The 144,179-nt window shown below is 39.4% G+C and overlaps 2 protein-coding genes and 1 long non-coding RNA gene across 3 annotated transcripts in view; 2 read left to right on the forward strand and 1 right to left on the reverse strand.

Moving 5' to 3' along the window:
• The first annotated feature begins 49,072 nt into the window (after positions 1 to 49,072).
• On the forward strand, positions 49,073 to 118,915 carry LOC133632924 (cAMP-specific 3',5'-cyclic phosphodiesterase 4D). Its single transcript, XM_062025756.1, has 5 exons — positions 49,073 to 49,319; positions 65,393 to 65,489; positions 74,136 to 74,230; positions 115,588 to 115,826; positions 118,809 to 118,915. The coding sequence occupies exons 3-5, from the start codon at positions 74,186 to 74,188 to the stop codon at positions 118,897 to 118,899; spliced, it is 375 nt and encodes a 124-aa protein (XP_061881740.1). The 5' UTR covers positions 49,073 to 49,319; positions 65,393 to 65,489; positions 74,136 to 74,185; the 3' UTR covers positions 118,900 to 118,915.
• Positions 118,916 to 135,310: 16,395 nt separating this feature from the next.
• Positions 135,311 to 144,179, reverse strand: part of LOC133632926 (uncharacterized) — a 108,054-nt gene continuing 99,185 nt past the window's right edge. Inside the window, exon 3 of the long non-coding RNA XR_009821735.1 lies at positions 135,311 to 135,328. This is a non-coding gene — a long non-coding RNA (uncharacterized LOC133632926). The remainder of the gene's footprint in view (positions 135,329 to 144,179) is intronic.
• The window catches only part of pde4d (phosphodiesterase 4D, cAMP-specific), a 422,736-nt gene continuing 418,068 nt past the window's right edge, over positions 139,512 to 144,179 (forward strand). Inside the window, exon 1 of the mRNA XM_062025749.1 lies at positions 139,512 to 139,968. Coding sequence (XP_061881733.1) covers positions 139,643 to 139,968 — 326 coding nt within the window. The 5' untranslated portion in view covers positions 139,512 to 139,642. The remainder of the gene's footprint in view (positions 139,969 to 144,179) is intronic.

A 144,179-nucleotide genomic window follows, 5' to 3' on the forward strand; every position in this document is an offset into this window, starting at 1 on the left:
GGAATCCAATGAGCCAGCTTGTACCTAAGTTACGGTCAGAGCGAAAAAAGATACGTCCATCACTGCCTCTCAAGTCGTTCACTGTAACGTTCCTCATCTACGAATCTTTCATCCTCGCTCAAATTAATGGGGTAATCATCACTTTCTCGGTCCGAATCTCTCTCGCTCCATTGTAAACAACGGGGAATTGTGAGGAATACTAGCTCCTGTGACGTCACGCTACTTCCGGTACAGGCAAGGCTTTTTTTTATCAGCGAGCAAAAGTTGCGAAGTTTATCGTCGATTTTCTCTACTAATTCCTTTCAGCAAAAATATGGCAATATCGCGAAATGATCAAGTATGACACATAGACTGGATCTGCTATTCCCGTTTAAATTAAAAAAAAATCATTTCAGTAGGCCTTTAACACCTCACTCCTCACCACCACAAAAACTGGGACCTGGACATTGCATTGCTGCAGCAATGACATAACACTCTTCAAAACTTAGTAGTATGCGCCAACGACATTTTGTTGACATATAAAACTGATGTTATTATGACAAGGACAGTAAACGGATTGTTTGATTACACATGTGATGATGGAGTCTACAGGAGAGGTAGTATTCTGTCCCCCTCTGTCCTATTTTTAACCCAGGAATTGGAGAACACTCTGACCTGTCTAGTGGACATGACTCCTACCTCCTTCAGTGTACATAATGAAGGGTGCTCTCCTCCCCAAAAACTCGAGAGTTAAGTCATGCTGTCACATTGTGCAGTGACGGCACAGATGTTTCAGGGGCATATTTTAATATAATGGTGTTTATTCAAATGCAGTGCAATGCATAAATTATGAAGATGTGCTGATGAGTGGGTCTCCCTTGCAACTCCATTGTTGGCTTCTGTGAGGTTTGGAGAGAGAGGGGGGGTGTCATTGTCAGATTCATTGTGAGTGTGAGATCACTGGCGACTGAGAGGATGGTGTTTTTTTTTTAAAATTCATGTGCAGACAAAGTCCAAATGTGATGCAAATGAAAGTGATCATTCCAAGGTGTGAAATTTGGCTATGATAAAGCGTTGCCCCTTTTACACCGCCTGTGACGACAGGCTTCCACACATCAGCACTTACACGAGCTTTTAGACAGCGTGTTAATTCTCTGCTACCAAGTCGGGCCCTCAAAGCACTCATCAGTACTTTGAAGATATAAAAAAAAATTAATCAAAGTGCTTTGATAAATGTTCACAGGACATTATACCTAATCCTCCCTAAATCCTAAAAGATGCATCCCAAACCTCAACTGACTCAGAATCAGAAGTACTTTACTGAAAAATGTCTTTGGCCTTCAGTTAATAAATATTCTATGTGTTTATGTCACAATCCAACGGTTGCGGCAGGTACTGTAACCTAGAAAAGTGTAAATTGCAAATGACGGTGCGAGCACGCTTCAAGGTGTCCCTTTGGAAGAAATGACTACATACGTCTCTTGTTTAAGATCGCATCGACAGTATGTACGAGGAGTTTAACTGCAACTTTATTTTTGTCCAAGATGTTGCCTACTAAATGATCATAGATACATAGGTCTTTATTGTCATTGCACGAGTACAACGAAACTTTGTTTTCAGCACAAACCCGTTCAAGATTAGACAACCAAACAGTGGGTTACAAAACAGGAACGCTGATGGGTCGCCACAAGGCGCCCCCATAAAAGAAGGGGAAGGATGAGTAAAAAAATACAATCTAGACTAGGGTCCTAAGGGGGCCCAGTCTGGAGTGGGAAAAAACCTCCATAGCAAAGCACATATACATATTACAACGTACATCTCGAGATATCTAGCAACAGAGGGAAGGGAGTGCGGGGTCATGGTGGTAGGCCGCAGCTCTCAGGCGCTGACCATCCCTTCATCACCCCTATGGGATTTGCGTCGAGGGCGTTGGGTTAGGGGGGTGGGGTATGTATGTGTGTGGCGTATATTTTTGTGGATGCATGTTTGTGTGTAAGCCTGCAGTGTGTCTCTGTTCCGCGGCTTTGATCTTGTGCAGTCGCTAGTCCAAAGTCAACAACAACAGGTGTGTGTCCATGAGAGACAAGAAGGGAGTTTGTTGTGTCTTCGCTGCACTGTCCTTCGGGAGAGTCTCGAAGCCAGGGAAACAATCCAAGTTAGAATGTTTTGTATGCGAGTGAAAATAAAATTTGCTTTTCACTCTAGTCTAAATTGTCTACGACTGGTCCTCAAAATCCTGCGAGGCAGACAGTCCGATGTTATCCAAATCACAAGAGTGTCCACGGTTCTTCCCGCATATATTTTATATATTTTATAGTACGGTATTTTCCGGACCATAGGACACACTGGATTATAAGGCACTCTGCCGACGAATGGCCTATATTCGATCTTTTTTCATGACGTGTTTTAAATGTAGAAAACAATCCCAATATGACCCCTTTATGACCCCTGCTGATTACGCTAATCGGTCTTAAAAGTAGTGATCTTAGAAAGGTGTTAGACGTGCACCACTAACGGCATACTAACACTACCCTGACCTTAACCATAAACCTTTAACTCATATCTAACACGGGAAATCTTAATCTTCTAACCCTAACACTGCTGTTACAGTGTTAGTCTTACACCTAACTTCTTAGTCCTAACCACAAACCCTAAACCTAAACTACCTTTATCCTAGCTGCTCGAAACCCTTCCGAACACAAACCTAAATCCTAACCCTAATACCACCCAAACCTCAAGCCCTGACACCCTTTTACAAAAAACCTTACTCCTGACTGTCCGATGTCATCATTTCTGTTGCAAAGTACTACATATATTTGTGTGTGTGTGTGTGTGTGTGTGTGTGTGTGTGTGTGTGTGTGTGTGTGTGTGTGTGTGTGTGTGTGTGTGTGTGTGTGTGTGTGTGTGTGTGTGCTTGTATTTCTACCCTTCTTGAGACAACAAGGAGAAGTACCTTCCATATGAGGACCGGTGAGGACCGAAATCATGTTCCCAATACGGAAAACCGTTGCATCTAATAGAGAATGTCTCATTTGCACCCCTGGTGGTGAAATCTATCAAAATTAGGGTGGTCCCAAAAAGGAGGGATTTTTCAAATGGACTGTGTGCCGGTTTTAAAAGTGCTTCCTCCGCTGGTCAACATATGAAATAACAAGTGTGTGTAAAATTTTTAAAGTACTCCCCCTCTGGCCAACATATGTAATAATAAGTGTGTGTAAGAAATTGAAATGTGCCCCCTTTGGCCAAAATAATAATAATAAATAAATAAATAATAATAAAAATATATACTGTATATATATGTATATAGAGACATACTGTAATAACTTGAAGTAAATAATGAAGATTAAAAACCAATAACAAACAAAAACAAATAAAAATAAAAGCTTACCTTTTTTTATATTCACATAGTTTGTATATATTATTAATGATTTACAGCCCTTTGAGACACTTGTGATTTAGGGCTATATAAATAAACATTGATTGATTGATTGATTGATTTAAATACAAATCTTTATATATCTACAAAGGGTGGTCCTAAAGAGGTAGGCATTTTTTCAGAGGTCTCAAGAAGGTAATAAATACAAGAATGTGTGTGTGTGTGTGTGTGTGTGTGTGTGTGTGTTCTTGTATTTCTACCCTTCTTGAGACATCAACAAGGAGAAGTACCTTCCATATGAGAACTGGTGAACAAGTTAGGACCGAAATCATGGTCCCAATACGGAAAACCGTTGCATCTAATAGAGAATGTCTCATTTGCACCCCTGGTGGTGAAATCTATCAAAATTAGGGTGGTCCCAAAAAGGAGGGATTTTTCAAATGGACTGTGTGTCGGTTTTAAAAGTGCTTCCTCCGCTGGTCAACATATGAAATAACAAGTGTGTGTAAAATTTTTAAAGTGCTCCCCCTCTGGCCAACATATGTAATAATAAGTGTGTGTAAGAAATTGAAATGTGCCCCCTTTGGCCAAAATAATAATAATAAATAAATAAATAATAGTACAAATATATACTGTATATATATGTATATAGAGACATACTGTAATAACTTGAAGTAAATAATGAAGATTAAAAACCAATAACAAACAAAAACAAATAAAAATAAAAGCTTACCTTTTTTATATTCACATAGTTTGTATATATTATTAATGATTTACAGCCCTTTGAGACACTTGTGATTTAGGGCTATATAAATAAACATTGATTGATTGATTGATTGATTGATTTAAATACAAATCTTTATATATCTACAAAGGGTGGTCCTAAAGAGGTAGGCATTTTTTTTCAGAGGTCTCAAGAAGGTAATAAATACAAGAATGTGTGTGTGTGTGTGTGTGTGTGTGTGTGTGTGTGTTCTTGTATTTCTACCCTTCTTGAGACATCAACAAGGAGAAGTACCTTCCATATGAGAACTGGTGAACAAGTTAGGACCGAAATCATGGTCCCAATACGGAAAACCGTTGCATCTAATAGAGAATGTCTCATTTGCACCCCTGGTGGTGAAATCTATCAAAATTAGGGTGGTCCCAAAAAGGAGGGATTTTTCAAATGGACTGTGTGTCGGTTTTAAAAGTGCTTCCTCCGCTGGTCAACATATGAAATAACAAGTGTGTGTAAATTTTTTAAAGTGCTCCCCCTCTGGCCAACATATGTAATAATAAGTGTGTGTAAGAAATTGAAATGTGCCCCCTTTGGCCAAAATAATAATAATAAATAATAATACAAATATATACTGTATATAGAGACATACTGTAATAACTTGAAGTAAATAATGAAGATTAAAAACCAATAACAAACAAAAACAAAAACAAATAAAAAAAAAAGCTTACCTTTTTTTATATTCACATAGTTTGTATATATTATTAATGATTTACAGCCCTTTGAGACACTTGTGATTTAGGGCTATATAAATAAACATTGATTGATTGATTGATTGATTTAAATACAAATCTTTATACATCTACAAAGGGTGGTCCTAAAGAGGTAGGCATTTTTTCAGAGGTCTCAAGAAGGTAATAAATACAAGAATGTGTGTGTGTGTGTGTGTGTGTTCTTGTATTTCTACCCTTCTTGAGACATCAACAAGGAGAAGTACCTTCCATATGAGAACTGGTGAACAAGTTAAGACTGAAATCATGGTCCCAATACGGAAAACCATTGCATCTAATAGAGAATGTCTCATTTGCACCCCTGGAGGTGAAATCTATCAAAATTAGGGTGGTCGCAAAAAGGACTGTATGTCGCTTTTAAAAGTGCTTCCCCCGCTGGTCAACATAGGAAATCACAAGTGTATGTAAACATTTAAAGTGCTCTCCCTCTGGCCAACATATGACACAAGTGTGTGTAAGAAATTGAAATGTGCCCCCTTTGGCCAAAATAAATAATAATTAAAAAAAAAAAAAATTAGAAAATATATAAATATGTATATAGAGACATACGGTAATAACTTGAAGTAAATAATGAAGATTAAAAACCAATTACAAAAAAAAATAAAATAAAAATAAAAGCTTACCTTTTTTTATATCATAGTATCAATTATATTACATCAATTATGTACATCAATTATATCATAGTTTGTATATATTATTAGTGGTGTAAATACACATTTTTCAGAGGTCTCAAGAAGGTAATACATACAAGAGTGTGTGTGTGTGTGTGTGATGTGCATAGTATGCACGGGGTGGGGGGGGGTTGTTTGTCGCTTTGCTTTAAGTCTGCAGTGCAGCAAGTCTTCACACCTCTCCACAATGTAGAACATCTCTGCTCCTCTTTGTCATGGCGCCCGTCAGCGGCTTGGCTGCTGGCTCGCCGTCGTGCTTCGTTTTTGTCCTTGTTCTCATCTAGCCTGCAGAAAAGTGGACTCCCTGAACACTGTCCTGTGGTTCATTACGTAGAACAAGTCCAGCTGGGAGTGAACTTACCTGCATTCCTACTATACTGTGTTTGTTCACAACATGCATCACTCCTCATGCTCTAATAAGTATCGCTGCCCATTTAGTGTTATTAATGCATAAAGGAGCACACGGCTTTTGCATATTATTAACATAACCTTTCCACTCCCATGAACGTATGAGCCTTGCAGCCAGCGTGCTTGCTTTGCTGATTCCACGTCTGCATTCCTGCTTGCCTCACTTCCCAGACGACACCGACTCCTCTCAGAAAAGTAGTCCAGGACTCGTGTTATGCAGCACTACTAAGTGCAGTTACAAAATAAATAAAAAGAGGCCCTGTTTACACTCTTACTGCTAAGCTAACAGCATCAAGCATCCAGCCTGGTATTCAAGTGACACACGTGGGTGGCGTGACATTTTGCATCGTACTTCCAATGGATTTGACATGAACTGAGTCCGAATAAACGAATTGCTTTGTCCGTTATGAAACTCCACCGATGGAACAAATGTTCTTCCGGCGAGCAGACGTAGCAACTCGACAACACCTTTTCCTCTGTGTCTTTGCTTTGATGCACCTTGTTGCCAGGCAGAATTTGCCCACCGGTCATCAAGATGCTAGGCCTTTTTTTTTGTTTGTTTATACACGTACAAAACAAGTACCACTTTTTTCCCCACCAGCCTTGTCCTCCGGTGATAACGTTACTTGATAGGGATACTTAAGATACTAAGAAATAGAGGTGGGAAATTCAGGGGCAATTATATATACCGTATTTTTCGGACTACAAGTCTCAGTTTTTTTTTCATAGTTTGGCCGGGGGTGCGACTTATACTCAGGAGCGACTTATGTGCGAAATTATTAACACATTACCGTAAAATATCAAATAATATTATTTAGCTCATTCACGTAAGAGACTAGACGTATAAGATTTCATGGGATTTAGCGATTAGGAGTGACAGATTGTTTGGTAAACGTATAGCATGTTCTATATGTTATAGTTATTTGAATGACTCTTACCATAATATGTTACGTTAACATACCAGGCACGTTCTCAGTTGGTTATTTAAGCGTCATATAACGAATACTTATTCAGCCTGTTGTTCACTATTCTTTATTTATTTTAAATTGCCTTTCAAATGTCTATTCTTGGTGTTGGCTTTTATCAAATACATTTCCCCCAAAAATGCGACTTATATATGTTTTTTTCCTTCTTTATTATGCATTTTCGGCAGGTGCGACTTATACTCCGGAGCGACTTATACTCCGAAAAATACAGTATATATATTTACATATATATATATAATTGCCCATGTTGCAATCGGGATGCATCGGACAATCGATGATTTTTCCCACCTCTACAAAGAAATGCAGTTTATTTGCTGTAATGGAGGTGATTAGAGGAGTGGTTCCCCGCTGGGTATGGAGAAACATATTTAGCTGCTAGCTGCTCGTCAGCCGGGGGAATACAAATAAATACAGCGTGAGCCAAAGGGGATCGGCGTTAGTGATCAACATTAAAAGTAATATTTTAGCAATGGCGATCACATACCTTTTCACAAAAGTCAACAATAGAACATTGCAACATTACCTAGAGCAGGGGTGTCGAATTAATTTTGATCGGGGGCCACATGGAGAAAAATCTACTCCCAAGTGGGCGGAACTGGTAAAATCACGGCACGATAACTTGAAAATAAAGACAACTTCAGATTGTTTTGTTTAAAAATAGAACAAGCACATTCTGAAAATGTACAAATCATAATGTTGTTGTTGTTGTTGTTGTTGTTTACACTTACATGTTGCGGTTAATAGTATTCTATCTTTATTTGTCGTTATTTATAATTTCTGAATAAAAAAATTAAATAAAAAATAAATAAATGTAAAAAAAAATGGCGTTTACTTTTTGATATTAATATAAAACTCAAAGCAGTTTGGCTAATGAAGATGAAGTCTAATAAACAAGCTTTGTTCTTCCCCCCTAAAAAAAAAAAAAAAAAAAGAATAAATTATGTGATAATGTTCATCAGTCAACTCATTGGTGTTCATTTTCAATCTATTAAGATAAAAAAATGTTGATGTTTTTTATGTTGTTTGATCATTTTCCTCAACTGGTCCACTTTTTTACATATGTAGCATCATCTACAAAGATACAAAGAATTGCTATTGTGACATCTAGTGGACACATTTAGAACAGCAGTTTCTTTCATTAAAAAATTTCGGCTCATTTTTATACTTAGCAAACTCATTCCATGGGCCTGTTCGCGGGCCTCATCCGGCCCGCGGGTCGTACGTTTGACACCCCTGACCTAGAGGCAGTCCGCTACAAATTCGCTTGATTGCCAACCAAGTTCTTGTGATGTCTGCAACTGGACGTGACACTAATTGGTACTGTTTGATTTCATGTGAAGTGGTATCCGGTAAGGTTGTACGGTATACCGGTACTAGTATAGTATCGTGGTACTAATGAATCAAAAACGGTACTATACTGTTTGAAAATAACCCGTTCCCAATTTTTATTTTTGTAACGGGCATGACGCCGCGCTGTCACATCATGTCATTGCTGGTTTACGAGAGCGTTCGGCAGCGCACAATCGCGTAGTACTTACAAGCAGACACGGTGTGTAGACAGAAAAGGGAGAATGGATGCATTTCGGCTTAAAAACTGACGATAAAGGTGAAGCTATAACACTGTAACACCCTCAGGAAGAGGCGCTTTAAGACATGGCTAGCTAGCTAGCAGCGAACATCCCCTTTATTTAGAAAAGTATCGAAATACATTTTGGTAGCGGTACCGGTACCAACATATTGGTATCAAGACAACTCTGTACCCGGTAATACAGACAGAATATGGTCGGTACCTATGAAAAACTGGTACCCATCAATATCCCAGTGTGTGTTTGTGAGACTGGAAGAAAAGCTCCGACTCCGTTGGGAGGAGTCATTTGTTACCATCCATAGGTTTTTATCGATGCATCTGTAAACCCTCAAAGAATGAGTCTTTTCAAAGGAAAACATATCAATATTAGAGATGTCCGATAATATCGGACTGCCGATATTATCCGCCGATAAATGCTTTAAAATGTAATATCGGAAATTGTCGATATCGGTTTCAAAATGATCGGTATCGGTTTCAAAAAGTAAAATGTATGACTTTTTAAGTAGGGAGCAGTGCAGAGCGCGAATAAACCGGCCCAGTCACATAATATCTACGGCTTTTCACACACACAAGTGAATGCAAGGCATACTTGGTCAACAGCCATACAGGTCACACTGAGGGTGGCCGTATAAACAACTTTAACACTGCTACAAATATGCGCCACACTGTGAACCCACACCAAACAAGAATGACAAACACATTTCGGGAGAACATCCGCACCGTAACATAACATAAACACAACAGAACAAATACCCAGAACCCCTTGCAGCACTAACTCTTCCGGGACGCTACAATACACACCACCCCCCGCTACCCAAACCAAACAAAACCCCGCCCACCTCAACCTCCTCACGCTCTCTCAGGGAGAGCATGTTCCAAATTCCAAGCTGCTGTTTTGAGGCATGTTTAAAAAAAAAAAAAAAGCACTTTGTGACTTCAATAATAAATATGGCAGTGCCATGTTGGCACTTTTTTTCCATAACTTGAGTTGATTTATTTTGGAAAACCTTGTTACATTGTTTAATGCATCCAGCGGGGCATCACAACAAAATTAGGCATAATAATGTGTTAATTCTACGACTGTATATATCGGGATCGGTTGATATCGGAATCGGTAATTAAGAGTTGGACAATATCGGAATATCGGATATGGGCCAAAAAGCCATTATCGGACATCTCTAATCAATATGGTAATTATTTCCAAATGTTGATTAGAAGTATTACTGTGGCAATGCCAGACTTGCCCATAATGCACTAATAACCCCCTCATATACTGTATACTAAACCGTCCTGATAAACAATATTCTTCTGGTAATATTTTCCAGCATGTTTTTTTTTTATTGCAAAGAGTCATCTGATGGTCACACAGTGAGCGCCTTAGGCTCAACATGTTCCAGCCATGTAAGAAAAAGCCTGATTTGATATGATGACTAGTGATGTGCGCGACACGCTTACATAGGTGTTGGGAGTCGCTCACACTCTGTCTTCCTGGGGACTTGGACGGTGAAATACATAACAAACCAATCAATCTCATAGTTTATTTGACTTGCAATGATTTCAGTGCTGGGAACAAGAGTTCAGCTTCATATTTGAAGCATTTTTTTTCTATAAAGTCTAGAAGGCACTTGTATGTTTTTGTAACTTTATTAAGCCCTAAGGGGAAATTGCTTTTTACACTCTTAAGAAATATTTTCACACGCTGCACTCTCAGGACCGGATATCATCATGTGCCCATATTTAAGCACATATTGATTTGACCCTAATTATTAGAGATGTCCGATAAATGCTTTAAAATGTTATATCGGAAATTATCGGTATCGTTTTTTTTATTATCGGTATCGTTTTTTTTATTTTTATTTTTTTTTATTTTTTATTAAATCAACATAAAAACACAAGATACACTTACAATTAGTGCACCAACCCAAAAAACCTCCCTCCCCCATTCACACTCATTCACACAAAAGGGTTGTTTCTTTCTGTTATTAATATTCTGGTTCCTACATTATATATCAATATATATCAATACAGTCTGCAAGGGATACAGTCCGTAAGCACACATGATTGTGCGTGCTGCTGGTCCACTAATAGTACTAACCTTTAACAGTTAATTTTTACTCATTTTCATTCATTATTTTACTTTCTTTTTTTATTCAAGAAAATGTTTTTAATTTATTTATCTTATTTTATTTTATTATTATTTTTTAAAAAGGACCTTATCTTCACCATACCTGGTTGTCCAAATTAGGCATAATAATGTGTTAATTCCACGACTGTATATATCGGTATCGGTTGATATCGGTATCGGTAATTAAAGAGTTGGACAATATCGGAATATCGGATGTCGGAAAAAAGCCATTATCGGACATCCCTATTTTTTTTGGTTTTTTTACACTTACATGTTGCGGTTAATAGTATTCTATCTTTATTTGTCCTTATTTATACTTTCTGAATAAATTATGTGATAATGTTCATCAGTCAACTCACTGGTGTTCATTTTCAATAGAGATGTCCGATAATGTCTTATTTGCCGACATCCGATATTCCGATATTGTCCAACTCTTAATTACCGATTCTGATATCAACCGATACCGATATATATGTAATAGTGTGATGTTGTTGCGCTATATTATGAATTAGACAGGGTGTTAATTTTAAGTGTCTTTGCTGGTTTTTTTGGTTGTTTACTTCCTCTTCCTTCGGACTTTTGAGTGGAAGGTAATAGTTCTTCACTGCTCCGTGTTTCTTCATATTGTAATTATTCTTCCTAAACGTTCCTAGATACTGTAAAAGTTAACCCAATAACGTTGTGGGTAGAGATAAATGCTTTAAAATATAATATCGTAAATTATCGGTATCGTATTTTTTATTTTTTTATTAAATCAACATAAAAAACACAAGATACACTTAAAATTAGTGCACCAACCCAAAAAACCTCCCTCCCCCATTTACATTAATTCACACATAAGGGTTGTTTCTTTCTGTTATTAATATTCTGGTTCCTACATTATATATCAATATATATCAATACAGTCTGCAAGGGATACAGTCCGTAAGCACACATGATTGTGCGTGCTGCTGGACTCATTTTCATTAATTACTAGTTTCTATCTAACTGTTTTTATATTGCTTTACTTTATTTTTTTATTCAAGAAAATGTTTTTAATTTATTTATCTTATTTTATTTTATTATTATTTTAAAAAAAGGACCTTATCTTCACCATACCTGGTTGTCCAAATTAGGCATAATAATAATTCCACGACTGTATATATCGGTATCGGTTGATATCGGTATCGGTAATTAAAGAGTTGGACAATATCGGAATATCGGATATCGGAAAAAAGCCATTATCGGACATCCCTATTTTTTTTTGTTTTTTTACACTTACATATTGCAGTTAATAGTATTCTATCTTTATTTGTCCTTATTTATACTTTCTGAATAAATTATGTGATAATGTTCATCAGTCAACTCACTGGTGTTCATTTTCAATAGAGATGTCCGATAATGTCTTTTTTGCCGACATCCGATATTCCGATATTGTCCAACTCTTAATTACCGATTCTGATATCAACCGATACCGATATATATATAATGGTATGATGTTGTTGCGCTATATTATGAATTAGACAGGGTGTTAATTTTAAGTGTCTTTGCTGTTTTTTTTGGTTGTTTACTTCCTCTTCCTTCGGACTTTTGAGTGGAAGGTAATAGTTCTTCACTGCTCCGTGTTTCTTCATATTGTAAATATTCTTCCTAAACGTTCCTAGATACTGTAAAAGTTAACCCAATAACGTTGTGGGTAGAGATAAATGCTTTAAAATATAATATCGTAAATTATCGGTATCGTTTTTTTAATTATCGGTATCGTATTTTTTATTTTTTTTATTAAATCAACATAAAAAACACAAGATACACTTAAAATTAGTGCACCAACCCAAAAAACCTCCCTCCCCCATTTACATTAATTCACACATAAGGGTTGTTTCTTTCTGTTATTAATATTCTGGTTCCTACATTATATATCAATATATATCAATACAGTCTGCAAGGGATACAGTCCGTAAGCACACATGATTGTGCGTGCTGCTGGACTAATTTTCATTAATTACTAGTTTCTATGTAACTGTTTTTATATTGTTTTACTTTATTTTTTTATTCAAGAAAATGTTTTTAATTTATTTATCTTATTTTATTTTATTATTATTTTTAAAAAAGGACCTTATCTTCACCATACCTGGTTGTCCAAATTAGGCATAATAATGTGTTAATTCCACGACTGTATATATTGGTATCGGTTGATATTGGTATCGGTAATTAAAGAGTTGGACAATATCGGAATATCGGATATCGGCAAAAAGCCATTATCGGACATCCCTATTAATTATACTTCTTTGTTAGTGAATGAGCTCAAATATCAGGATAATGTCGATGGAGAGTCTCTCCCGTTCTTCTGGTCATGTGACGGTATTGCATCGTTTTCAAAAAGTAGTGGTTAGCTTTTTCTTTTCTGCAACAAGTTCTCAAAAAAAATATGGTTGTCACGTGGATGAAAGCGGCCAAACTAGGGATGTCGCCGATTCCTGTACCGATCATCTATGAGTGATATCAGTCAATACCAATCGCTTGTGTTAACTGTAAATGTTTCCATGTACAAAACCCAAAACCAGTGAAGTTGGCACGTTGTGTAAATGGTAAATAAAAACAGAATACAATGATTTGCGAATCCTTTTCAACCTGTATTCAATCGAATAGACTGCAAAGACGAGATTCTTAACGTTCAAACTGAGAAACTTTGTTATTTTTTGCAAATATTAGCTCATTTGGAATTTGATGCCTGCCAATATGTTTAAAAAAAGCTGGCACAAGTGGAAAAAAAGACTGATAAAGTTGAGGAATGCTCATCAAACACTTATTTGGAACATCCCACAGGTGAACAGGCTAATTGGGAACAGGTGGGTGCCATGATTGGGTATCCATGAAATGCTCAGTCATTCACAAACAAGGATGGGGGGCGAGGGTCACCACTTTGTCAACAAATGCGTGAGCAATTTGTCCAACAGTTTAAAGGCCTACTGAAACCCACTACTACCGACCACGCAGTCTGATAGTTTATATATCAATGATGAAATCTTAACATTGCAACACATGCCAATACGGCCGGGTTAACTTATAAAGTGCAATTTTAAATTTCCCGCTAAACTTCCGGTTGAAAACTCCTTTGGAGGATGACGTATGCGCGTGACGTAGCCAGTTTAACAGAGGTATGGCTTCCCCATTGAAGCCAATACGAAATAGCTCTGTTTTCATCTCATTATTCCACAGTATTCTGGACATCTGTGTTGGTGAATCTGTTGCAATTTGTTCATTGCATTATGGAGAAAGAAGCTGAGCAAGCAAAGAAGAAAGTTGTCGGTGCGAAGCGGAGTATTTTGCGAGGGAAGTCAGCAACACAACACAGCCGGTGTTTCATTGTTTACATTCCCGAAAGATGCAGTCAAGATCGAAGAACTCGGACAACAGAGACTCTTACCAGGAGGACTTTGACTTCGATACACAGACGCCTGTAGAGAACTGGGACAACACAGACTCTTACCAGGATTACTTTGATTTGGATACACAGACGCAGACGCAGTACCGTGAGTACGCAGCTGCGCTTCCAAACATTTGATCGCTTGCCCGTACGTGCGTTTAACTTTGGTTAAATATATAAGCTTTATGAACCTTGGGTTAGGTGAACGGTCCTTTGGGCTGAGTGAGTGTGTGTGTTGTGCAGGTGTTTGAATTGTATTGGCGGGTTATATGGACGGGATCTAGTAGCTAGGAGCTAGGAGCTAGCATAACAAACACCTAGGTGTTTGTTATGCGGGATTAATTTGTGGCATATTAAATATAAGCCTGGTTGTGTTGTGGCTAATAGAGTATATATATTTCTTGTGTTTATTTACTGTTGTAGTCATTCCCAGCTGAATATCAGGTCACCCCCGGCTCTCACAGCATCTTCCCTATCTGAATTCCACTCCCCACTAGTCCTTCACTTGCACTTTCCTCATCCACAAATCTTTCATCCTCGCTCAAATTAATGGGGAAATCGTCGCTTTCTCGGTCCGAATTGCTCTAACTTCTGGCCGCCATCACTGTAAACAATAGGGAACTTAGCGGAAATGTTCAACTGACTACGTCACGCTACTTCCGGTAGGGGCAAGGCTTTTTTTTGTCAGATACCAAAAGTTGCGATCTTTATCGTCGTTGTTCTCTACTAAATCCTTTCAGCAAAAATTTGGCTATATCGCGAAATGATCAAGTATGACATATAGAATAGATCTGCTATCCCCTTTTAAATAAAAAAAATTCATTTCAGTAGGCCTTTATGAACGACATTTCTCAACCAGCTATTGCAAGGAATTTAGGGATTTCACCATCTACAGTCCGTAATATCAACAAAACGTTCGGAGAATCTGGAGAAACCACTGCACGTAAGCGGCATGCCCGTGACCTTCGATCCCTCAGGTGGTACTGCATCAACAAGCGACATCAGTGTGTAAAGGATATCACCACATGGCCTCAGAAACACTTCAGAAAACCACTGTCAGTAACTACAGTTTGTCGCTGCATCTGTAAGTGCAAGTTAAAACTCTTTTATGCAAAGCGAAAGTCATTTATCAACAACACCCAGAAACGCCGCCGGCTACGCTGGGCCTGAGCTCATGGTAAATGGGTTATACTTGTATAGCGCCTTTCTACCTTCAAGGAATTCAAAGCGCTTTGACACTATTTCCACATTCACTCATTCACACACACACTCACACACTGATGGCGGGAGCTGCCATGCAAGGCACTAACCCCGACCCATCAGGAGCAAGGGTGAAGTGTCTTGCTCAAGGACACAACGGACGTGACGAAGTTGGTAGAAGGTGGGGATTGAACCAGGAACCCTCAGTTTTCCGGTGTAGTGGAATTTCTGACTTTTGAACTATATTTTGTGTCTGTCAAGAATGTCTGCTCGTTTCATTCTTTTCTATTCTAAACCATTGAAGGACCAGATGTAGGTAAAAGATGAATATGGAGTAGCTCTGACCATTCTACAAAATGTTTTGATTGTCTATTATGACTAAGGGACTCAAGGATGTTGCGGAACAAACAGGTCGAAAACAACAAGACCTTGAGGCATGGGGAAACAGATAAAATGGCCAAGTGACAAGGGCTATGTGGGATTGCTTGATTCTTGTGTCCTCCGGAGGACGTTTGTCTGTCTGCACGGGCAACTCAATCCAACTTTGTACTTTTTGACTATGGGTAAATAAACCTTTTGTACTAAACTCACTTTTGTTGCTGTTTAAGCTTCGGACAATCCACTACACTGGCACGGCCACTCTCCCAACCGCGCCACGCCGTTCCCAAAAAAGCCATTTATCAACAACACCCAGAAACGCCGCCGGCTTCGTTGGGCCTGAGCTCATCTAAGATGGACTGATGCAAAGTGGAAAAGTGTTCTGTGGTTTGACGAGTCCACATTTCAAATTGTTTTTGGAAACTGTGGACGTCAAGTCCACAGGACCAAAGAGGAAAAGAACCATCCGGATTGTTATAGGCGCAAAGTTGAAAAGTCAGCATCTGTGATGGTATGGGGGTGTATTAGTGCCCAAAGGCATGGGTAACTTACACATCTGTGAAGGCGCCATTAATGCTGAAAGGTACATACAGGTTTTGGAGCAACATATGTTGCCATCCAAGAAACGTTACCATGGACGCCCCTGCTTATTTCAGCAAGACAATGCCAAGCCACGTGTCACAACAGCGTGGCTTCGTCGTAAAAGAGTGCGGGTACTAGACCTGTCTCCTGTTGAAAATGTGTGGCGCATTATGAAGCCTAAAATACCACAACGGAGACCCCGGGCTGTTGAACAACTTAAGCTGTACATCAAGCAAGAATGGGAAAGAATCCCACGTGGAAAGCTTCAAAAATTTACCAAGTGTTGTTAAAAGGAAAGGCCAACGCAATACTTCATTGTTCCGGACAAAAAAAAAACGGCCTAAATAACGGCCTTTTCGGATAATGGTGTATTGTGACAAAAGTGTAAACAACGTTGTTCAGTATGTTTGAAATACACTAGACCAGGGGTGTCCAAAGTGCGGCCCGGGGGCCATTTGCGGCCCGCAGCTAATTGTTTACCGGCCCGCCACACATTCTGCAAAAATTGCGAAATTGATAATATTGCAAAAAATTTTAAAAAACATTTAATCAATCAATCAATCAATCAATGTTTATTTATATAGCCCTAAATCACAAGTGTCTCAAAGGGCTGTACAAGCCACAACGACATCCTCGGTACAGAGCCCACATACGGGCAAGGAAAACTCACCCCAGTGGGACGTCAATGTGAATGACTATGAGAAACCTTGGAGAGGACCGCATATGTGGGTAACCCTGAGGTGAAATCTAACAAGAAAAAGTTGCAATGTTGACACAAAGCTGCCATGCAGGCTGTTTTTTTTCTTTTGTCTTTGTTTCTTTTTCTTTTTTTTGCCATTGCTATAAAAAATAAAAAAAAGACTAAAAATCTATGTTATAAAGAATTATTACTTAAAAAATATCACTTTAAAATGTTTTATGTGGAAAATATATTGCATATATTGTGTGGTTGCCATAAAAAACATCAAAGAGCATAATACAAACAAAAGAATAGTTCAAACGTAAAATCGACAGATATATCTGAAGTTGATCTCGTAATTTAAGTGTTAAAAGTTAAAAAAAACTAACAAAAATGTATCACTTTATGAGTGGGGCACCTTTTGGATCCCAAATATATTTAGTAGGATTTTATTTAACATTTCACTGTGATTACTCAAAAATATTAAAGAATTAAAATCAATGGTGTCCTGCATTATTGATCTTTTAGGGCTCTAATTACTAAATACTGCATATTTCAGTTTTACTATAAAAAACAAAGTTGTCTTTGACAGAAAAGGCATAAAACCTTTTTTTTTTTTTTACTTTATATCAACTTGAAGTTGATATAGAGATTTACTGTAAGCGTTAAATAAAAAATAATAATAATTTGACTTATTTTTTTACATTTTAATGACTGAGACCCTTTGTGGTCCCCGGGAGCCCTAAACGTTAAAAAAAAAAAAAATATCCATATATTTTGTTAAGGTTTGAAAATGAAAAATATCAAAATGGCCCCCGCATGCTTACATTTTCCGTGTACATTTTACCATTATACTGTACTTTTATGACTACCTTGTCCTCATTTACGTGTGTGTGTGTGTGCGCGTGTGTGTGTGTGTGTGTGTGTGTGCATGCGTGTGCGAGACGCCTGAATAAATACGTCAGAGCCCCTTTCCATAAGGGAGTAATCTGCAAAGGTTTAACTGCCTCATTTGGTCCGCTCCGCATCAACCATATTGCTTTTGTCGTTTCCCTCCCACTGAAGGCGGACCGTGTCCAACTTCCTTTCTGGATATTTTCGGAAGCATCTGTGCCACTCTGAAAAATGTACAATTTTCCACTAAATTTCTCCACATGCGACATGACTTGGGAGGATGTCGTTAAATGGGATTATTTCACAGGCTGGCATATAGGCCAACGCCTCCAGGGCAGCCGTGTTTTTTCCACTGTGGGATGCATATGGAAAGATCCTACAGGGCCACCTTTTATGTTTATTAAAGGGGCCCTATGCTACGTTTTCAACTTTTTAGAATGATGTATGTGTTTAAAATGTTGTTCAGTGGCCTTGTGGTTACAGTGTATGGAGGCCCTGAGATCGGTAGGTCGTGAGTTCAAACCCCAGCCGAGTCATACCAAAGACTGTAACAATGGGACCCGTTACCCCCCTGCTTGGCACTCTGCATCAAAGGGTTGGAATTGGGGGGTTATATCACCAAAATGATTCCCGAGCGTGGCCACCGCTGCTGCTCACTGCTCCCCTCACCTCCCAGGGGGGGTGGAACAAGGGGATGGGTCAAATGCAGAGGTTAATTTCACCACACCTAGTGCGTGTCATAACGGGGGGGGGGGTATTTTCGCAGCTTACTGCGAGGTTTGTTCTCCCAGGATGCAAATGGACTATTCCGGACAGGACTTGAAGGTAGGAACATGATTTAATCTTGACTCTCAAATAGGTACAAACAAAAAGGCGCGCAACTTAGCGCAGGAAACAAAAGCGAACACTTAGCATAAACTATGGACAGGGCAAAAACTCACTAACTTTGGCATGAACAAACAAAACTTACTTGACAAGGCGTGAAGCAAACAGTCGCGTAACACAAGCAATGACGCCAGGTTGACTGACAGGCAAAGACAGGCATGAATAGTGGTCTGTTGATTAGAGACAGGTGTGTCCCGAACGCAAGAGGCAGGTGAAAATAATAAGTTGTCTTGGAAACTAAAACAAACAAGGGTGCACAAAAACAGGAACTAATAGAGTCTTAAAACTAACAGAAAATAACAAAAACATGATACAGACCACAGATCATGAGAGTGCGTGTGTGACTATCAGTGGTACCTTAACTTGAACCAACTTTAAGTGCCATAATCCTTTGACCCCTTGTGTTCGTAACACAGTCCCATCCGGGCATGTCGGCCAAAAGGAGAAGAATGCAAATTTACTATGTACACAACTTGACATTTATGGAGTATTTTTCTTAAAGAAACTCACCACAGTGCCCTGTTTGAAATCTAATATTTACTACATACCATATTTTTCGGACTATAAGTCGCAGTTTTTTTCATAGTTTGGCCGGGGGTGCGACTTATACTCAGGAGCGACATATGTGTGAAATTATTAACACATTACCGAAAAATATCAAATAACATTATTTAGCTCATTCACGTAAGAGACTAGACGTATAAGATTTCATGGGATTTAGCGATTAGGAGTGACAGATTGTTTGGTAAACGTATAGCATGTTCTATATGTTATAGTTATTTGAATGACTCTTACCATAATATGTTACGTTAACATACCAGGCACGTTCTCAGTTGGTTATTTATGCGTCATATAACGTACACTTATTCAGCCTGTTGTTCACTATTCTTTATTTATTTTAAATTGCCTTTCAAATGTCTATTCTTGGTGTTGGGTTTTATCAAATAAATTTCCCCCAAAAATGCAACTTATACTCCAATGCGACTTATATATGTTTTTTTCTTTCTTTATTATGCATTTTCGGCCGGTGCGACTTATACTCCGGAGCGACTTATACTCCGAAAAATACGGTACGTATAGAATATTACACGGTCTAGCTCCATCCTATCTTGCTGATTGTTTTGTACCATATGTCCTGGCAAGAAATCTGCGTTCAAAGAACTCCGGCTTATTAGTGATTCCCAGAGCCCAAAAAAAGTCTGCGGGCTATAGAGCGTTTACTATTCGGGCTCCAGTACTCTGGAATGCCCTCCCGGTAACAGTTAGAGATGCTACCTCAGTAGAAGCATTTAAAGGCCTACTGAAATGAAATGTTCTTATTTAAACGGGGATAGCAGATCCATTCTATGTGTCTTACTTGATCATTTTGCAATATTGCCATATTTTTGCTGAAAGGATTTAGTAGAGAACATCGACGATAAAGTTTGCAACTTTTGGTCGCTGATAAAAAAGCCTATCAGCGTGACGTCACAGGTTGAAGGGCTCCTCACATTTGCACATTGTTTACACCAGCAGCGAGAGCGATTCGGACCGAGAAAGCGGCGATTACCCCATTAATTTGAACGAGGATGAAAGATTCGTGGATGAGGAACGTGAGAGTGAAGGATTAGAGTGCAGTGCAGGATGTATCTTTTTTCGCTCTGACCGTAACTTAGGTACAAGGGCTCATTGGACTCCACACTTTCTCCTTTTTCTATTGTGGATCACAGATTTGTATTTTAAACCACCTCGGATACTATATCCTCTTGAAAATGAGAGTCGAGAACGCGAAATGGACATTCACAGTGACTTTTATCTCCACGACAATACATCGGCGAAGCACTTTAGCTACGGAGCTAACGTGATAGCATCGTGCTTAACTGCAGATAGAAACAGAAGAAATAAGCCCCTGACTGGAAGGATAGACAGAAGATCAACAATACTATTAAACCATGGACCTGTAACCACACAGTTAATACTGTCCAGCCTGGCGAAGCCTAGCAATGCTGTTGCTAACGACGCCATTGAAGCTAACGTAGCTACGGGACCTCGACAGAGCTATGCTAAAAACATTAGCTCTCCACCTACGCCAGCCCTCATCTGCTCATCACCACCCATGCTCACCTGCGTTCCAGCGATCGACGGCGCGACGAAGGACTTCAGATCATCGGTGCGGTCGGCGGCTAGCGTCGGATAGCGCGTCTGCTATCCAACTCAAAGTCCTCCTGGTTGTGTTGCTGCAGCCAGCCGCTAATACACCGATCCCACCTACAGCTTTCTTCTTTGCAGTCTCCATTGTTAATTAAACAAATTGCAAAAGATTCACCAACACAGATGTCCAGAATACTGTGGAATTATGTGGTGAAAACAGACGACTTAAGCTGGCCACCGTGCTATTCCAAAATGTCTGCTTCAACCCCTGACGTCACGCGCAAACGTCATCATACCGAGACGTTTTCAGCCGGGTATTTCCCGGGAAATTTAAAATTGCACTTTATAAGTTAACCCGGCCGTATTGGCATGTGTTGCAATGTTAAGATTTCATCATTGATATATAAACTATCAGACTGCGTGGTCGGCAGTAGTGGGTTTCAGTAGGCCTTTAAAACAAGTAAAACACTCTAACATAAAATCTGCTTAGTGAGAAGAAGTATCTTATCAGACAGAAAATAAGCAAATATCACCCTTATTTGAGATATTTAATCTTACTTAGATTTCAGTTTTTGTAGTTCAAAGAACTCCGGCTTATTAGTGATTCCCAGAGCCCAAAAAAAAGGCTGCGGGCTATAGAGCGTTTTCTATTCGGGCTCCAGTACTCTGGAATGCCCTCCTGGTAACAGTTAAAGATGCTACCTCAGTAGAAGCATTTAAGTCCCATCTTAAAACTCATTTGTATACTCTAGCCTTTAAATAGACCCCCTTTTTAGACCAGTTGATCTGCCGTTTCTTTTCTTTTCTCCTCTGCCCCCTTCTCCATTGTGGAGGTGGGGGGAGCACAGGTCCAGTGGCCATGGATGAAGTGCTGGCTGTCCAGAGTCGGGACCCGGGGTGGACCGCTCGCCTGTGCATCGGTTGGGGACATCTCTGCGCTGCTGACCCGTCTCCGCTCGGGATGGTCTCCTGCGGGCCCCACTATGGACTGGACTCTCACTATTATTGTTAGAATAATTTGTTTCTAAATTTTTACAAACAACTTTGTGTTACATTGAGTTCTGTCAAGTAAGAAGACAAAAGCTGTCTTTGAAACCTACCAAGAAGAGTGCTCGTAAAACTCCACCGCGTAAGGGGGAGAGCCACATGAAGGGGTTTCTGTGTTCTTTCATAATGGTAATCAACAGAAGGATGTTGTTCTGGCCCAAGGACTTCAGAGCTGAGAGATGACAGGATCTTGCCAAATTTCCAGACGACCTCTTTTTGAAGTATTTTACGAACTCTTTTTGAACTATTTTATGGATTTTTTTTGGAACTATTTTACGGACTCTTTTTGAACTGACCTTTCCTGTGAATTGTTTACGACCTTTTCTGGGAACTTTTTGCGACCTTTGTCCTTTGGAAACAAAGGTGGCCATGTGGTCGGGGAGGGTCCAAAATAAAAGAAGGAGGCATGCAATCTTTTGGCAGACTGTACAAGAGTACAGTGTGTCTAGGCGTGTCTCCTCAATTGAGTCCAAATTGAATTCTGTCTCTGTTTAATTCTTTGCCTCTTCTCTTGTTTAATAGATGTCATCAGTGTTTGAGCCTGGCAATTATGTTAGATCCACTATGGACTGGACTTTCACAATATTATGCTAGACCCACTCGACGTCCATTGCATCCGGATTGGATGCAGTCTTCTCCAAGGTTTCTCATAGTCATTCACATTGACATCCCACTGGGTTGTGAGTTTTCCCTTGCCCTTATGTGGGCTCTGAACCGAAGATGTCGTTGTGGCTTGTGCAGCCCTTTGAGACACTTGTGATTTAGGGCTATATAAAGAAACATTGATTGATTGATAATATTTTAACCCACGTCGCAAATGGGACCCATTAATTTTTGTATCCACCAATGTTTTCTTAGCTGGAATTTGTCCGTAGGTAAGGTAATCGGGTGGCCTTTTTGTTCTTAAGTGTGACAAGTTCCCTTACTTCTATTGTCTAATGTTAAATTAATATCATATATATACGCTTTAAGCTACCCAAAGCTGTCCCCCCTTTCTTAAACTTACGTTTTGACATTATGTATTTCCCCCCGCAGGATAATACAAATTACTCCTTTGTAATCTGTTTGTTTTCTCCGTGTGTCTGATGTTTGGCTTTTCCGCCGGATTTGTGCCCTTATATGGGGAATTAAGGGCGTTTACCTATGCAAATTACGGAAATAGGGGCGTTTACCTATGCAAATTACGGAATTAAGGGTGTTTACATATGCATATTGGGGAAATAAGAGCGTGTTCATTTGCAAATTATGATAGACACGCACGCGCTAACCATTTGGCATTCAGCAACTTAAGAACAGCAGGTGGGAACCATTTGGTCGTTTAAGAACACGTCATGAATTTGAATAGACTCCTCTTAGGAAATCACTTAGGAAGAAAGATAAGAGGAAAAGTTAGGAACTTATTGCTGAATGGGGCCCAATGAACTTAGACTTCATCTCAGTGTATCTACAAAGCCAGGATTAAACTTTAAACCACAGTCTTTCTGGGATTGAACCAAAAACATAACATGTAAACTCTTCGAGGTATCAAATGCCTCCTTTGTCATGTCCAAAGTCGAGACCCGGGGTGGACCGCTCGCCTGTGCATCGGTTGGGGATGTCTCTGCGCTGCTGACCTGTCTCCGCTCGGGACGGTCTCCTGCTGGCCCCACTACGGACTGGACTCTCACAATATTATGCTAGATCCACTCGACGTCCATTGCACCGGTCGCCCTGCGGTCCTCTCCAAGGTTTCTCATTGTCCCATTGGGTTGAGTTTTTCCTTGCCCTGATGTGGGATCTGAACCGAGGATGTCGTTGTGGCTTGTGCAGCCCTTTGAGACACTCGTGATTTAGGGTTATATAAATAAACATTGATTGATTGATTGATTGAACTCAACAAACCGTTAGAAACGGAGGTAAAAACTATTCAAAAGGGTTAAGTTCACTTTTGTCGTGTTTGACAGAGACATTTTGGGCACCGAGGGTGCCAAATGACGACTCGTTCGAAGCAGAAGACATAAAACGGGAGGTTTTGAGTTTCACGAGGGCCGAAGAGGAGGAGCCACAGTCACCCTTTACTGTGTACCTCTTGTGTGTTTGTATTGGTTTATTTGAAGGACAATGTGCAGTTACATGAAGAAGATGGCTACACCAGATTTAGCACAATGCTAATTTCCAGCTGTAGTCCTTTTATGGTGCATCTAACATCCAAAATAAAATTACAGGGGATTGAAAATCCCCTGTACACAACAATACACAAACAACAATACACAACAATATTAAAATTACACAATGATAAACAATTTAAAATACACTACCGTTCAAAAGTTTGGGGTCACATTGAAATGTCCTTATTTTTGAAGAAAAAGCACTGTACTTTTCAATGAAGATAACTTTAAACTAGTCTTAACTTTAAAGAAATACACTCTATACATTGCTAATGTGGTAAATGACTATTCTAGCTGCAAATGTCTGGTTTTTGGTGCAATATCTACATAGGTGTATAGAGGCCCATTTCCAGCAACTATCACTCCAGTGTTCTAATGGTACAATGCGTTTGCTCATTGGCTCAGAAGGCTAATTGATGATTAGAAAACCCTTGTGCAATCATGTTCACACATCTGAAAACAGTTTAGCTCGTTACAGAAGCTACAAAACTGACCTTCCTTTGAGCAGATTGAGTTTCTGGAGCATCACATTTGTGGGGTCAATTAAACGCTCAAAATGGCCAGAAAAAGAGAACTTTCATCTGAAACTCGACAGTCTATTCTTGTTCTTAGAAATGAAGGCTATTCCACAAAATTGTTTGGGTGACCCCAAACTTTTGAACGGTAGTGTACATGTACAATACATAGAGGGTATGATGCCGCAGATCGTGCCCTGGGGAGGGAGCGTATATTTCACGACCATGTACGAAGTGACAAATATTTATTTGAACGCTTTAAGCTACTCAGAGCTGTCCCCCCTTTCTTAAACTTACGTTTTGACATTATGTATTTCCCCCGCGGGATAGTACGAATTTCTCTTCTGTTTGTGTTATCTCTGTGTGTCTGATGTTGAGTTACAAATCAGTGGGCGGACGAGTTACAGTATTTTAGCAGCTTCATTTAAAGTGCAGACGTATATAAAGTGCAGCAGTCCACATACAGTGCAGTAGCCATCAGATGGCACCCCATAAGAGTATCATTCAATAACCATATACCCCATTGGTACTGCATACATACAAAAGTTTGCGATGTTACAAGATTGGAATGGTACTCAGATGGCCATCAGACTACTCCCGCCAGGGTATCATCTGATGGCCAACTACCTGTCTGGTATTGTATGTATAGAGAGAGCTGTCCCCCCTTTCTTAAACTTATGTATGTCATGTCTGTGTTGATCATGTTTTTGTTTGGCCATGTGCTGTTTGTTTTTTGGACACTTTAGTTCCTGGTTGTTCACTCTCTTGTTTTGTCACCATAGCAACCCATTAGTTTTCACCTGTCATGTCACGCACCTGTTTCACGTTTAGAGTCAAGCCCCTGTTTTCACTAATCATGTCACTGTTATTTAAAGGCCTACTGAAATGAATTTTTTTTATTTAAACGGGAATAGCAGATCCATTCTATGTGTTATACTATATCATTTCGCGATATTGCCATATTTTTGCTGAAAGGATTTAGTAGAGAAAATCGACGATAAAGTTCGCAACTTTTGCTCGCTGATAAAAAAAAGCCTTGCCTGTACCGGAAGTAGCGTGACGTCAGAGGAGGTAATATTTCCTTTGTTTACAATGGAGCGAGAGAGATTCGGAGCGACAAAGCGACGATTACCCCATTAATTTGAGCGAGGATGAAAGATTCGTAGATGAGGAACGTTACAGTGAAGGACTAGAGAGGCAGTGATGGACGTATCTTTTTTCGCTCTGACCGTAACTTAGGTACAAGCTGGCTCATTGGATTCCACACTCTCTCCTTTTTCTATTGTGGATCACGGATTTGTATTTTAAACCACCTCGGATACTATATCCTCTTGAAAATGAGAGTCGAGCACGCGAAATGGACATTTAAAGTGACTTTTATCCCCACGACAATACATCAGTGACACACTTAGCTACTGAGCTAACGTGATAGCATCGTTCTCAAATGAAGATAGAAACAAAAGAAATAAACCCCTGACTGGAAGGATAGACAGAAGATCAACAATACTATTAAACCATGTACATGTAACTACACGGTTAAAAATTCTCAGCCTGGTAAGGCTTAACAATGCTGTTGCTAACGACGCTAAGGCTAATTTAGCAACTTAGCAACCGGACCTCACAGAACTATGATAAAAACATTAGCGCTCCACCTACGCCAGCCAGCCCTCATCTTCCCATCAACAGCCGTGCTCACCTGCGTTCCAGCGATCAACGGCGCAACGAAGGACTTCATCCGTGGGTTTGGCGGCAAGCATCGGCTAGGCGTCTGCTAAGTAAGTAGTCCTTGTTGTGTTGCTGTAAGTATTGTACTTAGCCGCTAATACACCGATCGATCCCACCTACAACGTTCTTCTTTGCAGCCTCCATTGTTCATTAAACAAATTGCAAAAGATTCACCAACACAGATGTCCAGAATACTGTGGAATTTTGTCGAAGAAAACAAGAGGTTTTTGTATCGGGTCCGATGGGGTCCAACCACTTCCGTGGATTTTGTGACGTCACGCGCATAAATCATATCCAAAGGAGTTTTTCAACCGGAAGTGTGGCAGGAATTTTAAAATTGCACTTTATAAGTTAACTCGGCCATATTGGCATGTGTTTCAATGTTAAGATTTCCTCATTGATATATAAACTATCAGACTGCGTGGTCGGTAGTAGTGGGTTTCAGTAGGCCTTTAAAGCCTGTCTTTTTCTGTTGGTCGGCCTGGCGACATTCACTCTATTTACCTCTTCGCACTTCATGCCATGTCAAGTAAGTTTTTTCTATTCATGCCACAGTTAGCGACTTTTGTTCATGTCCTTACTTTATGCCCACGTGCAAGTCTATGTTTCATTAGTCAAGTTTGTACTTCCGCCTTGAGGGCGCTTTTTGTTCCTTTGTTAGTGTAAAATAAAAAAATGTAGTCACATTCACGTCTTGCCCGAGCCAACTTTCCGTTGCATTCTGGGAAAACAAACCCCAAGGAGCAAGTCCTGACAGTGTATAAATCGTTATGTATAAACCGTTTGCTTGCCTAACAGAATTGCTATCCAGTGGACACATTTAGAACAGCAGATTATTTTGTTAAAAAATAAATAAAAATGCAGCTCATTTGAATTCTTAGCGAACTAATCACGCGGACCGGGTGAGACCTGTTCGCGGGCATGATTCGGCCCGTGGGCCGTAGGTTCGACACCCGCGATGTAAAGAATTGCCTGTAGAGTTGACAAGGGTTTGATATTGGTCACGGCTTGACCCTGGAACAGATGCACTTTTCTACAACATTCCCTCTCTTTGCCAGTCCTAATCAAATCAGCCATTGCCTAAGTCTTGCTCACAGCCTTTCTTCCATTCCAAGCACTCCCCTCTTCTCCTCCACAGACCGCAATGTGACTTTTTCGCAGCACGAGGACTCGGTCGGACGGACGGATGGAGGGAAGGGGGGCGGGGGCCCGTCCGCGAGAGGGCCGGTCATTGGCTAAAAGGCAGGAAACACAGTCGACGTCAATGGCTGTCAGCTCTCAGCAAAGAGTTCTCTCTCTCTCTCTCTCTCTCTCTCTCTCTCTCTCTCTCTCTCTGTCTCTCTCTCTCTCTCTCTATTCCTCTCTCTCCTTCCTTGCATCAGTAGCAGCAGAGTGGTGATGCATGCTGCTTTGTTTTGGTCCTTACTGCCTGGGAGACTTTTGGACCAGGATTGAACGTACAAGTAAGTTTTCTTTCATTGTGGATAGTGACGGTAGTGAAGGCATAGCAGCAGGGGGGAGGCGGAGGACTGTGCAGCTGCAATGCTTCACTTGCACCCAAAAAGCTCAAGGACTCGCTCTACCTCCTCCGCCCGAAATGTGTGTGACTTTCAGGGGTCACGCTCCGAATTGTGTCACGAGTCCGAGGGGGGCCAACGCACTTCAAGTGTCTTCGCCTTGACGGCAGCTAAAAAAAGTTGCGTGGTGTCGTGCGGATACCGACTGCAGCTGGATGGAAGTTCATGCTTACCAAACTGGTTTGAAAGTGTACACTCATGTATTGTGCGCTCGGCCTCACGTCACCTCATGCAAATAGACGCTCCTCTCAGCTGCCACCTGTGTATAATCACCTGCTGATGAAGTTGTGTTTTTCACGGCCTCTTCTAATGCCGCAATCAAGCTTCCATTGTGCAGGGGACAACAGGTCAAGACCGGGCTTTCGTAATTTGTCGTGAGAAGAAGAAAGCACCACCTTTGATGGTCGCAAGTTAATGTCAACCACTCAGAAATAATGCCTGGGTGGATTTATTTGAAGTTGTCCATACAGAACTCATCACTGTCATTTACACACCCAGCTCAACTGGCTGGACCCCTGGTTGTTATTATATTTTCAAGTGTATTTATTTTAATCTACCAGCATATTTTGAAATGTTTGCATCATCCTACCCTCTAAGACAGGGGTGTCCAAAGTGCGGCCCGGGGGCCATTTGCGGCACGCAGGTAATTTTTTAACGGCCCCCGCGGCACATTCAAAACCTAAAAAGCGGTATATAAGAGCAAACAGGTGAAATGTAACAAGAAAATGTTGCATTATTTACTCTAATAACACAAAGCTGCCAGGCAGGCTGTTTCTTTCTTTAAAAAAATAATAATGAATCAAAATCAATGTCATTATGAATTACTGACCTATTCAAGGCTCCATTTACTTCACATTAAATATTCCACTTTGAGATATTTTGGGGGGGAAAATGTTGCATATTTTTTGGTTGCCATTTAAAAAACGTAAAGTTTTTTAAAGAAGGGCCTAAAACGAACAAACAAAAAAACATAAACAACAATAAAACTTATAATTGACGGATGGATCTGAAGTTGATCTTGAGACTATTGTGGTAAAAGTAAAAAAGAATGTTGGATTTATTTTTTTAAACTTTACTGAGCAGTACCCTTTTGAATCCCCAATAATTTTAGTGGGACTTTTTTTTTTTTTAAGTGTCATTGCTCAAAAAAATAATAAATTAAAATCAATGTTGTTATGAGTTATTGACCTTTTTAAGACTCCAATTATTATATAATCTCAAATATTCCACTTTAAAATTTTATTGGGGGAAAATATTGCATATTTTGTGTTTTTTTTCCATTAAAAAAACACGGTTTTCCTTGACAAAAATGGCATACAACTTAAATCTTTGAAAGCGTTTTATTGACAGATAAACCTAATGTTGATCTAGAGATTTAAACCTTGAATAATAATAATAATAATAATAATAATACTAAATAATGACACATTTGTAATATTTTTTTTGACCAAAACCTTTTGGGGTCCCCGGGATCAAGTCTGAGTGGAGGCCTAAATGTATATCTTTTATGCATATATTGTATTGGTTTTTAAAATAAAAAATATCAAAATGGCCCCCGTTTGCTTTGATTTTTCAGTGTGCGGCCCTCAGTGGAAAAAGTTTGGACACCCCTGCTCTAAGACACTCTCAATATTCCACATTTACTGTCCCTACTGTGCGTAAAGAGCTGGCCCAGAGGTCATTTTCTTTTAGACCGGAATCATTTGCCAGGTCTTTATCAACCATCGGTCCCTTCAAAGTGTCTCTTTTTGTTTATTTTAAAACGGAATGCCACTGTATGTAGTCTGTCCTTGGTTGGAATTGAAATGAATAATATTGGTGACACTTTAGTATGTGGAACACATGTTCACCATTAATTAGTTGCTTATTAACATGCAAATTAGTAACATATTGGCTCTTGATTAGTCATTATTAAGTACTTATTAATGCCTTATTCTGCATGGCCTTATTATACAACCGGTAAGCCATTAACAAAGAGTCTTCCCTCAATAACCTCAGAATTATTGCTTATTAGTAGAGATGTCCGATAATATTGGCCGATAAATGCGTTAAAATGTAATATAGTATATATTATTATATATATATAATTATCGGTATCGTTTTTTTATTTATTTATTTATTTATTTTTAACATAAAAAATACAAGATACACTTACAATTAGTGCACCAACCCAAAAAACCTCCCTCCCCCATTTACACTCATTCACACAAAAGGGTTGTTTCTTTCTGTTATTAATATTCTGGTTCCTACATTATATATCAATATATATCAATACAGTCTGCAAGGGATACAGTCCGTAAGCACACATGATTGTGCGTGCTGCTGGTCCACTAATAGTACTAACCTTTAACAGTTAATTTTACTCATTTTCATTAATTACTAGTTTCTATGTAATTGTTTTTATATTGTTTTATTTTATTTTATATTCAAGAAAATGTTTTTAATTTATTTATCTTATTTTATTTTATAAATTCTTTTTAAAAGTACCTTATCTTCACCATACCTGGTTGTCCAAATTAGGCATAGTAATGTGTTAATTCCACGACTGTATTTATCGGTTAATATCGGTATCGGTTGATATCGGTATTGGTAATTAAAGAGTTGGACAATATCGGAATATCGGATATCGGCAAAAAGCCATTATCGGACATCCCTACTTATTAGTAACCCTCACCCTAACCCTAACCCTAACCCTTATATGTTCCCCTAGTGTCCAAATAACTCTAAATTAAGTCTTTGTTACTTTAATAAGCAAATCATTAATGGTGAATATCATTTTAAATGTCTTTGGTCCTTGAAAGTGAGATGCTGCATCTCAAGGGGTTTTCCATTCATAAAATTCAAATGCTTGGAGTTTGGAGCAACAAACCTTTTTTCCGCAGATTTCTAAAAACAGATGAATGCTCCGGTCATATTGGAGATTGTTTTTGTAGTAGGTCCTTGTCATATCGAGGATCTTGGACTGGCGTTATTGTTGTAGATCCTTGTCACATTGAGGATCTTGGACTAGCATTATTGTTGTAGGTCCTTGGCATATCGAGGATCTTGGACTAGCGTTATTGTTGTAGGTCCTTGTCATATCGAGGATCTTGGACTAAGGTTTTTGTTGGAGGTCCTTGTTATATCGAGGTGGATCTTGGACTAGCGTTTTTTTTTAGTTGGTTCTTGTCATATCAAGGACCTTGGACTAAGGTTTTTGTTGTAGGTCCTTGTCAAATTGAAAATCTTGGACAAGCGTTTTTGGAGTAGGTTCTTGTCATATCAAGGACCTTGAACTAGCGTTTTTGTAGTATGTCCTTGTCATATTTTTGATGAGCGTTCTTTTGGTCCTTGTCATATTGTAGGGCATTGTCATATCTCAAATTTTTTGACAAGGTCCTTGTCATGTCAAAGGTCTTTGACTGACATTTTTGTTGTAGGTCCTTGTCGTATCGAAAATTTTTGAATTGTGTTTTCGTTGTAGGTCCTTGTCATATCAAAGATTTTTGATGAGCGTTCTTTTTCTAGGTCCTTGCCATGTCAAGGATCTTTGACTAATGTTTTTTTTGTAGGTCCTTGTCATATCGAACGTTTTTTAATTGCGTTTTCGTTGTAGGGCCTTGTCATATCCAAAATGTTTGATTAGCGTTCTTTTCCAAGGTCCTTGTCATGTTAAGGATCTTTGACTAACGTTTTTGTTGTAGGTCCTTGTCATATCGAACATTTTGTTATTGCGTTTTCATTGTAGGTCCTTGTCATATCGGAAATTTTTGAATTGTGTTTTCGTTGTAGGTCCTTGTCATATCAAAGATTTTTTATTAGCGTTCTTTTCCTAGGTCCGTGTCATGTCAAAGATCTTTGACTAACGATTTTGTTGTAGGTCCTTGTCATATCGAACATTTTTTAATTGCGTTTTCGTTGCAGGTCCTTGTCATATTCAACATTTTTGATTAGCGTTCTTTTCCAAGGTCCGTGTCATGTTAAGGATCTTTAACTAACATTTTTGTTGTAGGTCCTTGTCATATCGAACATTTTGTAATTGCGTTTTTGTTGTAGGGCCTTGTCATACCCAAAATGTTTGATTAGCGTTCTTTTCCAAGGTCCTTGTCATGTCAAGGATCTTTGACTAACATTTTTGTTGTAGGTCCTTGTCATATCAAAAACAATTTAAAATTGCGTTTTCATTGTAGGGCCTTGTCATATCAAAGATTTCTGATTAGCGTTCTTTTCCTATAGGTCTTTGTCATGTCAAGGATCTTTGTCTAGCGTTTTTGTAGTATGTCCTCGTCATATTTTTGATTAGCGTTCTTTTCCAAGGTCCTTGTCATGTCAAGGATCTTTGACTAACGTTTTTGTTATAGGTCCTTATCATATCGAAAACATTTTAATTGCGTTTTCGTTGTAGGTCCTTGTCATATCAATGATTTCTGATTAGCGTTCTTTTCCTACAGGTCTTTGTCATGTCAAGGATCTTTGACTAACGTATTTGTTGTAGGTCCTTGTCATATAGAACATTTTGTAATTGCGTTTTCGTAGTAGGGCCTTGTCATATCCAAGATTTCTGATTAGCGTTCTTGTCCTATAGCTCCTTGTCATGTCAAGGATCTTTGTCTAGCGTTTTTGTAGTATGTCCTTGTCATATTTTTGATTAGCGTTCTTTTCCAAGTTCCTTGTCATGTCAAGGATCTTTGACTAACGTTTTTGTTGTAGGTCCTTGTCATATCGAACATTTTGTAATTGCGTTTTCGTCGTAGGTCCTTGTCATATCGAAGATTTTTGATGACCGTTCTTTTCCTAGGTCCTTGTCATGTCAGGGATCTTTGACTAACGTTTTTGTTGTAGGTCCTTATCATATCAAAAACAATTTAAAATTGCGTTTTCGTACTGGGCCTTGTCATATCAAAGATTTCTGATTAGCGTTCTTTTCCTACAGGTCTTTGTCATGTCCGGGATCTTTGTCTAGCGTTTTTGTAGTATGTCCTTGTCATATTTTTGATGAGCGTTCTTTTGGTCCTTGTCATATTGTAGGGCATTGTCATATCTCAAATTTTTGACAAGGTCCTTGTCATGTCAAGGGTCTTCGACTAACATTTTTGTTGTAGGTCCTTGTCGTATCGAACATTTTTGAATTGTGTTTTCGTTGTAGGTCCTTGTCATATCAAAGATTTTTGATGAGCGTTCTTTTTCTAGGTCCTTGTCATGTCAAGGATCTTTGACTAATGTTTTTTTTGTAGGTCCTTGTCATATCGAACGTTTTTTAATTGCGTTTTCGTTGTAGGGCCTTGTCATATCCAAAATGTTTGATTAGCGTTCTTTTCCAAGGTCCTTGTCATGTTAAGGATCTTTGACTAACGTTTTTGTTGTAGGTCCTTGTCATATCGAACATTTTGTAATTGCGTTTTTGTTGTAGGGCCTTATCATACCCAAAATGTTTGATTAGCGTTCTTTTCCAAGGTTCTTGTCATGTCAAGGATCTTTGACTAACATTTTTGTTGTAGGTCCTTGTCATATCAAAAACAATTTAAAATTGCGTTTTCATTGTAAGGCCTTGTCATATCAAAGATTTCTGATTAGCGTTCTTTTCCTATAGGTCTTTGTCATGTCAAGGATCTTTGTCTAGCGTTTTTGTAGTATGTCCTTGTCATATTTTTGATTAGCGTTCTTTTCCAAGGTCCTTGTCATGTCAAGGATCTTTGACTAACGTTTTTGTTATAGGTCCTTATCATATCGAAAACATTTTAATTGCGTTTTCGTTGTAGGTCCTTGTCATATCAATGATTTCTGATTAGCGTTCTTTTCCTACAGGTCTTTGTCATGTCAAGGATCTTTGTCTAGCGTTTTTGTAGTATGTCCTTGTCATATTTTCGATTAATGTTCTTTTCCAAGGTCCTTGTCATGTGAAGGATCTTTGACTAACGTTTTTGTTGTAGGTCCTTATCATATCGAAAACATTTTAATTGCGTTTTCATTGTAAGGCCTTGTCATATCAAAGATTTCTGATTAGCGTTCTTTACCTATAGGTCTTTGTCATGTCAAGGATCTTTGACTAACGTATTTGTTGTAGGTCCCTGTTATAGCGAACATTTTGTAATTGCGTTTTCGTAGTAGGGCCTTGTCATATCAAAGATTTCTGATTAGCGTTCTTGTCCTATAGCTCCTTGTCATGTCAAGGATCTTTGACTAGCGTTTTTGTAGTATGTCCTTGACATATTTTTGATTAGCGTTCTTTTCCAAGGTCCTTGTAATGTCAAGGATCTTTGACTAATGTTTTATTTGTAGGTCCTTATCATATCGAAAACATTTTAATTGCGTTTTCATTGCAGGGCCTTGTCATATCAAAGATTTCTGATTAGCGTTCTTTTCCTACAGGTCTTTGTCCTGTCAAGGATCTTTGTCTAGCGTTTTTGTAGTATGTCCTTGTCATATTTTTGATTAGCGTTCTATTCCAAGGTCCTTGTCATGTCAAGGATCTTTAACCAACATTTGTAGGTCCTTGTCATATTGAACATTTTGTAATTGCGTTTTTGTTGTAGGTCCTTGTCATATCAAAGATTTTTTATTAGCGTTCTTTTCCTAGGTCCGTGTCATGTCAAGGATCTTTGACTAACATTTTTGTTGTAGGTCCTTGTCATATTGTCATGATCCGTGGTCCATGTTTTGTGTTTTCTGTTAATTTTGGACTCCTTGAGTTCCTGTTTGTGCACCTCTGAGTTTGCTACCATAGCTACTTATTATTTTCACCTGCCTCTTGTGTTCGGGATGCTCACCTGTTGCTCATCAGAGGCATTATTTAAAATAATTTTTTTTAAAACAATTTTTAGACACTACTAAGTACACTTGGTAAACAGCTAAAGCAGGGGTGTCAAACTCAAATACAGAGTGGGCCAAAATTTAAAACTTAAAGCCGCGGGCCAAGGTTGAACAAATTAACCTTTTAATAGGGATTGAATATTGAACAAGCAAGGCTTATATAACGTGACATGCAAAATTGAGTTTCAAATATTAATAATAATAATTAAAAAATATCAATGGCATATCAAATACAATTTAAATAAAAATTGAATTCCTCTTTTCTATTTGCAGCCTTCTGACGTAAATATCAAAATAAACTTTTTCCACAGGCTAATAATACATTTGAAAATGAAATAACAATAATGAATGAATCAAACATTCAAGCCTTGAAGTAGCAAGAGAAAGTGCATGAATAAAACGTTAATTATTGCTCAGTTTGCTACACTGATTTGCTTTAACACTGAATATGGAACAAGCAACGCTTATATAACTTAATAGTGCAAAATCAACTTTCAAAAAACAAACGAAAAAACATCAATGGTATATTAAATATAATTTAAATAAAAAATTGAATGACTCTTTTCTATTTGCAGCCTTCTGAGGTAAATATCAACATTAACTTGGTGGGCGGGGGCGGGGTTTGGTGGTAGCGGGGGGTGTATATTGTAGCGTCCCGGAAGAGTTAGTGCTGCAAGGGGTTCTGGGTATTTGTTCTGTTGTGTTTATGTTGTGTTACGGTGCGGATGTTCTCCCGAAATGTGTTTGTGTTTCTTGTTTGGTGTGGGTTCACAATGTGGCGTGTACTTGTAACAGTGTTAAAGTTGTTTATACGGCCACCCTCAGTGTGACCTGTATGGCTGTTGACCAAGTATGGCTCGCATTCACTTGTGTGTGTGTAAAAGCCGCATATATTATGTGACTGGGCCGGCACGCTGTTTGTATGGAGGGAAAGCGGACGTAACGACAGGTTGTAGAGGACGTTGAAGGCAGTGCCGTTAAAGCACGCCCCCAATAATGTTGACCGGGTGGAAATTCGGGAAAATTATTGCCCCGGGAGATTTTCAGGAGGGGCACTGAAATTTGGGAGTCTCCCGGGAAAATCGGGAGGGATGGCAAGTGTGAGTATTAACGGTGAATGCGGTGTAACAGCAGCACCGCCGCTGTATAATACCGGCGGGCCAGCTCTAATGTTAATTTGATATTGCCTCAAGGGCCAAATGAAATTACACGGCGGGCCAAATTTGGCCCGCGGGCCAGAGTTTGACACCCATGAGCTAAAGCAACTAGCTTTGTCCACTATTGTGCAACTTGCTGGGCACTCTAAGGCAAAAAGACCACAAGCTTTTCACAACGATGACAACCTTAGGCTGAATAGTAGCTGGAATACGTCTGTCGGACCCACTGGAGGGGGGTGGGGGGGTATTTGCATAACAGGCCACGCCCACCGTGTCTGAACCGCTAAGCTCCGTGGAGATGAAAGCAGCTGTTTGCGTCATGTGTGTATCTTCAGCTTTGATCTAGAAGACCTGACTGTGCGTAAATATTTACGAAGGTACCCAGCTGGTTCTCCTTTGCCGGCGTTGTGGACAGAGCGGGAGATGCACTGTAGCACTTTGCAGAGGTTAAAGGTCGGGGGCTACATTACAGGAGGGGGGGGCGGCGGGGAAGTTGTCTTTGGTGCCAACAAAGTTAAATGTCACATATTTCCCTGAGCCACTCTTGCCATTTAATCAGGGAAGACTCAATGGGAAATGATGTAAGTCACTTATTAAATCATGGCCGTGATAAAAAAGAGCATGTTTGTTTTTCTTTCTCTTTATTCACTGGGAAGATCTATCATGAGATGCCGCCTACTATGAAGTCCAAGGACCGCCGTGACTTTTGAACTTATGACGGAGTGCTCTTACTTGGTGCTGCCTTAAAAGGCATCCACATACCTGCACGGATAATAGCAGGAGTCTCCGGTTCAAGCAGAGGCAGACTTGATGGTCTTTTCTCGACTCTTTATCACAGTCGAACACCATCCGACCTCACCTCGGCTACTGGAAGACAACATTTCATTTATTTCAGGGTGAACCTGTCCAAGTCATACCAAAGTCTATTAAAAATGTGACCCATTACTTCCCTGCTTGGCACTCAGCATCAAGGGTTGGATTTGGGGGTTAAATCACCAAAAATTATTCCCAGGCGTGGCCACCCACCGCTGCTGCTCACTGCTCCCCTCCCTTCCCTGGGGGTGAGGGTGATGGGTCAAATGCAGAGGATAATCTCACCACACCTAGTGTGTGTGTGACAATCATTGGTACTTTAACTTAACTTTTAACTTGGGGCGGTATAGCTCGGTTGGTAGAGCGGCCGTGCCAGCAACTTGAGGGTTCCAGGTTCGATCCCTGCTTACGCCAGCCTAGTCACTGCCGTTGTGTCCTTGGGCAAGACACTTTACCCACTTGCTCCCAGTGCCACCCACACTGGTTTAAATGTAACTTAGATATTGGGTTTCACTGTGTAAAAGCGCTTTGAGTCACTAGAGAAAAGCGCTATATATATATAATTCACTTCACTCACTTCACAACTTTACAGGCAGTGTTCGAGTAGAATGGTCGTCGCAATCTGCATGACAGTTTTTGGGGGTTTTGTGTAGTTTTCCCATGTTTAGTGTTGCTCTTGTTTGCGGATGACTCTGCCCTGCTGCTATCCGACAAGGACAAGTCACAGGTGGAGATAATGCTCAGTGCTGAGCTGTGTAGAACTTGCACCTGGCTCGCTGACAACAAGCTATCCATACACTTGGGTAAAACGGAATCCATCCTGTTTGGGTCCCACATCAACCTTAAGAAAGTCAACGACTTCACTATAAAAGTGGGTGACATTGTTATCACCAGGAAAGATGAGGTCACCTACCTAGGTTCCATTCTAGAGGCTAACCTTTCCTGTGATAAAATGGCAACCAAGGTAATCAGAAAGGTGAACCAACGAACGAGATTTCTCTACAGAATCTCCTCTCTGGTCAACAAAAGCACTATGAGGATTCTGGCGGGAACTCTCGTTCAACCCTTTTTCGATTACGCATGCACCTCCTGGTACCCTAGCACCTCCAAAACCCTCAAATCTAAACTCCAAACATCTCAGAACAAGCTAGTCAGGTTGCTTCTAGACCTCCACCCCAGATCCCACCTCACTCCTACCCACTTCTCTAAAGTGGGCTGGCTCAAGGTGGAGGACAGAGTTATACAACTTGCACTGAGCCTAGTCTATAAAATCCACTACACCTCCCTGATACCGAAGTACATGTCAAACTACTTCCTTAACGTAAATGACCGCCATAACTACAACACCAGGGGGAGCTCCACTAACCACGTTAAACCCAGATTCCGAACTAACAAAGGTCTTAACTCATTCTCTTTCTATGCCACAACAATGTGGAATGCGCTCCCAACAGGTATAAAAGAAAGGGCATCTCTATCCTCCTTCAAAACCGCAATAAAAGTTCACCTCCAGGCAGCTACAACCCTAAACTAACACCCTCCCCGGATTGCTAATAATCAATTGCTAATAATCAAATATAAACAATCAAATGCAGATACTTTTTCTTATGCCTTCTGATCTCTCTCTCTCTCTCTCTCTCTCTCTCTCTCTCTCTCTCTCTCTCTCTCTCTCTCTCTCTCTCTCTCTCTCTCTATGTCCACTACTTGCTGTCCATATCCTACCCCCCCTCCACACCCCTGATTGTAAATAATGTAAATAATTCAATGTGATTATCTTGTGTGATGACTGTATTATGATGATAGTATATATCTGATAGTATATATCTGTATCATGAATCAATTTAAGTGGACCCCGACTTAAACAAGTTGAAAAACTTATTCGGGTGTTGCCATTTAGTGGTCAATTGTACGGAATATGTACTTCACTGTGCAACATACTAATAAAAGTCTCAATCAATCAAAAAAAACAACTCCCTGGCGAGCATTCTTTATTTTTGTTCCACTTCATGTTTTGGTTATGTCTTGCGGTGACTTTTCGCCACCGTTTCTGAGTGCTGTTCTCCACATCTGAGCTTGATTAGCGATCAGGTGTGTCACTTCGTCTCTTATCACTTGTCTATTGTATAGTATAGTATAGTATAGTATTTATTTCTTCGGTCAATGGTCAACATCCTAGTCACGTCCGTTGTGTCCTTGGGCAAGACACTTCACCCTTGCTCCTGATGGGTGCTGGTTAGCGCTTTGCATGGCAGCTCCCGCCATCAGTGTGTGAATGTGTGTGTGAATGGGTGAATGTGGAAATACTGTCAAAGCGCTTTGAGTACCTTGAAGGTAGAAAAGCGCTATACAAGTATAACCCATTTATCATTTATTTATTTAAAATAAACAGTTTTACATAAACAAACAGTTGTACATTTATCTTATCCACACTTCGCCTACTGTCTCTGCATCCTGGGGTCATACCAACGGCAACAATCCGCTGTCGTGACAATGATTACCTTGTAGACTGCTGTACAAGTATACATGTGGCAAAAAAAAATATTAGTATGGGGAACATCCATCCATCCATTTTCTACCGCTTGTCCCTTTTAGGGTGGCGGGGGGTGCTGGAGCATATCTCAGCTGCATTCGGGCGGAAGGCGGTGTACACCCTGGACAAGTCGCCACCTCATCACAGATAGACAGACAACATTCACACTCACATTCACACATATTCACCATTAATTAGTTGCTTATTAAAGTAACACATACTTAATTTAGAGTTATTTGGACACTAGGGGAACATATTAGGGTTAGGGTTACTAATAAGCAATAATTCTGAGGTTATTGAGGGAAGACTCTTAGTTAATGGCTTACTGGTTGTATAATAAGGCCATGCAGAATAAGGCATTAATAAGTACTTAATAATGACTAATTAAGAGCCAATATGTTACTGATTTGAATGTCAATAAGCAACTAATTAATGGTGAATATGTGTTCCCCATACTAAAGTGTTACCAAAATATTTTATTCAATATTTTTTTTTATCCTTCAACATAATTAGAATCAAAACCAGGTTTATTTGCGAAGTATGTTTAACAATAAAGGAGTTTGACTTGATAGACACAACAACTACAAGAGAGCGCGGTACCGTGGCGGACATCTGCAGCGCCATCTTTTGATATGAAAACAAGAGGGAAACATTAAAGTACACAAAGGACGTGAAAATACTTTAAAGGAGCACATACATAAAGCTACAAATGTCAAACGCAATGAAAGACGTTAAATAATGCATGTTGCGCACATACCATTGCACCATGCATAAACAAACAACAAAACTAAAACACCATTTCAACAACTCCACGCCGTCTCTCTGCTAGCGTGACTAGAAACAGGAACAGATACAACCAATTTTTTATTTTTACTTTTTAAAATTCGGTCTCAATTCTGCACACTGCTGTTGGAATTTTAATTTTCCTGAGGGAACTCTCCTGAAGGAATCAATAAAGTACTATCTATCTATCTAACACAGCAACCAAGAGAGCCGACTACATCCTAGGTTGCCCACTAGCTCGCTGCCAATGTTCAGTCAGTATCCAGTCCGCGCGGATGATCCAGAACCCATCCAGGGAGATCGAATAGTTGTTCAACCAGGACTCCGTGAAGCGCGTCCATCCCGCAGAATCTTCTCCGTTCTCTCCACGCTGACTTCGGTGTGGCAGAGAGCCAGCAGCTGGTCTCCGGTGACATGGCTCCCCCAGGGCCGGTTACAAAAGTTCACCCCAAAAAACATAAAAAAGAAGCGCAGAGGCCACGAAAGTCCCACCGCTTGTTGCGCAGTCCCTTCGGGACCAGAACAAAAAGGCAAAAAACTCACGAAAACAAGAGGGAAACATCTACAACACAAGGGAGAGCGCGCCTGCAAGAAGCAGCCACTACAGCGGTGCCAAGTGGTCAACGAAAGTACTGCAGGGGAGTTGTGATATTTTGGGCTGATTAAACTTTAAAAATATATGTATTTTTTATTCATTTATTTATCCATCCATCCATCCATCCATCCATTTTCTACCGCTTGTCCCTTTTGGGGTCGTATATATTTATATTTTTCACCAAATAACATCAATCCATTGCACTGTAGTAAACAGACAAATTAAAGTTAATTAAAGTTAAAGTACCAATGATAGTCACTCACACACTAGGTGTGGTGAAATGTGTCCTCTACATTTGACCCATCCCCTTGTTCACCCCCTGGGAGGTGAGGGGAGCAGTGAGCAGCAGAGGTGCCACACCCGGGAATAATTTTTGGTGATTTAACCCCCAATTCCAACCCTTGATGCTGAGTGCCAAGCAGGGAGGTAATGAGTCCCAGTTTTATAGTCTTTGGTATGACTCGGCCGGGGTTTGAACTCACAACCTGCCGATCTCAGGACGGACACTCTAACCACAAATGGGTCGTTTCAGAACTAGTCGCAGAAGGACACAGATTTTCTGTGGACCCGTAAAGCACATTGTACAAACCCCGTTTCCATATGAGTTGGGAAATTGTGTTAGATGTAAATATAAACGGAATACGATGATTTGCAAATCCTTTTCAACCCATATTCAATTGAATGCACTACAAAGACAACATATTTGATGTTCAAACTCATTTATTTCTTTTTTGCAAATAATAATTAACTTAGAATTTCATGGCTGCAACACGTGCCAAAGTAGTTGGGAAAGGGCATGTTCACCACTGTGTTACATGGCCTTTCCTTTTAACAACACTCAGTAAACATTTGGGAACTGAGGAGACACATTTTTGAAGCTTCTCAGGTGGAATTCTTTCCCATTCTTGCTTGATGTACAGCTTAAGTTGTTCAACAGTCCGGGGGTCTCCGTTGTGGTATTTTAGGCTTCATAATGCGCCACACATTTCCAATGGGAGACAGGTCTGGACTACAGGCAGGCCAGTATAGTACCCACACTCTTTTACTATGAAGCCACGTTGATGTAACACATGGCTTGGCATTGTCTTACTGAAATAAGCAGGGGCGTCCATGGTAACGTTGCTTGGATGGCAACTTATGTTGCTCCAAAAGCTGTATGTACCTTTCAGCATTAATGGCGCCTTCACAGATGTGTAAGTTACCCATGTCTTGGGCACTAATACACCCCCATACCATCACAGATGCTGGCTTTTTCAACTTTGCACCTATAACAATCCGGATGGTTCTTTTCCTTTTTGGTCCGGGGGACACGACGTCCACAGTTTCCAAAAACAATTTGAAATGTGGACTCGTCAGACCACAGAACACTTTTCCACTTTGTATCAGTTCATCTAAGATGAGCTCAGGCCCAGCGAAGCCGACGGCGTTTGTGGGTGTTGTTGATAAACGGTTTTCGCCTTGCATAGGAGAGTTTTAACTTGCACTTACAGATGTAGCGACCAACTGTAGTTACTGACATTGGGTTTCTGAAGTGTTCCTGAGCCCATGTGGTGATATCCTTTACACACTGATGTCGCTTGTTGATGCAGTACAGCCTGAGGGATCGAAGGTCACGGGCTTAGCTGCTTACGTGCAGTGATTTCTCCAGATTCTCTGAACCCTTTGATGATATTACGGACCGTAGATGGTGAAATCCCTAAATTCCTTGCAATAGCTGGTTGAGAAAGTTTTTTCTTAAACTGTTCAACAATTTGCTCACGCATTTGTTGACAAAGTGGTGACCCTCGCCCCAACCTTGTTTGTGAATGACTGAGCATTTCATGGAATCTACTTTTATACCCAATCATGGCACCCACCTGTTCCCAATTAGCCTGCACACCTGTGGGATGTTCCAAATAAGTGTTTGATGAGCATTCCTCAACTTTATCAGTATTTATTGCCACCTTTCCCAACTTCTTTGTCACGTGTTGCTGGCATCAAATTCTAAAGTTAATGATTATTTGCAAAAAAAAAAAGTTTATCAGTTTGAACATCAAATATGTTGTCTTTGTAGCATATTCAACTGAATATGGGTTGAAAATGATTTGCAGATCATTGTATTCCGTTTATATTTACATCTAACACAATTTCCCAACTCATATGGAAACGGGGTTTGTAAATTAAATGTGTTTATTTAGCCTTTTTATTGGTCTGTTTTATTAGAAATAACACAAAGGCATCAGTAAGCCTAACCCTATGTTGTCTTTTGTAGTTATTACCAAAAAATTTACGAAAAAAAAAAAAGGGATTTTATTTTTGGATAAAATGGTGCAACCCAACCTCACATGCTGTAAAATTGGAATGTTTTATTGGTCTGCTGTATAAATAGAAAAGCCAGCATAGTAGGAAAAGAGAGCAAGTAAATGAAAATGAACAAGGGGTATATTTAAAAAAAATCAGGTATTATTATCGCCACAATTTCAAGCGCTTTCGTTCTACGGTCAGAATGACGCACATTTTTATCAATAGTTATTTTTAAATTCCTGATAGCCCATCATAACTAACTTCCTGACAACAGTGTTTCCCCCAGATTGCCAAAATGTTTGTGGTGGTGACGTCATCATGGTATTTGCATCATCTGTGATGATGCATATACATTAAAAAAAAAAAAAAGGCTAAACAAATAGTACACATATACTTAAAAAACAAATCTGTGGTATTGGTTATTAGTATTAAAACCCAACTGTAGAGGTTGCCCTCCAGTGGGTTCTTCAGCCCACCACACACTGCCAGGAGAGCCAGGAATTCCGGGTATAACACTGTTTTATTTTCATAAATAGTGCAAGTCTTTCTGCTTGTCAGCACAACGTCTTTTCCTTCTGCAGACTCCAACTACGTCTCTCCTCCCGGTTGCTGCTTATACAGAGCGACAGGTGATTAGATAACAAGGCCGGTCCTGGCACACCTCGTACCTCTGCAGGCCCGCGGGCCACGCCCCCCTCCACACCCACTTTAGAAATGTCATTTTTGGTTGATTGTGGTGGTGCCAGGGCATCAAAGCGGTAGTGTTCGGCCGGACGAAGACCACATTTCCCATGAGGACTAGCGCATATAGCGTCATACTGACACGATGTTCGCTGTAATATTGGCACAAATATTACGTCTCTAATGGCTATGTGGGCTCTGTACCGAGGATGTCGTTGTGGCTTGTACAGCCCTTTGAGACACTTGTGATTTAGGGCTATATAAATAAACATTGATTGATTGATTGATATGTCGATGTTGAATAGCAGACTCTGGAAGTGGCTTCCTAGCGGTCCCACTGACAGACACGTCACAGGATCCAAGCGTGCAAGTTTTAACAGATTTGTAATGATCATGCGTTTTTTATCAAAAGTTTTCTCTCCCAGAACGTGACTTTTCAGTCACGTCCGTATCCTCTCTTTCTCTCTGCTCCCGGCCGCTTACTGTTAAAGACAACAGATGATTAGATCAACACGTACCACCTGTGAAATCGAATCACCTGCCAGCTGTGTCTCGCCGTCAGCACATGCCCCGATGGTGCTCGTCCTCAGTAACATGGACAGCGGCGGTGACTTTTCCTCCTGCAGGCAGCGCTGACTACAACTCCCCCCACACAGACATTATCAAGAAATGATCTTGGATCGCGCTACAAACATGACGCTACTACCAAGAATGTTACAGGGCGGATGTAGGTCCGAAGCAAAGAAAGACCGGAAGGAAGAAGTGTAGAACTGCGAACTATCCCGCTGGTGGCTATTTATTTCTACAACACAAATGTTGATTTCTAATTAACATTAGCATTATCATTTTGATTTGAGCATCGAAAGTCACTTACTAGTCCAGCAGGAACCGAGCCAAGGCAGCATCGGTCTGAAATGACTCGTCTTTGAGCTCACGCCAGCGAGGGAAAGCCGGGGAAATGTTGATCCTTGATTGTGCTTGTTAGAATAATTTTATCTAAGTTATCACAAAAACTTTGTGTTTCAATAAGTTCCCAGCGAGAAGCAAAAACATGTCTTTGAACCTACCAAGAAGAAGGCTTGTAAAACTCCACCGTGTAGGGGGGAAGCAACATGAAGGTGTTCTGTTTTCTTTCATGTATTGTAATCAACAGAAAGATATTGTTTTAACCCAAGGGCTACAAAGCGGAGAGAAGGCAGGATCTGCCCAAGTTCCAGACACCGCTTTATTGAACTCTTTTACGAACCTCTTTTTTAAAGTCTTTTACGAAACTTTCTTTGAACTGTTTTACGACCTTTTCTGTGAAGTGTTTACGACCTTTTCTTTTGAACAGTTCTGTAACCAAAGGCAACGCTGTTTACGACCCACGTCCCTTTCGAAGCAGCCGTTGCCATGTGGTCAGGGAAAGTCCAAATAAAGGAGGAGGTGTACAATCTTTCGCCAGAGCGTGTACAAGAGCACAGTGTGTCCAGGCGTCTCTCCTCAATTTGAGCCAAATTTAATTCTGTCTCTGTTTAATTCCTTGCTTCTTGTCTCGTTTAATAGATGTCATCAGTGTTTGAACCTGACTGTGCTTTTACCCGGGTAGGCTCAGTTTTTCTTTTTTTTTGTCTCCGCAGACAAAACTTTTCGTTTCTTTGGTTGTTTTGGAGCTTTGGCCGTGATAGCAGTACTTGCACGTAGGCGTTCTTCTTCTCCTTCTTTTAGTTTTCTGGCGGCAAGCAGGCTTTCGCATCGACTGCCATCATTTTTAGGAATGGGGAAAAAGAGGGAGTGACGTATGCCGTAAAGCAAGTCAGCACATATGTAGTTTTTTGTATGTTTTTTAGACAACATCCTTGACCTCCAAGGGACATGAGAGTGTGTAGGAAGCAGACAATAAGGGAGAAGTAGCTGTAGCCGAAAGTTCATTCTGATCTTTTCTTTTCTGTCATTCTGTTTGTTTGCATGTTGACAAAAAAAAAAAAAAAAAAAAAAGAGTCAGTCAAGGTTACAAATGCTGTCACAACAAACACTGCAGGGATTTGGGGAGTAGGAGGGGGCTTTATAATATCCCATGAGAATTATGGTATGTGCTGCACAGTACATCCGGAAGCTTTTTCCCCCCCCCAATACCGTGGAACATTTTTTCCATTACAACTGTTGATATTGTCAGTGTTTTGGACTGCAGTTATTCCCAAGGAACCCCAGTTTACTCCTAACCTTTAAAAAGAATAATAATAATATACATTATGATGACGCCCATCTAAGTGTGCCCTTCACAGGCAGCATGCTTCTCCACCATTCAAACGTTGTTTTAATATTGTTTTTATTTCTGCTGGGGCCTCTTGCCATGTGGTCATCATATAAATGACAATAGAGGTCAAATAACTTAAAGATGAAATAAGCAAAAAAAACCACTTTATTTTGTGCTTTTCCCAGATACATAAAACAAGAACTTAAAGGCCTACTGAAACCCACAACTACCGACCACGCAGTCTGATAGTTTATATATCAATGATGAAATCTTCACATTATAACACATGCCAATATGGCCGGGTTAACTTATAAAGTGACATTTTAAATTTGCCGCTAAACTTCCGGTTCGAAACGCCTCTGAGGATGACGTATGCGCGTGACGTAGCCCGGCGAACACGGGTATGCCTTCCACATTGAAGCCAATACGAAAAAGCTCTGTTTTCATTTCATAATTCCACAGTATTCTGGACATCTGTGTTCGTGAATCTGTTGCAATCATGTTCATTGCATTATGGAGAAGGAAGCTGAGCAAGCAAAGAAGAAAGTTGTCGGTGCGAAATGGACGTATTTTTCGAACGTAGTCAGCAACAACAGTACACAGCCGGCGCTTCTTTGTTTACATTCCCGAAAGATGCAGTCAAGATGGAAGAACTCGGATAACAGAGACTCTAACCAGGAGGACTTTTGACTTCGATACACAGACGCCTGTAGAGAACTGGGACAACACAGACTCTTACCAGGATTACTTTGATTTGGATGACAAAGACGCAGACGTGCTACTGTGAGTATGCAGCTTTGGCTTCTAAACATTTGATCGCTTGACCGTATGTGCGCAACTTTTTTTTGCGTATGTACGTAACTTTTTTAAAATATATAAGCTTTATGAACCTTGGGTTAGGTGAACGGTCTTTTGGGCTGAGTGATTGTGTGTGTTGATCAGGTGTTTGAATTGTATTGGCGTGTTCTATGGAGCTAGGAGCTAGCATAGGAGCTAGGAGCTAGCATAACAAACACGCAGGTGTTTTTATGCAGGATTAATTTGTGGCATATTAAATATAAGCCTGGTTGTGTTGTGGCTAATAGAGTATATATATGTCTTGTGTTTATTTACTGTTGTAGTCATTCCCAGCTGAATATCAGGTACCGTGTGTATGCAGCCTTGGCTGCTAAACATTTGATAGCTTGACCGTATGTGCGCGTCACGTACGTAACTTTTTAAAAATATATAAGCTTTATGAACCTTGGGTTAGGTGAACGGTCTTTTGGGCTGAGTGATTGTGTGTGTTGATCAGGTGTTTGAATTGTATTGGCGTGTTCTATGGAGCTAGGAGCTAGCAGAGGAGCTAGGAGCTAGCGTAACAAACACGCAGGGGTTTTTATGCAGGATTAATTTGTGGCATATTAAATATAAGCCTGGTTGTGTTGTGGCTAATAGAGTATATATATGTCTTGTGTTTATTTACTGTTGTAGTCATTCCCAGCTGAATATCAGGTCACCCCCGGCTCTCACAGCATCTTCCCTATCTGAATAGCTTCAACTCCCCACTAGTCCTTCACTTGCACTTTACTCATCCACAAATCTTTCATCCTCGCTCAAATTAATGGGGAAATTGTCGCTTTCTCGGTCCGAATCTCTCTCACTTCATGCGGCCATCATTGTAAACAATAGGGAACTTTGCGTATATGTTCAACTGACTACGTCACGCTACTTCCGGTAGGGGCAAGCCTTTTTTTTTATCAGATACCAAAAGTTGCAATCTTTATCGTCGTTGTTCTATACTAAATCCTTTCAGCAAAAATATGGCAATATCGCGAAATGATCAAGTATGACACATAGAATAGATCTGCTATCCCCGTTTAAATAAAAACAATTCATTTCAGTAGGCCTTTAAAATACATGATGAAAGAAAAAAAAAGAAGAAATTAAAATTGGTATACATCACACTATTAAGTGCTTTTCGAGATATACACCATTATAATTAAAACAAAAACATAATTTACATTAATAATATATATATTTTTTAATCCCCAGTAACCACAGCTAAATGTAAAAATAAATTAATACAACTAATTATGTGCTTTTTTTGGGATACACACAACTAAAATAAAATGAAAAACATAATTTAAATTATTTACATTTTGTGAAAAGCTCCAGCAAACACCTGCATGAGTAAAACAACAACAACAACAAAACACCACACATGATGTGCTGTTCAAAATACAGCAAAATAACAAAAACTGAAAAGCATGGTTTGAAAAAATAAATATTTTTTCAAATCTCTGGCAACCACCCGCATAAGCAAAAATGAAGATAATACAACACATTATGTGCTTTTCTAGATTATCCAAAAAATATTTATAAACTAAAAATATCATTGAAAACAAATACAATCCAGCAACCACCGACAAAAATGACAAAAAAACAACAAAAAAATGATTACAAAAACCATTTGAGTGATTTTGTGTACACTCAAAATAAAATTAAGGCTAAAAACACAATACAAATAATTAAATACATATTTTATAGTTTTAAAAAATAAAAACATGCATAGGTCACAATATATATTTGGCTTATCCATAGATATATTTAAATAAAAACATTAACATTCCCGAGCACGGCCACCGCTGCTGCTCACTGCTCCCCTCATGCATGTGATTTGATGAACGTGGAGCTATTTCAGCTACCATACTCAGCCAAAGCTCTCAACATAATGCCATGTTGTTGTACACTACTGCAACCACAATACACACATTGTCAAATGAATACCTCTTTGACGGTGTCTTATAAAAAACAACAACACACTTATTACCTTAAAGTCTGGTGCATTATAGAGTTGCACAGTTAAAACTTGCACATTTCTTGCACATTAATTTACTTGTAATCAGCTTCACTCAAGACCATATTTAAAAAAGCCTTTTTTTTAATTTATTTTTTTAGATCTATGCATACTAGTTCTAGCTATTAGGCTGTTCTAGTTTTTATTTTTTTAAATTTTTATTATCTTTTTATTTTTATTTTTTTTAATACACTATGGCACTTTGAGGTTGTTTGCTCAATGTAAAGTGCCTTTTACAAATAAAATGTATTATTATTATTATTATTATTATTATTATTATTATTATTATTATTATTATTATTATTATTATTATATTAAGATATGTTCCATCAATTACTGCATTGGCAGTAATTGATGTGTTTAAAAGTGTCATTTGACTGTAGTGGGCCATGACTTGTGTAAAAATTAGCTTTTATTTCACAATACAATGGATATTAGGTGAGATTTTTTTTGTTTCTATTAACTTAGAGTAAAGTTTTGCTTTTTAGTGTGGTTTATACCACATGAGCCGACCGGAAGTTGTTGAATAGCTCTCTGCTGATACCTGCCGGACGGACCGAGTAGTGCACGTTTAAGCATAACCTGGAAACACGGCGTCAGGATTTAGCATTTTACTCTGATCGTTTTAAATCATCACAAAATTATAGCAGGATTTAAACGGTGTCAATCCGCCATTTTCAGTATATTTGTAGCTGTTAGTTGACCGACATTAGAGCTCTAATTCTTAGCAAACATGTTAGCACAAAGTCAGTTTACTCTCATGGGACACGAACAGAACGAGCCAAAAAGTCACATAAAGTCTGGAAACCGTAAGTAAAACCATCATAAACCCACACAATTGACATGGCAGTGTCATACTAAAGCAGTCTTAAAACTAGACCCCTTAATGAGCAGGTTGGTCCGCCATATTGGATGTGGCTTCAAGCCCCAACAATGTTGTCTTTCTCGTGTGCTGTCTTCATGTTTCCTCACCATAATTGTTGTTTAAGTTCAAGTTTAACTGACACGACAATTATTTGTTTATTATTAGGGTTAAGCGCAATAAGTGTTCAACTTCAGCCTAAACCAGGGGTGTCCAAAGTACGGCCCGGGGGCAATTTGCGCCCCGCAGGTAATTTTTTAACGGCCCCACGGCACATTCTAAAAATACGATTAAATAAATAAAAAACATAAAAAGTGGTATAAAAGAGCAAACAGGTGTCAAGAAAATGTTGCAATGTTTACTCTAATGACACAAAGCTGCCATGCAGGCTGTTGTTTCCTTTAAAAAATAATAATGAATCAAAATCAATGTCATTATGAATTATTGACCTATTAAAGGCTCCAACTACGTCACATTAAATATTCCACTTTGAGATATTTTTTTGGGAAAATGTTGCATATTTTGTGTTTGCCATATAAAAAACAAAGTTGTTTTTTTTCTAAAGAAGGGCCTAAAAAGAACAAACAAAACATAAACAACAATAAAAGTTATAACTGACGGTTGGATCTGAAGTTGATCTCAAGACGATTGTGTTTAAAGTAAAGAGTAAAACATTTTTAATTTTTATTTTTAATGAGTAGGACCCTTTTGGGTCCCCAAAAATTTTAGTGGGATTTTTTGTGTGTGTCATTGCTCAAAAAATAATAATTAATTCAAATCAATGTTGTTATGTGTTTACATTTTTAAGGCTCCAATTATTAGATAATCTCAAATATTCCACTTTAAAATTTTGTTGGGGGAAACTATTGCATATTTTGTGTTTTTTCCATAACAAAACAGGGTTTTCTTTGACAAAAAGGGCATACAACTTAAATCTTTAAAAACTTTATATTGACAGATAGACCTAATGTTGATCTAGAGATTTAAACCTTGAATACCGGTAATAATAATACAAAATAATGACACATTTTAAATATTTTGTTGACCAAAATCCTTTGGGGTCCCTCGGATCAAGCCTGAGTGGAGGCCTAAATGTATATTTTTTTATACATATATTGTATTGGTTGAAATAAAAAATATCAAAATGGCCCCCGCTTGCTTTGATTTTTCAGTGTGCGGCGCTGAGTGGAAAAAGTTTGGACACCCCTGGCCTAAACCCTTTTGGTCTTCAACATTTTCAATTTATGAATGTACAACTGTTTGTTTATGTAAAACTGTTTGTTTATTTTGTTGACCACTGACCGAAGAACTAATCACCTAAACTAAACTAAACTAAACTAAACTAAACTAAACATGACAATTATAATATTCAGTCTTCCCTTAAGACAGGGGTCGGCAACCCAAAACGTTGAAAGAGCCATATTGGACCAATAATACAAAAAACAAATCTGTCTGTAAAGCCGTATATAAGTCTTATAATGAAGGCAACACATGACGTAAGTGTCTATATTCAATCAATCAATCAATTAATCAAAGTTTATTTATATAGCCCTAAATCACGAGTGTCTCAAAGGGCTGCACAAGCCACAACGACATCCTCGGCTCAGATCCCACATCAGGGCAAGGAAAAACTCAACCCAATGGGATACAATGAGAAACCTTGGAGGGAACCGCAGATGTGGGGAGCTCCTTCCCCCCCTGGCAGATCAACTGGTCTAAAAGGGGGGTCTATTTAAAATTAAAGCCCGGGGGCCACATGCGGCCCGTTAAGCTTTTCAATCTGGCCCGCCGGACATTCCCAAATATTATTTTTAGATCTTTAAGATGGAAACTGTAGCTGCCATTATGATGTGCAGTGATGTTTTCTAATGACCATAAGTCTTGAACTATACAAAGTATTTCAATTAGGGACGTCCGATAATGGCTTTTTGCCGATATCCGATATTCCGATATTGTCCAACTCTTAATTACCGATACCGATATCAACCGATACCGATATCAACTGATACCGATACATACAGTCGTGGAATTAACACATTATTATGCCTAATTTGGACAACCAGGTATGGTAAAGATAAGGTCCTTTTTAAAAAAATTAATAAAACAAAATAAGATAAATAAATTAAAAACATTTTCTTGAATAAAAAAGAAATTAAAACAATATAAAAACAGTTACATAGAAACTAGTAATGAATGAAAATGAGTAAAATTAACTGTTAAAGGTTAGTACTATTAGTGGACCAGCAGCACGCACAATCATGTGTGCTTACGGACTGTATCCCTTGCAGACTGTATTGATATATATTGATATATAATGTAGGAACCAGAATATTAATAACAGAAAGAAACAACCCTTTTGTGTGAATGAGTGTGAATGAGTGGAGGGAGGTTTTTTGGGTTGATGTACTAATTGTAAGTGTATCTTGTGTTTTTTATGTTGATTTAATAAAAAAACCAAAAAACAAACCAGAAAAAAAACAGATACCGATAATAAAAAGAACGATACCGATAATTTCCGATATTACATTTTAAAGCATCTCTAATTTCAATGGTTGGAATCTGCGCTTTTGCAGGATATTTTAGTGACTAGTGTTGTCCTGATACCAATATTATTTCGATACTTTTCGGTACTTTTCGATACTTTTCTAAATAAAGGGGACCAGAAAAAAATTGCATTATTGGCTTTATTTTAACAAAAAATCTTAGGGTGTGGCGGACCGGTACTTTTCAGCGGCAGTATGGTACTGAATATGATTCATTAGTATTGCGGTATTATACTAATACCCGTATACCGTACAACCCTACTATATACTATGGTGATCTACGTCACAGCAGGTCAGACGAGGCACCAAGCAGTGTGGGTGGGGAGCGTTTCCACAGAGTGTTTCCAGAGCCTGAAATGCGGGTGTCAGGGACAGACGCGGAAGGAGATTTTTACAAGAAAGTTCTAAAGCTTAGTGATATATATTTTTTTACCCTTCACGTTCATATTTCGCTGTGTTTGTTGCATTTTTGTTGCATTTGGCTTGATTGTAAAAATTTGTCGATTGAGAGGGGGTGTGACGTTCATATGTTCTCAATATTCAGGGTTTTATCCTTCATAGAAAAAAATTAAATTCCATTCCGTTTTTAAGGCGGTCTGTCACAACATTTTTAGCATTCAATCAGACTTTATTGTGAGGTTTTGTATTAGTTTTCCTAAAAATAGATATACCGGCCCCCAGACACATTTTTTTCCTCTTAATTTGGCCCCCGAGTCAAAATTGCCCAGGCCTGATTTAAAGGCTAGCGTATACAAATTAGTTTTAAGATGAGACTTAAATGCTTCTACTGAGGTAGCATCTCTAACTGTTACCGGGAGGGCATTCCATAGTACTGGAGCCCGAATAGAAAACGCTCTATAGCCCGCAGACTTTTTTGGGGCTCTGGGAATCACAAATAAGCCGGAGTTCTTTGAACGCAGATTTCTTGCGGGGACATATGGTACAATACAATCAGCAAGATAGGATGCAGCTAGACCATGTAGTATTTTATACGTAAGTAGTAAAACCTTGAAGTCGCATCTGTCCGGATCAGGTTTTTGTTATGTTCTGTTAGTTTTGGACTCTTTTAGTTCCTGTTTGACACCTGAGTTTGGTTTGGTTGCCATAGCTACTTATTATTTTCACCTGCCTCTGGTCAGTGGTCCCACGCTCAGCTGCGGTCAACCACTAATCAGAGAGCTATTTAGTCACCTTGCTCTCCACGCTCAGTCTGGCGTCAATTGTTTGCCTCATGCCTTGCCACGTAAATCGTGTATGTTTCGTGCCCTAAGTTTTTGCCTTTGCTTCCGCGTGCGATAGGCACGCTTGCCTTTGTTTTGTTAGTTGGATAATTAAATCATGTTTTTACCTGCACGCCTTGTCCAGAGTAGTCCGTTTGCATCCCGGGGAAACAAACCTCGCAGCAAGCTGCGACCCCCCGTACGTGACAGCATCTTAGGTGCACAGGAATATATATATATATATATATATATATATATATATATATATATATATATATATATATATACACACACACAGTATAGGCGTAATATGATCAAACTTCCTTGTTCTTGTCAAAAGTCTAGCAGCCGCATTTTGTACCAACTGTAATCTTTTAATGCTAGACATAAATCAAATCAAATCAACTTTATTTATAAAGCACATTTAAAATTTACCACAGGGGTAGCCAAAGTGCTGTACAATTGGCAGGTTAAAAGATAATACGAGTACCGAGCAAACACAACACAACTCAAACAGATCACGATAAAAAATAAATAAATAAATAAAATAAATATAACATAAAAACAGGTTCACAGCAGGTGTATTATGGGGCGCCATTGCAGGATGGATATCACTCAGTGTTAAAAGCCATGGAATAAAAGTATGTTTTTAAGAGAGATTTAAAAACAGGAAGAGAGAAGGCTTGTCCAACACTCAGAGGTAGGTCGTTCCAGAGCTTGGGAGCAGCAGCGGCGAAAGCTCTGTCACCTCTAAGCTTCAGCCTTGTGTCACGGACCGTCCGTAGCAGCTGATCGGCTGATCTTAGGGATCGGGTGGGGCAGTAAGGCTGAAGGAGGTCGGAGAGATATGTTGGCGCGAGGTTGTTTAGACATTTAATAACAAATAATAGGGAGGCCCAAAAATAATACGTTACAGTAATCGAGACGAGACGTAACTAACGCATAAATAATGATCTCAGCGGCGCTGGTGGACAAAATGTAACACATTTTAGCGATATTACAGAGATGAAAGAAGGCCGTTTTAGTAACACTCTTAATGTGTGACTCAAACGAGAGAGTTGGGTCAAAGATAATACCCAGATTCTTTACCGAGTCGCCTTGTGTAATTGTTTGGTTGTCAAATGTTAAGGTGGTATTTATTAAATAGGTGTCGGTGTCTAGCGGGACCGATAGTCAGCATTTCCGTTTTCTTAGCGTTGAGTTGCAAAAAATTAGCGGACATCCATTGGGCGACCGAGTGGATCTAGTTAATAGTGTGAGAGTCCAGTCCATAGTGCGGCCAGCAGGGGATCATCTTGAGTGGGTTGAGGTGGGCGGGGTTTGGGGGGAGGGGGGTTTGGTAGTAGCTGGGGGTGTATATTGTAGCGTCCTGGAAGAGTTAGTGCTGCAAGGGGTTCTGGGTATTTGTTCTGTTGTGTTTATGTTGTGTTACGGTGCGGATGTTCTCCCGAAATGTGTTTGTCATTCTTGTTTGGTGCGGGTTCACAGTGTGGCGCATATTTGTAACAGTGTTAAAGTTGTTTATACGGCTACCCTCAGTGTGACCTGTATGGCTGTTGACCAAGTACGCATTGCATTCACTTATGTGTGTGTAAAAGCCGTATATGTTATGTGACTGGGCCGGCACGCTGTTTGTATGGAGGAAAAGCGGATGTAGCGGTTGTAGAGGACGCTAAAGTCAGTGCCTTTAATGTTGTCCGGGTGGAAATCGGGAGAAATTCGGGAGAATGGTTGCCTGAAATTCGGGAGTCTACCGGGAATATCGGGAGGTTGAAACCAATACCGATAATTTCCGATATTACATGCAAGGCATACTTGGTCAACAGCCATACAGGTCACACTGAGGGTGACCGTATAAACAACTTTAACACTGTTACAAATATGCGCCACTCTGTGAACCCACACCAAACAAGAATGACAAACACATTTTGGGAGAACATCCGCACCGTAACACAACACAAACACAACAGAACAAATACCCAGAACCCCTTGCAGTACTAACTCTTCCAGGACGCTACAATATAAACCCCCCGCTACCCCCTAAACCACACACACCTCAACCCCGCCCACCTCAACCTCCTCATGCTCTCTCAGGGAGAGCATGTCCCAAATTCCAAGCTGCTGTTTTGAGGCATGTTAAAACAAATAATGCACTTTGTGACTTCAATAATAAATATGGCAGTGCCACGTTGGACTTTTTTTCCATAACTTGAGTTGATTTATTTTGGAAAACCTTGTTACATTGTTTAATGCATCCAGCGGGGCATCACAACAAAATTAGGCATAATAATGTGTTAATTCCACGACTGTATATATCGGTATCGGTTGATATCGGAATCGGTAATTAAGAGTTGGACAAAATCGGAATATCGGATATCGGCAAAAAAGCCATTACCGGACATCTCTATTCCCTAGTATTGTGTGAACCCTTACAGTCGTTCAAAATTAATCATCAATACCTCAACACAATCAGGATGCTTCATATTCTGCGATTTCTTCCCTCCAGTTAAAAACAGAATTCTAATAACACCTCCCAACGGGGCGAGTGATTTTCTAAATTGTCTGTAATTCTGCACTGGGAGTCATTTCCTTGTCGTTATTAATGTGCAGTGTTAGATTTCACACAATTTCCACCAACTCCTCGCTTGTGATGAGCCCAATTTCACAGCCCGAAAAGCAAACAATAATAAAGTGTGTGAGTCATATAAGATGGAAGACCCTCTGGGAAGGGGTGTGTGGGTGTGTGAGCTCATTTACATATTAAGTATGTTTAACTTATTGTATTTCATCGCCAGGCCGCTTGGATGTGAAATTGCTTCTGGGCGCTACAAAGGCCTGGTCACATGACAACAAAGTGACACATGGATGGTTATACAACCTTAATCCCACCTGTACCAAGTGACAGCAATTTTTTTTTTCCAGGGGGCAGTTTCTGGTGCAGGACTCTCTCTCTTTCTTCCTTTCTCTCTGTGTGATTGTGTTACATGAGGCGACGGCCCCTCAGAGCTTTGATTGCTTCTGATTCATGTGGATCGTGCTCTGAGGGATGTGGAAAGGACAGGACAAGGTTGTGCTAACCCGAGTCACTGAGGATTTGCTCTTCTGCATTAAACATCATCCAAGCCATATTTGGACTCATCTTCTATACCCTTTTTTAAAATAAATCCAAAGCATGTCCACTTGGGGGAGCCACTGCTTCATTGGATCATGCTTATGGGGCACAGTGACATTTCTTCTGTCAATAATCATCTACACTAACAGGAAATTATTATTTTTGTGGAATGATTGTCTCCAGTTGGCCTAATAGGAAAGGAAATTGGACTAATTGGATGATATTTGGAAAGACCTTAGGGAGCATCACAGAAGTGACAGAGAGTCAAGCACTCTGCTGTTTGTTTTTCAGAAGCTATTGCAACATTTCTTGTTTTAGAGCAGTGGTTCTTAACCTGAGTTCGATCGAACCCTAGGGGTTCGGTGAGTCGGCCTCAGGGGTTCGGCGGAGGTCAAAACACACCCAACTCATCGTGTAAATAAAAACTTCTCCCTATCGGCGTATTACGGATACGGCAACAGCTAGAAGTCAGACTGATTTGCAGGTGTGTAATTTGTTGTGAGTTTCTGCACTGTGTTGGTTTTGTTGTTTGAACAAGGTGATGTTCATGCATGGTTCATTTTTTGCACCAGTAAAAAAACATGGTAACACTTTAGTATGGGGAACATATTCACCATTGCTTATTAACATGCAAATTAGTAACATATTGTCTCTTAACTAGTCATTATTAAGTACTTATTAATGCCTTATTCGGCATGGCCTTATTATAACCCTAACCCTCTAACCCTGGCTCTAACCCTAACCCTAACCAACTAACTCTAAATTAAATCTTTGTTACTTAGAATATGTTCCCCTAGTGTCCAAAAAACTCTAAATTAAATATTTGTTACTTAGAATAGTGTTACTTAGAAAAGTGTTACCAAAAACATATAACTTTGGCTTGAATTTGAAATTTTTTTAAATTTATTTTTCACTAAAGAAGGGTTCGGTGAATGCGCATATGAACCTGGTGGGGTTCGGTACCTCCAACAAGGTTAAGAACCACTGTTTTAGAGCCTCAAACAACAGCAGTGCTCTGCTGTTTTTAAATCCCCTACTGCACAAACAGAAGTCAAAGATCCTCTATTTGGGTTAGGTTCAAGCTCACATATGTAATTGTGCTTTTTTGTGTGTGTATTCCAGCAAAGAATGAAAATGTGACGATAGCAATACAACCAGACATTGTCGACATATACAGTTGTCCTCATAAGTTTACATACCCTGGGAGTATTTATGATTTCTTGGCCATTCTTCAGAGAATATGAATGATAACACAAAAACCTTTCTTCCACTCATGCTTAATGGTTGTGTGAAGCTATTTATTGGCAAACAACTGTGTTTACTCTTTTTAAATCAAAATGACAAAAGAAAGTACCCAAATGACCCTGATCAAAAGTTTACATACCCCAGTGACTTTGATCTGATAACGTGCACAAAAGTTGACACAAACAGGTTTGAATGGCTAATCAAGGTTCCAATCCTCACCTGTGACCTGTTTGTTTGTAATTAATGTGTGTGTGAATAAAAGGTCAGTGAGTTTCTGGGCTTCTGACAGACCATTGCATCTTTCATCCAGTGCTGCACAGATGTTTCTGGATTCTGAGTCATGGGGAAGGCAAAATAATTGTCAAAGGATCTACGGGAAAAGGTAATTGAACTGCATAAAGCAGGAAAGGGGTATAAAAAGATATCCAAGGAATTGGGAATGCCAATCAGCAGTGTTCAAACGCTGATTAAGAAGTGTAAAATGAGGGATTCAGGTAGACCAGCAAAGATTTCAGCCACAACTGCCAGGAAAATTGTTCGAGATGCAAAGAAAAATCCACAAATAACTTCAGCTGAAATACAGGACTATCTGAAAAATTGTGGTGTGGCTGTTTCAAGATGCACAATAAGGAGGCACTTGAAGAAAAATGGGATGCATGGTCGAGTTGCCAGAAGAAAGCCATCACTCCAAATGACTTTGTTCCAGAAGTTTTGAGGCTTGTCTCTGTGCTGTTTGGCGTAATGTAAGCGGGATACTTTGTGACATTTGCGCAGAAATGTCTTTCTTCTGGCGACTCGACCATTCAGCCCATTTTTCTTCAAGTGCCTCCTTATTGTGCATCTTGATTTGGGTACTTTCTTGTGTCATTTTGATTTAAAAAGAGTAAACACAGTTGTTTGCCAATAAATAGCTTCACACAACCATTAAGCATGAGTGGAAGAAAGGTTTTTGTGTTATCATTCATATTCTCTGAAGAATGGCCAAGAAATCAAATTCTCCCAGGATATGTAAACTTATGAGCACGACTGTAGGGTAGGAAAGGGTTGGTATGCATGCTCAGTCCAACATGAGCAACATACGTCAGTTAGCGTTATTTTTGATATTCAGTAACTCAGTTACTGTTACTACATGATGCGTTACTGCGTTATTTTACGTTACTTTTAATGTAGTATAAAGTGTGTTTTATCGGAGCGCTGCAGTGTCGTAGTTCTGATTCTTCTTGTGTCACAAACCGGAGAAGAGAGACCTGCGCTCTGTGTGTGTGTGAGTGTGAGTGTGTGGAGGTGGAGGAGAAGGGGGGGGGCGTGTCTGATCATGGCGGAGCCAGAAGTCGAGTTTGTTAACATGGAGATATTTTCACTACTTTTCTTTTGTCGAGCACAAAGAAAATAACATTTTAGTTAAATGTAAATTGTGCTTTGGATCAAAGATCCCATCTACTGCCCAAGACAGCAATTCAAATCTGCTGAAACAAGCTACATAAGCAACATGCTTCGACGTAGCTAGTAAAGAGAGACAGAAACTCCGATGCCACTTTCCCGCCACCACTTAAGGATTAACTCTGCCTCTGCTCATCATTCAGCACTGAAGGTACACACTCTGTCAAGCAATGTTCCCTCTAATTTTTCATGTGTGAGCAAACGCAAAAACTCCCTGAGCATTCAGTGGAGCCCATGTGAGCAACATCAGACGTGCACACTGTGGCTACACCAGCAGCACACCTGTCCCAAACCTGACTAAATAACAAGTTTAATCTCCATCCATCCATCCATCCATTTCTACCGCTTGTCCCTTTCGGGGTCGCTGGAGCCTATCTCAGCTGCATTCGGGCGGAAGGCGGGGTACACCCTGGACAAGTCCCCACCCATCGCAGCTAGGGCCAACACAGATAGACAGACAACATTCTCTTATTATTATAATCAAATGACAGCAGTCATTTCCTTTTCTAATATAAGTGTTTAGGCCCACTTACAATGACAATAACAAAAAATGTTGTTTTTCATGAACTGTGTACTTGTATTGTTTGTCTGGGTGGAGGTCCTGCTTTGGAAATAATTTGTACCCCTTTCAGACATTGCATTTAGTTCCCATTAAAACATTGACATGTTGCACAATGAGATGTAAGCAGGGGATCATGTGTACATTCCTGCAACTTCCTGTTTGTAAAAAATATATTTTTATTAGTATTTATTTAATATACTAACAGCATTTCATGATTAATATTTATAAATTAAGATTCCTAATAAATGACACTAGAATAAGCACACATTTGATTGGTAAATCATAGAGTAACGACCTGGAATGACACTCTATGTGTGGTGTTGGAGTTGTCCGACTTTTTGTGTGGCTGTAAACGCATCACTGGCTAAGTGCCATATGTGCATGTGTTGGCGCAAGTGAGAAAGCGAGCGGCTGCTGTTGATCTAACAAAGTTGCTTTTGGTCTGGTTTGTACTGCAGAAAATGACCAGTTTTGCTAGATATCATTTTTTTACTAATGTTTTGGTGATGTGTTTATGGCCGACAATAAACAGTTTTGCTCAGTAAAGTGATGGATTGAATTCATGTCCTCAAAGCGTCTCGACAGACGTTACAATATTTGAACAATGATGACGAAAACTGTTTTCTCTGTCGTGTCGTGTCGAAAATTGTTATGCGCTTATTTTTTTATTTGATTTTGTGCGTGGCATAGATTTGCCGTGCGCAGAGGACGCTTGAGCAGTGCGCAATTGCACAGGCGCGCACCTTAGAGGGAACATTGCTGTCAATTATCTTATATATTCTTTCATTCTAGACTTTTAGAGTGTTTGATTATCACATCACTCTAAATGTATAGACTATAAAGTTCACAAACATAAAGAGGGATTCTAGTGGGCCAGACCAATCTTTCCTTATCTCAAAACTAAAACTGGGGAAATGTGTAGAGTGTTCTGGGCTTCAGACATGATTTTGTGTCAGAATTCTTTGAGGAAAAAATGCCTGGTTAGGCTTTGTGTATGTAGTGTGTGCCTTCCTTGCTTTACAGCTATGTTGTTATTATGCTGTTTGTTACTTATGTTGCAGCTATTTAAAATAGTTTTGTCGATTTGTTCTGGCCAGAAACAAATTGGCCTTTGTAACATATCTTTGTCTTTGTGTGTTGTATGTAGAGCACATTGCTTAGCAGAGTTCAGTGATGCAAATGCATGTCAAGTTGATCAACACATTGTATTATTCTCCAGTGCAATAACAGTACTGAAATGAAGGCTAAAGGGCATTAATGGGAGCTTTAAAAAAAATGAAGAAAAAAATAAATAACTAAATAGTTACTTTTTAAAGTAACGCATTACTTTTTGGTGTAAGTAACTGAGTTAGTAACTGAGTTACTTTTGAAATGAAGTAACTAGTAACTATAACTAGTTACTGGTTTTCAGTAACTAACCCAACACTGTTGATAAGTAAAAACAAGTGTCTGATTATCTGGATTGTATTATTATGCACTGGAACCAATCAGGATGATTAAGTAATATATAATAATTATATTATTATCCTTAGTTATTATTTGTATGTATTTTTTTAAAATTTTTATTAATTTATAATTATTTGCTAAATTGGTATTATTATTATTATTTTTAGTATAATATAAACATAATATAACAACACCAAAATTAACAATGACAGTCATATATATAAATAAACCAATCAAATTTTTTTTGTATATATTCTTAGTAGATCCTACCTACTACACAAAATGTTGAAATTGTATTAGATTTGACAGATTATTATTATTACTATTACTATTAATGATTATTTTTCATATTATTATTATTATTTTATTATTATATACTTGTATTTTAACAACAACAAAAATAACAATAACAGTCATATTGATAAATAAACCAATTAATAATGTCTCGTATATATTTGTACATTTACTTACTAGATCCTACCTACTACACAAAATGTTGAAATTGTATTAGATTTGACAGGATATGACAAGCGGTAGAAAAATGGATGGATGGATTTGTTATTATTGAAATTAATGATTATTTTTCTTATTGTAAATAAATACTATTATATACTTGTATTATAACAACAAACCTGATAATGATAGTCATATTTATAAATAAACCAATCAATCCTTTTTCGTAAATATATTCTTATTTTTTCCTTAGTAGGCTGTGCCTACAACACAGTCTGTTCAATTGTATTAGATTTGACAGGATATTTAATTGAATATTATTAAAATGATTACCATTGCTCTTATTAGTTATCCTTTTAAATAATTAAATATTGATAAAAAACTAAATAATAATTATCTTCATATTCATAAATGAATAAATCACACATTTTCTTATCCATCCATCCATCCATTTTCTACCGCTTGTCTCTTTTTGTATGAAATCTTAATTATTCTTAGTAGACCCAACTTAAAACACTGAATATTCAAACTGTATCCGATTTGACATTTCAGTAATATATATATATATATATATATATATATATATATATATATATATATATATAAAAATTCTAAAAATAATATAGATGTTTTTTCCAAGTATTTATTAAATGCATGAATTCCTATTAAACATTGATAAAAAACAAAAACCAAAAACATTTATTTATATATATATATATATATATATATATATATATATATATATATATATATATATATATATATATATATATATATATATATATATATATATATATATATATATATATATATATATATATATATACGAAAAGAAGTAACTTTTTAGCAAAAAAAACAATCAACTGTGTTACTGTGAAATAAATACTGGATAAAATACTGCATACTGGACAGTGCAGGTAAAGTTTCCTATATTCCTGTTATTTCTTGTAAGGGAATTACAACTTAAAAGTAAATGTTGAATAAAGTTCCCCGACCCGGCCATACAGTTAGCTGTACGCCTCCCTGGCGTCGCCGATCACGAACAGCGTCCCAGGTGTATATATATATATATATATATACAGAAATTATGTACACAGGAAGTTGAAAGCTACAAAGAAACAAAAAAAACATATGCTGATAAAACTTCTAGATTTGTGGTAGTTAAACAAGTCTTAATCCCGCTATCATCCAACTCCTATGTGTTGCCATCCATCCATCCATTTTCTACCGCTTGTCCCTTGCCATCTACTGTATATTCCCATTTACTTACATTTCAAAATGCATGCATAAATGCCTGCCAGCTATCAGCAGGTCTGTAAAGCCTAACAAGTAAAGTTTACACTCAGATGGAAATCAACCCCCTGTGGTCGTTGCTGCAGGCACACAGTCTGCCGCTTCCTCTGATCCTTCACACACACCAAAAAGCACCCTATCAACACTCGCTCTATGCTTAGATGTTCCAACATTGCCATGACACACTAAGATCCAGTATCTGTATCAAAGATTGTGACCTTACAAAGATGATAATGCTCATTTTTGACTGACACTGTCAGAGTAGTAGCTTTTGCACTGTTTTCGGCCAAAATCGACCAGAGCTGCATCTCAGTGAGTGCTATTGGTATATTGTTCCATCCATCCATCCATTTTCTACCGCTTGTCCCTTTCGGGGTCGCTGGAGCCTATCTCAGCTACATTCGGGCGGTAGACGGGGTATTGTTGTACTTTTTATTACCAATCCCAAATAAATCTCAGAGGTTCCACAGTTCTTGTTGTCCAAAGTCTAGCCTTATTTCTGGAAAGCCCACAGTTCAAAAGTGTTTTGGTAAGCCCTACTTGAAACTTGCTTTTTTGTGTGTCTGCGGCTGTAATGCTAATGAGCTGTTTGCAGTGCTGTTGTGCACTTTATTCACTATTTTAGGACACAAACATGAGCAACGTTAGCTCAGCTATGTGAGTTAGAGCAGTGGTTCTCAAAAGGGGGTACCTGGGTGTCCCAATCTGGTCTTGACTGAGGGACGGCGTGGCGAAGTTGGGAGAGTGGCCGTGCCAGCAATCTGAGGGTTACTGGTTCAATCCCCACCTTCTACCATCCTAGTCACGTCCGTTGTGTCCTTGGGCAAGACACTTCACCCTTGCTCCTGATGGGTCCTGGTTAGCGCCTTGCATGGCAGCTCCCGCCATCAGTGTGTGAATGGGTGAATGTGGAAATACTGTCAAAGCGCTTTGGGCTCCTTAAAAAGGGGTAGAAAAGCGCTATACATGTACAACCATTTACCATTTGATATCGAATATTGGTTCGATATCAGCCAAAAACAAGTATCCTATTATATGGGCTTGCATCTAAAATATCCAATATGAGCACTCTGATTCAAGCAGTCCTGTAGTGCAGTGGTCCCCAACCACCAGGCCGCGGCCCGGTACCGGTCCATGGACCGATTGGTACCGGGCCGCGGCCGTACAAGAAGTTAAAAAAAATAATAAATAAAAACTTTTTTAAATTTATTTTTATTTTATTTTTTTTCCAAAATTAAATCAACATAAAAAAACACAATATATACATTATACATCAATATAAATCAATACAGTCTGCAGGGATACAGTCCGTAAGCACAAATGATTGTATTTCTTTATGACCAAAAAAAAACAAAAAACTTTTTTTTTTTACTAATTTTCAAGCATTGACCGGTCCGCAAGTACAAAAAGGTTGGGGACCACTGCTGTAGTGTGTTTACTTGTGCAAAGCTCAAGAGTCTAAATGTCCTTCAATAAGCAAAGTTGATATTTTCTTGTAATTTAGGAAATAATTTACAATAGGTAAACATGGTAGGCTATAGGCTAATACCGTGGTCACCAACCTGCGGCTCTAGAGCCACATGCGGCTCTTTGGCGGCGCCCTGGTGGCTCCATGGAGCTTTTTCAAAAATGTATGGAAATGGAAAAAGAAATGGGGTGAATAAATATATTTTTTGTTGTCATATTGTTTCTTTAGGAGGACAAACATGATTGTTAGAAAGCCCACTGTTTAATATGTTTGTGTTTATGCTTCACTGATGAGAGTATTTGGCGAGCGCCGTTTTGTCCTACTAATTTCAGCGGCCCTTGAACTCACCGTTGTGTGGACTGTGACTCAACAGCTTGTTTACATGTACAACGTGTTCTATGCCACTCCTTGTTCATCTCATTTTGTCCACCAAACGTTGTATGCTGTGCGTGAATGCACAAAGGCGAGCTTTGCTGATGTTATTGACTTGTTGGAGTGCCAAACAGGCATATTTGGTCACTGCATGAGTGCAAGCTAATCGATAATAACATGCTATTTAGGCTAGCTTTATGTACATATTCCATCATTATGCCTCCTTTGTAGGTATATTTAAACTCATTTAATTTTCTTTACTTATATCCTGCGAATGCGGAGAAGAGGACCACACGATGCAACACTGCCTTGTCTGTCCTCTGCTACCCAACCAGTGCAGCGTAAAAGATCTCGCAGAGTTCAATGACAATGCAAAAGACTGTGTAAAGAAATGGGAAACTGTCATAAAACCACATGCTTCAAAGACACGAAAAGAAGAAGATCTTTATTATAATGCTACTTGAAGTTGACCTTTATTTTATGTGCAGTTTTTGTTGAGGCTACTTTGCTAAAAATGACTGAAAACCACTGAGCTAGAAAAGAAAAACTGTATGACAAGATATTTGTCAGAGATCTGGGAAGTGCAGGGAAGCATTTGTTTTTGAAAAGCTGTTCTGTGGGAAGGAGTGGGCAGTTGACGCAGGGTGGGCTCATCTGGGTCACAGGTGTTATGGTAATTCCCTTCATGACGTCATGAAAAAGCGGCGCTTCAGAAGCCAGCATTTGAGCATTTTTTCTCCCCCCCCCACATGTTTGGTGCTTATACAAATAATAACGTAGAACATCCCATTTGCGAGGGACTGTGTGACTGTATTCCAGTGTCACATGACTTGTTACTCAGCCTAAAAATTGTATTTGTGTCCTAGAAACCGCTTGAACACTCCTTCCGAGCCAGTTCACATGGATGCAGAAGAGTAGCCTGTGAGATTTTGCCATTCCTACGCTGCAAAAACTGAAATCTAAGTAAGATTAAATATCTCAAATAAGGGTGATATTTGCTTATTTTCTGTCTGATAAGATAATTATTCTCACTAAGCAGATTTTATGTTAGTGTTTTACTTGTTTTAAGGGTTTTGGTGCTAAATGATCTCAGTAAGATATTACAGCTTGTTGCTGAGATGTTATGACCTATATTGAGTAAAACATGCTTGAAACTAGAATATCAACCGTTGCAAAGCTGTGTCATCAACACTCACAAGTATAAAACTACTTTTTTAAAGTAATAATTTCTTATTTCAAGCATGTAAAAAAAAATCAAGACTTTGACACAATTGTGTCTCATAATTAAAACAGATGACAGCCAAATGGACTTTGCTGTTTTATTTTCAATGAAACAATAGAAAACATGTACTCATATAGTAGTACAGTTGGCACAGTACAGTAAACTGACAGTTAATATTTAAACATTTAACATGTGACATTTCTAACAAATTTGAACAGAAATAGTTCATGCACATTCAGATGAATTCTTCAAAATTACAATAAAAATGTTTTGGGGCGGGGGCCGGGCTGTATATATGCGCAATAATTGACTGAAAGCGCACGCACTTGGCGCGATGATGTCATGTTATCGATGGAAAAATGCATTTTTAGACCATATGATTTGCCTGACCCCGAGAGTAACAAGAACAATAATCAAGAACAATAAATTAGTTTTTAGTATAAGTTTGCTGGTTTCAAGAAATGTAATGCCGAGCGCATATCATTATGTCAAGATAATGGCACTAGCATTTACTTAATTTAAGAATATTTTTCAACATATTGAGCAAAAAGGTCTCTTTTTTTTTTTTCTATCAAGAAAAGTGCACTTGTTATTGGTGAGAATATACTTATTTTAAGGCATTTTTGGGTTCATTGAAGTTAGCAAATTTGACTTGTTTTGGAAAATCTTGACAAGCCAAATTTTCTTGTTCTATTGGCAGATAATTTTGCTTAGTTCAAATAAAATACCCCTAATTTTTGTAATTTTTAGGGACCGCACGTCCCATTGTCAAAGGAATCCCAAAGGGAGTCCTTTTGCATTGGGATGAAAGGACCTATTGTTATTGTAAGGTTTTATTAGGGTCCGCATGTACCCTGTATAATTATTATTTTTCCGCAGCTTTGCGCACTACTTTGACCCCCTTAACATGCTTCAAAACTCACCAAATTTGACACACAGATAAAAAAACGCGAACAAAACTCTTTAGTCAAAAAACCAAACCCCAAAACTCAAAATTGCGCTCTAGCGCCCCCTAGGAAGAAAACTGCCTGTAACTCCCAGTACGAATGTCGTAGAGACATGAAACAAAAACCTCTATGTAGGTCTCACTTAGACCTACATTTCATAATTTGACATCCTCGGGCAAAAACCAACAGGAAGTTGCCAATTTCCCCTTCAAGACAAAAATTTCCTAAAAACACTCATTTTTGCCTCTTATTGTAATTTGACCCCCTTAAAATACTTCAAAACTCACCAAACTTTTCACACACATCAGGACTGGTGAAAATTGCGATCTAATAAAAAAAACGAACCCCAAAACTCAAAATTGCGCTCAAAACAGAGACAAAACTGCTCCCCAGAGGAAAACACAGACAAAACTGATTGTAACTTCCGGTAGGAACGTCTTAGAGACATGAAACAAAAACCTCTATATAGGTCTCACCTATACCTACATTTCATTCTTTGACATCTTTCAGCAATAATCAACAGGAAGTTTGCAATCTCCCCTTCAAAACTAAATTTTTCTAAAAAGCGGTCACCAAACATCAAACATTATCTCCTCTGAGCGCGTTTGTCGTTTCGGCTTCAAACTACTACAAAAGAGAGATTGAACCCTTCTGATTAAAAGTTGACGAAAGAGTTTTGATAAGTGCTACGGTTTAGATTTTACGAGCCTTCAAAGAAAAGAACCACTGTGCCGCAGCACCTAGGAAAAAAACACAGACACAACTTCCTGTAACTCCCAGTACGAATATCGTAGAGACATGAAAGAAAAACCTCTATGTAGGTCTGACTTAGAGCTAGATTTCATACACTGACATCCTTCAGCAAAAATCAGCAGGAAGTTGGCAACCACCCCTTCAAAACAAAAGTTTCATAAAAGCACTAATTTTTGCCTCTTTGAGCTGTAATTTGACCCCCTTAAAATACTTCAAAACTCACCAAACTTTTTACACACATCAGGACTGGCGGAAATTGCGATCTAATAAAAAACCGAACCCCAAAACTAAAAATTGCGCTCTAGCGCCTCCTAGGAATAATACACAGACAAAACTGCTCCTCGGAGGAAAACACAGACAAAACTGCTTGTAACTTCCAGTAGGAACGTCTTAGAGACATGAAACATGTATGTAGGTCTCACTTAGACCTACATTTCATAGATTGACATCCTTCAGCAACTAGCACCTGCCAAATATGCGGGCCCGACCAACGCTGCTTGCAGCTTTAATTTTTCTTGTTTTTGAACACTGACTTTTTGCAGTGTAAATGTTTGCCTCCATCCTCCACCACTACAAGGTGAACGATACTGGCTCCACTTTTTTTTTTTCCGGATTAATTTGGAGCGCTTTCAAGGCTTAGACGATAGACATGATACACTCTCCGAGGGCGTACCCGGGAGTGCTGAGTTCCTCGTCTATAGGGGATTGTTTTGTGTGAAAGTTATTTTTGTGAATGACTTCTTATGCTCGTAAGGTTTGCCGGAGTTCCTGACAGATGCAAAATGTCAACCACTGCGCTGCACTTTGAGGCGAGGGTGTTCATTAGCATCTCTCAGCATTGACATTCTCCGCCATGGGCTACAGAGGAGAGAGCGGCTGCAGACTGCTGATAGATAGGAATTAGCTCCTTTTTTTTAACCACACTCTCGACTAACTCAAAGGAACCGACAAGGATCGCAACAACAATAGTGTGTGGGATTTGTCTTGTCGAGCATAACTTGGAAGTTTATCATGTTTTTGTTGCCTTATTTAGACGCACGCATATTTATTGTGTCAATGAATGCTGCGTGAGTCACAACTGTGCATAGCTAAGCCAAGGCACAAAGTATGAAGAGCAAGGTTTGGCATGAATAATTAATAGCAAATTCATACTTTTTTGTACGTATTCAGTCCCCAGTGACTCGTCTTCTACTAAATTAGTCATTTGTCCGATGTTTTATCTTTTATGCCGTCTTCACCTGCACTGCAAGGGAAAATATTAATTGAATTGAATTTGTTTTCCTTTGAAAAATATATTGTACAATTGTATTCGCATAATGCATTATATAATAATACAATATTAATATACATACACCGTTTACATAAATATATATACTGTCTTGAGTTTCCAATCATTTCTACAATTCTTATTTTTTTGTGATAGAGTGATTGGAGTAGATACTTGTTGGTCACAAAAACTTTCATGAAGTTTGGTTCTTTTATGAATTTATTATGTGTCTACTGAAAATGTGAGCAAATCTGCTGGGTCAAAAGTATACATACAGAAATGTTAATATTTGGTTACATGTCCCTTGGCAAGTTTCACTGCAATAAGGCGCTTTTGGTAGCCATCCACAAGCTTCTGGCAAGCTTCTGGTTGAATTTTTGACCACTCCTCTTGACAAAATTGGTGCAGTTCAGCTAAATGTGTTGGTTTTCTGACATGGACTTGTTTCTTCAGCATTGTCCACACATAGGACTTTGGGAAGGCCATTCTAAAACCTTAATTCTAGCCTGATTTAGCCATTCCTTTACCACTTTTGACGTGTGTTTGGGGTCATTGTCCTGTTGGAACACCCAACTGCGCCCAAGACCCAAACTCCGGGCTGATGATTTTAGGTTGTCCTGAAGAATTTGGAGGTAATCCTCCTTTTTCATTGTCCCATTTACTCTCTGTAAAGCGCCACTTCCATTGGCAGCACAACAGGCCCAAAGCATAATACTACCACCACCATGCTTGACGGTAGGTCTGGTGTTCCTGGGATTAAAGGCCTCACCTTTTCTCCTCCAAACATATTGCTGGGTATTGTGGCCAAACAGCTCAATTTTTGTTTCATCTGACCACAAAACTTTCCTCCAGAAGGTCTTATCTTCGTCCATGTGATGTCAGATCGCGACTGTATACAGTACAGGCCAAAAGTTTGGACACACCTTCTTCTTATTCAATGCGTTTTCTTTATTTTCATGACTATTTACATTGTAGATTGTCACTGAAGGCATCAAAACTATGAATGAACACATGTGGAGTTATGTACTTAACAAAAAAGGGTGAAACAACTGAAAACATGTTTTATATTCTAGTTTCTTCAAATTAGCCACCCGTTTCTCTGATTACTGCTTTGCACACTCTTGGCATTCTCTCGACGAGCTTCAAGCACACCAGTGAAGTGAAAACCATTTCAGGTGACTACCTCTTGAAGCTCATCAAGAGAATGCCAAGAGTGTGCAAAAAAGTAATCAGAGCAAAGGGTGGCTATTTTGAAGAAACTAGGGACAAGCGGTAGAAAATGGATGGATGGATAGAATATAAAACATGTTTTCAGTTATTTCACTTTTTGTGTTAAGTTCATAACTGTGTTCATTCATAGTTTTGATGCCTTCAGTGACAATCTTCAATGTAAAAGTCATGAAAATAATGAAAACGCATTGAATGAGAAGGTGTGTCCAAACTTTTGGCCTGTACTGTATATATATATATATATATATATATATATATATATATATATATATATATATATATATATATATATATATATATATATATACATATATATATATATATATATATATATATATATATATATATATATATATATATATATATATATATATATATATATATATATATATATATATATATGTATATGTATGTATGTATGTATGTATGTATGTATATTAGGGGTGTAACAATAAACAGTATTAATGATTACCGCGGTAAAACTCCCAATGGTTAGTATTACCGTTTTAAATTAATTAAAAAACTGGGATTGATAACTGCACTTTGATAAACTCACGGACTGAAACAACATACATACCCCAATCTAAACTTATATAAGCACAATGCTGTCTGAGCAACTAAGCTATTGATTTATGCAAATTGCGCTGACAGGCTGTGCTCTCTTAGAACAGAGTGATTGTTCTATACTCAAAGGAATACCAGTGCGTTCAAGGAGCGCTGAACAGTGTGCGATGCTTCAACGCCTCTCCAGAACACGCAGCATAAGAAACGCAAAACATGCAAAATAGTGAGCTTTATAGTTTATTTGAAAGCAAAAAAAAACTTGTTCAAAAGATTTCAGTACTTTTTGAGCACACTCAACAATACCGCGTTAATAATGATAAACGTGATCATTTTGGTCACAATAACTATGATATACTATTTTCATGTATATACGTATATATATATATATATATATATATATATATATATATATATATATATATATATATATATATATATATATATATATATATATATATATATATATATATATATATATATACCGCATGCATTTTTGGCTTAAATAAGGCGTTAAATCAATTAACTGATAAACAATGCAAAACTACTATGATCTTTTAGAAAACTTTAACAAATAAAAACAAAAAATCCTACTAAATTCTTGTACTATTTCAACGTTTTTCCTTGTAAATTACGATTCAAATCTGAAAGAAATTGCCACTTTATCCCTATAATATTACAACCTTTTTGTTGTTGTTAGTTGTATTTCTTTCTCATAACCCTAGGCCTTTTCCCTAAAAAATGTAAACTTAATTTCAATATCAAAACATATTATTATTTATCATTAAAACATATTATTGATGTTTTACAGCTTTTTGTCAAATAATTCTGAATATCTTTGTATTTACAGTAAAAACAATATCCTCGATATATACTCGATAGATCATAACCAGTTATCCTCTTTCCTTTGATCTTCTCTCCCTGTGTGGTAATTACCTTGCCGGGCTGTCACTCCGCATCTATTTAGCGGCGCTGGGTCCGAGTTAAAGTTCTGCAGTGGAGAGGGTCTTGCTCATTGCTTATTGGAAGCGCATCAAAGTGTTGCTGACAGGGTCAGAGTGAGGTTCCCATGTTGTAAATGGCAAGCGACATCCAGGCTTCTGTAAATTACCTTTAAAATGCATGGGTAGATGCATTATTCAGGAACTCTTACCTATATTCACAGAGAAATGGAGGGCAGAGGAAGTTGCATGTTGGATGTTTCCACAAGATATGAGTGGGTCCACGTCAATCAAGTCATGCTACATCTGGGTTTTTTTTCTGTCTTTTTTCTTTTGCTTATGCCAATCTCAACACTTTCCACTCAGTGACTTGTGTGGGACAGAAAAAAGACAAAAAGGCAGAGAAGCAGGTGTAGGCTAGATGGGTTATTAGGCCAGGTAAACACAAAAGGGTTGTGTAACTCTCTTTGTTAATTCACTGACCTTTACCTTTTACAGCACTAATGCATTCTAATAGGCCAGTGGATCCTAGTGTGACCCCCGCAACACACACATGCATTATACACACACAGGGTTGTCAAGGAGTTTACAGCATTCGTGTCTGCAAACATCGTGCTGATCTTCTACTGGAAAACACTGATAAACAGCTTGTGAAAAACCTATAGTACAATACTGCATTAAAATGGCACAGATGTTATCATTTTTAGTGCTTCCATAGCGAGTCTACTAACAGATAAAAGTTCGATTGGTAACACTAACACTAAAATTGGCCCTAGTGTGTGAATGTGAGTGTGAATGTTGTCTATCTGTGTTGGCCCTGCGATGAGGTGGCGACTTGTCCAGGGTGTACCCCGCCTACCGCCTGAATGCAGCTGAGATAGGCTCCAGCGACCCCAAAAGGGACAAGCGGTAGAAAATGGATGGATGGATGGATGGATACATTAAGTTGTATTAAAAAAGCTAACAGTGGAGGATGCATGTGCAAGTACGAGCCAGTCAAACGTCTTTTCGTGTCTTTCTCGCCATTTCCGGGTCCTAAATAGCTGTCAAAGTGTACCAACTTGTCGGATTACCTTCTCAGACTTCTTCTGTCCAAGTGAGTGGCATGATTTGTAATCGACAATAAACGTCCAGGGAGCAAGGAAGTGAGAAAGCAGCAGACCACTCGATAAAGTAAACATGGGCACACACAGTAGTGATCACGGTGCCGCTAGAAATTGTTAGTCTGCGTTAGCGCTTATAATAACAATATCACTAATACTTGGTTAATATTCAAGTCACCAAATGTAAATGGAGTATTGTTGGCGGGTTTTGAATTTTATGGGTGAAATAGAGAACCTCCCTTTGGTTCAGCTGTAAACAGACATTTAATATTTAGAATGCATAAAATCAATCCGTCGTCATGTCTCTCATAATGATTGTAAATGTTGTCAAATGTGTGTATATTTATATGTGTATATATGCATATGACATATATATATCTAGACATTAGGGTTGTATGGTATACCGGCATTAGTATGGTACCGCAATACTAATGAATCATATTCGGTACTATACCGCCTCTGAATAGAACCGGTCAGCCCCCCCACCCCCACCCTGTAATGATACCAAGTACAGTAGTGTATATAGTCGATACTACTATGATTACGTCGAAATTTTTTGGCATCACAACATCTTCTTTTGTTTTTTTAAAATGTATATTATGTTTATAAACTCAGGAAATATGTCCCTGGACACATGAGGACTTTGAATGGGACCAATGTATGATCCTCTAACGACTTGGTATCGGATTGATACCCAAATTTGTGGTATCATCCAAAAGTAATGTAAAGTATCAAACAACAGAAGAATAAGTGATTATTAAATTTTAACAGAAGTGTACATAGAACATGTTAAAACAGAAAGTAAGCAGATATTAACAGTAAATGAACACGTAGATTAATAATTCATTTTCTACCACTTGTCCTTAATAATTTTGACAAAATAACAGAATGGAAAATGAAACAATATGTTACTGCATACGTCAGCAGCTAAATTACGAGCCTTTGTTTGCTTACTTACTACTAAAAGACAAATTGTCTTATATATGTTCACTATTTTATTTAAGGACAAACTTGCAATAAGAAACATATGTTTAATGAACCCTAAGATTTTTTGTTAAAATAAAGCCAATAATGAAATTTTTTGTGGTGCCCTTTATTTAGAAAAGTATCGAAAAGTATCAAAATACATTCCCCGAATACCAATATTTTGGTACCGGTGCCGGTATATATATATATATATATATATATATATATATATATATATATATATATATATATATATATATATATATATATATATATATATATATATATATATATATATATATATATATATATACATATATATATATATATATATCTAGACATACATACATATATATGTATACAGTATATATATTTTCTTTTTACAGTATGTACCTGTATATAGCACAAAGTCTGAGGTTTTTTAGAGGGCTTTATGAGTGGATTAGAAAATTAGAAGACTCCCCATTACCTGTATTATTAGCCGCTTCGTACTAGCAGTGTTTCACTGGACAACAGGACACTTTGTGGTTACTTGAAGGGGAGAGTTGGATCTTAATCATGAAAGCTACAAAACAAAGCTAAATATATTTTCACATTGTGTTTATTTTTTTGTTACCAGCTCCCTTGCTGTGAGTGAACCCTGTCTTGTTCTTGGAGGTTGCACACACCATGCAAAAAAATGACCTGTTTGGGGATGACACGGAGCAGGACAGCGTAAGTAAATATATATTTTTTTCTCTTTATTGTCATCATACTCACGAAAAATGTTCAAAACCTAATTGGCAACATTACAATAGAAACCCATGCCTAAAGGCAGGAACATTGGCACAGCTCACTCTTTCAGTTGTGCAGGTGTCCCTATATTTGCATATTGTTTAGCATCCCCCTACATAGTTGTGTGTGCGTGCGTGTGTGGGCACTCACATGATGACGTCAGAGGTATGTGCAAGCTATGCGTCACTCACAAACCGTGCATTCGGATTTAACAGACGCTTCCTGGAAGTCCTTACAAACAGCTGGAGAGGTCAAAGCAGCCATGTTTTAAGTGGAAATGCTGCTGCTCACCACATTGACCCGCTGCTGCAGACGATCCCAGGCTTTCCCTCTCAGGCACGGATAGGATATTTGATTATTCTCTGCAGTTGTTGACCTCCAGATAGAATTTCAAACAGGTTGGGGGGGGGGGGAGTGAGTTCCCCAAATGGGCTGACATCAGTTGCGGAAATGCATTGGGTACGCAGATGGTGCAGCTCTCTCTGGAAAAGGCTGTGCTGGTTATATCATCTGAAGAATGAATGGCAGATTTAAACATTTCCCATCGCTGTTGTGTGTTCGCCACATGGTTCGGAAGTATGAATCATGCTGAGAGATGAGACAGAAATGTCAAAACGACCATTACTGTCTGGTTATGATGATCTACTGTGGTATCTTGTACAGTGGAGAAGCATTGTGTTTAACTGCCCGTTTTAATTAATGTTGATGCGCCGTGGATCCCTGGAGTGGAATTATCATTTATGACAGCTGCCCTTTATTCAACCATATTTTCCGAAATATGGCAGGCTCCAGCACCCCCCCGTGACCCCAAAATGGACAAGCTGTAGAAAATGGATGGATGGATGGATGGCCATCCTAATTTGATTGCAGGGTGTGCCGTATATAAGCCTCACTTCAAATTGGACACCTCTCTTTTTTCCGGTGCGCCATTTGGGTAGATGGAATCCCACCTAGGCCTTCAGTGATGTCCGACTTCAATAATTACCTCTCAAAATACCATCATTTATGTCACCACATGACCATTGCTGGAGAAATACTATACGGGAACACAAATTACGCACTACTGGGCATTGAATCACCACACCAGCATTGTCCAAAACGGGTTATTTTCTGGCGCATTTAACATATCTTATAAACATATCTTATGTGGTACTGTCAAAATTAAAACTGCAAAAAACATATTAAACGTGAAAAAATAAATAAATAAAATATCTGAACTCACAATTTGAAGAACCCGTTCGAGCTTCCGGGGTTGGCCGACATGGTATCACAAGAAGTAGTTTCTCTTTAAATATCCATAGATTTATTAGATTTAAAGGCCTACTGAAACCCACTACTACCGACCACGCAGTCTGATAGTTTATATATCAATGATGAAATCTTAACATTGCAACACATGCCAATACGGCCGGGTTAACTTATAAAGTGCAATTTTAAATTTCCCGCCACACTTCCGGTTGAAAACGTCTATGTATGATGACGTTTGCGCGTGACGTATGCGCGTGACGTATGCGCGTGACGTCACGGCGGCAACGGAAGTATTGGTACCCAATGTGTCACCATACAAAAAGCTCTGTTTTCATCGAATAATTCCACAGTATTCTGGACATTTGTGTTGGTGAATCTTTTGCAATTTGTTTAATGAACAATGGAGACTGCAAAGAAGAAAGCTGTAGGTGCGATCGGTGTATTAGCGGCCGGCTGCAGCAACACAACCAGGAGGACTTTGAGATGGATAGCAGACGCGCTACCGTGAGTACTGCTTTGGCTTCCAAGCATTTGATCGCTTGCCCGTACATGCGTGTCGCTATGTGCATGTCACGTACGTAACTTTGGGGAAATATATGTTTCTTGCTGACTCTGATGGCGGCCGGGGTGTCGTCGAAAGCTACAATGCCCGCCTCCGCCGCCGTCCCCTAGCTAAGTTAGCTTCAACGGCGTCGTTAGCAACAGCATTTTTAAGCTTCGCCAAGCTGGAAATTATTAACCGTGTATTTACATGTCCACTGTTTAATAGTATTGTTGATCTTCTGTCTATCCTTCCAGTCAGTGGTTTATTTATTTTGTTTCTATCTGCATTTGAGCCCGATGCTATCACGTTAGCTCAGTAGCTAAAGAGCTTCACCGATGTATTGTTGTGGAGATAAAAGTCACTGTGAATGTCCATTTCGTGTTCTCGACTCTCATTTTCAAGAGGATATAGTATCCGAGGTGGTTTAAAATACAAATCCGTGATCCACAATAGAAAAAGGAGAAAGTGTGGAATCCGATGAACCCTTGTACCTAAGTTACGGTCAGAGCGAAAAAAGATACGTCCTGCACTGCATTCTAGTCCTTCACTCTCACGTTCCTCATCCACGAATCTTTCATCCTCGCTCAAATTAATGGGGTAATCGTCGCTTTCTCGGTCCGAATCGCTCTCGCTGCATTGTAAACAATAGGGAAATGTGAGCAGCCCTATCCCCTGTGACGTCACGCTACTTCCGGTATGGGCAAGGCTTTTTTTTATCAGCGACCAAAAGTTGCGAACTTTATCGTCGTTGTTCTCTACTAAATCCTTTCAGCAAAAATATGGCAATATCGCGAAATGATCAAGTATGACAGATAGAATGGATCTGCTATCCCCGTCTAAATAAAAAAATTTAATTTCAGTAGGCCTTTAAATTTTTATTATCTATAGCAGGGGTGTCAAAAGTGTGCCCCGGAGGCCATTTGCGGCCCACAGCTAATGTTTTAAAGGCCCACGGCACATTCTAAAAATACTATTAAAATAAACAAAAACATAACAAAAGTGAAATAAAAAAGCTTAAAGGTTAAATGCAATTTAGAAAAAGTTGCAATGTTGACTAATAAAACAAAGCTGTTTTTTTTTCTTTCAAACTGTCATTGCTCAAAACATAATATTGAATCAAAATCAATCTTATTATGAATTATTGACCTATCCAAGGTTCCGATTACTTCACATCAAATATTCCACTAAGAAAAATATTTTTGGTGGAAGAGTTTGCAAATTTCGTAAATAAATAACCCAAAAATTTATATTTTGTTGTTTTCTTACTGAACCGTGACCTCTAAACCGAGGTACGTACCGAACCGAAATTTTTGTGTACCGTTACACCCCTAATATATATATATATAAATATATATATATATATATATATATATATATATATATATATTTGAATTCTAGCTATATATATATATTTATTTTATTATATATATATATATATATATATATATATATATATATATATATATATATATATGTATATGTATAGCCTGGCCCCTGGCCAAATTCTTTTACCCAATGAATGCAGCCCCCGGGTCAAAAAGTTTGGGAACCCCTGTGATAGAATATACATTCAATGACAACTAACGCTAACTTTCCAAATAGCTATTATTAGCTAACTACCCAAAGCTAATGTTTACATCATTACATCCCAGAAGCCATAGGATATACCGTGTAAAATACATTGGAAAGTTAGAGCCCGCTAGGCATTTGTGTAAATGTTGCAAAAATATATAAACTGGTTACTTATTTTCTTTTATTACATACAATTGTTTGAGCAAAACAAAGTCAATAGTACACAATAACTGAAGAAAGACAAAACATACTACCGGCTTCCCATTTAAATCCTTTGGTTTTTGCCCTAAAAGTCCTCATGTGTCCAGGAAATTGTTCCCAGGATTTGTAAACCTTAACAAAAACAACAAAAAATCATTTTGAGAAAAAAAAAAAATGCAGCTGGGATAGGCCCCCGCAATCACAAGAGGGACAAGCGGCAGAAAATGGATGGATGGATGGATGGATGATAAACAATGCCTAACCATACAAAGGTGGTAGAATACACAATACCAACTATATGTAAGTGATAGAAATAAACAATACCAACTATACAATAGCCATAGAGTATAATAAGAAAGCAATAGAGTGGGTAGACTGTAGAATAACATTAATTTAACAGGGTTCAGATACAGATACAGGTACATATTAGGCAAAATGACATTATTACAAATAAACAAGGAATGAATACGGATAAAAAGTAAATACAACTTATATTTACACAACACAAAGAAAGGTGTAAATAAATGAAGTAAATGTAAAAAGGCCCTGGACTCTAGCCTGTATATGAGGACGTACAAGTAGCTACATATTTGTCATCAAAGCTCATCCAAATTAAGTTTTAGTTTGCATTGCTACTTTGTTCCGCCTCAGAGACGAGCAAGAAAAGCTTCTTCTGATGATTTAAATGGCTTAGAATGCCTCCTAAGTTTCTAAGCACGTCCAATTGACAGGAGCCCCAGAGGTGGTCTCCAAACAAGCTGGAGGGTCGATATTGCGCCTACTCTGGCCTGCCAATGACCTGACATCCCTTACTTTTGTAGAAAAGAAAGGAAAAAAAACAGTTTCGATGTTTGTAAAGTTCATCAAGTTACAATTGGTACTTTTGTGTTAAACTCTGGCAGGGTTGCTTGAAATGTGACCCCGAGATGCAGAGACTGAAAGCAAAGAGCAGGCAAAAAGTCAGTTTAATAGGTACAGTTCAATTTAGGGAGCATCAGTCACTACGTTTCCATGCACTAAATTAGTCTGATTGTTCAAATAGTTAGGCTTTTTGTATTTTCACACCTACATGTGAAGTCCCAGTGTCCATGCACACTCTCTAATTCGACTTTTGGTCATACGCCGTGTACACTGGGGGGCCCTTTTTTCCTTTTCGCGCAGATACATGTATTTGTCACACCAGGCGTCTGCGGCGTGTTACAAGTTAACGTCTTAGCTCTGTTGTACGCTGTAACATTGACAAAGACTACAAAAATGACGTCTCTAATGGCTATGCTGATGTTAAATAGCAGACAGCATCAAGAAATTATCTTGGATTGCGCTACAAACATGACGCTGCTACAAAGAATGTATTGAGGTGGATGCAGGTCCGAAGCAAAGAATCAAGAAAACAAAACTTTTTATCTGAGTTTGATACATTTTGTATTATTTGCACAGCTATGTTATTTATTTTAAGTAGAAATAATATTTTTCTATTTTATTTATGGTATGTAATTCTGTGCTACTTAAACAGTTTATTTTCTGTGCTGTTAATACCCATCTTGACTAACTGGGTTAATAAAAGTGCCACTGACTGTTTACGATCCAATTTCAGTATCTTTATATGTACACTACCGTTCAAAAGTTTGGGGTCACCCAAACAATTTTGTGGAATAGCCTTCATTTCTAAGAACAAGAATAGACTGTCGAGTTTCAGATGAAAGTTCTCTTTTTCTGGCCATTTTGAGCGTTTAATTGACCCCACAAATGTGATGCTCCAGAAACTCAATCTGCTCAAAGGAAGGTCAGTTTTGTAGCTTCTGTAACGAGCTAAACTGTTTTCAGATGTGTGAACATGATTGCACAGGGTTTTCTAATCATCAATTAGCCTTCTGAGCCAATGAGCAAACTCATTGTATCATTAGAACCCTGGAGTGATAGTTGCTGGAAATGGGCCTCTATACACCTATGTAGATATTGCACCAAAAACCAGACATTTGCAGCTAGAATAGTCATTTACCACATTAGCAATGTATAGAGTGTATTTCTTTAAAGTTAAGACTAGTTTAAAGTTATCTTCATTGAAAAGTACAGTGCTTTTCCTTCAAAAATTAGGACATTTCAATGTGACCCCAAACTTTTGAACGGTAGTGTATACTTTCACCAGAAAATATATCGAGATATATATCGAATATCGAGTTTAAGTAAAAACATATTGAGATATACTTTTTCGTCCATATCGCCCAGCCCTACGCGATACAAAGTGTTCCCTCCAATGCACACACCCCCTCAAGAGATCTGGCTTCCAATCGCATAATCCAGGACAAGATCAGATTAAGGTGTTTCCATGGGTTGTAGAATGCTTAATTAGAGTTGGGACTATTTGAGAAATCGGACTAATATAGTGCATGGACACGTACTGAGTGTGGTCAAAGCAGGAGTGGACCATGGGTAAATGAAAAGACTTACAGGTAGAAATAGATTAGCAGTAGAGATGTCCAATAATATCGGCCGATAAATGCTTTAAAATGTAATATCGGAAATTATCGGTTTCAAAAATATCGGTATCAGTTTAAAAAAAAAAAAAGTATGACTTTTTACAACGCCGCTGTATACACGGACGTAGGGAGAAGTACTTAGCGCCAATAAACCTTAAAGGCACTGCCTTTGCGTGCCGGCCCAGTCACATAATATCTACGGCTTTTCACACACACAAGTGAATGCCATCCATACTTGGTCAACAGCCATACAGGTCACACTGAGGGTGGACGTATAAACAACTTTAACACTGTTACAAATACGCACCACACTGTGAACCCACACCAAACAAGAATGACAAACACATTTCGGGAGAACATCCGTACCGTAACACAACATAAACACAAACATCGACCCCTTGCAGCACTAACTCTTCCGGGACGCTACAATATACCCCCCCATCTCCCCAATTCGGAGGTCTCAAGGTTGGCAAGTATGCTCTAGTATACTCTGGACTGAAGCTGTGTGCCTTCATTGTTTTTGTAGCTGTTGTTTTAAAGCGTGTTTAAAAAAGATAAAAAATAATGCACTTTGTGAAAGTCAAATTATAGTATTTCCCATAGTTGTAATGGGTATCAGGATTATCTCAGGAAGAGCATGTCCCAAATTCCAAGCTGTTTTGAGGCATGTTAAAAAAAATAATGCACTTTGTGACTTCAATAATAAATATGGCAGTGCCATGTTGGCATTTTTTTCCATAACTGGAGTTGAAGTTGTTCTCTTATTTTGGAAAACCTTGTTTTTGATTGATTGATTGAAACTTGTATTAGAAGATTGCACAGTACAGTACATATTCCGTACAATTGACCACTAAATGGTAACACCCGAATAAGTTTTTCAACTTGTTTAAGTCGGGGTCCACGTTAATCAATTCATGGTAAAGTTACATTGTTTAATGCATCCAGCGGGGCATCATGACAAAATTAGGCATAATAATGTGTTAATTCCACGACTGTATATATCGGTATCGGTTGATATCGGAATCGGTAATTAAGAGTTGGACAATATCGGAATATCGGTTATCGGCAAAAAAGCCATTATCGGACATCTCTAATTAGCAGAAATCAAAACAAAATATCGGAAACTAATAATAAAGTCCAAACTGTCATGTTGGATCATGATATTTTGGTGGAACAGAGAAACAGACTGTACGTCAAGATGACAGGTTGGGTTTCGGGAGCAAACATGGAGGAGTCGTGATCCCAATGGAGGTAGCACAGGGACTTCAGTGATGAATGCGCTCTTGGGGGGGGCCGTCCAATCAGGCACGGCTATTGATGAATAGTCATGAGTCACCTTATCAATGTCGCCATGGTAACACAGATGCAACTGTGGAATGGGCCAAATACTCCCCCGTCTCCTGACATCTTGATCGCTACTTAAAGCTTGACGGCGTCTGCAAGAGCAGGCTTGGCGCCAAGTGACCGTATGGATGATGGACAGGAAACTCACGCGTGGGAACGTCAGGTTTTTTTTGGCAAGAAAGAGAAGATTAGAACTTGTGTTGGTCACTTTAAAGCAGTCAGCAGTGAAATCTGTACAAGCAGGTGAAGGCAGGGAGGCTGAAGGGATGACAAGATATTAAATGGACGGAGCTGGAAAATTCAATTTGAACAACATCAGTGCAGGAGGACATCATAGGAGAAATGTAAACCCAACAGCTGCAGGAGAGAAGCAATTGGTTTATGGAACAATGGAATAAAGGGCGGATGATTAGTTGTAGCTCCTTTGCACGTACTGCATAGCCTCTTCGTTGCGACAACAACAGTGACGAGTGGTTGTGACTAATGTTGGCTATAATTAATCTATTTTTGGCCGGGATGTGGATTTAGCAAAATGCTATAGTTGTGTACACCTTCAAGCAATAGAAACATCATGGATGTTTTTACACCAAGAGGTGTGTTGTCCAAAATCTCGCCTTGAAGCTGTGATTTAAAAAGTGTTTTGAATTAGCCCTACTGGGAACAAGTTTTGATTGATTGATTGATTGAAACTTTTATTAGTAGATTGTACAGTATAGTACATATTCTGTACAATTGACCACTAAATGGTAACACCCGAATACGTTTTTCAACTTGTTTAAGTCGGGGTCCACGTAAATCAATTCATGGTACAAATATACTGTATACTACCAGCATAATACAGTCATCACACAAGTTAATCATCAGAGTATATACCAGTGACGTGCGGTGAGGTTCATGGCTGGTGAGGCACTGACTTCATCACAGTCAGATTTACAAACATATGAACCCTAAAGAGTATCTTATTCACCATTTGATTGGCAGCAGTTAACGGGTTAGGTTTAAAAGCTCATACCAGCATTCTTCCCTGCTTGGCACTCAGTATCAAGGGTTGGAATTGGGGGTTAAATCACCAAAAATGATTCCCGGGCGCGGCCACTGCTGCTGCTCACTGCTCCCCTCACCTCCCAGGGGGTGATCAAGGGGATGGGTCAAATGCACCACACCTAGTGTGTGTGACAATCATTGGTACTTTAACTTTACACATACAAACTGTAGCACACAAAAAAGCACATTTAATTAAAAAAATGTTATTATGGTCTTACCTTTACTTATAAATGAAGTCCATGCGCCGCTCCTTCTGAACAAAAGCATCGATAACTTGTTTATAGAAGTCTTCCTTATCTTTCTTCAGTTTTAAACGTCTCTCTGTCTCGATGGATATCTTTCTTTAATTATTACCTCCTGCTTTGATTGAAAGTCCAGTTTAGAAAACTGTTTTATTATAGACATGTAATCCTCAATGGTAAAAGTCCAGGCGAGAGGAAAAACTAAACGATCACTGCCGTTGCACTTGACTTGCTAACTGTTGCTGCTTGTTGTCACTTATTCTGCAGCCGAGTAGTCGCAAGAATGATCCCTGGGCACACTAGCGCCCTCTACCATCAGGAGGCGGGATTACTGCGAGCCTCACCCAGTGCGTCTTCGCAGCCGTTTTATGATTGCTCAGCACAAGAAATACGTTACACACATACAGTTGTTGACAAAATACACTGTACATTATATACCCCAGCTAACTAAACTATGGAAATGTATAATATAATTCATATAGCAATACGGTCTCACTGCACAGCAGGCCAGCAGTTAGCCGAGTCATTGCGCAATCCATGGTGAAGCTCAACTGGCTGGTGACTCACCGCAAGTCTCATCTCAGTATTTGAACGGCAAATGTGAAAATTCAGCGATTTTGAATAAAAATAATCTAAAACTTCTGAAGTTAAATGGAAAATAACTTTATAATTTATTCACTGGATACATATAACAATTTAATACATTTTTTTTCTTTTTACATTTTTTTTCTTTCCATGATGGCACGTGAGGCCCTGCCCCACCTGCCTCCCCTGACTGCACGTCACTGGTATTTACACTGATTTATTTACATTATTTACAATCCGGGGGGGTTGGGTTTGGTTGATATCAGCACTTCAGTCATCAACAATTGCATCATCTGAGAAATGGACATTGAAACAGTGTAGGTCGGACTTCGTAGGATATGTACAGCAAGCAGTGAACATAGTGAGTTCAGAAAGCATAAGAACAAGTATATACATTTGCTTATTTACAATCCGGGGAGGTGGGATGTGGAGGGAGGAGGGTGTTAGTCTAGGGTTGAAGTTGAAGTTGTTTTGTGTGTCTGTAGCTTTAATGCAAATGAGCTGACTTTGTCTATGACTGTGGCATACAAAGTGTGTGTCTCCGAGAACATAGAGATGGGTACCTTTTACATTTGGATCAATACGGTTTTGTCAGGTAGTGTTGGTGACGAACCCCAAGATGCAGAGATGGCAGGCTTGTTAGACTTAGACTTAGACTTCCTTTTTATTGTCATTCAAATTTGAACTTTACAGTACAGATAAGAACGAAATTTTGTTGCATTAGCTCATGGTAGTGCAGGATAACAGCAGGAAGACATGATTTTAATGTCCAAAAAACACGAACCAGGAACCAGGAAACAGGCAAACTGGAGACAGCAAACAGGAACCAGGAAACAGGAAACTAGGAAACAAGGAGAACTGGAGACAGCAAACAGTCTACAGCATACAGGAACCAGGGAACATCTCCCAATACTCCAGCACTGACTGGTGGGCGAGGCAGGTCCATCAATCAATCAATCAATGTTTATTTATATAGCCCTAAATCACAAGTGTCTCAAAGGGCTGCACAAGCCACAACGACATCCGCGGTACAGAGCCCACATAAGGGCAAGAAAAAACTCACAACCCCAATGGGACGTCGATGGTGCTGGAGCCTATCTCCGTTACATTCGGGCGGAAGGCGGGGTACACCCTGGACAAGTCGCTACCTCATCGCAGGGCCAACACAGATATACAGACAACATTCCCACTCACATTCACACACTAGGGCCAATTTTTTTTAGTGTTGCCAAGCAACCTATCCCCAGGTGCATGTTTTTGGAGGTGGGAGGAGGGCCGGAGTACCCGGAGGGAACCCACGCAGTCACGGGGAGAACATGCAAACTCCACACAGAAAGATCCCGAGCCTGTACATACGAAATGTCCATTTCCATTTATTACAAGTAATAAGAAAACGTAAATGCCTTACTTACCTAGCAAGGAGAAAATTAGCAAGTTTGGCGTCGGATGAAAAAAATCTTCTCCACCTTCAATCATCTCCATCTTTCAAAGGCATCCCGATACAAATCCTTGTTTTGTTCCTGGCTTTGTCATGAATAAGTTGAGAATCGTAACAAGGCCTTTTAGATTTACTAAGGTTTGACATGTTTAGTAACTTTACCAGTGGCAATAGCTCGACGAAGATGGTGGTGTGTAACTGGCAACCTGGATGTGACACACTCACAGACTTTCTAATTGCTCAAACGGTGAAGGGCAGGGCATCGACATGAAAACAAGATTTCGGGGCTGTAAATCTAATTTTAGTAGTGGTCTGCTCCAAGAAGGAACCACAAAGTCCTGGTGACACCCTCATGGTGGCGAAAACTTGTGCAACTTGTAAAGTACAGAATAGTTTTTTCACGGTCTGATTCAGTCTTTCTCCCTTTGAGAGTATTTGATCAATTTCTTCGAATTCTGCACGGAAATAATGGGATGCAGGATGAATATGAAACCCAAACACATTCAACGAAATAGGAAATTACCTCCAGTCAGCTAAAACTGGGCGTTCCAAAATTCATCGGAAAACAAACCCTAAAATCACTACTGTGTCTATATTGGAGGAATTGTACCAGTACACATCATTTTTAGGGCCAGAACTAAGAAAAAAGTGCCACATTTTGTCAGCATTAGAGGGAGTCTTTAATGAACAACATACAAAAGTATTTGGCAACCTGCCTTGACTCACATGTGAACTTGAAGTGCCATCCCATTCCTAACCCATAGGGTTTAATATGATGTCGGTCCACTTTTTGCAGCTATTACAGCTTCAACTCTTCTGGGAAGGCTGTCCACAAAGTTGCGGAGTGTGTTTATAGGAATTTTCGACAATTCTTCCAAAAGTGCATTGGTGAGGTCACACACTGATGTTGGTCGAGAAGGCCTGGCTCTCAGTCTCCATTCTAATTCATCCCAAAGGTGTTCTATCGGATTCAGGTCAGGACTCTGTGCAGGCCAGTCAAGTTCATCCACACCAGACTCTGTCATCCATGTCTTTATGGACCTTGCTTTGTGCACTGGTGCACAGTCATGTTGGAAGAGGAAGAGGCTCGCTCCAAACTGTTCCCACAAGGTTGGGAGCATGGAATTATCCAAAATGATTTGGTATCCTGCAGCATTCAAAGTTCCTTTCACTACACTGTAAAAAAAAATTCTGTAAAAAAACGGTCATCTGCTGGCAGCTATGGCTGCCAAACGAAAACCATAAAATTAAAGTAAAACATTGTAAACCAAATAATGATCAAAAACATTATATTTACAGAAATTTTCATGAAACGTTTTGCGGAAAAATATCGTAATTTTACAGATTTTTACTAAATTATTAAGATTAACCACCTTTAATAAAGTGACGATGCAAACAGTTCTGCAGAAAAATACCTTTATTCTAAAGAGTTTTTCCGAATTATTACGATCAAACACCTTTAATGAAGTGACAATGCTGGCAGTTCCACAGAAAAATACCATTATTTTACAGATTTTTTCTGAATTGTTAAGATCAACCACCTTTAATAAAGTGACGATGCAAACAGTTCTGCAGAAAAATACCTTTAGATTGTTAGTATGGACATAGACTTTTATATAACAAGCAACATATTTAATGAAAGATAATTACTGTTATTTTACATGAATTTGAAAGTAATTTAAGAAAACAGAAAATGCTATGTATAATTAAGTTGGTATTTTTCTGTAAAAGAAAATAGAAATATACATAGTTTGTCATTACTGGAATATTACTTAAAATAACAGGCGGATTGTTTATTTACAGATAATGTCTTCAATTCTACAGTTTTATAAGCTATTTAAAAAAAATAGAAAAATTACAGTAGAAATTTTGAGTAAATTAACCTTAAAAATAGGATTTTTTTTTTACAGTGTAGAACTAAAGGGCCAAGCCCAACTCCTGAAAAACAACCCCACACCATAATTCCTCCTCCACCAAATTTCACACTCTGCACAATGCAGTCCAAATTGTACAGTTCTCCTGGCAACCTCCAAACCCAGACTCGTCCATCAGATTGCCAGATGGAAAAGAGTGATTCATCACTGCTCTAAAGTCCAGTGGTGACGTCCATTTGCATTGGACTTGGTGATGTATGGCTTAGATGCTGCTGCTCGGCCATGGAAAACCCATTCCATGAAGCTCTCTGCGTACTGTACGTGGGCTAATTGGAAGGTCACATGAAGTTTGGAGCTCTGTAGCAACTGACTGTGCAGAAAGTCTTTGCACTATGCTGACCCCTCTCTGTCAGTTTACGTGGCCTACCGCTTTGGTGGCTGAGTTGCTGTTGTTCCCAAACTCTTCCATTTTCTTATAATAAAGCCGGACAGTTGACTTTGGAATATTGAGGAGCGAGGAAATTTCACGACTGGATTTGTTGCACAGGTGGCATCCTATGACAGTTCCACGCTGGAAGTCACTGAGAGCGGCCCATTCTTTCACAAATGTTTGTAGAAACAGTCTCCATGCCTAAGTGCTTGATTTTATACACACCTACCGTATTTCCTTGAATTGGCGCCGGGAATATGGTATTCACATGCCTCGAATTACAGCCGGGTCAAAGTCGTTTTGCAAAATAATTAGCGCATGATTGGCACTTCCGCCGGGTCAAATATGAGTCATTAAATGACTCCCGCCTCCTGGTGGTAGAGGGCGCTAGTGATCCTTCTTGCGACTGCTGGTACTGCAGAAGAGTGCTGCAGAAGAAGACAACCGGCAGCAAGAGTGCGCAGCCATTGTTTGCTTGGACTTTTACCATGGAGGATTACATATCTAAAATAAAACAGTTTTCTAAACTGGACTTTCAATCAAAGCAGGAGGTAATATTTAAAAGGAAGATCTCCATCGAGACAGAGAGACTTTCAAAACTGAAGAAAGATAAGGAAGACTTCTATATCAATGCTTTTCTTCAAAATGAGCTGGCATGGACTCATTTATACCTAAAGGTAAGACAATAATAAAGTTTTTTTTATTAAATGTGCTTTTCATGATAAGGTAAGCGCCGGAGGGAGAAGAGGTTTTAAAATAATTAGCGCATGCTTGGCCATCCCACAGGCTTCTGGTAAGCGCCGGAGTGACAGGAGGTTTTAAATTAATTAGCGCCCCTGCGGCTATTCAAGGAAATACGGTAATTCTCATCATTTGGATGGGTGGCCAAATACTTTTGGCAATATAGTGTATATTAACATTGAGCACGTCACTGCTTTTGCTGGTTGCATCCAAGTATTGCACTCCATTTGACTGACAAACCAGTTTTTTCTAGAATTGACTCCATTAAAAAGAGCAGAGGTAATTGCTGTGCTTGAAGTGCAGTTAGTGTTGTGCTTATCACTAATTGACCAGGCCGTCTGCTTATCTACCTGGGTGTTTATTCACGAGAGCAATTCACCACTTAGTTGAAACAATTAAATAGATTATCTGCCAGCTTCGTGCAGTGCCAAAACTCTGGGTCATGTTTTTTTTTTTTGCTATCTGCTCCCAAAATACTCGTCACTCTGTGTGTACCTTTCACCAATCCAAGCCTCGTGCTCAGGTAGAGAGGTAAGCAATACCAGTTATTTATTATTTAAAGCCCTTCTAAAGAAAACATCAGCGCAACCACTCGCCGCCATTCTAATTTCACAGCCTGTTAGGCGCATTTAAAGTGTGATTAATCTCGCAGGTGTTTGGCGGCGTGCTCAGCGAGAGCGTGCGTCCACGTGATGTATGAAGAGTGATGTGTGTGAACTCTGTCTCGGTAAGGTCGTTATGGAGATTTCACGCTGGGATGAATCCGCCGGTGTAACGCCCGGTGTCAAAGTTTATCTGCTTTCAATTCGTGGCTGACATGGTTGATTTTATTTCCGTTACACACACAAATGTCTTTAAATATGCCTTTACAGTGGGGACAGTTCCCTTTTTTCCCTGTTCAGTACTTTGCAGAAAAAGCACCTGCAAGCACCTTTCCCTTTTACTGACCTAACATTTGTATCTCTTATCATGTTGTATATGTTTATCTGCCAGGAGGGTGTTGCTGTTTTGTCACACACATACAAACAATTCAATAATATGGTTTTTCCATGACATAGCATAGATCAGGGATGTCCAAACTACGGCATGCGGGCCAAGTGCGGCCCACTGACGTCTTAAATTTGACCCGGGAGACGCCATGTGTTTGATAAAGAATCTTACCCATAGGGGATTGCATTCAATTTAATACTCTACCAATTGTGATGCTGCTATTATTAGGGATGATACTCGAAACCGGTTTTCCCGGTTGTTCGATAAGAAAAGAACCGAGTCTTCGGACTCGAATCCCTTTTTGAGAACCGGTACCCGTTATCGAGACCACTATAGTAAAGAAAAAGAGTTGGTTCTTTATTCGAATCCCTGGGAACGAATCCCGTCCCGACCAGAAATGCCCCGTGAGACATCACAAGAAATGACGTCACGTAGCTCAGTCATTAGGCACAGATAGGGAAAGCAGGAAAAACAATGCACCGGAAAAAGCGCTCCAAAGTGTAATAAAGTTCAAAACAAAAGGTATAATCCCATGAATAACTTTACTGAGAGATTTGAGCAGGGTACAAACACATGACGAACACTTTTACGACCAACCGGAAACATAGCAACCAGGCTAGCAACGCACCTCCTTTACGGCAGCTGTCGCAACGTTCTTAAAGAAACCGCAGCACATACATATATGACATCTCCCTTTTTTAACTTTTGTTTTTCTTTCCTTGTAAACAAAACAAAATCACACTGTATATGTGTTGTCTGTCTAATTATAAATAATGCAGACGAGGCGTGTTGGCTGAGTTCTTGACGTTTACTTTCACAGATTGCTCATAACAGAACCTCATTTTTAGCTGCCGGGTGAGACATGGAACAACACTTTTCGGGGCTACCGCGCATGCTCGTCACTCCCGTTGCATGCTGGGTAGTGTAGTTGTTATATTCCCTAGCCTAGCTCATAACATCACATCTTTCCCCCTATAAAGAAATAATGTTAACTCAATAAAGTGTATTTCTTTTTTTTAGCTTTAACTTTTAATTTATTAGCATTGTAACCACATTTGCAAACAACTTTTCTCTCCATAGAATTTTCTTTCAATAAAGAAATAAAGTTCAAAAATGTCAAAGCATCATAACAAACAGTTATGTCAAATAGCAGCAGAAGTGCACTTTTTGGAGAGCTGTATTATTTTCAGTTTTGTGCCCAAGGGAATGATTTTATTTAACACTATATTATTATTTATACACCTATAGTGATCACAGAGACAGGTTGTTTTTGTGTTACTGTATATATTTGTTTTTCTGAAAAATGCCACTTAATATACTTTGGGTAACAACAGTCAATATTTGTTTATTTTATTTTATTTTTTTAGGGGGGTAACAGTCTATATTTATTTATTAGATTTTAGTTTTTTCTTATGTAATAAAAGTGAGCTTTTGTTAAACCAAATATTGTGTGTTTTTTCCATATACAACAACCTATCTGGACTCGATAAAAGAATCGATAAGGAATCGGTTCGATAAGAGGATTCGATAATAGGCTCAAACTCGATAATTTCTTATCAAATATCATCCCTAGCTATTATGTTACAATTTAGAGGACAATGTGAGTAACTATGACCTTTAATTATATTTTGAATGAATGTCGGCGCAGCATTTACTCATATAACACAATGCAAACAACCTTCCCTAGTCATGGTGTAAAACAAATAAAAAAATCCAACTAACACAAAATGTCAACAGACATAGTCAGATATAACACAACCTGCTCAGTGAACTTTGTGGACATTATAAAAAACGTACATGCACCATAACAAAAATTCTAAATTACACCTATTTAAATCCATTACAAAACATGATGGGAAAAATGCAAAACACTCTCCACACTAGTGTTGTCCCGATACCAATATTTTGGTACTGGTACCGGTACCAAAATGTTTATCGTTACTTTTCGATACTTTTCTAAATAAAGGGTACCACAAAAAATTGCATTATTGGCTTTATTTTAACAAAAAGTCTTACGGTACAATAAACATATGTTTCTTATTGCAAGTTTGTCCTTAAATAAAATAGTGAACATACAAAACAACATACTTGTCTTTCAGTAGTAAGTAAGCAAATCAATATCGGTATACCGTACAACCCTACTACACACTTACCATTTTTGGCACATTTTAGCTGCTTGATATTTCTGAATGATTACAAAGCTTAGGGTGATTGTCACAGAAGTAAACAAGGTAGAAGTCAACTTTTCACATACTTTTAGTATCCAATTATATCAATTATACATCCATTTATTTTAATATAATATGTACACACACACACACACACACACACATTTATACAGATATATATATATATATATATATATATATATATATATATATATATATATATATATATATATATATATATATATATATATATATATATATATATATATATATATATATATATATATATGTTGCTTTACATGGTCCTCAAACAATTTTTTCTAGCCCAATGCGGCACCCAAGTCAAACAGTTTGGACATCCCTGCTATAGACCCTATAGGCCTCAAAAGGGCATGTGATTTTGCTCGGGAATCATTTTGGTGATTTAACCCCAATAAGAAGACATAATGAACGTATTTGAGCAACTCTGCAACTTTTGCTGCAACTTTCTGAAAAAAACTGCCACGAAATCAAGCATTTTAGGCAACAACAACAACAAAAAAAGTCTGTTAAAATCTGTCAGAAAAATTGTATGTAAATTATCAAAAAACTTTCCGTTCTCTGAGTTCCCAGTCAACAGACGAAAGCTGTCTTTGTTGTACCAATTGACGATGGGAGGAGACGGGAGGGGTTATCTATTGTCATCCAACACCAGCCCAAGCTCGATCCAGGACCAGTCCAAGCCCGAGGCATCTTTTTCTTTTGTGTTAATGTCACCGAAAACAATGGCTGTTTATATACCCCCCCATTCCTTTAGAAACAACTGTTGTTATGTAAACAGGGAAAGTCCAAATAAAAAGAGGTGGCGTACAATCTTTCGCTAGAGCGTGCTGGAGACTGTGCAAGAGTACAGCCCAGACGTTTCTCCTCAAATTGAGCCAAATTTAAAGGCCTACTGAAACCCACTACTACCGACCACGCAGTCTGATAGTTTATATATCAATGATGAAATCTTAACATTGCAACACATGCCAATACGGCCGGGTTAACTTATAAAGTGCAATTTTAAATTTCCCGCTAAACTTCTGGTTGAAAACCTCTATGTATGATGACGTATGCGCGTGACGTCAATCGTTGAAACGAAAGTATTCGGACACATTGTATCCAATACAAAAAGCTCGGTTTTCATCGTAAATTCCACAGTATTCTGGACATCTGTGTTGGTGAATCTTTTGCAATTTGTTTAATGAACAATGAAGACTGCAAAGAAGAAAGTTGTAGGTGGGATCGGTGTATTAGCGGCTGGCTGCAGCAACACAACCAGGAGGATTTACTTGGATAGCAGACGCGCTTCCGATGCTAGTCGCCAACCGCACGGATGATCGGGTGAAGTCCTTCGTCGCTCCGTCGATTGCTGGAACGCAGGTGAGCACGGGTGTTGATGAGCAGATGAGGGCTGGCTAGCGTAGGTGGATAGCTAATGTTTTTAGCATAGCTCTGTGAGGTCCCGTTGCTAAGTTAGCTTCAATGGCGTCGTTAGCAACAGCATTGTTAAGCTTCGCCAAGCTGGAAAGCATTAACCGTGTATTTACAGGTCTATGGTTTAATAGTATTGTTGATTTTCTGTCTATCCTTCCAGTCAGGGGTTTATTTATTTTGTTTCTATCTGCAGTTAAGCCCAATGCTATCACGTTAGCTCCGTAGCTAAAGTGCTTCGCCGATGTATTGTCGTGGAGATAAAAGTCACTGTGAATGTCCATTTCGCGTTCTCGACTCTCATTTTCAAGAGGATATAGTATCCGAGGTGGTTTAAAATACAAATCCGTGATCCACAATAGAAAAAGGAGAGAGTGTGGAATCCAATGAACCATTGTACCTAAGTTACGGTCAGAACGAAAAAAGATACGTCCTGCACTGCACTCTAGTCCTTCACTCTGACGTTCCTCATCCACAAATCTTTCATCCTCGCTCAAAGTAATGGGGTAATCGTCGCTTTCTCGGTCCGAATCGCTCTCGCTGCTGGTGTAAACAATGGGGAAATGTGAGGAGCCTTTCAACTTGCGACGTCACGCTACTTCCTGTACAGGCAAGGCTTTTTTTTTGTCAGCGATCAAAACTTTATCGTCGATGTTCTCTACTAAATCCTTTCAGCAAAAATATGGCAATATCGCAAAATGATCAAGTATGACACATAGAATGGATCTGCTATCCCCGTTTTAAATAAAAAACATTCATTTCAGTAGGCCTTTAATTCTGTCTCTGTTTAATTCCTTGCTTCTTGTCTCGTTTGATAGATGTCATCAGTGTTTGGACCTGACAAAATCCTGGAGTTGACTCTCTCTACAAACCCACTGGTAGCTTCATTGGGCACCCCTGTAGAGTTGAATCTGATCCAATATACTAGTTGTATCAAAACGTCTGTCTTCCGACAGTAATTGTATTACTAGCAACAGCAGCAGCACTAATTAACACTTAGTGCAACATGCAAGGAATTGTGCTCTTTTCTATTCCTATTTATCCCTTTCAACCCAATGCTTCCATATTTCTCATGAAAAATGATATTCATAACATGCCTTGCGAGTCTCACACCAACAAATGAAAATAAATGTAGTTGCCCAATGAGCCGCGGTAAAGGAAAAAAAAATAATTACGGATTATTGATGGACACCACAGACCTTCAGAAAACCATTTGAATAGTGTCACCAATCCTGCCGAGAAAATATGCTGCAAAAATATGTGCTGTGTGTACTGTAGCGCATACGGTACATTTTATTACCCCGCAGGAGGCCGTGTATTATACAGCCAGGTGAGGTAGCAGATTGAGTGCTTTCAAAACACACACACACACCCACATTCACACAATAGCTGTCATTTCCAGGGTGAAGCAGATAAACATCCACATTTACCCAAGCAGCAGCAGCATGTGCAGCAAAATTTAACCAAATGAAACCAGAAGCCGACGGGAGACAAAAGAAGCCATCAATAAATTGTGGACAAAGCCTTCCGGCAAGAGTGATTCTAGAGTAGTGACAGATAAATAGGAACGCTAAATCCATTTTTTTTCCTAAACTGGTGATTGACCGCATTGCCTCCAATTGTAATCTCCCCTATTCATCTCCCCCGACGCCCCACCCTTTTTTATACCCCTCTGCAATAACTTATTTCCCGATCACTTTTCCTGGCCTCGCTTGCCGGGCTTTGCTCAGAATTCATTTAAGATTCACTCTATGATAGTCAATTGCCAAAGTCAGAGCAGAGAGATGGATGATGGCAACGCTGAGGAAAAGTTGCAGAATACTGTGCCGGGTTACCTCGTGGCTCCAAGTGATGGTGACGAATTGGGAGATATTTCTATATTTATATATTTCAACTCTCTTTAGGGGGCCCGAGGAGCGAGCTCAAGGCGGGGAACAGAAATGGGGTTATTACGGATAGGCCTCGAAAAGCCAGGCAGTACTTGCAGCAGATGGCATGAGGAGAAAAAAGATGAATGTGCAACAATGCTGCTGTATTACTATTAGTTTCTTATTTGGTTGTGAGTTTTATCGTTAAATCAGTGTCACAATAACATTTTGACAAAGAACTTGCTTAAAAAAAAAGTTGTATTCTTTTTTTATTATCTTTATTATTTTTTTGTATTGATCCTACACTATTTTTTTGTTGTTGTTACTTTTGATATGGTTTTGCCACGGTTTACTTGCTTATTTAATTTTTTTTTTTGTGACTTTTTATTTTGTATTGTTTTGCATCTGATTAATTTCTGTGACTTTCCTCTTTTTTTTTAAAGTGTGAACGATGGAGAGGCTCTCGGGAGGTGATCTAGGGATCACTTCCTGAGGATCCTTGATGCCGAGGAATGTTCATCCATCTTGCTATGGTCTGGATAGCCTGCTGATCCTGAGCCAGAGCGGGATGGATGGATATACACTACCGTTCAAAAGTTTGGGGTCACCCAAACAATTTTGTGGAATAGCCTTCATTTCTAAGGACAAGAATAGACTGTCGAGTTTCAGATGAGAGTTCTCTTTTTCTGGCCATTTTGAGCGTTTAATTGACCCCACAAATGTGATGCTCCAGAAACTCAATCTGCTCAAAGGAAGGTCAGTTTTGTAGCTTCTGTAACGAGCTAAACTGTTTTCAGATGTGTGAACATGATTGCACAAGGGTTTTCTAATCATCAAATAGCCTTCTGAGCCAATGAGCAAACACATTGTACCATTAGAACACTGGAGTGATAGTTGCTGGAAATGGGCCTCTATACACCTATGTAGATATTGCACCAAAAACCAGACATTTGCAGCTAGAATAGTCATTTACCACATTAGCAATGTATAGAGTGTATTTCTTTAAAGTTAAGACTAGTTTAAAGTTATCTTCATTGAAAAGTACAGTGCTTTTCCTTCAAAAATAAGGACATTTCAATGTGACCCCAAACTTTTGAACGGTAATGTATATACAATATCTGGGTATTTTTTCTATTAATGTTTATAACTGTAAACCTTGAGTTGTTAAAGTTTAAGTGCGCCTCTCTCCTCAAGTGTGCATGTGAGTGTGTATGAGTGGATGTGTGCTTGTATGAAAGGTTTGCGTGAGCAAAGTATGACTGTTAAATGTGATTTTAACTGTAAGATTCACTAAAAAATATTTGCAAGAAAAAGCCGATTAGGTGGCGTCTGATAGGCATGGCTCCGTGTTTGCTGACAGAACACTCTAATTTATATGAATTAATTCATAAATTATGCATGAAAGAAGCCGACGCTGAAAAACCATTAATAGCCTGCGTCATAATATGGTCTGATTGGAAATGGAGAAAAAAATATGTCAGATGTTTGCTTTTCACCTGATGGAATAGCCATCTATCTATCTATCTATCTATCTATCTATCTATCTATCTATCTATCTATCTATCTATCTATCTATCTATCTATCTATCTATCTATCTATCCATCTATCTATCTATCTATCTATCTATCTATCTATCTATCTATCTATCTATCTATCTATCTATCTATCTATCTATCTATCTATCTATCTATCTATCTATCTATCTATCTATCTATCTATCTATCTATCTATCTATCTATCTATCTATCTATCTATCTATCTATCCATCCATCCATCCATCCATCCATCCATCCATCCATCCATCCATCCATCCATCCATCCATCCATCCATCCATCCATCCATCCATCCATCCATCCATCCATCCATCCATCCATCCATCCAATATCATTTATATACATCCATCCATCCAATATCCATCCATATACAGTACATCCATCCAACATATATTCATGTTCATCATCTATTTACCGCTGCCGAGTCATACCAAAGACTATAAAAATGGGACCCATTACCTCCCTGCTTGGCACTCAGCATCAAGGGTTGGAATTGGGGGTTAAATCACCAAAATGATTCCCGAGCGTGGCCACCGCTGCTGCTCACTGCTCCCCTCACCTCCCAGGGGTGAGGGGAGCAGCCGAGGGTAATTTCACCACACCCAGTGTGTGTGTGACTATCGTTGGGACTTTAACTTTAACTTTGTCCATTCAATATGTATTCATATGCATCCATCCATCTAAAATCATTCATATACGTCCATGCATCCAATATCATTTATATCCATCCATCCATCCAGTATCCATCCGTATGCAGTACGTCCATCCCACATATATTCATGCTCATCGTCCATCCATCCAATATCTAGTCACGTATATCCATTCAATATCTATTCATATGCATCCATCCATCTAAAATAATTGATATACATCCATCCAGCCAATATCATTTATATACATCCATCCATCGAATATCCATCCATATACAGTACATCCATCCAACATATATTCATGTTCATCTTCTTTTTACCCCGGCCGAGTCATACCAAAGACTATAAAAATGGGACCCATTACCTCCCTGCTTGGCACTCAGCATCAAGGGTTGGAATTGGGGGTTAAATCACCAAAATAATTCCCGAGCGCGGCCACCGCTGCTGCTGCTCACTGCTCCCCTCACCTCCCAGGGGGTGAACATGGGGATGGGTCAAATGCAGAGGGTAATTTCACCACACCTAGTGATGAAATCTTAACATTGCAACACATGCCAATACGGCCGGGTTAACTTATAAAGTGCAATTTTAAATTTCCCGCGAAACTTCCGGTTGAAAACGTCTATGTATGATGACGTATGCGCGTGACGTCAATAGTTGAAACGAAAGTATTCGGACACCATTGTATCCAATACAAAAAGCTCTGTTTTCATCACAAAATTCCACAGTATTCTGGACATCTGTGTTGGTGAATCTTTTGCAATTTGTTTAATGAACAATGAAGACAGCAAAGAAGAAAGCTGTAGGTGGGATCGGTGTTTTAGCGGCTGGCTACAGCAACACAACCAGGAGGACTTTGACTTGGATAGCAGACGCGCTGTCCGACGCTAGCCGCCGACCGCATCGATGATCGGGTGAAGTCCTTCGTCGCTCCGTCGATCGCTGGAACGCAGGTGAGCACGGGTGTTGTTGAGCAGATGAGGGCTGGCTGGCGTAGGTGGATAGCTAATGTTTTTAGCATAGCTCTGTGAGGTCCCGTAGCTAAGTTAGCTTCAATAGCGTCATTAGCAACAGCATTGTTAAGCTTCGCCAGGCTGGAAAGCATTAACCGTGTAGTTACATGTCCATGGTTTAATAGTATTGTTGATTTTCTGTCTATCCTTCCAGTCAGGGGTTTATTTCTTTTGTTTCTATCTGCAGTTAAGCCCGATGCTATCACGTTAGCTCCGTAGCTAAAGTGCTTCGCCGATGTATTGTCGTGGAGATAAAAGTCTCTGTGAATGTCCATTTCGCGTTCTCGACTCTCATTTTCAAGATATATATAGGCTATAGTATCCGAGGTGGTTTAAAATACAAATCCGTGTGATCCACAATAGAAAAAGGAGAAAGTGTGGAATCCAATGAGCCCTTGTACCTAAGTTACGGTCAGAGCGAAAAAAGATACGTCCTGCACTGCACTCTAGTCCTTCACTCTCACGTTCCTCATCCACAAATCTTTCATCCTCGCTCAAATTAATGGGGTAATCGTCGCTTTCTCGGTCCGAATCGCTCTCGCTGCTGGTGTAAACAATGGGGGAATGTGAGGAGCCTTTCAACCTGCGACGTCACGCTACTTCCGGTACAGGCAAAGCTTTTTTTAATCAGCGACCAAAAGTTGCGAACTTTATCGTCGATGTTCTCTACTAAATCCTTTCAGCAAAAATATGGCAATATCGCGAAATGATCAAGTATGACACATAGAATGGATCTGCTATCCCCGTTTAAATAAAAAAAATTCATTTCAGTAGGCCTTTAACTTTGTCCATTCAATATCTATTCATATGTATCCATCAAAGTATCATTTATATACATCCATCCAATATCTATCCATATACATCCATCCAACATCTATTCATGTGCATCATCCATCCATCCATCCATCCATCTATTCATATCCATCTAATATTTATCCATAAACATCCATCTATCTACCTGCCCATCCAATACTTATTCAAGGACGGCGTGGCGAAGTTGGTAGAGTGGCTGTGCCAGCAATCGGAGTGTTGCTGGTTACTGGGGTTCAATTCCCACCTTCTACCTTCCTAGTCACGTCCGTTGTGTCCTTGGGCAAGACACTTCACCCTTTGCCTCTGATGGCTGCTGGTTAGCGCCTTGCATGGCAGCTCCCGCCATCAGTGTGTGAATGTGTGTGTGAATGGGTAAATGTGGAAATACTGTCAAAGCGCTTTGAGTACCTTGAAGGTAGAAAAGCGCTATACAAGTATAACCCATTTATCATTTTATCATTTAAGTTACTTAAATTCCAATTGTGAAACCTCATGGGTGCATATATGTAATCTGTGTGTAAGAACACGTATTCTTCCTGTTTCAATCTGACTTCCCTCGGGTTGTCCAAAGCCGGAACACAAGCTTATTTGCATTGATTTGTTTTTCACTCTCACCATCCCAAACCGCTAACAAATACCGAGTGAAACCACATCATTCTCTTAATTGTTTTCCTGCGCGCCGGTTATGGTATCACTCAAGGTCGCAGACTTGCAAAATGCTGCTACAACGTTTTCTTAAGCATTAGCTGTCGTCAAGGTGCGCTTATTCTCAGGTTATTGAATAAATCAATCAGCCGCAGCCGCCCCGATACATATCACAGTTTTTTCAGTCGCTTGGGTACATTTGGTACGACTCGTTCAATTTTTACATCATCTCGTCATTTGTGCACATCAAAAATGAAGTTTCTCATTAGATTTTGGTTTGGTACATCCGTGCAGGTAGTCAGTACAATTCTCGGTTGTTTCATACATTTTCAATTGCTTCTGTCATCTTGATCAGAATTAATTATAATGGCTTCTATTAAATAGTTCCCCCCGCCCCCAACAAGCTGTCATAATATGTTCTGCACATCTCTATACATTTTCATTAGACTTTTTTTTTTCTAAATCTGTACTGAATGGGTAAATTGCTTTCATGTGAATGTTCAATCCTCTAGCGAAAGAAAATAAAGGAAGCATGAGCTCAACCAATGATTGACCTGTTTTCTGAAATAGCTCCAAGGTGCAACATCACAGCATATGCTTGCTGAGGCTAGATTAGATACTTCGGAATATTTTGTCCTCACTGCATGACAAGAGAGCACATTCACTGTGGTGTGGATGGAAATGTGTGGCCCAATATAGAAAGAGTGCACTGTAATTTCCATAGCACCGCATGGTCACTTTTCCCTGAGAAGACTGTCCTATGTTCACTATTGTACTTTTTAGTTATAAATCAATTTTCTCTTATCTCATATCTTTTCTTTTCTGTGTCACATTGACATGGCCTGTCAATAAATTACAGTACAAAACAGCATAAATGGTATTCTTGTCCAGTCCCTTATAATCAATCTCCCATATACTGTACACTAAAATAACATTTTAAATAATTGTCATTAGAGATGTCCGATAATATCGGCTGATAAATGCTTTGAAATGTGATATCGGAAATTATCGGTATCGGTGTCAAAAAGTAAAATTATTGAATTTTTAAAACGCCGTTGTACGGAGCGGTACATATCCGGTAAAACACGGATGTGAACCCAGTCGGCAGCCCCTCCCCTCTCCCCTCTCCCACACACAACACAGGAGTTGACGACTGCAGCATGAGAGGTTTACTGGCGACGCTTGATGACCTCATCAAACCGCCGCGAGCGCAGCATAACAACAAGAGTGTGTTGTTGCCGGTGCTGTAGCCGTGGCTAACAAGCGAGCTCGCTCGGGGACCGACTAACGACACCATGTCTATGGCATACTTGCCAACCCTCCCGATTTTCCCGGGAGACTCCCGAAATTCAGTGCCCCTCCCGAAAATCTCCCGGGGCAACCATTCTCCCGAATTTCTCCCGATTTCCACCCAGACAACAATATTGGGGGCGTGCCTTAAAGGCACTGCCTTTAGCGGCCTTTCTCACCCCTTAACATGCGGACCTGAGTGAGGACAGCCTATCGTCACGTCCGCTTATCCTCCATACAAACAGCGTGCCGGCCCAGTCACATAATATCTACGGCTTTTCACAGACACAAGTGAATGCCAGGCATACTTGGTCAACAGCCATACAGGTCACACTGAGGGTAGCCGTATAAACAACTTTAACACTGTTACAAATATGCGCCACACTGTGAACCCACACCAAACAAGAATGACAAACACATTTCGTGAGAACATCCGCACCCTAACACGACATAAACACAACAGAACAAATACCCAGAACCCCTTGCAGCACTAACTCTTCGGGGACGCTACAATATGCACCCCCCGCCCCCTTCAACCTCAACCCCAGTGAGAGCATGTCCCAAATTCCAAACTGCTGTTTTGAGGCATGTTAAAAAAAAAAAAAGCACTTTGTGACTTCAATAATAAATATGGCAGTGCCATGTTGGCACTTTTTTCCATAATTTGAGTTGAAGTTGTTCTCTTATTTTGGAAAACTTTGTTACATTGTTAAATGCATCAGGCAGGGCATCACAAAAAAATTAGGCATAATCATGTGTTAATTCCACGACCGTATATATCGGTATCGGTTGATATCGCTATCGTAATTAAGGGGGAGGGGGGGGGGGGTATATATTGTAGCGTCCCGGAAGAGTTACTGCTGCAAGGGGTTCTGGGTATTTGTTCTGTTGTGTTTATGTTGTGTTACGGTGCGGATGTTCTCCCGAAATGTGTTTGTCTTTCTTGTTTGATGTGGGTTCACAGTGTGGCGCATATTTGTAACGTAACAGTGTTAAAGTTGTTTATATTGGCACCTTCAGTGTGACCTGTATGGCTGTTGACAAAGTATGACTTGCATTCACTTGTGTGTGTGAAAAGCCGTATATATTATGTCATTGGGCCCGCAATATTACAGATATCACATTTTAAAGCATTTATCCGCCGATAATATTGGCAGTCCGATATTATCGGACATCTCTAATTTTTACCTAACATGTTTTTACTGTCATCTGCAGTCTTCTTCAAAAGGGCTAAAAGACTAAAATAACTGGCTAAAAGAAAATGTTAAAAGTATATGAATAAAAGCACATAATCAACCTTTTTGATTAACATAGTAGAATATATTCATGTTCAAGCATGTAAGACTGTTACAAAAGGTTCAAATGCTACTTTAATGGTGACAGCTTGACCCAGGGCCAGATTATTTATGTGTCTGGTATTTCCCACGAGAAAAACTGTTTATTAAAGAAATGCCACATCGGCAACATTAAGCACTGACAAAGCTCATTTAGGACTCCCAAAACACAGAGGCTGACTGTAATCACTACCATTAATTGTAGAAAACAAACAAACCCATGCACGAAACAATAACACATGAATCTACCACACGACATGAGCTGTTTACTAAAAGATGTTGCTAAGTTGAGTAGCAAATTGGATTTCCACATTTCAAATGGTACAACCCGGATAGGAACAATAAAAACAGAAAACTCACCGCAGACTAATTGATCCCACTTATTATTAATGAACACTTCAGACATTTGGACCCAGGCTCCCTATTTCTGCAACAAATACTCTTAAGGACGCGTACGATATCATATTATTTTCATTTTTAAAAGCAACATCTTGTTTGACTGTATCAGGTAATAAACATGACAACTTGTAAATTGCATCTGAGCCCGTTAAGGGGGTTAACAGTGATTACAGTTTACCTCATTGACGATTAAAGTCATCCTTTCGCCTTCAACCAGCTAATTGCGAAGGTTAATCAAGGCGGCTCCACGCTGCAAGTCACTGTCTCTGGCGATGAGTGTAACGCAGCTAATTGTGGAGAAACGGGCGGGTCAATGGCTTCCTGAATGAGGATTGACATCGTGATGGATGCATGTAAGCATGGTGTGTGCAGCAGGACTTCCTGGACTAATAGAGATGTGCAATATGTTGCTGTCAATGCGAGGGAGATTCATGCCAATCCGCAGGATCATTTGTTTGCGCCTAATGGGACAGTTGGTGCTTCAGCCGGCTGATTGAGGTTATACATGTACAGCCGTGGACAAAAGTTTACATACACTTGTAAAGAACATAATGTCATGGCTGTCTTGAGTTTCCAGTAATTTCTACAACTCACTTTTTTTGTGATTGAGGGATTGGAGCACATACTTGTTGGTCACAAAAAACATTCATGAAGTTTGGTTCTTTTATGAATTTATTATGGGTCTGCTGACAATTTTTACAGCTAGAATTCACCAAAAGTCAAGTATTTCATATATATATAAGAAATACTTGACTTTCAGTGAATTCTAGCTATATATATATATTTATTTTATTATATATATATATATATATATATATATATATATATATATATATATATATATATATATATATATATATATATATATAAAAGAAATACTTGAATTTCAGTGTTCATTTATTTACACATATATCATACTTGCCAACCTTGAGACCTCCAATATCGGGAGGTGGGGGGTGGGTTTGGGGGCGGGGGGCTAGGTTGGGGGCGGGGTTATTTACAGCTAGAATTCACCAACTCGAGTATTTCATATATATATTTCATATATATATATATATATATATATATATATATATATATATATATATATATATATATGTATGAAATACTTGACTGGGGACGGCGTGGCGAAGTTGGTAGAGTGGCCGTGTCAGCAATCGGAGGGTTGCTGGTTACTGGGGTTCAATCCCTACCTTCTACCATCCTAGTCACGTCCGTTGTGTCCTTGGGCAAGACACTTCACCCTTGCTCCTGATGGCTGCTGGTAGCGCCTTGCATGGCAGCTCCCTCCATTCACCCATTCAGTGTGTGAATGGGTGAATGTGGAAATACTGTCAAAGCGCTTTGAGTACCTTGAAGGTAGAAAAGCGCTATACAAGTATAACCCATTTATCATTTAATTGACTTTCAGCAAATTCTAGCTATATATATATATATATATATATATATATATATATATATATATATATATATATATATATATATATATATATATATATATATATATATATATATATATATATTTTATTGACATAGAAAAAAACAAAACAAAACTTGAATTTCAGTGTTCCGGTGGCTATCCATTAGATGGCAGTATTGTCCTGTTTAACTTCTCCGTTCATGATGAGTATATCATTTCGGCCACCGTGTTCAATGGAGAAGTCTGTTCTACAAAATTTACAGGCAACATACACCTTCCCCTTCGAACTGTCCTGGATGAACTGAAATTCTTGTTTCCATTCGTTTTGGAACTTGCAAGCGTATTTCTTCATCTTGCTCGTCGACGGCGTCGCCATGTCTTTAATTTCCTCGTTCTTCTGCTTCGTCTCCTTGTTGTGTGCGCAGTTGTGCACTCTACTCTCTAAAAGCCCTAGATGTTATGACGTCATTGGGCAGGCAAGCTGTTTATATTGTGGGAAAGGGGACGTGAGAACAGGCTCTCCCCACTCAGTCTCAGGTCCGCATTGAGCTGGAGGGGGCATGGCCTCTAGCTCCGGCTGAATACCGGGAGTTTGTCGGGAGAAAATCTCTGCCGGGAGGTTGTCGGGAGAGGCGCTGAATACCGGGATTCTCCCGCTAAAAACGGGAGGGTTGGCAAGTATGACATATATACACACATAACACTCATCTATTGTTGTACTTGAAAGTGCAATGCTTTGCAGCCAGAAGCACAGCCTTATATACTACATGAGGGGTGTCCAAACTTTTTCCACTGAGGGCCGCACACGGAAAAATTAAAGCATGTAGGGGCCATTTTGATATTTTTCCTTTTTAAACCATAACAAAATATTAAGATTAATTTAAGATTAAAGTACCAATGATTGTCACACACACACTAGATGTGGTGAAATTTGTCCTCTGCATTTGTCCCATCCCCTTGGGGAGCAGTGGGCAGCAGCGGCGCCGCACCCGGGAATCATTTTTGGTGATTTAACCCCCAACTCCAACCCTTTGTTGCTGAGTGCCAAGCAGGGAGGTTATGGGCCCCATTTTTATAGTCTTTGGTATGACTTGGCTGGGATTTGAACTCCAACCTACCGATCTCAATATGGATTTTTAAAATGTATCTTACCTTTAGGGGTCCCGGGGACCATAAAGGGTCTCAGTCATTAAAATGTTAAAAATAAGTCAAATTATTTTATTTTTATTTTTATTTAACGCTTACAGTAAATCTCTATATCAACATCAAGTTGATATAAAGTAATAAAAATAAAGGTTTTATGGCTTTTATGTCAAAAACAACTTTGTTTTTTATAGTCAAACTGAAATATGCAGTATTTAGTCATTAGAGCCCTAAAAGATCAATAATGCATTGATTTTAATTCTTTAATATTTTTGAGTAATCACAGTGAAAAGATGAATAAAATACCACTAAGTATATTTGGTATCCAAAAGGTTCCCCACTCATGAAGTGATACGTTTTTATTAGGTTTTTCATTTACTTTCAACACTTAAGTTAGGAGATCAACTTCAGATATATCTGTCGATTTTACGTTTGAACTATTATTTTGTTTGTTTTATGCTCTTTTGTCAAATAAAACGTTGATGTTTTTATATGGCAACTACACAATATATGCAATATTTACCACATAAAACATTTTAAAATGAAATATTTGAAGTAATTGGAGCCTTGAAAATAATTCATTATAACATGGAATTTTTTGGCTTTTTTTTTTTTTTTGATCAATGGCAAAAAAATAAAAATAAAGAAAAACAAAAGAAAAAAAACAGCCTGCATGGCAGCTTTGTAAAAACATTGCAACTTTTTCTCGTTAGATTTCACCTAATTCATTTTTATTTTTGCAATAGCATTTCCAGAATGAGTGGCGGGCCGGTAAACAATTAGCTGGAGGCCGCAAATGGCCCCCGGGCCGCACTTTGGACACCCCTGTACTACATACTGTACATACTAAATACACAGTAATGAAAACACAGTTGTTCTATTAACTGTACTGTGCTTGCTGCTTACTTACTTTAAAAAAAAACAACAACACTTACCTTTCACTATTTGAGTAGCCTTTGTTCTGCCATTTGCGTACTGGTGAGCGATCTCTGAATCCGGGAACATATCCTTCACGGATTTGTTGTAGACATCCGCAAATGAGAACGGGATGTTGCTTCCAGCTATCAGCATAGCCATCTTTGTCTCGGCATATGTTACACCATCGGGTCTCCATTTAGCGAGGTGGCCCATAATACTGGGCTATGACCGGTGGTGCGCTGCTGACCGTTCATGAATGAGTATATCCGTCCGGCCACCGTGTTCAATGGAGAAGTCTGTTCTACAAAATTTACAGGCAACATACCCCTTCCCCTTCGAACTGTCCTGGATAAACTGAAATTCTTGTTTCCATTCGTTTTGGAACTCACAAGCGTATTTCTTCATCTTACTCGTCGTCGGCGTCGCCATGGCTGTATCGTCCTCGTTCTTCTGCTTCGTCTCCTTGTTGTGTGCGCAGTTGTGCACTGCACTCTCTAAAAGCCATAGATGTTATAACGTGATTGGGCAGGGACGCTGTATATATCGTGGAAAAGCGGACGTGAGAACAGGCTGTCGACTCGTCACTCAGGTCCGCATGGAGCTGGAGGGGGCGTGGCCTCCAGCTCCGGCTAGAAATCGGGAGAAAATCGGGAGAATATTTGTCCCGGGAGGTTTTCGGGAGAGGCGCTGAAATTCGGGAGTCTCCCGGGAAAATCGGGAGGGTTGGCAAGTATGCCATAGACATGGTGTCGTTAGTCAGTCACTGAGCGAGCTCGCTTGTTAGCCACGGCTACATAACAACATACTCTTGTTGTTATGCTGCGCTCGCGGCGGTTTGATGAGGTCATCAAGCGTCGCCAGTAAACCTCTCATGCTACAGCAATGTTAATATTTGGTTACATGTCCCTTGGCAAGTTTCACTGCAATAAGGCGCTTTTTTGGTAGCCATCCACAAGCTTCTGGCAAGCTTCTGGTTGAATTTTTGACCACTCCTCTTGACAAAATGGGTGCAGTTCAGCTAAATTTGTTGGTTTTCAGACATGGACTTGTCTCTTCAGCATTGTCCACACGTTTAAGTCAGGACTTTGGGAAGTCCTTTGGGCTATTTGGGCCAGACATGTTTGAAAATAAACTTCATGACCATTGCATAGATTCACCCGGTCAAACCACTAGGTACACCTGTACACACTCCAATCTGACAGTGGGTTTCTGAAGTGTTCCTGAGCCCATGTGGTGATATCCTTTACACACCAATGTCGCTTATTGATGCATTACAGCCTGAGGGATCGAAGGTCACGGCTTAGCTGCTTACATGCACTGATTTCTTCAGGTTCTCTGAACCCTTTGATGATATTACGGACCGTAGATGGTGAAATCCCTAAATTATTTGCAATAGCCTGTTGAGAAAGGTTTTTCTTAAACTGTTCAACAATTTGCTCACGCATTTGTTGACAAAGTGGTGACCCTCGCCCCATTCTTGTTTGTGAGCATTTCATGTAATCTACTTTTATACCCAATCATGGCACCCACCTGTTCCCAATTTGCCTGTTCACCTGTGGGATGTTCCAAATAAGTGTTTGATGAGCATTCCTCAATTTTATCAGTATTTATTGCCACATTTCCCAACTTCTTTGTCACGTGTTGCTGGCATCAAATTCTAAAGTTAATAATTATTTGCAAAAAAAAAAATGTTTATCAGTTTGAACATCAAATATGTTGTCTTTGTAGCATATTCAACTGAATATGGGTTGAAAATGATTTGCAAATCATTGTATTCCGTTTATATTTACATCTAACACAATTTCCCAACTCATATGGAAACGGGGTTTGTACTTTAACCTACCTTTATGTTTCCTCATAGCCTGAAGAAGTGAGCAACTCGCTGTGACATCACAACGTAGCCAGACTGCAAAAACCCCACGAACAGATGCAACCATGCTTGAACCGAATGATTTGATACTTCGGCATTGTTGAACACCCAACATAATACCCAACATTGTAATTTAAAGTCAGAAAAGACACAAATCAACATAAGTTCCTGTTTAAAAAAGTGTATGCCGAACTTTAGAAAGACAGCTCTGATAAAATTGCCTTCTCTGCTGATATCTTCAGGGGTTGAGAGTCTTGTAATATTTGTTTGGTGACCTCTAAACTCAGCAAATAGCTGCAGGCTCTACTTCCTAAGAGGACATAAATCAGTTCTTTTATTTTTAAGTTACTCTATCGAGTCTGAAGCCTGATGAAATCTGTGTTCGGTCCTTTACGTTAATGCCTGTTTGGTAAATACATAGAAGTCTCCCCTGATAAATAGTATCAATATTTGTCCAGTCAAAGTACTGCATGCTAACTCAAACATAGTCGCTCTTGCACTTTGTTGAACTTACTGGACCTTGTAGTAAAAGATAAGGTGTGAATTGGTGCCTGACAGCAAATAAATGGCCTCAGGTTAATCCAACCTTGACCTTTTTAGTAAACCTGAGTGTTTAAATGGACGATCTCTCACTGGGGGGATTTTATTGTGTCTATTTTTAGGGATGCACGGCACTGGTTGTACTTGTTGGAAAAGGCACGTCGTGTGGAACTATCGCCTGAAAAACAGACCGAATGTAAATGCCGACGGGCTTAGCCCCTCGCTTAACGGGAAAACCTTGTTATTCATGCACGACAAATGAAAACTCTGCATGGTTTGCGGCGAAGATAAATGGCGGCGTATCAACCTCAATTCATCACGATGCTCCTGCCGGCTCCTTGTGCATTATTTTGTACTTGTGTATTCGAGTGTGCCCTGAATCAAGGATACTCCTGTGAGCGCTCAATAGGCAAATAACTGATTACCTTTTTTTGCCTCCCCTCCCCGAGGACAGTTTACGAAAAGAAACCCAAACAAAACAAACAATAGAAGACGTCAAATTGAACTCGATCTAGTCCACTTCGATCCATCTAAGCTTTGGGAATATTGTGTGTTCAATAAAGGTGGGGGCAGCCTGATACAGCTCAAGCCTGATGGAATAAAATCATCATTCGTTTGGCTGTAATGGAGTCTTTTGGACGGTAGCGGTCATTTGGAAGAGATAGTCATTCATGCACCTTAATGTTTTTTTCTTATAGGGATACTATAGTAGCATGTGTAATAAAACAATTATCCACCTCGGTTAAAGGCCTGCTGAAATGAGATTTTCTTATTTAAACGGGGATAGCAGATCCATTCTATGTGTCATACTTGATAATTTCGCGATATTGCCATATTTTTGCTGAAAGGATTTAGTAGAGAACATCGACGATAAAGTTCGAAACTTTTGGTCGCTGATAAAAAAGCATTGCCTGTACCGGAAGTAGCGTGACGTCACAGGTTGTGGAGCTCCTCACATCTGCACATTGTTTTCAATCATGGCCACCAGCAGGGAGAGCGATTCGGACCGAGAAAGCGACGATTTCCCCATTAATTTGAGCGAGGATGAAAGATTTGTGGATGAGGAAAGTGAGAGTGAAGGACTAGAGGGCAGTGGAAGCGATTCAGATAGGGAAGATGCTGTGAGAGGCGGGTGGGACCTGATATTCAGCTGGGAATGACTAAAACAGTAAATAAACACAAGAGATATATATACTCTATTAGCCACAACACAACCAGGCTTATATTTAATATGCCACAAATGAATCCCACATAACAAACACCTCCCCCCTCCCGTCCATACAACCCGCCAATACAAATCAAACACCCGCACAACAAACTCAATCCCACAGCCCAAAGTACCATTCACCTCCCCAAAGTTCATACAGCACATATATTTCCCCAAAGTTACGTACGTGACATGCACATAGCGGCACGCACGTACGGGCAAGCGATCAAATGTTTGGAAGCCACAGCTGCGTACTCACGGTAGCGCGTATCCAACTCAAAGTCCTCCTGGTAAGAGTCTCTGTTGTCCCATCTCCACAAGCATGCGTATCCAACTCAAAGTCCTCCTGGTAAGAGTCTATGTTGTCCCAGTTCTCCACAGGCCAATAGTAAAGCTTGACTGTCATCGTTCGGGAATGTAAACAATGAAACACCGGCTATGGCGTAGCCGCTACGTGTTTGTGTTGCTGCAGCCTGCCGCTAATACACCGCTTCCCACCTACAGCTTTCGTCTTTGCAGTCTTCATTGTTCATTAAACAAATTGCAAAAGATTCACCAACACAGATGTCCAGAATACTGTGGAATTTTGCGATGAAAACAGACGACTTAATAGCTGGCCACAATAGTGTCCCAAAATGTCCGCTGCAATCCGTGACGTCACGCGCAAACGTCATCATACCGAGACGTTTTCCGCAGGATATTTCGCGGGAAATTTCAAATTGCATTTTGCTAATCTAACCTGGCCGTATTGGCATGTGTTGCAATGTTAAGATTTCATCATTGATATATAAACTATCAGACTGCGTGGTCGGTAGTAGTGGGTTTCAGTAGGCCTTTAAAGTGAAAGCTACGCACCCGTAAGTCAAAAATAGCATCAGCAGTGTTGCATAACTGTGTCATGTTGTGGGTCATGGGTTCTTTTCTCCTTAAGGGGAGTGAAACATTTGTTCCTCTGTTTGACAGTTTTTTTTAGGACGACTTAGTTCATCAAATTCAATTCATGCAAATATTTCAGATAAAATATAAGAAAAACTCTCTTCATTAATTTCAACCCAACCGTCTCGTTTGGGGTACACATTAAGAGTACAGATATCCGATAATGGCTTTTTTGCCGATATCCGATATTCCGATATTGTCCAACTCTTAATTACCGATTCCGATATCAACCGATACCGATATATACAGTCTTGGAATTAACACATTATTATGCCTAATTTTGTTGTGATGCCCCGCTGGATGCATTAAACAATGTAACAAGGTTTTCCAAAATAAATCAACTCAAGTTATGGAAAAAAATGCCAACATGGCACTGCCATATTTATTATTGAAGTCACAAAGTGCATTATTTTTTTTAACGTGCCTCAAAACAGCAGTTTGGAATTTGGCACATGCTCTCCCTGAGAGAGCATGAGGAGGTTGAGGTGGGCGGAGTTTGGGGGAGGGGGGGGGAGTTGAGTTGCGGGGGGGTGTATATTGTAGCGTCCCGGAAGAGTTAGTGCTGCCAGGGGTTCTGGGTATTTGTTCTGTTGTGTTTATGTTGTGTTACGGTGCGGATGTTCTCCCGAAATGTGTTTGTCATTCTTGTTTGGTGTGGGTTCACCGTGTGGCGCATATTTGTAACAGTGTTAAAGTTGTTTATACGGTCACCCTCAGTGTGACCTGTATGGCTGTTGACCAAGTAGGCCTTGCATTCACTTGTGTGTGTGAAAAGCCGTAGATATTATGTGATTGGGCCGGCATGCAAAGGCAGTGCCTTTAAGGTTTATTGGCGCTCTGTACTTCTCCCTACGTCTGTGTACCACTTCGTACAGCGGTGTTTTGAAAAGTCATACATTTTAGTTTTTGAAACAGATACCGATAATTTCCAATATCACATTTTAAAGCATTTATTGGCCGATAATATCGGCAGTCCGATATTATCGGACATCTCTAATTAATTACTTAAACAGCCATCTTTCATCGCCGTAATCTTGCTAAACTCTGTGACATTTGTCCATTAGTGACGCTGAGATCATTATTTATGCGTTCAATACGTCTCGTTTTGATTACTCTCACGCAGGAGTGTTAAACGTACGGCGTGTTCTTTCTGACGTCACTTCTTGTGTGGGGCGCGGTCTTTCTGATTTAACTTCCTATCCGAACTCAGTTTGTAAACGATTAATGAGTCCATACAGAGCTAAGAGCCGGAGATTCAAGAAATACACGGCGCATTTACCCGTGTAAAAAATTATCCAAGGAGGGGAACCTTAAATGATGGGTTAGTGTGGCTGGCACAGGGCTTAGGCTAAATAATTATTCGTTGAAGTAGTTATCCGGCTTAATGTAGACAGGGCCGAAGTGTCTGACAATTCGACTGCGAGGTTGATAGTCGAATCAGGTTCCTCCGAATCAAATCGTTAAATAGTCGACTATTCTAAGACACCCCTAGTTCACAGTGAGTGAGGTGTACTCTCTTGTGTTGTCAGCTATTTAGACCAGTGGTCCCCAACCACCGGGCCGCGGCCCGGTACCGGTCCGCGGACCGATTGGTCCGCGGACCAAAATACTTTTTTTTTTTTACATAAATAAATGTGATTTTATTTATTTATGTAAAAAAAAAAAACTTTTTTTTTTTTTACATAAATAAATAAAATCATGTGTGCTAACGGACTGTATCCCTGCAGGCTGTATTGATCTATATTGATATAGAATGTATATATTGTGTTTTTTATGTTGATTTCATAAAAATAAAAATAAAACTTTTTTTTTTCTTAATTCTTGTGCGGCCCGGTACCAATCGGTCCGCGGACCGGTACCGGGCCGCGGCCCGGTGGTTGGGGACCACTGGTCTAAATAGCTGAAAAAACTTTTTTTTTTTTTTTTAAATACACCCCCCCCACACCGGTCCGTGGGACAAATTTTCAAGCGTTGACCGGTCCGCAGCTACAAAAAGGTTGGGGACCACTGATTTAGACGATACTGGCTGTATGTTGAATCATTTTCAGTGGGTAGTTAATCTATAACTGTTATGCAAGCTGTGCATTGACTACTCCAAAACATATCCAGGTTTCCTTTGTATATTATCCCTTAAGATCTATTATAATATTGGTAGTGTACTGACTGTATATATCAGCGGTGGGCAATTAATTTTTACCGGGGTCGCATGAGCAACCCGAGCACTGCTGGAGGGCCACATCGACAATATTTCAATTAAATTTTGCTCAATATTATATTTATAAATAAATAAATGGGTTATACTTGTATAGCGCTTTTCTACCTTCAAGGCACTCAAAGCGCTTTGACAGTATTTCCACATTCACCCATTCAGATAAATAATAATAATAATAATAATAATAATAATAATAATTAATAATGATAATAATACTTTCATTTAACCTAACTTAACTTTATACCAAAAGCATCCATCCATCCATTGTCTACCGCTTATTCCCTTTGGGGTCGCGGGGGGCGCTGTAGCCTATCTCAGCTACAACCGGGCGGAAGGCGGGGTATACCCTGGACAAGTCGCCACCTCATCGCAGGGCCAACACAGATAGACAGACAACATTCACACTCACATTCACACACTAGGGCCAATTTAGTGTTGCCAATCAACCTATCCCCAGGTGCATGTCTTTGGAGGTGGGAGGAAGCCGGAGTACCCGGAGGGAACCAGACGCAGTCACGGGGAGGACATGCAAACTCCACACAGAAAGATCCCGAGCCCGGGATTGAACCCCAGACTACTCAGGACCTTCGTATTGTGAGGCAGACGCACTAACCCCTCTTCCACCGTGCTGCCCCCTACCAAAAGCACTGCTTTGGAAATCATTTGTACCCCTTTCAGAGATCACATTTAGTTCCCCTTAAACATCCTCATTTTGCACAATGAAATGTAAGCATAGGATGAAGTGTGCATTCCTGTAACTTTCTCTAGTAATAGCATTCCATGATTAATATAAATAAATTAACATTAATAATAAATGACAGTAAAATAAGCACACATATGACTGAGGAGTCATAGTGTAACTTTGTGTGGTGTTTGAGTTGTCCGACTATTTGTGTGGCCATAAACGCACCAGTGGTTTAGTGGTAAGCGTGTTGGTGACAGATGACAAGTTGGTTTTGTCCTGGTTTGTACGGCAGAAAATGACTAGTTTTTCGAGATAGAAGTGTTTTACTCATGTTTTTGGTGTGGTTATGGCCGAATAAAAACAGTTTTGCTCAATAAAGTGATCGATATAATTCCTGGCCTCGAAGCATCTCGATAGACGTTACAATAATTAAACGGTGTTCAACTGAACGGTGTTGACGAACACCGTTAGGGCCGCTTGTTGTCACTGTCACTCAGAGTTGCATTGCAAAATTACACAGAATAAATGTGTTTATTTTGTTTAGAATTCAGATGATATTTGATTTGGTGCGCGGCATATATTTGCTGTGCGCAGAGGACGCTTGAGCAGTGTGCAATTGCGCAGGCGCACACCTTAGAGGGAACGTTGCTTGGCAGTCCGTGTCTTGTTGAAAACACGCCATTCGTCATCAACTTTTCTCTTTTTAGCGTCTCGGGTGTAAACCGTGTATCACTTGTCGCTGTGCACCTTCACTCACAGGTTACACACGGACATACGCACATAAATAACACTTTTCAAAATAAAAGCAGCACAGTTGTATCGCGCGCACGGCATAGATGTTTTTTCAACTTTATTTTGTAATTTCTGATTGCAGCTGTTCACATTCAATCACAACCACGCACGCGCATACGTCCACACGGAAGTAATACAAATAACGCTTTTCAAAACAAAAGCAGCACTGTTGTATTGCACACTCGACATAGATACTTTTTTAAATGTATTTTGTAATTTATGATTGGCCTCACACAGTTCTGGTAGCCAATGGAGATACTCAGTGTAAACTTGGTGTTATTGGATGTTGTGTTGCATACTTTTGACAATTCCTGCAGGACAAATCAAATGTTAAAGTCAAAATTATGATCAAGTGGAGATACAGTGTTTGTATATATTGTATATTTATACTACAAAACAATAGAACGCATTACTATTACTGTTTGAGTGCAATGAGAGGCCACCCTGTTAGTATTTCTGATTAAAACTTTACAAAATTATAGTTAAGGTCATCTGCAGGTATTGGACCCCCACAACATTAGTTAAAAGTTCTGTTTTTTGAAGAAGAAACAGTCTGAAGTATTTCTGTGCATTTCTTCCAACACAATGGTCACAAACAGTCAGTGTTAAACATTGACCTTGAAGCAGTCTGGAAAAACAAGATAAACCTTCGACTTTGGTGAGATAAGGAAAAAAGACCAGCACAGGGCAGAAACTTCTGATTAAATTCTAAGCTTTCCGTGGCCATTAATGTCAAAATAATTAAACCAAAGTCACACTCACAGACGGCCAGTTCTATTGTAATGTGCTTTGACAAAGTTACCACTGCATCCATTATTTTTTATTATGCAAGGTAGTTGGAGGAATAACATCACTGACAAATCTAACGACAAATCCACACCCTTGCATGTGCAGGAATGCTGTGCTTAGGTCACTTTGTTGGGCCCAGGGAAGTGTCCTATGCTCAAGCATTTAGATATTTATTTAAATGTTTATCTATAATTCATTTCAATTTCTGTGTATTTATTGTTTTTGTCTGTATCTTTATTTCTATAATTAATTATACTTTCAATTTTATAAAAAAAAATCAACATGTATTTTTTTATTTTATTTACATCTCCATTTTTATTTTTATTTCTTCAATTTCATTTTCATTTTAGTATTTTTTAAATTAAATTTTTTTGTTTTTTTTTGTTTTTATAATTCAATTTTAATTTAAATTGAATTTTATCTTTTTTTCAAAATTGCATTAATGTTTTTGTCTCCATTTTTAATTACAATTTTGATTGCAATTTCAGTTTCATTTTCAATTAATTTTTATTTTTATTTTTTATTTGAATTTTAACTTAAATTTTATTCAGTTTAAATGAAAATAAACATTTAATTTTTTACATTATCTTTACTCCTACAATGAAATTCAATTTCAAATACATTTTATTTAAAAAAAATGTTTTTCTAAATAACATGTTTATTTTCATTTTCATCTTTATTTTTTCATTTCTTAATTTTAATTTCAACTACATTTTGATTTCAGTATTTGTTTAAAAAAAAAGAATTAACATTTTTGAATTAAATTCAAAAATTCTAATTTAAATGTTAAAATCCAAATTTAAATTTACATTTAAATTTTTCAAATGATATTTGCCGATAATCCATCACTCTGATATCCCCACAGGTGCCCTACGGTGTGACAGTTACCCCCGAAACGGGGCCTGTTGCCTGCATGGAGCCCTTCCTGGTGCGGAGGCTGTCTCATCGCACGGTGCAGCTTCCCCCTCTGGCTTTCAGACTGGCCGAGCAGGCGTACTACGAACGCAAAGCCGAGGCCGACACGGTGACCGTCCCGTCCCGGCCCAATACTTTGCCACTTCACACGCCACCCCTCATTGCCATCACCTCGGCTGACACGAGCAGGTAGGATGACATGGAAGCTGAATACTGTCAATAATCATCATCATGGGGTATCAGGCCTGTTTGCAGGCATCGATGATCAGGGCTCTCCAGTCTTCTTTGTCGTCCGCTCTATGTATGAGTTCTATATTATTGATATTTCCGATAACATTTCTTAGGCTGTTGATATATGTTGTTCGTTGTCGACCTGGAGCTTTGTTTCCTAATAGTTTTCCTGTTAACATCAGTTTTTCTAAGCTGTCTTTTCTAATGATATCTCTGAGGAATTTCACCTGCCTATTTCGAATCGTTGCAATTAAAGATCTTCTTGTTTTTGCCTTTGCCAATACCTCTGCATTAAAAAGTACTGTCAATATATAATTTAAAATACCTTTCACATTTGGCTCAACATACAAGCTATAACCCTTTCATGTCCATAGTCCGACACAATCTAATTTAGGATAGGATAGGATAGGTCTTTATTGTCATTGCAACAAGTACAACAAAACTATGTTTTCAGCCCAACCCGTTCAAGATTAGACAAACAAACAGTGTACAGGGTTACAGAACAGGAACGCTGATGGGTCACCACGAGGCGCCCCGTAAAAGGTGGGAAAAAGGTAAAACGCTGGGGAAGAAGATGAGTAAAAAAATACAATCTAGACTGGGCTCCTAAGGGGGCCTAGTCTGGAGTGGGAAAAAAAACCCTCCATGCCATTCACACATAAACGTGTTACATTTAATCACGACAACTCGCAACAGAGGGGGGACGGGGGGTTGGGACCCTGGAGGTCGACTGCTGCTATGAAGCGCTGCCAGCCGTCCATCACCCCGAAGGGGAATCAGGCGGTGGTGAAGGCGTGGGGTGGGGAAGGGGGGGTTTGTGTGTATATGCCCATTGTCTGGGGCCGTTCTGCAGGCAAGCAAAAGTTCGACTCCATGTGTCGTTGAGGAGGGAGGGAGGTAGAAAGCGTCCATCATTGAGGTGTCCTCGGGGATGTTTTCAGAACAACCTGCTCCTGTTGTTGGAGCGTCAAGGCCATTCGAGGGAGTCAAATCTTAGATTAGGATTTTAGTTTTTCCGCGAGCAGACATTACAATGGCCTGTCTGTTCTATTCGTCCATGCTGGCCCTCATGTCCAATTTTTCCCTTACCAGCTTTTCCATGATGTGAACTTTAAAACTATTTTCACCATGAGAAAGTGAATGCACACATCATTAAAACTTGATCAACTCTGCTGGCTTTTAACATGCTCAACAGTTATAAAAGTTCAAAAAGACATCAGTCACTATATAGTAGGGCTGGCAAAGTTAATCACAAAAAATCAACACAATAATCATGCATGAATGCAGATTAGTCACGCATTTAATTATGACGGCACTTTAGTGCACTCTTGAGTTATTTCTATAACTCAAGAGTGCACTAAAGTGCCGTCATAATTAAGCTCTTGAGTTATTTCTATACCTTAAAATAAGTATATTCTCACTAATAACAAGTGCACTTTTCTTGGTAGAAGAAAAAAAAAGAGACCTTTTTGCTCAATATGTTGAAAAATCTTAAATTAAGTAAATGCTAGTGCCATTATCTTGACATAATGATATGCACTCGGCATTACATTTCTTGAAACCAGCAAACTTATACTAAAAACTAGTTTATTTTTCTTAATGGAAAGGCAACAAGGCAACAACTTGTTACTCTCGGGGTCTCCTAGCCGCTCAGGCAAATCATATGGTCTCAAAAATGCATTTTCCCATCGATAACATGACATCATCGCGTCAAGTGCGTGCTCTTTCAGTCAATTAGTGCACATATATACAGCCTGGGCCCCGGCCAAAAAAATTTTTATTTTAATTTTGAAGAATTTATCTGAATGTGCATGAACTATTTCTGTTCAAAATTGTTAAAAATGTCACATGTTAAATGTTTAAATATTAACTGTCAGTTTGCTGTACTGTGCCAACTGTACAACTATATGAGTACGTATTTTCTATTGTTTCATTGAAAATAAAACAGCAAAGTCCATTTGGCTGCCATCTGTTTTAATTATGAGACACAATTGTGTTCAAGTCATGATTTAATTTTTTCCATGCTTGAAATAAGAAATTATTTTTAAAAAAAAAGTAGTTTTATACTTGTGAGTGTTGATGACACAGCTTTGCAACAGTTGATATTCTAGTTTCAAGCATGTTTTACTCAATATCGGTCATAAAATCTCAGCAACAAGCTGTAAAATCTTACTGGGATAATTTAGGACCAAAACACTTAAAACAAGTAAAACACTCTAACATAAAATCTGCTTAGTGAGAAGAATTTATCTTATCAGACACAAAATAAGCAAATATCACCCTTATTTGAGATATTTAATCTTACTTAGATTTCAGTTTTTGCAGTGCACATCAGCCATAATACCAACAAATATAGTTAATATTATACTGTATACTCTTGCTCAATACTCCATCAGTGTACCACACGAGGAATGAACAATTTTTTTTTCTTTCCTCTGTTTCTTCTACCTTGCTGTTTTTTCCTCTTTGCCAAGAATATTGGAAACTGCAGTGAGTGAATAAACAACACGGGCGCAAGCTGGAAGCTTGCTAATAAGGCTAATTTGCTACAGGGGCTTTAATTAGAGACTGACTAATAAAGCACGGCAAATGGAATTGAAAGGAGTGATGGTGGAGAAGGGGTGTCTTAGAACTATTGACAATTTTATTTGAAGGAGTCACACACACACACACACACACACACACACACACACACACACACACACACACACACACACACACACACACACACACACACACACCACACACACACACACACACACGCACACACACACACCCTAGACACTCAACTCAGCCATTAGCTGTGGTCTTAAAAAAAAAGAATCACATTGGACCATAGAAATATTTAGTAATTACTAATATGTATGGATTACGTGACCAGACAACTTTACTTACATGTACTATTTATTTAATTTGAATATGTTTTTGTCTGCTTTCCAGACAATTTTGTGAGCGGCATTGTTCGCAATGTGTCACCAACAACTACTCGTCATTCCCCAATGAATCATTCGCTCAAGCAGCCGGCGTGTAAAGGTGTCAGGCGCAGAACAGAAAGACAGCCCCAAACTCTTTGACTAATTGTTTGCTCTATTTTTTTATGCAAGCATTTCAACGGGGAAGACTATTGACGTGTCAGTGTTGGCAATCATGTTCAATAAGCTGGATTGGGTGTTAGAATTGAACATTTGGCAACCAGAATGTCATCAATGTAATTAGTGATGGGCAAAGTAACCCATTAATTGATCATTGGGGATTCTTTCAACTTCGTGGAATTGATTGTTGTTTAAAGGCCTACTGAAATGAGATTTTCTTAATAAACTGGGATAGCAGATTAAATCTATGTGTCATACTTGATCATTTCGCGATATTGCCATATTTTTGCTGAAAGGATTTAGTAGAGAACATCGGCGATAAAGTTCGCAACTTTTGGTCGCTGATAAAAAAGCCTTGCCTGTATGTACCGGAAGTAGCGTGACGTCACAGGTTGTGGAGCTCCTCACATCTGCACATTGTTTACAATCATGGCCACCAGCAGCGAGAGCGATTCGGACCGAGAAAGCGACGATTTCCCCATTAATTTGAGCGAGGATGAAAGATTTGTGGATGAGGAAAGTGAGAGTGAAGTACTAGAGGGCAGTGGAAGCGATTCAGATTGGGAAGATGCTGTGAGAGGCGGGTTGGACCTGATATTCAGCTGGGAATGACTAAAACAGTAAATAAACACAAGACATATATATACTCTATTAGCCACAACACAACCAGTATATATTTAATATGCCACAAATTAATTCCACATAACAAACACCTCCCCCCTCCCGTCCATATAACCCACCAATACAACTCCAACACCCGCACAACACACTCAATCCCACAGCCCAAAGTACCGTTCACCTCCCCAAAGTTCATACAGCACATATATTTACCCAAAGTTACGTACGTGACATGCACATAGCGGCACGCACGTACGGGCAAATGATCAAATGTTTGGAAGCCGCAGCTGCGTACTCACGGTAGCGCGTATCCAACTCAAAGTCCTCCTGGTAAGAGTCTCTGTTGTCCCATCTCCACAAGCATGCGTATCCAACTGAAAGTCCTCCTGGTAAGAGTCTATGTTGTCCCAGTTCTCCACAGGCCAATGGTAAAGCTTGACTGTCATCGTTCGGGAATGTAAACAATGAAACACCGGCTACGACGTAGCCGCTACGTGTTTGTGTTGCTGCAGCCGGCCGCTAATACACAGCTTCCCCCCTACAGCTTTCTTATTTGCTATTTCCATTGTTCATTAAATAAATTGCAAAAGATTCACCAACACAGATGTCCAGAATACTGTGGAATTTTGCGATGAAAACAGACGACTTAATAGCTGGCCACAATGCTGTCCCAAAATGTCCGCTGCAATCCGTGACGTCACGCGCAAACGTCATCATACCGAGACGTTTTCCGCAGGATATTTTGCGGGAAATTTAAAATTGCACTTTACTAATCTAACCCGGCCGTATTGGCATGTGTTGCAATGTTAAGATTTTTTCATTGATATATAAACTATCAGACTGCGTGGTCGGTAGTAGTGGGTTTCAGTAGGCCTTTAATTTGAGGCAGTTAAATAGAGTGCAATACTTGGGTGCATCCAGCAGAGGCGCTGTTGATTCATTCACAAAGACCTCTATAGTGGTACAACTCCTCTGGCTATCTTTATGGTGCGTTCCATTTTTACTGGGACCTCCGAATTTCCGATTTTGTGGTCGGATGAGTAAACTCCGTCAGATTTCCTACTCAGAAAGTCCTCACCACCTCCGAGTTGGCTTTAAAGATGCCTGCTCTGAGTGTAAACAATAATAGAGGCTTCTGTAAAATCCATTATTAGCACTTCTGACTAGTTTTTGTCGCACTAAATCAGCCATATACGATATATTGTTGGACGTTTATTTATGGCTATGTCGCTGTGGTGTAAATCATTATGTTTTATTATGTTTTACACATTCTACATCACTAGCAATAGAATCCGTGTTTCCTCTTCATCCACCACGTTTGAAGGTTGCAGATGGAGCGCATGTTTTTTCCATAAGTTGTTCATATTCAGATAAGGCAGGCACGAGAATAGTGGATGTGGCCAGTTTGAGTTCTGACCTCGTAACATGAATGCTCACAACTCGGCCCAGCTCCAACGTTCAACTTCCGAGGTTAATTGAACGCATCATTATTTTGCTCAATACCTCACATTGGTGTGGCAACAGGAGTTAAGAACCTTCAGAGAGAACATATATATATATATATATATATATATATATATATATATATATATATTGTATACAGTGTTTGTAAAAACAGCGTTATATAATAACTTACTAACGCTGTTACTTTTACTAGTAATGACTAATGTAATTCATTATTTTAGGTCCGTTACAAAGATGTGGTTTTATGTCAACAAGTGCAGCAAGTTAAATGCATGAAATATCTTTACACTAATGAAAGCAACAAGCAGCACCGCACTAAAATGAATTTGATATCAAATAGGAGGAGGCACTATCGCAGACACAGCAGACAACAACACACGCACACAATGGGAATAATCCTGAACAACAAACCAATGAATGAAGTGACAAACCTGCCATCCAAACAATACACCGTTTGTTGACAAGAAGATATGACAGCCATCAAAGCACATTCAATCTATTTATTAACCGGAGGTAACATAATCCGGTGAAAAGATTCAAAAGAGCTGGCTAATGCTAACAAACAGAGCTCCATTTGCAATTGAAACCCTCAATAACGTGGCATGTTCTTCATTGACAACCGTCACGTCTCTCTCGTCAACACACTGGCTTCTCGTCAAGGCATCTTCTCTCACACACACACACACATTTCTGGCTTCACAATAACAACGTGACACGTCACATCCGTTGTAACAGCGCTACCAAAATGAAAAATGGTTTGGATTTGTTTAACCCTTGTGTAATGTTCATATTGTTGTTACTCAGCCAGCGTTTGTGGGTCTGATGCACCCGTTGCCTTTTGTGGCTTTTAATGCCTCACAATCAAACACTTTTATGTTAAAATACTGAACAGATGTTTATTGGGATAAGGTAAACATCTGTTCAGTATTTTAACATAAAAGTGTTTGATTGTGAGGCATTAAAAGCCACAAAATGTAACGGGTCCATCAGACCCACAACCACTGGCTGAGTAACAACAATATGAACGTTGCACGGAAAATTTCTCTGCCATTTTCTGCGTCCCACAGGGATTCTTTTTTTGTGTTTCTGCACCTGCGGTTCCCACACAAGGTTGCAACATTGTTTGTCAACACTGTCTGCTCTCATTTTCTCGCACATTTGACCCTCTGATGTTCTGTGTACCTACACTCTGTCCTCCTCCTGTCTAGGCCTGCTGTGTGTGTGCGTGTGTGTGTGTGTGTGTGTGTGTGTGTGCGTGTGCGCGTGTGTGTGTGTGCTACAACTCTCAAAGGAAAGCCTTTTTCGAATGTATTCATTTTTAATCAAAACTTATTTGACAGTGGAGAAAAAATGAGCTATGGATATAATTTTAACGAAAGCCATGCATCTTATAGCTTTGCAACACGCTTGACTTATCTATAATTCATGCAGTACTGTACAAAAAAAGCTGCACGTCACACACCAACTTTGTATTTTGGGTGTGTTTAGCAATGGAACAACATAGTGTGTGTAGTATTAGTACACAGCCTGTAGTGCTACTCTATGTTTTCATTGCTGGCTCATGATTAAAAGCATCCCTGGTCACAATACACACACGAGTACATCCAGACTGTGGTGATGTATGTTGTATTTACAAGTAAAAGCAATGTCTCTGGTGAAAACCATGACAATGATGGACTGCGGTTGTTTTTGTGCATCTGCAAATTACATTTCAACATCCTGGAGAAGCTTTAGAAACGGCAAGCCCACAGATGCTTGCGTCGTGCGGCAAGCCTGTTTATGGCCGTTGTTTTATGTGTTAATGGCAGTAATTAGTCTGCACATCAGTAACAGAATCCTTTTTGTCATGATTTTAATTAATGTGTATGTTTTTAGGTGGTGCAAGCAAAACACATTTATTTCTGGGAGCAAAGTGAGTAAGTTACTCCCAAAAACTACGTAACCATAGCGTAAACTTTGTGGAGGGGTCATACATGGACAAAACAGTTTGATACAGATGTTGATACAGATCTGCTTAAAGGACCCATAGTATACAGATGACCATTAACAAGTTCTTTATGCATTTCTTTGCTCCTGAAAATGAATCTGGCAGTCATTTCCTATAATTTTAATTACTTTTCATCTGAACGGTTTAAACAGCTGAACTTTTTCATCGCCAGATTCTACATGCCGTCCCGATAAAGGCATGTAAAACTATTATTTTGATAAATATATTGCATGTTTTTTGTCGCTCTGGTCCCAGATTACTTCAAAACTGATAAGGTTAACATTACGAAAAAAATATATATATTAATGAATCGCCATTTCTGGACTTCCCTGCTCTTCCATCTACTCTTCCATAGACACCATAGTCTGTGTTTCTTCATGCTCTTTCAGCATTTGATTCGAGTTTACATTATTCACCCAAGGAACTTTAGTTATTAGAGAGCTCCGGTCGAACGTTTTTTTTTACGTGACACATTTCTGCACTGCAAAAAGTCAGTGTTCAAAAACAAGAAAAAAAAATACAAAAATGAGGGGTATTTTATTTGAACTAAGCAAAATTATCTGCCAATAGAACAAGAAAATTCGGCTTGTCAAGACTTTCCAAAACAAGTAAAATTAGTGAACCTCAATGAACCCAAAAATACCTTAAAATAAGTTTATTCTCACTAATAACAAGTGCACTTTTTTTGGTAGAAATAAAAAATTACACCTTTTTGCTCAATATGTTGAAAAATATTCTTAAATTAAGTAAATGCTAGTGCCATTATCTTGACATTATGATATGCGCTCGGTATTATGATTTTTTTTTTTCGTGCTTGAAGTAAGAAATTATTACTTTAAAAAAGTAGTTCTATACTTGTGAGTGTTGATGACACAGCTTTGCAACACTTGATATTCTAGTTTCAAGCATGTTTTACTCAATATGGGTCATAAAATCTCAGCAACAAGCTGTAATATCTTACTGAGATAATTTAGGACCAAAACCCTTACAACAAGTAAAACATAAAATCTGCTTAGTGAGAAGAATTACCTTATCAGACAGGAAATAAGCAAATATCACCCTTATTTGAGATATTTCAGTTTTTGCAGTGTGGCCTTGTTATTGCACTAGTGAGCCACGGATGAGGAGATGCTGCTCCGTTATTGATTTAAGTAAAGTCTGAATGTCATTAAAACAATTAGCTCCATTTTTTGACACTTCTTCCACTCCCGTCCTTGCACGCTACACCGCTACAACAAAGATGACGGGGAGAAGAAGCTGTCGAAGGTGAGCCACGTAAATAAGACCGCCCACAAAACGGCGCATCCTGAAGCATCTTGAAGATGATCTGTAAAACATAATCCATGCAACATTTTGACCAAAGAACCACCATTACATGTTATGTAGACCAGTGGTCCCCAAACTTTTTGTAGCTGCGGACCGGTCAACGCTTGAAAATTTGTCCCATGGACGGGGAGACGGGGGGGTTATGGTATTTTGTTTTTGTTTTTTTGTCATAAAGAAATACAATCATGTGTGCTTACGGACTGTATCCCTGCAGACTGTATTGATCTATATTGATATATAATGCATACATTGTGTTTTTTATGTTGATTTAATAATTTTTGTATTTAAAAAAAAAAAAAGTATTTCTTTTGCGGCCCGGTACCAATCGGTCCACTGACCGGTACCGGGGCCGCGGCCCGGTGGTTGGGGACCACTGATGTAGACCACAAGGAAGTGTTTTCAATTTAGAAAAAAATATATAAATATATGATCCCTTTAAAGGCCTACTGAAATGAAATATTTTTATTCAAACGAGGATAGCAGATCCATTCTATGTGTCATACTTGATCATTTCGCGATATTGCCATATTTTTGCTGAAAGGATTGCCTGTACTGGAAGTAGCGTGACGTCACAGGTTGAAATGCTCCTCACATTTTCCCATTGTTTACAATGCAGCGAGAGTGATTCGGACAGAGAAAGCGACGATTACCCCATTAGTTTGAGCGAGGATGAAAGATTTGTGGATGAGGAACGTGAGAGTGAAGGACTAGAGTGTAGTGCAGGACGTATCTTTTTTCGCTCTGACCGTAAATTAGGTACAAGGGTTCATTGGATTTCACACTTTCTCCTTTTTCTATTGTGGATCACGGATTTGTATTTTAAATACAATATTTTATATCCTCTTGAAAATGAGAGTCGAGAACGCGAAATGGACATTCACAGTGACTTTTATCTCCACGACAATACATCGGCGAAGCTCTTTAGCTACGGAGCTAACGTGATAGCACATCGGGCTTAAATGCAGATAGAAACAAAAGAAATAAACCCCTGACAGTCACACCGGGGTGAGGGAAGTCCTGTTTTGGGGTTGTCTGGCACACTTCCTGTTTTATTTTGAAAATTCTAATCCTCCTCTCGTTTCAGGCCACTTGCCCTTCCTCCTGTGTCACTGGTCTGATGTCTCTCCTGATTGCCTGATTGTGCCCACCTGTGTCACCCTCCCTCATGTGTATATAGTCCTCGTCTTCCCCTGTCTTGTTGCCAGAGTATATCGTCTCGTCACGTACCTCCAGCATTCGTCCACAGTCTCGAACCAAGTTGCTAAGTATTGCCTTGCCTTATTTATTGATTTCTTTGTTTCCTCTGAGAAAGAGTGATTTTCGTTTGCTAAAGTTTTTGGTCAAGTTCTTTTTGTGTGTTATTTCATAGTGCCTTGCCTTCCTTTTTTCCTCCTCTTGGAGCGCTTTAGTTTGTAGTTATCTCAGCTCTTTATAGCTTACCTTCTGTTTATAGTTTCTTGTCTCCTCTGCATGAGTAAGTTACCTTTTTGTAGCTAATCATAGGTTGTTGTTTTTTTTGTTATTAGATTCGTATGTTAGTATTGCTGTTGCCTTTTCCTCCCTATGGAGTGATTTTCCGTTTATGGCCTAATGCCTATATGTCTTTTGTTACTAATGTATCAAAGCTAGATTTTGTAGCCGCTTTGTTTTAATCACTCTGTTCAAAGAGATTTCAAAGAAACCTGTTTAAATAAAGCCTGTGTCAATTGTCCCCCTTCTGCACCCGAGTCCTCATTCTCGCCAAGGCATAACACTGACTGGAAGGATAGACAGAAAATCAACAATACTATTAAACCATGGACCTGTAAATACACGGTTAATGCTTTCCAGGCTGGCGAAGCTTAACAATGCTGTTGCTAACGACGCCATTGAAGCTAACTTAGCTACGGGACCTCACAGAGCTATGCTAAAAACATTAGCTATCCACCTACGCCAGCCAGCCAAGCCCTCATCTGCTCATCAACACCCGTGCTCACCTGCGTTCCAGCGATCGACGGAGCGACGAAGGACTTCACCCGATCATCCGTGCGGTTGGCGGCTAGCGTCGGCTAGCGCGTCTGCTATCCAAGTAAGTCCTCCTGGTTGTGTTGCTGCAGCCAGCCGCTAATACACAGATCCCACCTACAACTTTCTTCTTTGCAGTCTCCATTGTTCATTAAACAAATTGCAAAAGATTCACCAACGCAGATGTCCAGAATACTGTGGAATTATGAGATGAAAACAGAGCTATTTTGTATTGTTTTCAATGGGGTACCGATACTTCTGTTTCACTGGCTACGTCACGCGCATACGTCATCATCCAAAGGCGTTTTCAACCGGAAGTTTAGCGGGAAATTTAAAATTGCACTTTATAAGTTCATCCGGCCGTATTGGCATGTGTTGCAATGTTAAGATTTCATCATTGATATATAAACTATCAGACTGCGTGGTCGGTAGTAGTGGGGTTCAGTAGGCCTTTAATGCCATTGTTATTAGAAACTAAGGCTGTTTGTTGCTTTTGTTGCTATTTGGCTGCATGGTGACTCTGACTAAATTGTTGATTACAGTATTTATGGTAGTTATGTTGCAGGATTACCGTATGCAAAAACTCCAGCAAAACTTTCCTGACTGGTGACACAAAGGCCAAGGAAAAATTCACAACATTTTGGTGCGGATTGAGGTATTTTGTTTCTCTTTTTGTTGCTGTATTTTAGCCTTCTACAAGTATTATTCATTTGTACTGATGGTTGGCTCAGCTAACTTCCAAAATGTCAAATGCAGAATTGGCGGACACCCATGTTGAATTATTACCTCTGCCAAGTGTAATTACCATGTGGTGAGAAGTTGATTGAATGTCTTGGTTTGCTATTTATGCAGCAGGGGTCCCCAACCTTTTTTGCACCAGGGACCGGTTTAATGTCGGCATTATTTTCACGGACCGGCCTTCCACGTGTAGCAGATAGATAAAGCAAATAAGTGCATGAGAAATGTATACACCATAACATTCAATTAATGGGAGCCCCTGGCCTTTTCCCTTTGCAAAAAAGCTCTCCAGAGACTTTTGTTTTTTTGCTCATTTTTGCTCTTAGTAGGCTTTGTTTTGACTTTAGTATCTGATGAGTTATAGGTGCTACATGTATATATATAAGAAAGCTAGAAATACTTGACATTAGTTCCAATAGATTTCTGTGTATTACTATTTCCATTCTAAAAGTTATGTATTCAAATTTTGTGCAATATTTAGTACGTAGATGCACTAATGTTAGCTTTTTTGTCGGCCGATAAAGGCTTTAAAGTGTAATATCGGAAATTATTGGTATCGGTTTCAAAATTATCGGTATCGGTTTCAAAAAGTACAATTAAGGACTTTCTAAAACGCCGCTGTGTACACGGACTTAGGGAGAAGTACAGAGCGCCAATTAACCTTAAAGGCACTGCCTTTGCGTGCCGGCCCAATCACATAATATCTACGGCTTTTCACACACACGTGAATGCAAGGCATACTTGGTCAACAGCCATACAGGTCACACTGAGGGTGTCCGTATAAACAACTTTAACACTGTTACAAATATGCGCCACACTGTGAACCCACACCAAACAAGAATGGCAAACACATTTCGGGAGAACATCCGCACCGTAACACAACATAAACACAACAGAACAAATACCCAGAACCCCTTGCAGCACTAACTCTTCCGGGACGCTACAATATACACCCCCCACTGACCCCCCACCTCAACCTCCTCATGCTCTCTCAGGGAGAGCATGTCCCAAATTCCAAGCTGCTGTTTTGAGACATGCTAGAAAAAATAATGCACTTTGTGACTTCAACAATAAATATGGCAGTGCCATGTTGGCATTTTTTTTCCATAACTTGAGTTGATTTATTTTGGAATACCTTGTTACATTGTTTAATGCATCCAGCGGGGCATCACAACAAAATTAGGCATAATAATGTGTTAATTCCACGACTGTATATATCGGTATCGGTTGATATCGGAATCGGTAATTAAGAGTTGGACAATATCGGAATATCGGACATCGGCAAAAAAGCCATTATCGGACATCTCTAGTAAATACATCCGTTATTGTTAACTACTTATGTAAGGGGCCGATGTGAAATAATACCAGCACTTTAACTTACTAGACCAAAGGAGATGTGTATTTTTTTTCCTTGAGCACAATTATTATATGCAAAAATTTAGCACTTCTCCATCTGTCTTATGCATTTTAACTACTATGGTCACTTTGTTCCTGATCTGACCTGATCTTGGGTCATTGTGGACTACAGATGGAACCTAGCTTTTGTCTACGATTTGGCACCTTTATATTTTACATGTTTATTAATGCACTGCAAAAACTGAAATCTAAGTAAGATTAAATATCTCAAATAAGGGTGATATTTGCTTATTTTGTGTCTGATAAGATAATTCTTCTCACTATGCAGATTTTATGTTAGAGTGTTTTACTTGTTTTAAGTGTTTTGGTCCTAAATTATCTCAGTAAGATATTACAGCATGTTGCTGAGATGTTATGACCTATATTGAGTAAAACATGCTTGAAACTAGAATATCAACTGTTGCAAAGCTGTGTCATCAACACTCACGAGTATAAAACTACTTTTTTAAAGTAATAATTTCTTACTTCAAGCATGAACAAAAAAATCATGACTTTGACACAATGGTGTCTCATAATTAAAACAGATGACAGCCAAATGGACTTTGCTGTTTTATTTTCAATGAAACAAGAGAAAACACATACTCAAATAGTACAGTTGTAGTAGTACAGTTGGCACAGTACAGTAAACTGACAGTTAATATTTAAACATTTAACATGTGACATTTCAAACTATTTTGAACAGAAATAGTTCATGCACATTCAGGTAAATTCTTCAAAACTATCATAACATTTTTTTTGGCTATATATGTGTATATATATATATATATTCCTCACGCACTAATTGACTGAAAGAGCACGCACTTGGCGCGATGATGTCATGTTATCGATGGGAAAATGCATTTTTAGACAATATGATTTGCCTGACCGGCTAGGAGACCCCGAGAGTAACAAGCGGTTGCCTTGTTGCCTTTCCATGAAGAAAAATAAACTAGTTTTTAGTATAAGTTTGCTGGTTTCAAGAAATGTAATGCCGGGCGCATATCATTATGTCAAGATAATGGCACTAGCATTTACTTAATTTAAGAATATTTTTCAACATATTGAGAAAAAAGGTCTCTTTTTTTTTTTTTTCTACCAAGAAAAGTGCACTTGTTATTAGTGAGAATATACTTATTTTAAGGTATTTTTGGGTTCATTGAGGTTAGCTAATTGTTTTGGAAAGTCTTGACAAGCCAAATTTTCTTGTTCTATTGGCAGATAATTTTCCTTAGTTCAAGTAAAATACCCCTCTTTTTTTTTTTTTTTTTTTTAAATTGTTTTTGAACACTTACTTTTTGCAGTGTGTGCATTTTCCCATGTAACAAAGATGTAACAAATATAACAAATGGCTACTTCCTATTAGGAGTTTTATAATAGAATAGAATAGAATAGAAAGTACTTTATTGATCCCTGGGGGAAATTCAGCACCACAATTCGCTCACAATAGACAATAATAATTATAAATAATATAATATAATATAATATAATATAATATAATATAATATATATAATATATATAAATAATATAAATATATTCTACATATACTCTACATTTAAGTGCAGTCAAGGAACATATGCATAATACATCTATGAACAAGCGTATTGGTGTGTCTGGTGGGACTGGCCAAAGTTAAGTAGGAGAAATTGCGGTCGGTTATAAATTATTTAATGTCTCTGTGCGGCCCGGTAGCAAATGTGTCACGGACCGGTGCCGGTCCCCGGACCGGTGGTTGGGGACCACTGCCTTACAGGACTAGAGTGGAATTTAATCATTTAGTCAGACATGTTTAAGATTGTCAGGCCTTGACTGCTGCCTTAGTTGGCCATAGTGTCAAAATAGAAGAAAAAATATGAACTATGTGCAAGGTTTAAATAGTATTCAAAATAAGTTGGCCATCTGTTATTAAAGGTTGTGCCGTCATCCAACGACCTTGTTAGAACCGGAGAAGGAATAATTAATTAAAACAAAAATCAAAAGTGAGGAAGCCCCCCCCCCCCCGTGTTCACAGCGCCATCACACTTACCTGCCGCCATTGTTTGCCATCACCTTGTTGCGAAGAAGATTACATTTCAGCTGTTAAAGGAGTCGAGATTGCATTCCCCTACGCTATTAGTTTCCAGAGTAATAGGTGGGTGCTGCAAAAGGAAAGCTGTTTGCACACACCCTCCTCTTTTCCCACATATCCCTTTCCTTTCTCTGGAAATGATTGCAGGTTTTCTAACACCCTGGTTTCAGTATAATATAGGTTTAGCTGGATATTTTCACTGAAAAATATGTATTGGTTTTACTACAATCAAACACACCTCGGTGACTCAATCTTTGGGCTTTTTTTTTACTGAGTACAACTGCAAACTAAGCCACCATAAGGTCAAATGTGCCAACACTTTATTAAAGAAGGTGAGAGACTCGTACTGATGGGGGGCCATCCTAACGTTAGCATGGGCACAACTACAATGTAAAAAACGTCTACAACTTACCGTAACGTGTTTTCGAGGGCACCACACAATTGAGTTCGATTCTTAGGTGTAACGAGTCGATTCAAAACGATTCTCGATTCAAAATCAATCATTTTTTAATATCATTGGGTGTCAGTTTTATGATTAACTCGATCCTCTATAGCAGGAGTGTCAAACTCAAATACAGAGTGGGCCAAAATTTAAAACCGAACAAAGCCGCGGGCCAAGGTTGAACAAATTAACCTTTTAATAGGGACCCAAACAAGTTTTGCATTGAATATTGAACAAGCAAGGCTTATATACCTTTATAGTGACATGCAAAATCCAGTTTCAAATAATGATAATAATAATAATTAAAAAATATCAATGGCATATCAAATACAATTTAAATAAAAATTGAATGCCTCTTTTCTATTTGCAGCCTTCTGAGGTAGATATCAACATTAACTTTTTCCACGGGCTAATACATTTGAAAATAAAATAACAATGAATAAACCAACCATTCAGGACTTTAAACTGCTCAGTTTGCAACACACTGATCTAATCTGATGTGCCCAAGCCAGATACCTGGCATCTTTTCTTGGATGCTAGTTCATTAATGTCGGGGCTCAGGCTTTGAGCTGAGGCAACCTTCATTATCGAACAAAGGTGTTCATCAGTCATTATATCTCGTGGTCCACCCGGACCACAGTCTTGAGGGCGTGCCTTAAAGGCATTGCCTTTAATGTCCTCTACGAGCTGTTGTCACGTCCGCTTTCCATCCATTCTAACAACGTGCCAGCCCAGTCACAATATATGTGCGGCTTCTGTACGCACACACACGTGAATGCAACGCACACTTGATCAACAGCGATACAGGTTACACTGAGGGTGACGGAATGAACAACTTTAACACTGTTAGAAATACACGCCACACTGTGAATCCACACCAAACAAGAATGACAAACACATTTAGGGAGAATATCCGCACCGTAACACAACATAAACACAACAGAACAAATACCCAGAACCCTTTGCAGTACTAACTATTCCGGGACACTACAAAATACACCCCTGCTACCACCAAACCCCGCCTCCCACACACACACACACACATGGTAGCGTCCCGGAAGAGTTAGGGCTGCAAAAGATTCTGGGTATTTGTTCTGTTGTGTTTATGTTGTGTTAGGGTGCGGATGTTCTCCCGAAATGTGTTTGTCATTCTTGTTTGGTGTGGGTTCACAGTGTGGCGTATATTTCTAACAGTGTTAAAGTTGTTTATACGGCCACCCTCAGTGTAACCTGTATCGCTGTTGATCAAGTGTGTGTTGCATTCACTTGTGTGTGCGTGCAGAAGCCGCACTTATTATGTGACTGGGCCAGCACTCGTTGGACTGGATGATAAGCGGACGTGACGATTTTGGGGAGGGGCACTGAAATTTGGGAGTCTCCCGGGAGGGTTGGCAAGTATGAGAATTAGCGGTGAATGCAGTGTTACCGCGGCACCGCCACTGTATATAATCGGCGGGCCAGCTCTAGTGTTAATTTGATATCGCCTCAAGGGCCAAGTGAAATTACACGGCGGGCCAAAATTGGCCCGCGGCCAGAGTTTGACACCCATGCTCTATAGAATAAACAGAAACATAGATTTTTTTTGTTTTTTTCTAATCGATTAAGAATCGTTACAAATAAGAATTGCGATTTATTTGGAAATCGATTTTTTTGTTGTAGTGTTTTCTCCAGTTGGAAGTGGAATTATTAGAGGCTGAGATGTGAACATGTTTATTGAGACAGATAAAAGCACATGATATAAATGTTCTTGTTTCTAGTTTGTGAGTAAACACAGAAGAGCCTTGTCTTGTCCGACTGCGAGTCACAAGCCAACGTGTCAAACTTCAATCAATCAATCAATCAAAGTTTATTTATATAGCTCTAAATCACGAGTGTCTCAAAGGGCTGCACAAGCCACAACAATATCCTCGGCTCAGATCCCACATCAGGGCAAGAAAAAACTCAACCCGATGGGATACAACGAGAAACCTTGGAGGGGACTGGTGCAACGGACGTCGAGTGGATCTAGCACAGGCCTGGGCAATTATTTTGAATCGGGGGTCCAAATTCGAGAAAAAAAATGTGTCTGGGGCCGGTATATCTATTTTTAGGAACACTAATACATAACCTCACAATAATGTCTGATTGAATGCTAAAAACGTTATGACAGACCACTTTAAAGGGGTACTGAAATGAAATTGTTTTATTTAAACGGGGATAGCAGATCCATTCTATGTGTCATACTTGATCATTTCGCGATATTGCCATATTTTTGCTGAAAGGATTTAGTAGAGAACATCGACGATAAAGTTCTCAACTTTTGGTCGCTGATAAAAAAAGCCTTGCCTGTACCGGAAGTAGCGTGACGTCACAAGTTGAAAGGCTCCTCACATTTCCCCATTGTTTACACCAGCAGCGAGAGCGATTCGGACCGAGAAAGCGACGATTACCCCATTAATTTGAGCCAGGATGAAAGATTCGTGGATGAGGAACGTCAGAGTGAAGGACTAAAGTGCAGTGCAGGACACATCTTTTTTCGCTCTGACCGTAACTTAGGTACAAGCTGGCTCATTGGATTCCACACTCTCTCCTTTTTCTATTGTGGATCACGGATTTGTATTTTAAACCACCTTGGATACTATATCCTCTTGAAAATGAGAGTCGAGAACGAGAAATGGACATTCACAGTGACTTTTATCCCCACGACGATACATCGGTGAATCACTTTAGCTACGGAGCTAACGTGATAGCATCGGGCTTAAATGCAGATAGAAACAAAAGAAATAAACCCCTGACTGGAAGGATAGACAGAAGATCAACAATACTATTAAACCATGGACCTGTAACTACACGGTTAATGCTTTCCAGCTTGGCGAAGCTTAACAATGCTGTTGCTAACGACGCCATTGAAGCTAACTTAGCAACGGGACCTCACAGAGCTATGATAAAAACATTAGCGCTCCACCTACGCCAGCCAGCCCTCATCTGCTCATCAACACCCGTGTTCACCTGCGTTCCAGCGATCGACGGAAGGACGAAGGACTTCACCCGATCATCCGTGCGGTCGGCGGCTAGCGTTGGATAGCGCGTCTGCTATCCAAGTCAAAGTCCTCCTGGTTGTTTTGCTACAGCCAGCCGCTAATACACCGATCCCACCTACAACTTTCTTCTTTGCAGTCTCCATAAACAAATTGCAAAAGATTCACCAACACAGATGTCCAGAATACTGTGGAATTTTGAGATGAAAACAGAGCTTTTTTGTATTGGATTCAATGGTGTCCGAATACTTCCGTTTAACTATTGACGTCACGAGCATACGTCATCATACATAGACGTTTTCAACCGGAAGTTTAGCGGGAAATTTAAAATTGCACTTTATAAGTTAACCCGGCCGTATTGGCATGTGTTGCAATGTTAAGATTTCATCATTGATATATAAACTATCAGACTGCGTGGTCGGTAGTAGTGGGTTTCAGTAGGCCTTTAAAAAACGGAATGGTATTTTACATTTTTTTGCTGAATGAGACACCCAGAATTTACATGAAAATAAAGAATGTGGGATTTACAATACTAACTATGAACTATAAAACACTGAATATTGACGACATATGTACGTCACACCCCCTCTCGATCGACATATTTTACAATCAAGTGAAACGCAACAAAAATTCAACAAACAGTGAAATATGAACACAAAGGGTAAAAAAACCCTCACCACCTACAATCTGACACACCTGATATATCACTAAGCTTTAGAACTTTGTTGTGAAAATCTCCTTCCGCGTCTGTCCCTGACACCTGCATTTCAGGTTGGCTGACCTGGAAACACTCTGTGGAAACGCTCCCCACCCACACTGCTTGGTGCCTCGTCTGAGCTGCTGTGACTTAGATTACCATAGTAACTAGAATACCATGGAAAAGCGCAGATTCCAACCATTGAAAAATTTTGTATAGTTCAAGACTTACGGTCATTTGAAAACATCACTGCACATCATAATGGCAGCTACAGTTTCCATCTTAAAGATCTAAAAAAAATATTTGGGAATGTCCGCCGGGCCAGATTGAAAAGCTGAACATGTGGCCCCCGGGCCTTACTTTGCCCAGGTCTGATCTAGCATAATAGTGTGAGAGTCCAGTCCATAGTGTATCTAGCATAATAGTGTGAGAGTCCAGTCCTTAGTGGATCTAGTTAATAGTGTTAGAGTCCAGACCATAGTGGGGCCAGCAGGGGATCATCTTGAGTGGAGACAGGTCAGCAGCGCAGAGACGTCCCCAACTGATGCACAGATGAGTGGTCCACCCTGGGTCCCGACTTTAGACAGCTAGCGCTTCACCTGTGGTCACCGAATCTGGGGCAGAGCAGAAAAGAGACGGGAGATCAACTGGTCTAAAAGGGGGTTCTATTTAAAGGCTAGAGTATACTATTTAGTTTTAAGATGGGACTTAAATGCATCTACTTGTCAAACAACACTTGTTCTTATGTCGGATTAGTGAAACAGAACGGAGTCAAACAATTTGTCTTTGCAGGAGTAATTCATGGATTATAAATAAATGTAATGATCATTTGAAAAATGTAGCGATCGGGCTGTAACTCAGTGTAACGGAGTAGAAGTAGCATTTCGTCTTCACACCAATATTCAAGCAAAAGTAGAACGTATGTTGCATTAAAACTACTCTGACACATACAATTTATCCAAAAAGTCACTTCAGTAAAATGCAATGGGTTTCAGAGTTTTCAATAAAGGTAACAGTGATGGTAAATGTTCATTTATCCATTTCATTGTGTGTAAAAAAGTATTCCCGATAAAATATAGTTTGTGTTAATATTTTTGGGGCGTCTGGAATAGATTAGTTGGATTTACATTATTTACTATCAGAGAATTTTTTTTTTTTTATATATAGTCGAGGTATCTGTGGTTTATCCGTTATACAGTGCTCAATACCAGGGTAGACCGGAATATACGTTAGGTCAGGAAAAAACACAGATGCTATTTGATTCCTACAAGCCTGTTTCACAGGTTTCATTCCCTGAAGAGCAGGCTTGTAGGGATGAAACAGGCTTGTAGGAACGAAACAGGCTTGTAGGGATGAAATAGTAAATGATCACAAGCTTCACCCACATCCCTGAAGCCAGTCATATCCTTGTACAACCAGGCAATCGAGGTATTTGACAGAAAACCTGTGTCATTTTGATGTCATTACGAAACACAAGTTTTTACATTTGAACATTTTGTAGATTTTAGCACACTGAAATAGTTTTTTTTAATGTTTAACTCATCATGTGCCACCGCTGGTCTCGAGTCTGGCTGTCAGACGTCAAGGCTTTCGCAGACCTAACACCAGATCCTCAGTCAGTGGGGAATGTGTGGTTCCTAAGTTCAGAACATCTTTTGGACAATCCACCTGTGGAACACTCTTCCCACTGAATTAAAACTGTAAACCGACTGTAGAGGTTTCCCTCTTGTGGTGGGTTCTCCTGACACCGACAGATCTTCGGGAGCCTGGTAGACAGTATGAATCAAGTCTTTTATTGACATAGACCCCAGGGGGTGGCTTGCTTTCCAGCAATATATTTTTGACTTTCCAGTCCGGCGTGTCTCTCTCTGTGCGTGTCTGTGCGTCTGCTCACCACCAACTCCAACTCCAACTACGTGTCTCGGTCCGGCTGCTGCTAATAAGGGCGACAGGTGATTAGTTAACCATCCCTGCCGCTGGTTCAAGGCCGGTCCTGTGCGGAAGAGTTAGTGCTACAAAGGGTTCTGGGTATTTGTTCTGTTGTGTTTATGTTGTGTTACGGTGCGGATGTTCTCCCGAAATGTGTTTGTCATTCTTGTTTAGTGTGGGTTCACAGTGTGGCGTATATTTGTAAAAGTGTTAAAGTTGTTTTTTACAGACACCCTCAGTGTAACCTGTATCGCTGTTGATAAAGTATGCGTTGCATTCACGAGTGTGTGCGTACCTAAGCCGCACATATTTTGTGACTGGGCCGGCACGTTGTTAGAAGGAATGAAAAGCGGACGTGACGACAGCTCGTAGAGGACGATAAATTAAGGCAGTGCCTTTAAGGCACGCCCCCAAGACTGTGGTCTGGGTGGACCACGATAGTGGTCCCCAACAACCGCGGACCAATTAGTACCGGGGCGAACAAGAAAAAAAAAAAAAATTATTATTTTTTTTTTTTAAATTAAATCAACATAAAAAACACAATATGATCTTTATTGTCATTGTGCATGTACAGGTACAGGTCCAACGAAATTTAGGTTGCTTCCCTAAGGTGCTTTGCATTTTAAAAAAAAAGAAAAAAAGAAGAAACCACACAATGTACAAAAACAACACAATATACACAATATGCAATATGGCCTAAGACCACTCTAAGAGGCAATGTAAAAAAACAAGACAGTAAAAAAAATAAAGTGACTAGTGAACAGACTAGAGAGGAGTAATGCTGGTTCCCAGTGTGCTGAGGGGGTGGGAGTCAGCATTTCCTACCTCCTATGCTGTACAGGCATTTTATTTTGGATTAAAATATGTAAATAAATATGATAAATATTGTCCAGTTGGCGTGTAATCGCTAATTGCACAGTCCCGGATCGTGATTGACCGGTGGCATGATTTTTTTTTTTTTTTTTTTTATTTTATTTGTTTTTTTTTACATTCCAGCTGCGTTTAGTGCAGTTATGGCCCGGGGGTAGAAACTGTTCTTGAGTCTATTTGTGCGGGTTCGCATGGTTCTGAAACGTCTGCCGGAAGGCAGCCGATCGAAGTGGCTGTTGCCGGGGTGGGATGGGTCCTTGAGTATGTTGGCTGCCTTCTTCAGGCAGCGGGAGTTGTACAGTTCTTCTATATTGATATACATTATATATCAATGTAGATCAATACAGTCTGCAGGGATACAGTCCGTAAGCACACATGATTGTATTTCTTTAAAAAAAAAAAAAAAAAAAAAACTCCCACTCCCACCCCCGGTCCGTGGGACAAATTTTCAAGCGTTGACCGGTCCGCAGCTACAAACATTTTGGGGACCACTGGACTACGAGATATAATGACTGATGAACACCCATCCATCCATCCATCCATCCATCCATCTTCTTCCGCTTATCCGAGGTCGGGTCGCGGGGGCAGCAGCCTAAGCAGGGAAGCCCAGACTTCCCTCTCCCCAGCCACTTCGTCTAGCTCTTCCCGGGGGATCCCGAGGCGTTCCCAGGCCAGCCGGGAGACATAGTCTTCCCAACGTGTCCTGGGTCTTCCCCGTGGCCTCCTACCGGTCGGACGTGCCCTAAACACCTCCCTAGGGAGGCGTTCGGGTGGCATCCTGACCAGATGCCCGAACCACCTCATCTGGCTCCTCTCGATGTGGAGGAGCAGTGGCTTTACTTTGAGCTCCTCCCGGATGACAGAGCTTCTCACCCTATCTCTAAGGGAGAGACCCGCCACCCGGCGGAGGAAACTCATTTCGGCCGCTTGTACCCGTGATCTTGTCCTTTCGGTCATAACCCAAAGCTCATGACCATAGGTGAGGATGGGAACGTAGATCGACCGGTAAATTGAGAGCTTTGCCTTGCGGCTCAGCTCCTTCTTCACCACAACGGACCGATACAGCGCCCGCATTACTGAAGACGCCGCACCGATCTGCCTGTCGATCTCACGAACCACTCTTCCCTCACTCGTGAACAAGACTCCGAGGTACTTGAACTCCTCCACTTGGGGCAAGATCTCCTCCCCAACCCGGACAACTGATGAACACCTTGGTTGGATAATGAAGGTTGCCTCAGCTCAAAACCTGAGCCCCGACATTAATGAACTAGCATCCAAGAAAAGATGCCAGGTATCTGGCTTGGGCACATCAGATTAGATCAGTGTGTTGCAAACTGAGCAGTTTAAAGTCCTGAATGGTTGGTTTATTCATTGTTATTTTATTTTCAAATGTATTAGCCTGTGGAAAAAGTTAATGTTGATATTTACCTCAGAAGGCTGCAAATAGAAAAGAGGCATTCAATTTTTATTTAAATTGTATTTGATATGCCATTGATATTTTTTAATTATTATTATTATCATTATTTGAAACTGGATTTTGCATGTCACTATAAAGTTATTTAAGCCTTGCTTGTTCAATATTCAATGCAAAACTTGTTTGGGTCCCTATTAAAAGGTGAATTTGTTCAACCTTGGCCCGCGGCTTTGTTCAGTTTTAAATTTTGGCCCACTCTGTATTTGAGTTTGACACCCCTGATGTAACGTGAAACCCTGGGCTGGTAAATGATGTCTGCTCCACTCCCGCACCTTGTACACTTTCTTGCGGGGATTGACTGGGACTGGGAGGTTCCCTGGCTGGGTCTCTCATGTTTAATGCCGCAATCCTGCTCTTTATATATTTGCCGCCTAATGTTCCTCCTGCACAGGACCGGAGGGGGTGTGTGCGAATAGAAGGAGTGGAGCTGTCAAAGTTGTGGACATGCATTTAGGGCTGGTCCTGCACCGGACCGAACATGTGACACAGCACCTGGCAGGAGTGGGCGTGGGGGGAAAACTACACTTCCGCGACACGGGAAACTTCCACATGGACCCTACGTGGACGTCAGGTTAAATGCAGCAACAGCAGCTAAAGTTCACATAAGTAAAGACTATTTAAGATATTTTTTTGGGGGGAAGTAAAGTAGGGGGCGATGGAGCCCGTAAGTGGCAAAGTGGGCACGCCGTCCTCCGCGTCCGCCGCCGCCACCGCCGGCGTGAGTGCGAAGGCGCCCAAACATCTGTGGAGGCAGCAGCAGCAGCAGCAGCAGCAGCAGAACCAGGCTGCTCTCTCCCCGCTGCACCACACGCTCCTAGTGCGCAGGAACCAGCAGCGAGTGAGACAGCGAGGCTTCTCCGACACCGAGCGGTACCTCAGCCCCCTCAACATGGACAGGACTTACGCCGTGGACACGGGACACCGACCCGGGCTGAAGAAATCGCGCATGTCGTGGCCGTCGTCGTTTCAAGGTCTTCGACGGTAAGGAGCTGCTCGGTGCATGCGTGGATCGCGGATGGTTGCCGGGAGGGGGGGTGAAGTGGTCCAATCATGGGCGTTGGGTAGTGGTTTGGGTTCGGGTTTCTTGCAGAACTTTGGACGGGTTCGATGTAGTGTAGTGTTTTTTTGTTGTTGTACTTTTGCCTTAAATGGCTGAAAATGCATGCATTGTTTTGCTTTTTTTTTGTACTACTGCCTTAAATGGCTGAACATGCATGCATTTTTTTAAGTACTTTTGCCTTAAATGGATGAAAATGCATGCATTGTTGTGCTTTTTTTAGTAGTTTTGCCTTAAATGGATGAAAATGCATGCATTGTTTAGCTTTTTTTTTTAGTTATTTTACCTTAAATGGCTGAAAATGCATGCATTGGTTTTCATTGTTTTGTACTATTGCCTTAAATGTCTGAAAATGCATTCATTGCGTTGCTTTTTTTTTTTAGTTATTTTGCCTTAAATGGCTGAAAAGGCATGCATTGTTTAGCTTTTTTTTTTTTTTTTAGTTATTTTGCCTTAAATGGCTGAAAATGCATGCATTGGTTTGCATTGTTTTGTACTATTGCCTTAAATGGCTGAAAATGCATGCATTGTTTAGCTTTTTTTTTTTTAGTTATTTTGCCTTAAATGGCTAAAAATGCATGCATTGGTTTGCATGTTTTTGTACTATTGCTTTAAATGGCTGAAATGCATGCATTGTTTTGCTTTTTTTTTTGTACTACTGCCTTAAATGGCTGAACATGCATGCATTTTTTTAGTACTTTTGCCTTAAATGGATGAAAATGCATGCATTTGTTGTGCTTTTTTTTAGTACTTTTGCCTTAAATGGATGAAAATCCATGCATTGTTTAGCTTTTTTTTTTTTTAGTTATTTTGCCTTAAATGGCTGAAAATGCATGCATTGGTTTTCATTGTTTTGTACTATTGCCTTAAATGTCTGAAAATGCATTCATTGCTTTGCTTTTTTTTTTTAGTTATTTTGCCTTAAATGGCTGAAAAGGCATGCATTGTTTAGCTTTTTTTTTTAGTTATTTTGCCTTAAATGGCTGAAAATGCATGCATTGGTTTGCATTGTTTTGTACTATTGCCTTAAATGGCTGAAAATGCATGCATTGTTTAGCTTTTTTTTTTAAAGTTATTTTGCCTTAAATGGCTAAAAATGCATGCATTGGTTTGCATGTTTTTGTACTATTGCTTTAAATGTCTGAAAATGCATGCATTGTTTTTAATTTTTTTAGTACTTTTTTTGCCTTATATGGATGAAAATGCATGCATTGTTTTGCATGTTTTTTTAGTTAGTTTGCCTTAAATGGCTGAAAATGCATGTATTGGTTTGCATTTTTTTGTACTATTGCCTTAAATGTCTGAAAATGCATGCATTGTTTTGCATTTTGTTTGAGTACTTTTGCCTTAAATGGCTGAAAAAGCATGCATTGGTTTGCGTGTTTTTGTACTATTGCTTTAAATGGCTGAAAATGCATGCATTGTTTAGCTTTTTTTTTTTTTTTAAAGTACTTTTGACTTAAATGGCTGAAAATGCATGCATTGTTTAGCATTTTTGTAGTACTTTTGACTTAAATGGCTGGAAATGCATGCATTGTTCAGCATTTTTTTTAGTACTTATGCCTTAAATGGCTGAAAATGCATGCATTGTTTTGCATTTTTCTTAGTACTTTTGCCTTAAATGGCTGGAAATGCATGCATTGTTTAGCATTTTTTTTTAGTATTTTTGCCTTAAATGGCTGAAAATGCATGCATTGTTTTTCTTTTTTTTAGTACTTTTGCCTTAAATGGCTGAAAATGCATGGGGATAGGTTGATTGGCAACACTAAATTGGCCATAGTGTGTGAATGTGAGTGTGAATGTTGTCTGTTTATCTGTATTGGCCCTGCAATGAGGTGGCGACTTGTCCAGGGTGTACCCCGTCTTCCGCCCGATTGTAGCTGAGATAGGCTCCAGCGCCCCCCGTGACCCCGAAGGGAATAAGCGGTAGAAAATGGATGGATGGTTGGATGGATGGATGGATTTAAATGGCTGGAAATGCATGCATTGTTCAGCATTTTTTTAGTACTTTTGCCTTAAATGGCTGAAAATGCATGCATTGTTTTGCTTTTTTTTAAAATTACTTTTGCTTTAAATGGCTGGAAATGCATGCATTGTTTAGCATTTATTTAGTACTTTTGCCTTAAATGGCTAAAAATGCATCCATTGTTTTGCTTTTTTAGTACTTTTGCCTTAAATGGCTGAAAATGCATGCATTGATTTGCATTTTTTTTTAGTACTTTTGCCTTAAATGGCTGAAAATGCAAGCGTTGTTTTGCATTTTTGTAGTATGTTTGCCTTAAATGGCTGAAAATGCATGGGGATAGGTTGATTGGCAACACTAAATTGGCCCTAATGTGTGAATGTGAGTGTGAATGTTTTTCTGTCTATCTGTATTGGCCCTGCGATGAGGTGGCGACTTGTCCAGGGTGTACCCCGCCTACCGCCCGAATGCAGCTGAGATAGACTCCAGCACCCACCGCGACCCCAAAAGGGACAAGCGGTAGAAAATGGATGGATGGATGCATGCATTGTTTTGCATTTTTTTTGTAGTACTTTTGTCTTAAATGGCTGAAAATGCATGCATTGTTTTTGCATTTTGCTCAGCATCAACATTGATCTAAAATAAGTGACAATGCAATTGAGTACAAATATGACTATATTAATGACACATTAGTTTATTTCAAAGGTGACAATGCAGTTTCATAAAAACACATGACAACACATGGTTAAAAAAAAAGCCAGAATGAGCCAGAAGGCTAGTTTTCATCTGTAGTCCCCTGGCCATGATGTAAAAAATAAAAAAAGGCAGTAAAATTACAATTTCAAAGAAAAATAGCACACAATACATCCATCCATCCATCCATTTTCTACTGTTTCTCCCTTTTGGGGTCGCGGGGGGTGATGGAGTCTATCTCAGCTGCATTCTGGCGGAAGGCGGGGTACACCCTGGACAAGTCGCCACCTCATCGCAGGGCCAACACAGATAGACAACATTCACACTCACATATACGATATGATAAAAATATAAAATACGACATCACAACATTACATGACACATGAATAACACATGCATTCATGATGTGCACAAACACCTATTTATCACATGCACAAACACACCCCTTCCTTCACTCCTACAGTCAAAGTGATGACAGTGATGTTTGCAGCGACATTTAATGAAGCACTTCCGCTACAAAAAAAAAAGGGCAAGTGTGTGTATGCGTGCTGGAACTGCTCTAATTACTCACATGTTCTGGGAAAGAGAGAGGGGAAAATAAGAGAATGAAATCTGAGAAGGTCGCCTCCTCTCCCTGGTCTGAAGTGACTGTTAGGGATGCAGGTTTGATGTCAAACCACTTGATGTGATGTCCACCCACACTTCCCCTGTTTTCTCTTTCTTTCAGTCAAATGTTCTTGGATAAAAAAAAAAGGCAGTTGGTTGATTTTGATTTCTGGCTGACAAGAATGGTGCTTGTCTATAGTGGCAGAGCAGCTACTGTACATGGCGTCTGTAGACTGTAGAGCAGGGGTGTCAAACTCATTTTAGATGGGGGGCCACATGGAGGAAAATCTACTCCCAAGTGGGCCGGACTGGTAAAATCACGGCACGATAACTTAAAAATAAAGACAACTTCAGATTGTTTTCTTTTTTTTTTAAATAGAACAAGCACATTCTGAAAATGTACAAATCATAATGTTGTTGGGTTTTTTTTTACACTTACATGTTGTGGTTAACAGTATTCTATCTTTATTTGTCATTATTTATACTTTCTGAATAAATTATGTGATAATATTCATCAGTCAAATCATTGGTGTTGATTTTCAATCCATCAAGATAAAAAAAATAATATCAAAATCATGTTATTCATGTAGTTTGATCATTTTCCTGGACTGGTGCACTCACATCATGTGGTTACTTTTTTTTTTTTTTACATATGTAGCATCATCCCCAATGATACAAAGAATTGCTATTGCGACATCTAGTGGACACATTTAGAACGGCGGTTTCTTTCATTCCAAAATTTCGGCTCATTTTTATATTTAGCAAACTTATCCCGCGGGCCGGATAAAACCTGTTCGGGGGCCTGATCCGGCCCACGGGCCGTACGTTTGACACCCCTGCTGTAGAGAGAGGGAGGAAGGCAGGCAAGATCAA

The sequence above is a fragment of the Entelurus aequoreus genome, linkage group LG17 (assembly GCF_033978785.1).
Source record: "Entelurus aequoreus isolate RoL-2023_Sb linkage group LG17, RoL_Eaeq_v1.1, whole genome shotgun sequence".
Classification (NCBI taxonomy): domain Eukaryota; kingdom Metazoa; phylum Chordata; class Actinopteri; order Syngnathiformes; family Syngnathidae; genus Entelurus; species Entelurus aequoreus.

Coding starts and splice junctions, on each gene's coding strand:
- LOC133632924 (XM_062025756.1), top strand. CDS start 74,186: ATGCAAAAAAATGACCTGTTTGGGGATGACACGGAGCAGGACAGC. Junction 74,231..115,587: donor ATGACACGGAGCAGGACAGC/GTAAGTAAATAT, acceptor ATATCCCCACAG/GTGCCCTACGGTGTGACAGT. Junction 115,827..118,808: donor ACCTCGGCTGACACGAGCAG/GTAGGATGACAT, acceptor TCTGCTTTCCAG/ACAATTTTGTGAGCGGCATT.